This window comes from Chroicocephalus ridibundus, chromosome 1, assembly GCF_963924245.1.
Source record: "Chroicocephalus ridibundus chromosome 1, bChrRid1.1, whole genome shotgun sequence".
NCBI lineage: Eukaryota > Metazoa > Chordata > Aves > Charadriiformes > Laridae > Chroicocephalus > Chroicocephalus ridibundus.
The window spans coordinates 159,176,014-159,302,860 of NC_086284.1; the positions used below are offsets into that span (position 1 = coordinate 159,176,014).

General features: G+C 36.4%; 3 protein-coding genes across 7 annotated transcripts; 1 reads left to right on the plus strand and 2 right to left on the minus strand.

Annotated features, from left to right (window-relative positions):
* Positions 1-6,992: 6,992 nt before the first annotated feature.
* Positions 6,993-33,423, minus strand: NUP37 (nucleoporin 37). 2 transcript variants are annotated; one of them, XM_063320680.1, is made up of 10 exons: positions 33,312-33,423; positions 31,785-32,004; positions 29,458-29,582; positions 28,378-28,450; positions 22,245-22,339; positions 12,507-12,597; positions 9,629-9,810; positions 9,006-9,056; positions 8,538-8,631; positions 6,993-7,705 (listed from the first exon to the last, which is right to left on the minus strand). In XM_063320680.1, the coding sequence occupies exons 2-10, from the start codon at positions 31,938-31,940 to the stop codon at positions 7,592-7,594; spliced, it is 981 nt and encodes a 326-aa protein (XP_063176750.1). In that variant the 5' UTR covers positions 31,941-32,004; positions 33,312-33,423; the 3' UTR covers positions 6,993-7,591. The 2 variants fall into 2 exon arrangements, with proteins under 2 accessions (XP_063176750.1, XP_063176740.1); XM_063320670.1 differs by having other exon boundaries at positions 6,994-7,705; positions 33,335-33,416.
* A 1,507-nt stretch (positions 33,424-34,930) lies between these two features.
* Positions 34,931-84,902, plus strand: PARPBP (PARP1 binding protein). 4 transcript variants are annotated; one of them, XM_063323382.1, is made up of 10 exons: positions 34,931-35,080; positions 39,594-39,824; positions 41,589-41,699; positions 43,234-43,404; positions 45,809-45,963; positions 61,427-61,610; positions 66,932-67,110; positions 71,678-71,759; positions 83,732-83,882; positions 84,550-84,902. In XM_063323382.1, exons 1-10 carry the CDS (start codon positions 34,931-34,933, stop codon positions 84,882-84,884), a joined length of 1,749 nt encoding a protein of 582 aa, XP_063179452.1. In that variant the 3' UTR covers positions 84,885-84,902. The 4 variants fall into 4 exon arrangements, with proteins under 4 accessions (XP_063179452.1, XP_063179461.1, XP_063179469.1 ...); XM_063323391.1 differs by lacking the exons at positions 41,589-41,699; positions 83,732-83,882; positions 84,550-84,902 and having other exon boundaries at positions 71,678-71,768; XM_063323399.1 differs by lacking the exons at positions 39,594-39,824; positions 41,589-41,699; positions 83,732-83,882; positions 84,550-84,902 and having other exon boundaries at positions 71,678-71,768.
* Positions 84,903-85,107: 205 nt separating this feature from the next.
* On the minus strand, positions 85,108-86,476 carry PMCH (pro-melanin concentrating hormone). Its single transcript, XM_063323421.1, has 3 exons — positions 86,228-86,476; positions 85,516-85,717; positions 85,108-85,298 (listed from the first exon to the last, which is right to left on the minus strand). The coding sequence occupies exons 1-3, from the start codon at positions 86,474-86,476 to the stop codon at positions 85,249-85,251; spliced, it is 501 nt and encodes a 166-aa protein (XP_063179491.1). The 3' UTR covers positions 85,108-85,248.
* Between the last annotated feature and the right edge of the window lie 40,371 nt (positions 86,477-126,847).

Here is a 126,847-nt window from a genome sequence, read left to right on the forward strand (position 1 = left end):
AGGAATATTCAATTCAGAAAAGAATCCATCCTTTGGAAATGGGATGCAATGTCACTGTGATCACTGATGTCTGGGCTAAGTTTTGGAGAATCTAGGCAAAGCAACGAAAAATCCTAGAATTATGATGTGTGCTATGTTCATTGTAACATTGGAAAAAAGATTACCAACAGCTCAACCTGTTAAGTAAAACTTTACTTCATTTAAATTCTGAGGTTGTGTACTACTGGAAGGCAAGACAAATCAGGGTGATTTGGGGTCCTTGTTGACAGCAGTGAATCCAAACAGAGTATAGTGGAGGAAATAGTTGGTGAAAATTCTTCATGGCTACATCTAAATACTACTACATTTAATAATAATAAAAAAAAACCTATCAAAATTTACAACAGTTAAGAATCTACCATAGTCAGTAGGAAGCTTCTCATGTGATGAGATCAATAAAAACACACTAATTACTTTAATACCTTGAAGATTAGAACCCGAATGTGCTATGCTAATTTTGGTTTAAAATTTAACAAAATTCTCAGTTTACTTCCAAATTATTTCAGTTTGCTAAGCATTTTACAAACCCATATACAGAATCCTGGTAGCTGTACACAGAGCACTTAGATCTGTTACTCAAGTTTACATAAAATGCTCACTTATGTACTGAAGCTGCTTTTCTTTGATTTTATATTTATTACTTCCATAATATATTTATTACTAACCTGCTGTCATATGCACATCCTTATTGCTCTCACTGAAATCCTATAGCAAAGTCTTTTCGCCCACACTGTTTGGATTATTGAACAACCTGTCTTTCATACTATGTTTTGGAGCACTGACATGCAGTTGGAAATTTCTCACATTTCCCAAAGGAAGGACAGGGGATTAGCCTACAAAATTCAGTAGGTTTAATCTAGTTTATAGGAATTGTGCAAATTTTTGTTGGGCAAAGGAGCCGTTTGTTTAAATTATCTAAGTGAATTATCTTACCACCTTAATTATCTCAAAAAACTCCCTGAATTATATTCAAGAATTAATCTAATTTACCATAAAATGTCCATAATACAAGTTTTTCAGGCAATGCCACAGAAATTTAATAATGTAAATGATTAGTCAAATCTTATCTGAATCTCTTAGTCTGTAAAACTGGACAAGAAATCTCACAAGAATATGCTCTTCTGTGAACTTTCTGGTACTTCCTGCTTTTAATTTGGCCAAAAATACTGCATAAAAAAGTGCAACACAGCACTTTTTCTCCCAGCTGGAATTAGGAAATGCAGGGTATGAAAAGTGAAAAACAGAGAGTAGAGGAAAATGATCCAAATGTTTCCAACACCTCTTAAAAATGTTTTAATTGAAGTGGTTAGTTAAACTGGAACTATTAATGACTGAACCCCCAATGGGAGGATTTATAAAAAATAATAGAGTGATAATATCTAGATTTACAGTGTGTGTGATTTGAGAATGTATTTTGTACCAGCACCCATACTGGATGATAAATGTCAAATTAAGGAATAAATACTGTATGGTACATAACTGCTGGCAGTTTATACCCTGTGTACGTGTCTACATATACATATATTTATCTATCTACAGGCATTTAAAGACACAGTCATGTAGCTCCACCTTTCAGTGAAGGAAAGATCAAAGACTGTTTAACAGTTACTGAAATGCAGTTCAGCTGAACATTAGTATTTTGAAGATGTTAACCTTAGAGATGCTGAGGCTAACTTGGAGGGCAAAAGCTGTGTGTACAGGAAACTGATCAAAGCTTTGTCTTCATCATCAGTAGAAAGTATTTTGTCTTGTGATTAGTGTACACTAAAAAGTAAAGGCAAGAGCATGGGTTTCAAAGCACTGAAACCAATCTGCTACATGTATTTTTATATTGCACAAAATCGGAGCTTCTTGTCAATTGCAAAACAAAACTGCACAAGCTGAAAAAACTGGCAAGTGCTACTGTAACATACAATGTTCCTATGCATTTTGTATGCTTATATACTGTTACAGGTCCTGAGAGACGATATTCTGTTAGACTCAGCAAATAGAACTCAAATAGCTATACAATTGAGAGGCAAGTTAAACAGAAACAAAAAGCTGATCCAAAAAAATTTCCAGACATGCTGTCACCTGATCCTCCATAGGGGCAATAGCTGTTTTTACTAAGGTGGTCCAATGAACAGCTGAAAAGGTCAGAGTGTGGATTAACATTTTTTTGATTTCCCATGGGGTCTTCTAAATCCATGCTTGCAAAGGGTATTCTGGCAAAGTTTTCTATATGAAACTGATATTGCCTCAATGATTTTTCCCTCAACTGAATTAAAAAAAAAAAAGGTCTATCTTAATAACTTAGGTATGTCAGAATACGTACAAACGTAACAAACAGAAGGTTCACAGAATTATCAACCCTTGACAGATAAATAGACTGAGAAATACAAATGTCAGGTGTTATGTAGGTTCATTTAAAAAAAAAAAAGAAGGAAATTAAATGATAAATGGTTTGGAGTTCTCTGAAAACGGCTTGTCGAGTTTCAATTTTCCAAATACTGCGCTAAGGCAACATCAGAGGATTAACTAATTATTTTGTTGTGCATGGAAGAACATGAGGAACATGCTAAAAACATTATCTGCTCATTTTATATTTTTTTCTAAATACCCATTTTATTCTGGAAAGAAGTAACACGAAGAGCCTTGAACTTGGCAAGATCATTCCAATCCTTGGTAAATAGTTTTAAGTAGTCCTTAAAAGCAGAGTATTAAAAACAAGCATCCTGGCTTCTGAATTAACTACAGAACAAAAGAATTTCTGCCGCTTTCTCCCTTGGGTTCTGAGCAATTCTAAATAAACAAAGTCTTAAGTCAAAATGCACCTGCACATACCTAATGCAAATTGCCTTTGCCAATATGGGTACTGAGTATAGTGTGTGATAGACACTAAGACAGGGAACTACTGGAGAGAGTCCAGTGGGGGGCTACGAAGATGATCAGGGGACTGGAGCATCTCTCTGACAGGGAAAGGCTGAGAGACCTGGGTCTGTTCAGCCTGGAGAAGAGAAGACTGAGAGGGGATCTCGCCAATGCTTATAAATATCTCAAGGGCGGGTGTCAATAGGACGGGGCCGGACTCTTTTCAGTGGTGCCTGGCAACAGGACAACGGGCAACGGGCACAAACTGGAACGCAGGAAGTTCTACCTCAACACGAGGAAAAACTTCTGTACTTTGAGGGTGACAGAGCACTGGAACAGGCTTCCCAGAATGGTTTTGGAGTCTCCTTCTCTGGAGATATTCAAAACCCACCTGGACGCATTCCTGTCCAGCCTGCTCTAGGGGAATGTGTTTGGGCAGGGGGTTGGACTAGATGATCTCCAAAGGTCCCTTCCAACCTCTACCATTCTGTGGGATTCTGTGATGTCCTGCATAGCTAGGTGCTATGTAAAGCTTTGCTCTGAGAGTGGACAGAGAAAAAAATAATCTGTTTCAGTTTCATGACACATCCCAAGGGACAGCAGTGCCCCAGTCCAGTCCTTCCTCTCACACCCACAAAGACTTTTAGTTGAGTCTACAAGCCACTTAAACCTCCCATTAAACCTGTACTCCTTGATCAAACTGTGGATACAAGATGAAGAAAGTGCTGTATCTTGAAACATCCTCCAGTCTGCTTATTTTGCAGTTTAAGCACACACCCGTCAAGACTGGAGCATCTTCCAAACTCATCTTAAAGTTAACAAGTTGTATAAGTTCTAGTTTCTAGTTTCCTACGTACTGGGATTTCGTTTTGGTTGCATACATTCAGCCAGTTGCTTTTAACTCTCTGCTGGCCAAGCCAAAAAAGGGGAAAACATATTTTATGTCTCTTAGTCAGCCAAATCCACGTTGCAAACACTTCCTGTGTATCTGGCAGAGAGAACATGTGAGAGTTCTATATTATATGGACTCCAAGGACCTGAGTCTTATAGTAACACCAGTTATTTGCACCTCCCTGGAAAAGGTCTCCTGGGTGGTGCCAGAGAGGGCACAAGTGGGACTGCTGCTCAGCGCAGGAGGCAGGTCCATGTGCTGCATTACAAGGGAGGAGTGATGAAGGTGCCTACACCATGGCTGCTTATCCGCACTGTGAAAGCTTCACCTGTGCGACAGTGCATAATTTGTGTTCTGCATCAAATAGCCTTCTGGAGGGAAATAATAATTTAAAGCACAAATAATACATTTCGTCTAGAAATAATCTGTCACCCATAATGAATATGGATATTTCCAGAGAATGCAGGGCAAGTTCAAGCAGCAATGAGAAGCTGGAGGCCTCCCATGAAAGGAACCTTCTGTCGTACAAGCTACTGCACAGCAGCTAGAGGGAGGTGGGGCCTGGATGTTCGTATCTGTTAAAAACCGAATATAGTGGAAATTCCATCAATATAGGAAGAAGCAGTCTGAAATTTTCAGCAGATATCAGATCAAGGCATCCTGTCTTCAGTTAAAAATATTGAAATAAGAGTTTTACTAGGATTACCACCACTTCCACTTTACAATGTAGCATTTTGTGATGGTTTTAGGATGCAATCTTTGCATCAGTTTTGGCTAAGAAAATGATCAGAAACTTCTGACCTATAAAGATTTAATTAAAACATTTTTAAAGTATTCACATACAGCTCTGTCATGAAAATCAAAGGAGGCCTATTTTTATCTCTCATTCTGTGATCAAAAAAATAACACTTTATTTCTTTTTACTTTGGAATTCCTTCCAGTTCTGAGGGAGGAAGACATCTCCCCAGGAGTCTCAGGGAAAAGACATACACAGGTAAAGGAAAAGCTCAGATGAACTGCAGTGTGGTATTTTGGCTCAAAACTAATGACTAACTGGACACAGATAGAAGGGTATTATTAGAACACGATCAAAGGTGAATCAAGAAGATGACACTAAAGGCACAATGATGCTATTTGGGAAGATGCAGCTCCTAGCTCTTGCTCCAGGACCATTGCTTCTAAGTACTGTCCCCCACAAACTATTACAGGATAAATCCGAGAGGCACTGGACAACTCCAATGTTAAGACAAGCAATGAGATGCTCAATGAAGTGGCACAGTCAAATGCCTGTATGACCAAAGACTGTTCACAGACAACACCACAGCAAAGATATCGAGAAGACTGCTACACGATTCTTGGTTGCATGCTAAATAGTTACTAACTTTTGAGACCCATTTGCACTTTTATCAACTTTTCTGTGCTACTTTGCTTGTTCTGCACTTTTGGTGTTTTCTTATAGCCCGCAGGGATACCCAGAAAGGTTTTATACGTTTTTTTTTATTATTAATTCTGTTTTGCTTGCACTGTATGTGGGTGGGTAAATGATTTGGAAAAAAAGAAGGGGGTGAAAAGGTTGCATGCAATAGATTCCGACTGGACACTACTGTAATACCAAAATACTTATCCTCATTTAAGTCTGTTGGATACCCTTACACCAACATTACTTACCCTGTCTTTGTGGCACCCAGCTATTGGATTTAATAATTTCCTTGCTTTCTGTACAAGGATCTCAAATATCGCTTTAATAATTACCTCTTTCACTGAAAGTCTAGAAAAGTGAGCGGTCTTTCTGATTTCAGTATTTTGGACTCCTCCAATTTCTAACTATATAAATTGTCCTAATTTGGGATTAAATTAGCACAAATAAATTCTGTGATAATTGCAGGGTTTGTTTCTTTAGTAAGGATAACTGGGGATCAAGTTGGAGCAGATGGTAACCCCACTGGAGAAAGTAAGAAAGGTCTTCCAAATAGTTTGCAATTGTTCAATTATATCACAGTTTATGGAGACAGGGATATTATCAGCTACAAAAATGAAAACTCATGATCTATGCTAATATTGTTTTGTTGGTTGGTTGGTTGGTTGGTTGGTGGCAATATTAAAGAATAGTGAGAATGTTAACACAGAAGAAAATGATGATAACACAAAAAAAGTCCTTCTTGTTTAGAAGAGGGCAGACAAATTCAATTTAAAGTACACATGACAATCCTAAGAGTTTTAAAAGACCTTCCAGGGTTATAACAGTATCAATTTAGTTACTATAGAATTTTTCTAAAAGTATCTCACTTTGATAAATACAATTCAAGGATTACAGCATCTTGGAACAGGTGGTAAGCAGTTTGTTGACTACATGTAAATCTAGATGGGATGACTCATGTAAATCTACAAATGCAGACAGTAAAAGTTCATCTTCGTTTGCTTGCCTGCAGGTATTAAATTTTTTTTTTGCATTAGAATGACTTTTTTTTTTTTTTTAAATTAGTCCATAAGCCAGAGTTACTTAAACCCTTAACAGATGTCAGTTAGAGGAACATGCTTTAAAAGTAGAATAGTACTTAACAGAAAAAAGCAATGTAACTTTTCCAGAAAAAGAAGCCTCAGAGGACTGCTTTACACATTTAGCTTTTTAAAGGGGACAGTCAGTAGAACACCTTTCTGAGTAAAATAAACAGAACTTTAAAACCTTTAGGAAATTAAGTCCTTTCCCCTACAAAGGAAGAGATTCAACAGACAATACTGAAAACAGTTTAATCTACAAGGAACTTTATATTCATCTTTTAAGTAAATTTTGGTGGCAGATGGAAAGCAAAATTTCTCAAGAATAAGAAATGAGGTGAAATAAAATATGGTCTTACTTTTAAAAAGTTGACTGTAATCTTACTTTTTGCTGTACTAATTCTGAATTGGTTGTATGTGTCCATCATAAATAGGGACAAACAACGGAATATTTTAAAATCTAACTACTGCTAGTAAGGATGGCTATGATGCTCTAAGGAGCTGTTACACTAGCTGAACATCTTGATATCACTTTACTTGCAAAAGCATGCAAACAGGATACTGAAGACAGGAACTGTCTCCGTCTTTTTCCTCTTTTACTTCATTTCTAGGTCTTGTATGGGAGAGGCAAGAAAACTATGTTTCTAGAAAGCAGAATGTCTTTGATTTTCCTGTAAAAGGCTGGAAGTAAAAGGCTGTAAACAGAAAAAAAAACGCACTCCATTTGGCATACTTGAAGTAAATCCCTCTGTCATCTTAAGAGAAATAATACTTAAAATTATCATCTGATTATACCATTAGCTTCTTCACTGTTAGTGGTAACTAGTTTATTCAGCAAATATATTCGCAGACAACATTTTATGACAGTACATTATTGCGTTTCTTTCAAATAAGATAGTGATGGTCAGGAAAGTTTATACAGAGACAGGTGTTCTATCTGTAGGTACTCTGAACAATTTCAAAGTATTTGCGCTGTGTTAACTGAGCGAGATTGCCAGACGGAGATTGCTGGATACAAAATCTCTTTAAAAAAACCCAAACGCTTTCAAAAATTAATTTCACACCAAATGCCACATTAGAAAAGTGTACATTTTATTTTAAGGGAAGTAACCAAGTATCAGATGTATGATAACCGATTTTACAAAAGCTCTTGTATTTGCAAGCTAAAAATCAAACAAAAATGTTTCATATTTTACTTGTTCCTTTCTTATGTTCTTCAAGTGAATAAATACCAGTAGGAAGAGAAAATTCCTTCGCTTTACTAGAAAAGAGACATTACGCTGTAAAGTTTCATATTGAAGGCAAAGGCTTATTTTACATTTCAGTTACCCAGAAGAAAATTTTATGATCTCCTCCAACTGCACATAATGGAAGAGTTCTATGCCATGTCAAACCAGATCCTACAGCGGCAGTGCCAGTAAGAATGGGCTTAAAAAAAAAAAAAAAAAAAAAAAAAAAAAAAAAAGAGAGAGAGAGAGATATCAATACAGCTTACCACATAAATGATTTCTATACCACACATACCAATTGCACAGATAAAAAAACCACAACAGATTTAGTACTCCTTAACAATTACAGTTAAAATACAACAGAAATCCAACTGAAAAATCTGATTACTTGCTGCTTAGTTCCAGTAGCTACTTCGTACAGTCAAGTACGATACAGCAAAATATTCCATGATAACAAATTGTTTCAACTATTTTCATCATTATTATTATTTTAAAGGCATACTTTCACACTTAAAAATATTTTAAAATGAAATTACTTCCTGTTATTTAAGCGTACTCAAAACTAGTATGTTTGAGGTAGTATTTTTACTGTAAGCATTACAAATGTACACTAACTCCAGCAAAACCAAAATATTTCCTCTGCTTTGCATTCATTGCATCTGAATATAGTTTCGTTAATGATTTCAAATATAATTAGTTCAAACCTGTAATACACAACCAGCTGTTTTTAGCCTCTTTAGAATTAGAAATACTGACAAACGTATTAAATACCAGGTTAAATGTGTTTTTCTCCCCCTTAACACCAATAAGGAAAGCAAAATAAAACATAGATCAAGCAGCTTTTAAAATAGCAGCTTAAGTGTGGTGTGATTTTTTTTTTCGCCTTAGCATGGCTGACACAAACCAAAATAAAATAGGCAGACCAAGCAGATGGTTTGAGCTAGTTTTTAATTGTAGCTTTGAACTAATTATGAGCCTGATTTGAAAAGAAGAGATGCAATTCCAGTCAAAAGCTGAACTCAAAAATTTACCTGTGGATGTCCTAAATGATGAACAAGCAGTTGAGTAGTTGTCTTTCCTGGATATCCAGTGGTTGCAAACAGATTTTCGTTCACTCGGGACCACCTACGAATAAAATGGAAGTCTGATAGGGGTATTTGAAAAGTACAATCAGAAGCGCACACAAAGTGGAGTTCTCTCTTGTGGTTAACTGTGTTAAGCTGTCAGATCCACCAGAGAAATAAGTTCAGAGAAATAGCTTGTAAGTGATTCACCACTCACAGCTCTGTATACATGTCATTGTAAAACAGAAAAAAATCATGGGAATGTTACACATATATTCTAAATGTAGGTCATTCACGAATTTCACAAAGTTTATAGACCAAGTTCCCCTAAAAAGGTATGTAAGTGAGACACAACCAGGTCCCTAAACTCACAGCTGCTTGCATATACATGGATTTATATAGACCAAAACCACAGAATAGAGACAACACTTATACCTGAATAATCTGGCTCGATCAACATGGACGGGCCTCTTATCCTGTGGATAACTAAAACAGACATTCAAGGTAAATAACTGTTCTGCAAACAACCACAGCTCATACAGTAAGTACCAAAAGCATGTATCGTTTAAAGAGTGAAGGGGACACATTGTTTACTCTCTGTGAAGAAATTGAGGGAAAGCCAGAGCTTTCCTGCAGCTTCCATCTCAGTTTGGAGCAAGAAAACTGAGTAGTTATCCAGTTTATTATGATTCAATAATTATGTATTTATGACTTAGAATGAAATTAACAAACACCTAGAACTTACAGTGAGAGGTAAACAGCAGTGAGGTACTGTCTCGGACAAAAAGACAGACAGATATATATAAAAATATATATTAAAACATAACACATATATATAAAAGATATATATATATAAAAGACAGATAGATAAGGATGAAACAAAGAATGCCAGGGAATGATCTGTATTGATTCCATAATTCCTGATGAATGTTCATTTATTTACTGAATAGGTGATATAATACATAGTGCATCTAAGTGCTGTATTAGCAAAGTAGCCACATCTCTTCATATACTGCTTAAGAAGAGAATAAAGAAAGCCATCTTGCGTATAAAAATACCTGGAGCGAGTGATATCCCAGATTAGCCAATCACTTCCAGCAACTGCTCCAATTTTAAGAGTATTTTTTAAACACCAGTCTGCTGACATCAGTGGCGTTTGTTCACACTCTAGGGAGAGAATGGCCTGCTGTGTAATTAGATCATAGAATCGTATTGTTCCATTTTTCTCCGCCACCATCAGCTGTTAAGAGAAATTAATAGAACATTGTAAACTTAGCATGTAATAAATCTTCATATTTTTATCACTACTGTTTTCTATCTTCATCAATGACACAGACAGTGGGATTGAATGCACCCTCAGCAAGTTTGTAGATGACACCAAGCTGAATGGTGCGGTTGACATGCCTGAGGGATGGGATGCCATCCAGAGGGACCCAGACAAGCTCGAGAAGGGAGCCCATGTGAACCTCATGAGGTTTAACAAGGCCAAGTGCAAGGCCCTGCACCAGGGTCATGACAGCCCTGGTATCAATACAGGCTGGGGGATAACGGGATTGAGAGCAGCCCTGAAGGGAAGGACTTGGGGGTACTGGTGGATGAAAAGCTGGACATGAGCTAGCACTGTGCGCTTGCAGCCCAGAAAGCCAACCACATCTGGGCTGCATTGAAAGAAGCATGGCCAGCAAGCTGAGGGAGGGGATTTTGACCCTCTACTCCACTCTGGTGAGACCCCACTTGTGAGTTACTGCATCCAGCTCTGGAGTCCTCAGTACAGGAAAGACATGGATCTGTTGGAGTGAGTCCAATGGAGGGCCACAAAAATGATCAGAGGGCTGGAGCACCTCTCCTTATGAGGACAGGCTGAGAGAGTTGGGATTGTTCAGCCTGGAGAAGAGAAGGCTCCAGGGAGACCTTGCAGCAGCCTTTCAGTACTTAAGGAGGGCTTTTAAGAAAGACGGGGACAAACTTTTTAGCAGGGCCTGCTGCAATAAGACAAGGTTTTAAACTAAAAGAGAGTAGATTTAGACTAGATAAAAGGACAAAATTTTTTACAATGAGGGTGGTGAAACACTGCAACGGGTTGTCCAGAGAGGTGGTAGATGCCCCATCAAGGTCAGGGGAGAAACATTCAAAGTGGGCTTATTGCAGGGAGGTTGGAACTAGATGACCTTTAAGGTCCCTTCCAACCCAAACCATTCTATGATTCTACTGTATAGCAAACATAGCATACTTTCAAGCAAATAATATTAAAATAGGTACAATTTTTCACTTTGCATCAGAAAACATTCTCCTAAACACTCTTCCACCAACAAATAAAAAACACTTTAATCCATATTACTGTCACATTGTTATACATAGTGATTACATGATTTTGGCTATATATATCTTTGGATATCTATGTGTATAATTTTGGCTCTTAGAAGCCCCAGTTCTTAACCACAGATGCACTGCGATTTTAGAATTGTAAAGCAAAAAGTTATTATTTTAAAATTAAAAAGTTCCTGTTCTGACTACAAAGAACTGACTGACAGACATAGTGCTGTACAGGGAAACAACAGTATTGATCACTGTAACTGTAGAATCTGGATTCACACTTACTGAATTTATATACCATCTCTTGCTTCATTCTGTAAGTTTGCAATAGATTTTATCTAAACATTTTCCATTAAAGAAATACATGCAAGTAGTTGTTTATTATTATAGAAAGAGCTTTCTGATTAAATGATGAAAGAGCTTTTTCTCCATGAGGAGACGATGGCTCTCAGATAGTCATGACCAATAATTAAAGCAGGCAAAGAAACATTAAAAACAATACTCCAATAACATCCAAGTTTGTTTGGAAAAAGAGCTGTTACCAAAACATGCTGTTCTGCAAACTAAAGGACATGGTGCAGTAAGCATTTTGAGCCAAAATAAGCTTTTCAGCAACCATCAGTCTGTCAAGTTTTACTAGCTTTTTGAAGGGGTTCTTTAAAAAAAAATAAAAATAATCCTGTGCCTACGTGTTGATAAGGGTCAAATAAAAGACAAGCTAATATGCAAGATCAGTGTAATCTGCAATATTCTTGGGCTAATCTAGTAATTTTGTTGTGCTAGCAAAGTTGCCCAGTAGCGAAAGTAGCAAACACATTCAATTGTGATACCACCTGAATCAACAGTTTTCCTAGTTTTCTTAGTAAGGACTGGATATTGATATTGGTGGAAAGTGTGGTGCAAATAGAGATCCTTCTTCCCTATTGCTATGTAAATATTTTGATATCTTATTTGACTGCTTTTCTCTGTTTTAGTGCGTGTTTTTGTAGCAATCTGAACAACTACTTGTAGCTGCTTAAGGCAGTTACTGATTGGCCCAACAGGAATAATAAATCAAGACTGCAAGGACTAGACCATTAATGAAGCTGAATGTGGTATATATCAGCTGATTAATCCTCCCCAGTACAATAAACAGATAAGTATAAAATCACAGTTTATTGATTTGTTTTGATTTTTCAGCACATTATTTCATATATTCCCAGCAAGAACAACAACAACAAAAAAATCCCTTGCTAACTTCAAAAAGATTCTTTTCAAAACTTGGCATGCTTTATAAGAGTCTATGTTATTCGTGGACTGTGTTACCACAACTGAGAAAAACTTGAATTTTTCTCTGGTAACTGTAAGTTAATATGCAATCAGCAGAACAGTTATTAACAACTGATGTATGTAATCAGGAAGGAATATTTCTGATGGGAGGAGTGAGGGACTGAGTGTAAAATGACAAGAATGAGAATTAATTTACAGTGACTTCCCATTAGCAGATCCAACCGATATCCAGTTACAATGTACACTATCTCCCCAAACCTTAATCTTCCTACAGCATCAAAGATTCACAGTTTAGATAAGTCTACCCTCTTGTTATTTTAAAGGTGGTGAGGGTGAAGAGCTGGAAAACACAACCTTAAAAGCCTCCTCAGGATGCCAGCAAACACTCATTCCAGGAGAACGTAAAACGAAATGGGCCTTCTCATTTCCTTCCAAATCCCAGACCCTGAAGCAAAAAAAAAAAAAAAAAAAAAAAAATTAGTATTAAACTATGTATTGCCATTTGACTGCAAATACATTAACTTTCAGTGCCTCAATACATTCACAAAGGAAGTGACCAAATGAAGCAGCGTTCATGCTTTATCGCTTCAAGAAGTCAGTAAAAGCAGTCAGTGCTGAAGACAACGTATTTTAACACTGACGAACTAGGCAGAGCCTCTGTTTGAAAGGGCAATATCCAAATAATTTTACGAGTTTAGTTGTCTAGACATGAAATCTAGATGATACTTTCCCATTTTATTCATAAGTCAACACTACAGCCTTTGTACTATACCATAAATAACAGTGAAACAACACAAAGCAGGAAGGTCGGTGTTGGTCTAGCTGATACAAGCAACCTAGAGGGAAGTACCAAGCAATTTAAATCATCCACATTACCTTGTAATGGGTAAGACCATGCATTAAAGTATTTTGCTTGACTAATATGTGAATTTCCATTTCTTCCTGGTAAGACAAGATTGAGTAATGGAAATAAAAGAACTAAAAATGAAGCTAAGGCAAACGAGGACCTACGGCAGAAGTAACACTAGCCCACAAAGGGTCTTGGCAAGCTTTCAACAAATAAATCACGTATGCCAGTTTAACCTTCTTCTGGAGAAGCACTTTTTTAAACAATCATGTAAAAAAATTATTTAAAAAATCAACAATATTTGGTCAATATGGATTGACAGGGAAGCATATGCTAAACCACTGAAACTAGGTTAGGTGATGAGTGAGTTTTCTTTGGATGCGTTCGATATGAGTGTTAATGAGCCATGAAGCTATCTCATTTATAAAATGCAACAAAATCAAAACTGAGACTATTTTACCCCACAGCCACTGGTCAACTGCCTCTTTTCCTACAAAATCAGTAGCTCAGTTGTAGGACAAAGACATCACAGGTGTGAATATAAGTCTGGACAACAAGGCTGGATATATTTATATGCATTTTCACACCGAGACATACACATATATCTTTCCCCCCTGACACGCAAAACCTTAGAAACAGCCAATTTTTTAAGCAGTGTTCTGCCCAGTCTTTTGAGTTAGATGAGTGGCTATGTACTATTATTGTTCATTCTAGCGGATTTTTGCTGACTTCCTTCAGACTTTTTCAGTTTATATCTCACCAGGGTGCTTAGAGCCTTATATTTAAGAGATTTCAAAAAACTCTTAAATAATACATCATAAGTCTAGACAAAATATATGGGAATAAAGTAAATATATTTAATGAACAACATTGTTTTCTTATGCCAAACCACAACAGATCAAATATTTGTTTTCCCTGTAGAAAACACAGGGTCTCTAATCTTGAAGGATCAGTGTCCTTATTAAAAAAGTCAAAACAAAAACCTGACAACCATTTAAAAAATGAAATATCTACTTGATTAGGTAATTTAGCAACATACAATACTTTCTTCTACTGCCAAAAATTTTGCCTTGTAGATTTGTCCAAGTCAAATCAACACTCTCTATGTGTATTTACTGTGCAGGAAGAAAATTATGATATAACAGAAGACAGTGAATCATTTTGGCCAAAGGAACATGCCATCGTGTTTCCTTCCCTGAAGTGAGTGAGGTTATTAGGTGTTGAGACAGAAATTTATGCTTTCTACCTCCCTAACTTTTTTATTTATAAAATGCCAAACTTATGTCTCTTGCTTTATAAGAATGGTAAGATTGTTAGTAACAAACAGTGGGGGGGGGGGGGAAGGATAAACGCCCCCCTTATATTTTCTTCTTTCTTTATTGATAACAAAGATGGTATCATTTAGTTTTGGGGAAAAAAAGGGTAAAAAAAAAAACAACAACAACAACAAAAAACCCAACAAAAAACAAACCAGACAATGTCTGAATGCATCATGTCCATGCCGGTATGGAAGTTTACAATTACATATGTGTTCAATTAACTCTTTTCAATATTTCTTTGTGACTAACCCAAGTAAAAAATGTGCAAAGACCAAAAATTTAGGCAAACTGAATTTCAGTTACTCAATTACTCAGTAATCATAACCAAATCAGCTACAGATGCTAAAAAAAAAACCCCTCAAGTTTTGTCCACATTCCTATCATGTAAATCAATCCAAAAAGACCGAGCATTTTGTCTCCCACTCAAAGCCCTTCAAACTTTACTAATATTACCATGATTTTATACCAAAGCAAACTAGTATCTGCTTTTGCCCAAACATCCTTATTTTTTGTAACCATGCAATGTGATACCCCTCTTACTGCTCCTCCTACCCCCATCAGCTATTGTTGTATAGACTTGTTATTGGGCTTGGGGTATTTTTTTTTGATATTTAAAAAGGCTTCCATAATAAATTTAAAGGCAAAAAGTTTGAATAACTACAGTTGAAATAGGGGCCAAAGTTTGAATGGAAAGCCTCAAAACCATATGTAATCTGCTTAGTAAATGCATTGTTTTTTAAGTAACTAAGGACTAAGAAATTATATGCTGCAGTCTCACAACATTTAAACTAACACAAAATACAGAGTTGCAGATACTGTTAAGAAAATTCTTGAGATATTAATACATTTCTTTTGTCACACATATCCTGTGACTAAACAAACAAATGACAATTGCTGTTATCTCAAAGCACAAAGATATTCAAGCTATGTTGGAACAACTCTATTGTATGGCATATGCATAATATGGATAATGACATGCTGCATATGAGCGCTAATTTTATCACACAATGGACTTTTATTAAGGTTAGCAAAGTATTCATTAGAGCATCTGAAAACCTGTCTTGTGGCAATTGAAATGATCCTTATTTTATATTCTAACTTTCTGAATTTTGAATAATTCTAACTAGAGAGCAAAACCAAATCCTAACTGAATAAAACCCATCATTTGAAATAGTAAAAGAACAAAACCATATTGCAACCTTCAGGCATTTCTCAAATACCCAGAAGATGGACATAAAAAAGGGAATTCTTTCAACATAAGATTTCCAACAATTCAGTGGGTGGGGTGGGGGCTAGAACAAACCTGGACATCTGATACCATTCCCAACCACAAAGCATGATCAACTATGCTTGAACCATTACTCATAGATTACTGACTTACTCTTAAAAATGGCCAACATGTTTTGTTGTTTTTTTTTTTAAATAATATCTAACTTAAATACCCCTTGCTGATGTTTCCTTGTATCTCCATCAGACATATTCCACGTGCGAGGAAAACCCTACCACCCCTGAAAAGCCTGGAGGACTATGCAGAAGGGAGAGATTCCTGTTACAGAGATCACACAACAGAGGTAAAGAGTGAAGTTGTTCCTCACTGAGCACAAGGAGTGGGGAGAGGAAGATCTCAGAAAAGGAAAATGGAAATACAGAGGTTAGTTAACACTCTGGAGAATACAACCAACCCTGGCCTTGTCACAGGTCTTCTGCCAACTCCGTATGGAGGTGGTCATCAAAGATCCGAAGAGGATACTAGGTAGGACATGAAAGAACAGAAGGCTGAAGTTGAACTGTAGAAATCCCCGCCAGCTGTTCATAAGAGAAAGGTGTAATATTAAAGATAATTTCTAGTAATTCATTTTATTTTACTGACAAAATGAAGAATTTAAGTTTTTATAAATCAGGTAATGCACTGCCCAACTAACAGTTCACTGCTGCACAATCTGTAGCAGAATTAGACAGCAGAACTCCCTATTCAGCACACCATGCAAAACAAGCCACAAAAAGGGTTGCATGAGGAGAAAGGGTAAATTCACCTGTGCTGCCTAGCACTGGTCCACTTAAACTATCTCCTGACTAAGCATACAGGTTTCTAAATTTGTGACTGGAGAGCATTTTGTTCACTTATTTTTTGATCGATGAAATAAAAGCTTTTTCATAGAGTAAATGCATAAATACTCTTTCAGAAAGTTGACACGTTCCCATTTTGTTTTGGTGGTCAATGTCAATGTCATTAAAGAATCAGCAATTGGAATCTTTTGGATTTTGGCATTAAAATCCATGTTACCTCTAGCTTCTGGTAATATCTACTTGGATATGCCAAGCGTTCATCTATTTTTCACTGGTAACTGTGGAATGTAATTCCGATTATCCTCTTCAATGTTGGTAGAAGTAGAAGAGGCAGGGGAGCTGCACATGTACTATCTCAAGCATCTCAAGCGACTGTTCTTTGCTAACATGCATTTCAGAACACACACACTCAGAAATAAGTCCAAGAAATACAGACTACTACTACTGAAATAGCCTTAAAGTTATCTAAAGCAAAGCCAGAGACTAAGTAGTAGTTTTGCACAAATGTGAAGCTTCAATTTTATCCTTTAAATCAAAGAAAAATTAGCTGGCTGTCAGAGTTATCAGCTTATTGTTTCCAATGCAGACATAAAACTAAATGCTTCTGTGGGATGACTGTTACTGAGAAACTCTATTACAATTCTGCCAACCAGTTTCTAAAATACAAGGTAAGTGCTAAATAAGTCTAATGCAATGATTTCTATTTAGAACAATTTATAGGCTAGACTACATTTTAGGACTGTGTGACCCTTAACATAAATCATAATGCGTCACACAGGAAATAGCTACCATTTCATCTGCGTATTTTGAAGACTTCCTAACTAAAGGCTTATTTATCCACACTGAAGACCAAACTGAAATAACGCTCCAAACATTTGATTCGGAAAGCAATTTATTTATTTATTTATTTTAAGCTAAATTGACACCGTAACAGGAGACTGGTTAATACTCGCATAGTGATTGTGAAGTACAACGAAGTTGTGGTTAATACTTGCATCGTGGCTGTAATGTGTAACAGAAACTGTGTAAGACTACATTTGGTGAGCATATAGGGATGCATACAAAAAGCATGCGAAGTCAAAGACTAGACTCCTAAAAATAATCCCAGACTCTCCTTTATTTTAATCAATTATAACACATAACTACCTTGATAATTGTAATCAGCATACCTCAGAAAGGATAAATATTTTGGTATGGCACTTCTTATATGAAGAGACACATAGGGGAATTCTATCACAACAAACAGATGAAGATAGAAGAGCATGAAATAAGATACCTTTTTTAAAAATTCTGGCAAAACCCTGCAATTGAGTGCACTAGGAATGAGAAGATACAAATAAAATATAATTTTGGAGGCAGGAATAAGCGAGAATGGCAACTTTTCAATATAGCCAAAGACTGAAATATTTATTGAATTAACAAGGTAAGAATCAAGTGCAACAAGTGCTGGCAACGCATTAAAGAAGACAAGACAGAAAAAAACAAGCAAACAGGAGTTACCACTGGCTTTCCTTCATATTGCCTAGAGAAAGACCTATACAAAATAACTAAGACATAAGAGCACCATGTAAACAAACACACTAAAGATTAAAAAACCCTAAAACCAGAAAAAACACTACAATAAGTTTTGAGACTCTAGTTAATTTAGTTTCCAGTTATATCAAACCTTTCCCTCGAATCTCTGTCCAGGGAGCAAAACTAACCTTCTGATGGACGGGCATTTGTTGTATGTACAACAGAGAAGGCTGAACTTGACCATGACTGATAAATAAATTCACAAAGTCCTTCTCTATGAAGGAACGCAAGCCATGGCACAAGTAACTGAACAGAACTCAGAAAGGAATCAAAGGGCAAATACATTGAGAGATAGAGTGGAAGATGACTCAACTGTACATTCTTTTCTATTACACACACAGAAAGAGAGGAAGATGATGTAGTTTAAGGAATCATAAAAAAAAAGAAAAAGAGAGAGGGAGGGAGAGAGGGGAATGGATGACTCCTTTTCAGGTTTTTAAAATAACAAGCCAATCCATCACTTGATGACCATAAGAAATTGCCACACTGGCATTATAAAGGGCCTGACACTGTCAGTAATCTTTCAGTTCAATATGAGGATGAAGCATGAGGTGTTTATCAATCAGAAGAATTAACCTTTTAGCAGTCAGAGGTTAATTTTTAGCATGCATATAAGACTAGTGGCTTTTACCAGGATGGTATTTTGCATGAAATACTTCAAGAAACATGAGATAGTGCCAAAAACTACCAACAGCGGAGGGGTGTCAGTTAAGCTTTTGTTGTTTTCCAAACGTTTCCTGTGTTCTTTTTGTGGGGGCTTCATTAAGTATCAGAGCGATATGATTTGTACATCTGAACCCCTGCAGCCTCCTATGTGTTTCCAAATCGTAACGAAAAAGCCAGCAATATATATTTTTTTCCTTAATAGTGGTGCTCAGGGAGTTGCACACACAGTTCTCATTAGCTAAGCGGGATGCATGTATTCCTACATGGAATGCAAATGTTCAAAGAAGTGTATAATGCTTTATCATTTTAAGGAATTAAATGAAATATTCCTTAAAGCTACCATAAAAGATTTTGTCTTATTCATTAAACATGCTCCTATGATACCAAGAATGGATGAGCAAATTACTTTAATTACACATAAATATTAGATAGAATATTGAAACTGACATAGGAAAGATAGATCATGAAGAAAAACCAACTAGATTTGAAGGAAAACAAGTAGATTAAATCAAAGAGGTGATTTTCTTCTCTGTCATGCACAAGTTTGCCTTTCAGCAGAAATGTATAAACACCCTAAATTTGGAGGTTTTATGTATACACAAGATATTTACTTTTATTTATTTTTACTTCAATTGTAGACAATATGACTTATAAATAAAACTGATTCAAATTTTTGTTTAATATAACAGTCGTTATTTTAGCTATTTCCTCTGCCAGTCTTTTACCATTTCCTTTGAATTTTGCAATCAAATTAAAAAAATAATCTTATTTCTGTTTTTTAAGAGAGTAAAGCAATTACAAAATGGATAAAAAAGTGAAATACAGGAAACTATACTGCAAGTTCCTCAATATTAGTTTACTATGAATTGCAGTATAAAATAAAAAAACCTGAAAATTACAATATCCTGCCAAAGATATAAATTAACTATATGCTTGTGAACAGCTTCACCCATCTTGTAACATAGCGATTCTTGGGATGAAATGAAGGAATAATATAGGATATTGGATTTGAATTTTTCAGTCAACTTTTCAGATGTAATTTTAGCTACAGGAATTTTGATCTTTACTATAAATAGTTTTGAGTAACTGCAACATAGTGGGTTTTAAGAGTCTTCCAAAAGTGTCTTCTTCAGAAAAGTAATTCTTTTTAAGGTTATATTAGTTTTGAGATTCTCAGTGCAGAGAACGCAAGATTACTAAAGCGTACAGCATAATTACATACCAACCCCTCTTCACTTGTCTATGAATGCACACACTACTTTTATTTACAACTACATAATGTAGATGGCTACTGCAATTATTGTTATTCAAGAGTATTTTTAAATCAGTTCTACTTCACAGCTGGGAAAAAGTCTTGTGTTTTGAGACCAACAAGGCAACAAAGACTACATGCAAGAAACGATAAGAATTCCTCAATGACATAACAGCAATTTAAAGGTAAGAACACTGAATATATCACCACAGCCTCTTCAGCCAGTGAATTACACTGTCTTCCAACCAAAATAACTGAACCCAGCTTTGAGATATCACTGTTGCAGCAGCTTGTGTCAAGATTGTTTAGTTCATGAAAACTGAAAATTTGGGTTCCTTAGAGATCTCGGCTAAACTTACTACTGAGTGAAAACCAGGGAAGATCTAAACATGTCCGTATATATTCTGTACGTACTGAGACACTGTATTAAGACATTATTAAGATTTAAAAGTTCTTAACAGAACAATACCCAAATACTCAAAACTTTATGTTGTACTAATTGTTCTAGAACTTTATTCCAAAGGTGTTAACAGATGATGTATCCCAAGAACAATTTCAGGATAGAAACTCAGTACAGACAGAAGAAATATTCCTATTCTTACATTACTGCTGAAGCGAATTACACAGTAAGTAAGGAATGATTTTGGTAAGTCCCAGGGAATGTATTTTCCATTAGTTTTGAAAGTGTAACCTTTAAATTCAATAAAAAAAGTCTTCATGCTCCACATGCATGAATGGAAAAAATAAGAACTCAAGTAGCCAAAAAAAATCCGACTTATTTCCCATGGCTTTTAACCAAAGACTTTATGGTTTACTGCATAAGATGTCTTTCAGAGTTACTAAGTTGAAATCTTGATAGCATACATTAATTACATCATTTTTATTTCCTTTTAATTTAGTATCAATTAGACTACTGTTTTTAAAATAGTTCTCTCATCCCAGGAACACTGAGCATTTCATAAAATAAACAAAAAAAGGCCACATATTCAAACAGCTCTTTGCTGAATAAGCCCAATATTAGTTTAGATTTAATGAAGAAATCAAGGATAGGAAATAAATCAGAACAAGCTACGAATAAGTCATACATTTCTACTATTCATTCCTAATGATTTTGTTGGGAATATGGACAGGGTGTCTATGGAAAAACTGCCGACTGGTCAAAGTAGTATTTCTGAGTTCCCTAGGGGTGTTAAAATCACAGGCCTTTTAGATTTTCTATTTATGTAGGACAGAGTAGCTCAACTAAAGCTAATAAACTGTGATTTATACCAGTTGATGATCTACCCTTTACAAAATCTCATACACAGAGTAATCATTCTAAGATCTAGTACCTTCTCTCTTAGCAGGCAGAAGATGGCTTAAGTGAAAAAAATGACAAAATGACTTTTTTCCCCCTTAAGTACTAGCTGGTTATTTATGTAGGAATTGGTATGGTTTTTTGATATGGAATTGATTTGGTCAGAGACCAAATATATAATTCCTAGTCAGAGCAAAAACTAAACCAGCTCCTTAACTGAGACAAGTTTTGAATTATCACAACTATTACAAAGTCAAAGATGATGGTTTCTCAAGTCTCTTGCTGCTACTCCAATAACTTGCAAAGCCTGCATAACTGCCCTCCTGATCTCTCCAACTGTGACATGCATTGGAGAATAGAATAGAATAGCAGCTTTATAGATTCATGTGCACTACTAGAAGATGGGGATAGGGCACCTTTTGACAAGGAAAAATTCCTGTACTACAAAACCTTAACCAGCGTTTTTCAAAGTATTTAACCATGTTTCCCTTTTACTTCTGGTTACAAATAACTAAATACATGGGTTTGAAGCAGCTATAATCATGGTATTATGAGCTGCCAGTACCACTGTATTAGTATGGTACTGCCTTTAGGCTATGTAATCCCACCTCCTAGTAAGGCTAACAAATTCGAGTAAGCGGACAAGTTCATATACATATACTGGTTTTAAACTTGACTCATCTGATGACAGAATGGAAAGAGAGGGTCTGTACAGTTCAGCGCTGGGCTATGCACGTCTTCTCTCTCCTTTTCTCATGCCTTTTTTTCCTGTATCAGCAGGGGAAATTCTAGCGTGTGTAATCCCAAAACAGAACAGTTTTCTTCCTGTTGTATCTAGTTAGTTCAAAATGTTGCTTTGGAAAAAAAACCAAACAAAACAACCCACAAGTCACGACAAAAAGCCAGTACCCAACGTAGTTAACAAGACCAGTCCACTTGTCTTGTTAGTGGGCTATGAAGGTCCACTAAAAATAAATGCTTATTTATTTAAGCAAGCATAGAAAGCATACACACACAGAAAAAGCCAAACACTACTTAATTTCAATAATGTTTTGAACAAAATGCATACCTGCAGGTGTGATCATCACTTACACTTGCAACTTCTTGACCTTCATTGGGAGCAAACACCAGATCATTAATGTAATCTGAGTGGCCATCAAATGTCTGTCAACCAGAAAAAAAGAAATACTTTTACCTTTGAGCTGACTGTTCCATCAGTCCACAATGTATTTAATAGACCCACTAAAGAAAAAAAACTGTTAAAATAAAGCTATCATGGAAGGTAAAAAATGTATTTATCAGTAAATGGAGATCTTTAAAATATTGAGTTCATGTGTAGATTCATATTGTAGGTGAAAAGACCCCCTGCTATTCCTTCTAGTTACCACAGAGGTCAGCTTGATGCTCCTGCTTGACAGACATTAGTGAATCGCACCAGAAATTTTTATCCTCCTTTCAACCACTGAATTTTGAAGGTAGAAGATAATAAATCTCAGAAAGAACGAGGAGAATGATCAGGAAGTGAATGTATGCATGATCTACATATCTTAAAAAACTCTGATTACTAGTAAGTAACTCTTATCTCTGCATAGTAGTTTTTACTAGGGGCTCCTGCAAGCAGCAAGAGAGTTTTTTGCTGAAGGAGCAATAAACCAGCCACTTGTCCAGTAAATGCCCTTTTGCAAGCAGTCAGGACACAAATTGCTTAAGAGGATATGTCCACTAAAGATGGCAGACCAAAAGTCTACCTTTAGAAAAAAGAGTGGAAAAAACTCTCTGTGAAAGAAGACGAAACAGAAGACAATGCACACTTAAGACTTAAGAAAACCAAAAATGAGCAACAACAGCATAAGCAAAACCAAGTAAGCCATATGACACCATAGGAATTCAGCACAATTTGTATTAAGCATTTGAGAAGAACAGACACAGTGCTTTGTGCTCTCTACTTTATATACTGCTGTGCTGAAGAGGAAAGAAAATGGGGTAGAGTGCACACTCTTCTTTTACTGTGCTATAATATATTATCCATTCTCAAATAATAGGATATGAACACTCGTGGTGTGAATGTACATGTGAACTGTCACTCAAAAGCAAACATTTATAGTTGTATCAGAAAGCATGAAGTCATTTCAAAGGGAACCTTGTTACTGTGTAATTGTTCTCGTCTGAAGCTTCTTAATCATGACATTTTTATTTCAAAGTACTGAGAGTAATTTGTATATAACAAAATCCAACTTAGCAGCATAGCTTTTCTGAATAAGAGCAAAATCCCAGTTTTAGTAAAAATTAAAAGTTATATAATTCATATATTTCAAAGGTTTTTCAGCTATCTTGCCAGAATATCAAGACCCCTTTTTTTTTTTCTCAATTCTATTAAGTGTTTTGTACTTATCTGCAAACATCAGTCATCTTTTAAGGTTTATAGTATCCTCAAAAACCTAAGTGAAAGAACTTACACACACTCAGCATTAAGCAAGCAAAACTCATCTCATTTAGGGTCCAGTCGAAGTTTAAAGTACATTCAAATACATTTACATGGGGGCTTCATATGGATAAATCATCTCTGATCTCATTAGAAAATCAGTAGCTAGTTAAGATATCAATTTGCTCCCTCTGAGGATTTACCCATATTTTCTCTCATTAATTATATCTATGGTCCTCTTGACAGAAATCTCACTTAAAATTTTAAGTCAGGCAAATGTCCATGTGTAGACGTTGTATCTGTTACTGTTCTATCCCCTTCGGTCCCACTGCTTACGTCTCAAGGCGTAACTGCTCTTGTTTTGCCACCAAGGTATCATAAAAGGAGATAAAAATATCCTCTGTATAATAACATGACATGGAGCGATTGCAGAGAAAACCAAAGTCGAATGAAAACAACCAGTTCCACGGTTTTCTGAAAGGAAAACACACTATCTGTTCCCTAAGTGCAGCTATTCTGAGGAACAAACGCAGAACTGATAAAAATAATAAATCTCTCAAGCATGCACAATAACTAAATCCCCCTCTAAAAATTTTATGAATGCCTTCAATACAGAAACGTTTTCAGCAGCCAACTTAATTTTTTCCAATAGCTCATAATTTTATTAAAACCTTGTGGATTATACTAGAACTAATACATCCTAAGATGATGCTAAACTATTTAGACAGAAATGCCAAGTCTTTTGAAAATTTTCAGCATCCTGAATTCAAATATCCTGTCTTATTTTACTTTCACAGTTCTGATGAAATATGCTTTTTATTAAACAAAATTTGAAGCAGGAGAAGGAAGCCACAATTCATTTCCAAATGAAAACCTCAAAAGAAGAAAAAGATTTCACGACAATCCATCAGTCATATTTTACCTTTTGTTTGTTGTTCTGGGCTTGATCCAACCCATAAATTTTGGATTACTTGTGTTGACAAAGTAATGGAAAACTCACTATGCTTCAAGTTCCTTGTTGATAATTACATCAAGACAGTTTTTCCACTGGGAAAACAGAGTGAGATTTCTCTGTGTATCCCTCCAGAAGCAACACATACTAATTGTTTACTATAAAAGACAAAATGTTCAGAGATTACATTTTGACTGTAATCACATAATTCCTTCAGCTTTGTTTGCACATTTTGTACCTCTTCTGAAAATTCCACGTGTCTTTACACATGTGCACCGTACAAGGGATCAGAGTCTTCCATGTGTTCTTCATGAGTTCAACCTCAGGTTTATGAAATAGCTTTTCTGAGGTATCAATTGACTGTTACTAAAAAAACACTGTATCAAACTTTATTGCAAGCCAGCTCAGCATAGGTCATTGAGTATTTGTGAACATCTGAGATTTTGCAAATACTTTAAATCAGAGTTAGGTGTTACTTTTTTCGTGACAAGAAGTATATAGTACAATGATCATCCAGGTATTTTTCACGCTTCTTGTCAAAAAAACCCAGAAGACAGTCTAAGACAACTTTTTTACCAATATAAACACACTAGTCCACCTACTTCCTTTTCACTAATGACTTCCTCAGTATTAGGTAAAAATATGTATTTTTAGCTGTTTTCCAATTATTTTTAACATTAGACCAAGCCTGACTCAGTAACAATATGGATTTTTACTTTTTTCTCAGTACATCCTTAATGAAGTTCTTAGACTGTTGATTCCAGTGATGGAGCTGGCAAAATCAAAGCTAACAGTTTTCTGTTAAATTCAAGCCAACGCTTCTCATTTGTATTGCGTAAGCACCAAACGATCTTTAGTCTTCTGTAGCGTCAAAAGTGAAGCAGCATCCATGACATCTTCATCTGACAAAAATAAAATTCTGTGATCCTTCTGTCTACATTAGACACTGGAGGAGCTTATTCGTATCAACTGGAGTTGAATAATTAAGATATTGTAATTGCTTGTTTCCTTATGGGGCAAAACAACATCTGTACCTCTAGTACTTACAGCTGTGGCTGTTCAGCCTAAATACCACATTCTAATGTCCAGCACCTGTTGTTTTAATGCTCTGTGGTCTCGAGACTCGCTACCTATCCTAAAAAATTATTTTGATGTGTTATGCAATGAACATACTTTTGCAGTAAAGTTTATAACTGCAACTCAGAGCATTTTGTGTAGAAAGAAGTCCTAAGGGTAGATGAATCAGTTCTCCAACGAACCTTTTTCTATGAAAAATAATTGCTATCTTAATGGAAATGTAAATGTGGCATTTCAGATTTATTTCTAGGCATCCAGTCAAAGCTACTGTGTAATAAATTCCCCTAAATTAGAAGTGCATGTTTTAAAGTGTCATTTGTGTTGGTCAGATACCGGAAAAAAATCTTGTCAGAACTCGGAAAACAATAACCCATCACAGAAATTCTATTCTGAAAAAACAGCACTCAGCAGACTGTGCTACTGAGTTGCCGCCTTTCCTTCTCTGGTTTTATTACAGATCATGTGTTGAGCTAAAAAATAATTACCTCATTGGTATATTCAAAATTATTGCTATTTTGAAAATGTGTTGTTTGTAATCTCATTCTAATTCAGTAATGAACAGCTTACTAGAATTCTTCATTAGAATAAAATTGCTTATTTGAACTTGTATGTTAAAAGTTTAAGCTCATAAATTATCAAAGGTGTGTTTGTGTCAAGTTATAATACTGATTATTTCTCTGAAAGCAATTAGTTCCTAATGAGCAAAATGGCAGATCCCATTGAGAATTCCTAGCGTTAAGTCTGGGCTGTATCCCACATCAATGTGGAGAGTCTGAAAGCTGGCATAGACATGAAGTCTACTCTGTAAGGTATAGTAGACATGAAGTCTACTCTGTAAGGTATAGAAGAGGGCCTTTTGCTATGGACCAGATGATGCAGGGACAGGAAGAGGTATGAAAATTATGAATTAACACAGCTGTCACGTTCAGTTTTTTTACAAAATCCCATAAAATTCTTGATCATTAATTAAACCCCAATAAAAATAACTAACAGCTTTAATATTTATTAAACATGTAGAAAAAACCCACTCATCCATGCCTTGAACTAGTGTCCACTGACTGAAATCAAAATATATTAAAAAATTTAGAATTTAGATGCTGAATTTAGCTGAATAGAGCCTCTAGTGCTAGGTTCATCCATAACCGTCCATCATTTACACTGTTATTAATGATTTCATCCATTCTCTTTCTTCTGCATGCTGACAAACAGTTCTATAAATTTCCTAAATTGCAACAGACATACATAATTAATAAGTAACTTTACATTCTACTAAAATGTTAAAAGATTTAATTCACAACATTAAAGCCTGTTGTCTGAAGTATCATAAAACTGGCACATGTTATACAAATTGGTAACTTTAATAAGGAATGGCAGATATCAACTCACAAGCAAACAGATTTAAGAACTTTTTCTAAAATACTTCTGACAAAGTATCTTTCTAAGTCAGAAGTGTCACTCAAGTTGATTGTAATTATGTCAGTTATCTCACTGCCTGGGTGACAAAGCCATATAATATGATCAAACATGAAAAAAGGAAATTAAGGGTGTGTGCATATATGAAGTAAAATAAAATGCATTTTACGTAAAGAAAAGACATTCTGTCTTTTAGTAACATCAATCTTTATTTCTTATGCCATGCTTTTATTCATTGCATTATCAGTATGGCCACATAAGTGACATCCGCAATTCACTTAGTTTCTGTATGACAAATATCATTGTTTTACTAATACAAATTACCAAACCACAAATGAAGGTCTATTTTCTCCTTTATGCTCAATACAGCACTGTCACCAAAAGAGGCATTATCATATTCCAAAGCACTAAAAAAAGGAGGAACGGTCTCCCCCTGATTTTTTAGCACTAATTAGCCTTGTTCATTCATTGGCTGAGACTTCAACAAACAAATTCAAACTGGTTAGCACAAACATCTAATTAATATTAGTACTTGGCCTGGGACATTGTTTCAAAGGCAGAATTTTGAAGAATATGTACACATCCAAGTGACATAGCAGTTGACATGTCTTGCAAACAAATCTCCAGAAAACTAATCTTCGCTATAAAGTGAAGACAGTATTTTAGACCTGGCTTCTTTTATATCACTGGTTTAAGAACACTACCATCTATGCTGAGAAGGAGAAGTGAAATTGTACTTGAAGACAACATTCCCTTTGTTTCTATCTTAGAAATAAACAAGTGACAGCCTATGGACATGTTTAGTGCACCTCTCTGCAGCTATGTACTAAATTCAGTATTCTTCCTTTAAATTTTCGACTATTTGAAATAGTTGAATTACAACTTCCAGGTCCCCATGGAAGAGAAATTACTAAATCTGCTTGTCTTAGAGAGGAGTACAATAACCAATACCACATAAAATTTTACAGGTCTTCATATAAAGGAACCTTATCCAACTTGGTACTTGAAATTCACCCATAGAACATTCTGTTTCTGAGTGTATTTTAAATAATCCATAAACCTCTACCTGTTTTTCTTCAATTTGATTAAACTGTTTCATAAATACTTTAAAATCAAAAGATGATGTAGTTGATAATTACAGTTATTCCCACTTGAAAGACAGAAAGGTATATACAATGCAATGATTTTCCCTAGAGATGATTGATATAGGATCTGTCACCGTCCAGTGAATTCTATCTCATACAGTACATTAAGCAAAATGGGGCAGAACGGCAGTTAAAGATTAGACTTCACTAAAGACTAAATATATTTTTAAAAAATCAGTTTATCTGCCCTTACCTTAAACTCATTCTTGTCCTTCAGGTCTGAAGTAAATAGCCTTAACTTCCTATCAGAAGCCGCAGTACAAAACCTACACTCAACAGACAAAGAAAAGCCCTTCAGTCAATTAACACTGCAGTAGTTGACTTTTTATCAGTTTCCCTTCAGCTTAAACCTGCAAAGTGACATGCAAAGCAAAATTCAAATTCTGAAAAAAACCAAAAGCTTCTATCTTAACTTTTCTGCTTTGGCAACAAGCAGTTATAATCGGAACTTATCTATAAAATAGCATGTATCAAGTGCCAAGAATGGCATGGTTTCTTTCATGGAAAGAAATGGAAAACATTTTACAAAGATAAATCTGAATCGACTATCAATTACCTAAAATATCTCTCATAACTGCCATTGAAACTTCCCTTGGAAGAAGTTAAGCAGCAGAGCACAAAAAAGAACCCTCATTATCAGCGTTTTAAAATACCAAAACATAAATTCATAAACCAATTTCTAATGTATTTTAAACAGAAGACTGTACAAAAATGCAGCAGTAAGCAAGCATCATAATTTCGAACAGGCTTACAAGCTATTGAGAACATTTTAAGTGCATATTTAATAGTTAACTATCTTTAGATTTACACCTCATTGGGTCTCACAAATAGCATCTGCGAGATGCTCCTAAACACAGCCCAGATTACGTAGACCATTACAAATAGCTTTATAAAGCAGGCCATTACAATAGTCTCATCCTTAGTAAAGTTCTTAAAAGAATTCCTTCTTCACAGATGTACAAAGAAAGAACTAACTACATTTTACGTCCACTAAAATAATGAATAAGGAAAAAAGAATTATTTACTGCTAGTTCACTGGGGGTAGGGGCAAGGGGAACAAGAAGTAGAACCAAAAAAAACCCCAAAAAGCCCCAAACCAAAAAAAGAATGACTCTAAGAACAAAAATGTAGTTCTACTGAAGTGTTCAGAGACTTCACCAGTGATTCTAAAGAGTTAGATTTCACCCATAAGCTTTAAACTTAGTCCAATATTAAGGAATTAGGGAAAACAGGTAAGAGATGAGGATTCATTGTACTCATTTGTTATAAATACCTTATCTGGGGAGGTAAAGCATCAAGTCTAGTTTCTGGACTCCATGCTATGGCATCAACTCGGATTCCATGATGAAATGTTTTTAGTGTCTTATATTGCATGCCTTCCACTTCCGCATCCTCCTCCTATAGAAATATTGTAGTTAGCTAATCCAGAACATCATGTTGATGACTTCTAACAATTAAAATTGATACGAAATTGAAAGGCTTTCAAAATTACATGTATCTGGGATCTTTTTGGATTGTAACACCCTCAAAGTGAAAACCTGGAACATACAGAAAGTATTAACTTGAAATATGGAAGTACTTAAAAATACATGAAATGATTGCAGTCTCAAGCCAGAGGCCAATAGATGCTGAGCCCATTCTTTGTACAAGTAGTATCTTCACAGATACAACGAAAGCCACTTATAACAGTAAGCAAGCACAGACTGCAATGAGAAGAAACACTGGAAACAAAGGCAAGCATGTCATTTAAGCTATCTTCTCTCCAAGTTGTTTCTACAGTGTAGAAAAACGCTAGCACTTTTTGAATGAACAACATTCTTCAAACAGCAGGAGCTAGAAAGGTACCCTCTGTCATCTAACATGACCAAAGTTACTAACTTGTCTATTCTTCCCACTGCTGAGCACACTAGATGGTGGGAAAGGTGAAACAAGAGGTGGGGTTGTGGACTCAGTCAGCTGACCTCTAAAAAATTTTAAAAGTTTTCAAAACATCTAATCGAGCACCTCAAAGGATATTTCTACAAAATTTTCTCTGTATCATAATTCTGCTTTAAGGCAAAGAGCCCCCCTTATCCCCTCTGCCTAACGTAGAGGCTAGGAAGAACCTAGCTGAGGAAGCGTGAAATTATCCAGAGTTTTTCAATGGTTCTTGAAGCAAGGAACAAGAATAGCATTTTCTTCCCCTACTTTGAAATACTCAATGACTCCACATGTGGAAGGGAAGGAAGGGTGCAAAAGTTACAGAAAACCTTCCTTGTATCAGTTGTCAAAATTTTAGTTAGTTTCTTTTCAAGGCCTACACCAGAAACAAGATAGAGGGCAATGCAGATGACAGTGGGTTTTTGTGGTTAGTATTAGGTGCTTTTCAGAAAACTTCCAGCAATAAGACTTTGGGGAGTAATGATAATAATAATAATAACAACAGTTATGCTGTTATTCATATTAGATTAAGTACAAGAATAATACTGTTTAATAGAGAAGTGAGTTGAACAAAAAAGCTTAAAAATAGATTCCAAACATAACAGTTGTCTCCTATTGATTTTCTAGCATCTGGGGGAAAAAACCCAACAAACTAATTAAAAAAATAATCTTATACAGCATAAAAATATACAGTACAAAGTATTTTACATTTTTAAAACTTTCCTAATATGATGACTCTAAATAATTTCAAGTTAAGAAAACATACTTTACTGTTTCTAACAGTCTGTGAGAAAGATCCAATAAAAACAATTGGGAAAGCAAAAAAAAATAAATTAGGTAATTATTTCTACAGTCACTTTAGTTGTAAAATTGAAAGCAGTTTAATCTTTGCTGTTTCACAGGTTAGCTGAAAGCTTTAGAAGATAATTTAATCTAAACGGCAAATGTACATAGAACAAAATATAGCTGTGCAAAAAAGGAGCCAATTACCCTGTGATGATAAAGAATGTGCAGCCAATATGAAGTCACATATTTCCAAAGTTGCATGCTTAAGTTCTCAAATAGCAGTCATCAACATTAGCAAGAGATACTAAAATGGGATTACTCTCCCAGTAGTGCACTCCCGTTTTGTTTGCAGTCTGTTTGGGGAGTGCAGTGATGCCACAAGGGGTAACGGTTTTAAACTGAAAGAGGGTAGGTTTAGATTAGATATTAGGAAGAAAATCTTTACTCTGAGGGTGGTGAGGCACTGGAACAGGTTTCCCAGAGAAGTTGTGGATTCCCTGCCCCTGGAAGTGTTCAAGACCAGGCTGGATGGGGCTTTCAGCAGCCCAGTCCAATCAAAGGTGTCCCTGCCCATAGCAAGGGGGTTGGAACTAGATGATCTTTAAGATCCCTTCCAACCCAAACTATTCTATGATTCCATTCAAAAGAAACATGACACCAGCTGGATGGTAATTTATACCAAAGTGTATTTTATATATATACTTATATTTTATATATTTATGTATTTTCTTGAAGAACAAATATCCCAAACTTGTTAATGTAATGAACAAGTAAAACCTTCTCCTGATTACATGGGGAGGGGAGGAAACAGGACCATGGTCTTTGTGCAGTAGAGGCACTGGCAAAGTAAGTTTCAGGAAGTAACTAATAAAATCAACAATAACACAAACTAACCTGAAATCTGCACGACCCAACAACTACGTAATTATTGCCGCCATATGCAATGAGGGAACATGCATCTCCACTCTCAAACGGATTGAATTTTACCACATGCACATAATCTTCACAATCCACAGTGTAAGCAATGTTTCTAGTAGAATCTTGCTTCATTTTCAGTGGACTAAGTCAAGTTATCATGGAAGTGATGTCTTCTCCGGGATGAAAATCTGCATTCCTACATAGAAATTTTTAAAAAGCATGCATTACTCATTTGCATGAAGAAAAAATGTAAAAGGCATTTGGCACAACAAATCAAGATTTCCTGTAACATCATATTTAAGAACACAAAAGCTGCTCTTAATCTCATTATTTTTAGATGTAGCATGTAGTTTCAGCAATCAAAAGATCAACTAACCTAACTAAAGTACATTCAAAACTGTCTCTACAGACTTCAGCAATAACTGCAGATTTTGTGCTACTGTTAACAACCCAATGCCAAGACAAGAAATTAGGTAACTGTATGCACCAGAAAAGTCACATACAGAATTTTTAAATTTTCATCCAAATCACACGAAATGATACATTTCTACCTTCAAATTCTCTTTACTTGTGTACCTCTTTAAAGACTATACTAACTAAAAGCAGAGTTAATCAAGGCTACAAAACTGTAAAGAATACTATCACGCATAATATTTAAACATGGTTTCATGACTTAAGCCACCCCAACTGCAGACACGGCACCTATACCTCTGTGTACCAAAGAACCTGTACTTTACTGTATTCAACCAATTTTCAAGCAAATCAGGTCCCTCTGCTAGAACACAAAAGGCTGAGATACACAACTGATTTCAGAATCACTCCTTTTAGTCCCAGTACAGACTTGACACTAGTTTAAGCCTTTTTGGGAAATCAGGCCTTTAATTACACACCACGTGGAAAAACAGCTTCGAATCTCAGACCTTTGACAGATTTTGCTGCGTTAATGATCTGAAGGTCTTAGCATCTAAGCCTGAATTTTGCTTGGGAGCCACCCAGGTTTGACATGGGCATCACTGAGATGCAAAGATGCTCTCCATAGTTGCAATGTTTATTTATTAATTAACAGGACGAACCACCACATTAACATAAATACCGTAGCCATATAACTTGTATGGCTACACTCCTAAGGCCAAATACAAATTTTAACCCCATCCGTAGTTTTCTTCCTATCAGACTTCCCACAAACACAGGCCCCCGACCAGCTTTAGGTGAAAATAGCAAGAATTCCATTAGCTTAATTTATTTAGGAAACACAATTCGGGCAAGTCAGCCGTGTGGGTACCCATTACCTTCCCCCCCACCTCCTCCTTCACCCTCCTGCTCCCTCCTTCTCCCTTCAGGGCCCAGCTGCCGGGGACTGGGCCACCCCCACAGCACCGGTCCTCAGGCAAAGGCGAGGGCCCGGCTAGGCGAGGCCGGCTCGTGGGTCTGACCGGGCGAAGCTCTAAGTTCGCCCTCACGACCCCGGAAGGGGACAACCCCCCACACCCGCCTCACACCCACCTCCGCGACCCCGAGTCACCCACCGGCACCGCCACAGCCACCGCCTCTCCCGCCAACGGCGCTTCCCACCCCGGGAGCGGCACCCCATGTGCTTCCGGGTCAGCGGCTCCCGCTCTCTAATTGGGCAGCTGCGGAGGATTTAAATTTAAACCGCCGGTAAGGGTAGTTAGGAGCGCTAACTGTTTCTGTGCGCGAGCGGCTCTAGTCTCCCTGTCAAGCAGGTAGCGCCCCTTGGAGAAGCGGGAGCTCTTCAGTCGGCTGGGGGGGGGAGCGGGCTGGCTGGCTGGCTGTGGTTCTCCTCTCCCCTTCATCCTTCTCCGGGAGAGGAGGGGGCTGCGGCGGCGTCGCGTGGTACCTGAGGCTGGGGGAGCTGCATAAGGCTGAGGCGGCCACAGCCGGGGGGGGGGGGGGGGGCTTCAGCTGGGGGAGCGGGACGGGGACGGTGGTGGCGGTAATGGCTCTCGATTTGGGGGTCTGTTTGGCCGCTCTGAGCGGCAGGTCTTGTCCCTTGGAAACCTCTCAGGGTGGGGGGGAGAGGCAGAAGCTTCTCTCGAGAGAATTTTGTCTGTCCCATACGGACTTGCACCTCCTACCTGTTTCATTCTCTGTGGCCTGTATGTTTTACTCGTGTCATAGAATCAAAGAATGTGTTGGGTTGGAAGGGACCTTTAAAGGTCACCTAGTCCAACCCCCCTGCAGTAAGCAGGGACGTCTTTAACTAGATCAGGTTGCTCAAAGCCTCATCCAGCCTGGCCTTGAATGTCTCCAGGGATGGGGCCTCCACCACCTCTCCGGGCAACCTGTTCCGGTGTCTCACCACCCTCATTGTAAAGAACTTCTTCCTAATGTCTAAGGTCCTAGCGTCAAGGTAAAATAAAGTAGGTTGTACTGTGCAAACGTCTTGGAGAGTAAGTAATTGTTTGAACTAAGGGGAAAGGTTGATTTTATGTTCTGAAAGTAAATGGTATGAGTGTTACTTCAGTACAGATGCAGTGTTTGGGAACTGCGTTTCAGGAAAGAGCAGGCTTAAAGAATGCAATTTTTCTTAGAGAGTCTTGGGTACCTATGTCTTGACAAACGCAAGAAAGTGAAAAAGAACAAAGTCAAATTAAAAACTGATACTGAAACTCATTGTCAAAGGAAATGGGGGAGATAATGACTTATGGAATGAAAATAAAGAAAAAAGGCAACAACAGAGAAATAGGCATTTAAAGATGTCTTTGTTAGTAAGTCTTAGGAATATTAAAACTCTTGTTTCCAGGTTTAAAACATTCTGATAGACGCTGCTCCGCATGTGTAGTGAATGTGGATAGCGTAGAAGACACTCTCTGGGCCATTTAGACTGTCTGCTTTCAGAGACAAAAGACTCATATTTGTGACAGCGTGAAGACATGTCATACATAAGCACTCCTAACCCCTCTGCGTTGTTGCTCTGTCATAGTGAGGCAAGTTGCACTAGACTATTGATTTAGGGGGAAGAGTTTATTCTAGGAACTTGATCTGCAAGAAGACAGAATGGGATTTGCACGGGATTTGGAAGGTGAAGATACACATAGGTCTCTTGCATAGCTACATTCATTTTTATTTCTCTTAATTATTTCTATCTTCTACTCTAGACAATGATTGCTTTCCAGCAACAAATTTTAAACTTGATCAAGTGTTTCAGAAGACAATGGCCTTTATTTTCAAACTCTGAAAGAACTACTGTCTGTGGAGCAGACTGCATGCTGATGGCGTTACAACTGTCAATGGCAGAAGTCAATAAACAGGTTAGCATTCTTTCAGTTTGTTCTTGGTACTTAGTGGTACTAACCAAGGGTCAGATGCAACAAGACACTAAAATTAATATGATTAAGCACACTGTTGAATCAGGGCTTGGAAATAAAACCACAAGACAGATGGGAGGATGGAAGTGTTTGAAGTGTATATCTGAGTTCTGAACTTCAATATTAAATACTAATGTATTTTTCCTGATCATGTAACTTGTGTTTATTTCCATTAAATGTTTCTTCTGTGCTGTAGATCAGGGTGTGAGAACAATCGCATTTGGGATGCATCTTTGTGAGTGTTCTGAGCATGCTTGGGGATGACACGAGAAGAATATGAGTATAAAACTGATTTGATATAGGCTGCATGAGTTGTGCTTGCAGCAGTCTGTTCTTGGGTGCTGTTTTTCCTGAAGTTCCTTAGACGAAGACCTATACATACAAGTTGTGAGTGTGCACCCAGTACCAGTAGGAAATATATGACCTTCTTTGCACATGTACCAGATGTCAAATGATGAACAGGAAATGTAAGCCTTGAATGTCTCCGTGAGAAGCACTGGGGCTTGTCACAGCTGTAAGATTGGGCATTATCAATCATCTGAAACATACCTAAAACTGTTGCAACATACAGTCAGGCCTTTGTATGCATCTCATCAAATGAGAACGATAATCACTTTGATAGTCTAAAGATACCTTTTTAGGTCAATAAGCTCAATTACTGATGAAAACAAATTACCGTTGTTGGAAGACTTACCCAGATGTTGCATAGTAAATTGAACATGTAGTATAAATCTTAGTTTGAGAAAAAAAAAAAACCAAAACAAACACACCACAAACAACAAAACCACACCAAAACCAAATCCCCAAACCAACAAAAAAAACTCCAAACAGAAAACCTGCTTCAGTTTGTGCACTCCTAGTTGCAACATATTATTTAAAAAAATTATCAGTTGTACTAGAGGAAGCTTGTATTTTGGAAGAAATATTTCCAGAACCACTCTTTAACCTAACTGAATTCATCGCCAGAAAAAGCTTTGTAGTCTAAAGTGTCCAGAATGGGAGTATCTTTTGTCTAAATATGAAATATAGAACTGGTGAATTCATCCCTTCTGTAATAAACATTACAGCAGAAGTATCAGAATCCCGAGAGTCTACATTTGTACTTCATAGAATGTAATATATTCTAGCCAAGATCCCAATGTCCTCAACAATACCCATGGAGGTAAAACTAGAAAATGCTTGTGCATCAAAATGAACTCTCAGAGAACCAATTAAGGACAATAATGCAAAACTACCTGCAGAGGCAATCACTGTTTGTCATGTTTGTAGTGATTCTCAAGGGAGAACTGCAAACATTTTTCCAAATTCAACTCTGGGAACTCAAATGTATTATTCTGTTGGATGACAAAATTTACAGACATGATAAAGATGATATTTTTATGCTTCATTACTTCTGCTTTCCTAATAGCTTACAATAAGCTCTTTCCTTTCTCTAGAGGTAACTAGTTTATTCCACTTTCTCCTTTTTTTTTTTTTTCTCCTCCAGGAAAAATTCTTCCCCTCTACAAATATCTTCTCTTTCAGAGATGATCTAACAAAAATTAAAGCAGTTATTTTCAACTAATTTTATCTTGAAATATACTGCTTTTACTTCAAATCTGAAGAAAGTCCAAGGGCTCAAAACTTAATTATTTTTTTTCTGATTATACTAGTTGGTCTAATAAGACAATTTACCAGTATATATAAAACTTGTCTTGCATATGTGGGTTAAAACTGTTCTAGCATTTGCACGTGCTGCCTCTGAATTTCAATTTCTTCAGTTGGATGTCCATTTTGATGTTTATTGTGTTAGAGTAAAATATCACTGTTTTGTTTTGTTCTGCACCGAAACTTCAAATTAAGATGCGGACTATTACAGTTTTAGGCAAGTCCCTTGTTAAATCTCTGATTTAAGTACAATAATCTTGCATTGTTAAGGCGACACCAGTAGAATAGACGTCTACGGCGGTAAAGTCAATTACTACAAGAAATATAACTGTATTAAAAGTCTATTCACTGGCTAGATTGAAAAAAAACAAACCACCAAAAAACAACAAACCACCTACCACAAACAACAAAACCCTATTCTCTTTCTTTAGGAGGCTGGACAATTTTAATGGATTAGGTGTTTTAACTGTTATCTATATCTGTGGTAGAAATGAAAAATAACAAGGCTTTTCAGAGGACTCCAGGAAAGTTTAAAAGTCTTGTAACTTATTAGTCTTAAATTTCACCAAGAATTAGGGTAGCAAACAGTGTGGTAATCATTGATCAAATAGCAGGGGTGAAAGGGGGGGAAAAAAATCTATGCTTTGAATTCCTCTGAAAATACTTTGTGTTGTAGCACACTTGTAGCCATATGGTATAAAGACAAGTGGCATATGGTCTGTTGTGAAAGTTAATACCTTTTACCTAGACTGATTAGTATAGATCTAAAATCTAGGAAAACTTTCAAGAAGAACCTTTCTTAAGGTTTGAAATGGAAATAACAATTTTCAAGCTGAAGTTCAGTTGAAAGTAATTGCTTTAAATTGACTATGTCTGCACCTGTGGATAAGGAGGGGTAGGAGATAGTTATTAGGGCAAATACTCACTTGTCATTTTCAGATCATGACTGTTTTAGCTCATAGTGGGTGAAACTGAGATGTCATATAAAACAATTGTTTTTCCTGAGACTGTGAATTTAAATTCACAGACTTCCCTTAAATATTTTCTAAATCTCTCTTCTAGCACTATGGCTTTAAGACTGGAGGAAAATGTGCTTCATTGTTAATTTTGTGTTTGTCTCTGATTCTGGATGAAATCACTTTTGGTGTGTGGTTTAGTTCTACCCTGTGCTTCCATGGGTTTTGTACACTGTCTGAAGAATGTTATGTTCTGTTCAGCATCCTGTAATTCTTGAAATGTTTTCCCAAATCATCTTGTTTCCATGTTGCCAAATAAAGAAAAATGCAACGTGGTTTTACAGTGTTACTTCCTTAAACTCTTGTATCTGTTTCCCTTTTGGTAATCCTACCAACTTTGCAGCAATTTTATATGATATCTGGCATGTAACGTATTGTAATGATGCTACCAAGAGACTTTGTCTGGGCTGTTCTTCAGTATGATTAATTTATCACAGAATTGCAGATCGGTTCAGGTTGTGAGGGACCTCTGGAGGTCATCTTGCCCAACCCTCCTCCTCAAGCAAGGCCACCTAGTGACAGTTGCCCAGGACCATGTCCAGATGACTTTCAGATGTCTCCAAGGATGAAGGCTTCATAACCTCCCTGAGCAATCTGTGCTGGTGCTTAGTCACCTGCACAGTAAAAAAGTGTTCCCTGATACTCAGAGGGAACCTTGTGTGTTTCTTTCAGTTTGTCCCCATTGCCTCTGGTCCTGCCAATGAGCACCTTAAAAAACCACCCGGCTCCATCCTCTTTGCACCCTGCCTTCAGATATTTGCTTTACACTTTGATGTAAATCCTTTGAAAAAAATTATGATAAACTAGTATGTAAATTAAACAGGATTTTAGTCATTGCTGTTTATACATTTTCTGCTTGTGTCCACCAAAGGTCAACAGAGCACTCCCCTCAAGAGCTGGAAAGAAGTAAGGGACTGATAACTGTGATACAAGTCTCTCAAGTTACTTCGTGATAAATTTGAAGGGTTTTTTTTTTTTTGCCTAGAATAGGAAAAGGTTCTTCAATTGCTAATAAAGTGCTGTTGGTTATTTTGCTACCCATGTATTTGTTGTCGTTTACCCACTTTATCTGCTCTTTTAAATTAACTCTCCGTTAATCTCTAATTCTGCTAATTTCCTGATAAACTGTAATTCTTTTTTTCCCTTTTTGGAGGGTGGGGAGAAGGCAGAGGGGCACACGGAATGTAATTTAATAGTTTTGACAGGGAGAGTGGGCCAGAAGCTGGGTATAAGATTGTAGCCTGTACTATATAGTTCATGTTAGTTATGGTACTAGTAAGAGACAAGGGCATTGCTTTAATGTATTTGTTAGATCCATGTAGCAGCACTGTCAATGTTGTGCTAAAGTATAATTGTACTGACAAAGCAAAAAAGGCTCATATTTTTTTGGACGTGGCATATGTTTATTCAGATTGCTGCTTGAAGCAAGGTAATGGAGCTGTATTTACTGCATTTGGCATGTAAATGCCTGGCATGCTGAAAACTATTTCTGCAAATAAAAAACTTTATGTAAGCAGTAGTCCTGTGCAAGTCAATATGTCTTTTCTTAAGAGTAAAGTTCGATATACATACCTGGAATTTTAAAGATCAGGAATAACTAGTGCATATAACAAAGCTCACCTGTAAAGGCAAAGCACTGGAAGAAATTCAACTATATGTAAAACTTTTTTTATTATAAACTTAACTATTTAGACTATAATAGTTTTATATATATACGTAGCTTGTTTCAAAGTTACTTTTAAAGTTACACTTAATACGAAACATAATATTTTTGCTTTTTTCTGTTCTCTTAGCAACATGGAGATTTCACAGTATCACTTAGTGATGTGTTGGAAACTTGGAAATATTTGTTACATGACAAACTGGGATTATCATATGAAAACATGAAAGAACCTGAAAATTATGCTGACCTAAAAAAAGCCTATCATGCCTTCTTATCAAGAAGCAATATGTTAGATCTAATAGACATATGTCAGAAGTGCTATGGTCTTGGACTTGTATCTGAAGATGAGAGCATAACCCCTGTAAGTATTTTGTTTGTTTGTTCTCTGATATTGTTTTGACATATTTTTGATTCCAGTTATAGATTTACGACACTTCTAAATATACACAGGAGCTCTGAATTATTCACTAATTACTTTGCTTTTCTATTGGGGAAGCAGATGAGTTTAAATTACTAAATCTTTTAAAGATGTTTTAAATTCACTCAAATTATTTCTTTTTGTTGTCCTGCTGGATCCCACAGCTCTTCTATGAGTATATCATTCTTTGCTAGAAATGGAACTGAAAAATGCACTGTTGAGATTTGATAAGACTGGAACAAAGCTTAGTGATTAACTGTGCCATGCAGTTTTGGTTTTATTTTTATATACGGTCAAAATATTTTTAATGGTTATCATTTTAAAAATACGACACTTAAGAGCAAAAACTTTCCTATACTACATGTAGTTCCTTGTTAGATTTTTCCAGAAACCATAAAAGGTTCCACTTCAGCCACTCAGTCAGCAGCTCTGTTGCAGTTTATTGCAGCTCAGATGTTCTTATGACACTGCATGTGGGGCATGCTCTAGGCTAGAGAATTTCCAGTGTGTATTCCACTCTTAGACTATAAAAGTCTATGAAAAATGAATTTTATTAATGTTACTGGATAAAAATATATGTAAGCTGCAATTAAGATAGGTGTGAAACACAAGCATTCCACATGATTTTATTTGATTCTGTGCTCTCTAGACCATGGAAAGGTCAAAAGACAAAGGGTACGGATACTGAAAAAATTAAAGAATGTTGAAATTAGATGCACATACTTCTAGCTTGTAACAAGAACTAGAGAGGAGTTAATTGTCTGCTTTTACTGCCTGTTCTCAGCATTGCAGACTTAAACAAATTACTGTTTGTTTATTTAATCTTTTGTGTTTGATCTATGATTAATTAGATGGTCATTTTAATATGAGAGAAGCTATGTCAGTAACAGAACGTTAACTGAACTGAGGTATGTTATGAACATACCATTAATAACTAGTTACAGCATGATTAAAACTGTTTACCTCCCAGCCCTTGTAAGAATGAAAAGCTGCTTCTCCATTAAAAAGTGCTCAAATATTGGAACAGGTTGCCCAGAGACGGTGTGGAATCTCATCTTTGGAGATATTAAAAATGTGGCTCAGCATGTCACTGAGCAATCTGGTCAGACTGGTCCTGCTTCAAGCATGAGTTTGTACTAGATGATCTCTGTAGGTCCTTTTAACCTAAATTAGTGTATGATTCTATCACAAGTATGCTGGTAGCCAGCTTGCCTACTTCCTTAAAGGTTCAGAGAACCTACACTGAAATGCTCATGTGATTATCAGTCACAAAAGAGATTAGAAGGAGAAACGAAGTTCAGGATGGGCATGGAAACTACGATTTTTTTTATTATTATTTTTTTAATTAATTTTTTTTTCCTTCCTGTTTTCATGGGGAAGATAGAGAACTTGGGTGGGTTAATGAGCTCTTCCTAAACAAGGTGTAATGTATTAAATATTCTCTAAAACATAAGCAGCTGCTTTTAGTGCAAGTGTATTACATAACTGTTTGAGATATCTTTTCTAAGTTAATTTAAATGTTATACCTCATTTCTCTACTAAAACAGTTGTACTTTTAAAAACTATACCCAAAAGTACATTGTAAGGGCTGCATTAACCTCAAAACACTAGCAAACTGGTGGAGACGTAGTTTCACCAGGTTTTAATACTTCTTTTGCTTTCTAGTCAACTTCATATTTAAGTTTATTCTATTTTTCTTTTTTAAAGGTCCGACTGTTGGAATTTATTTCTGGCATAATGAATGTACAAGAAAATAATGGTTCTGTTCTTTCTACTCCATCTACACCAGTCAACAGACTGGGCCAGGAGAATGTGAAGGTAAAAATTCTTTCTGTCTCTTTTGTAATGTTCTGTATATTTTGAAAAGATGAAATATGACAGTTTCTTTTTCCAATTATTGGTATTAATGTGTTGCTGGTTTAAAAAACTAGAACATGTGTATTCAAACTCTGTATCACTTGAGTATATTGTAGGTGTGTTTATGGGGCTAACTGCAGAGATTTGTATTCTGGAAGACAGTCCTTTTATGGCAGGCACTTGATGTAAATTTAATCTGCCTTGAATTGACAGGGAATAAATTTTTCTACAAGTATACCATCACTCAAACATTGATTAAGAGTTAAATGATTTTCACAATGCTGCAAAATGAAGTGATAGGTGAAGTAAACGTCTTTGATTTCATTTTATTAGCTCATACTCCCTTATATACGGAGGAAATCTGAATAGCCACTGTAGCAGTAGCTGTAGCAAAGCAAACAAAGTTTGTCTGTCCCAGTGGAGGACTCGAGGACTTTCTGGGAATACTGGATTCTTTCCTTGTAGCCTTTCAACCCCCAAAACAAGAATCTCAGAATACTGTATAACAATGCTTGAAATGCTGGAGCTTTAGTAATTTTCAAACTTGGTTTTCTCATGATAATTGGCAATTTCAATTCAGTATTTGGGTACAACTCAAAATATTTCTGAACAAGAAAATATTTTCTGAACTAAAGTTCTCCCCTAGATAGCACTTCTATCACTAACATAATAGCTTTCTTGCTGCTCTGACTTGTGTAGTGAAAATATTACTTGCTCTTTTTTCCTTCTCTTAAATCTGTCTTTTCAGACTGTCACACGTACATGCTTTGTTTTTTTAATGCCTATAATTTTGTTGTATACATCCCATTGAGGAAGAAGAAATTCCATAGCAAATATAGGTTTTCTCGTTATCTTTCCTCTTGTTAATGGCCTTTTTTTGGTCTTTGTTTTCTTTGCTTGTGACAAAACTGTAAATTCTTCAGTTCTGGGACCGTTGTTCTTACAGGGTCCAGAACAGTGCTGCAATATTAGCAATTACAATGTTAGGCTTTGGTTATGTGGGTGGAGCTGTGTCACAATTTGTGTTCAAGCTCACTCAGTGGAGTATCTGTGATTGAAATTCCCTGGGACCCAAGGGAAAAATTACTAAATCTGGTGCAGAGCTGGCGAGTTGTTTAAAATCAGCCTATTTGAAGTAAATGACAAATCCTTAGGTGGTTTAATAGTGCTAGTATATTTACTTGGGATAGAAAAAGAAGTATCTGTGAAGAGGTTTCTAAGTAGAAATTGATAGCCAATTTTAATAACTAGAAATCCGACCCTCAAATATTTTGTGAATATTCAAGTACAGTATACATAATTTTAACATATGAATCATGCTTGTTTTTGTCAATACTTCCAGAATCCCTGTACCTAATGTAGCATTTTGAAATTATGCAAGGTGAAATTCTTACTCTTCCAAAAATCATATCAGTACATATCTAATTAGCTTTAAAAAAAGTGGAACATAATTTAGCAGCAGGATGACCAATATGTGTGGTGGATTCTTATACAGGTGACAATCCTGGCAAAGAAGTGTGTTTGTTCGTATTTAAGCCTGTTGGTGAATTCTAAGGATGATCTAGCGTTGGCTCACATTCTAAACGTTCCTGACAGAGGACTTGGTAGAGAAGCCTTCACTAATCTAAAACATGCCTCACAGGAGAGAAAAATGTCCATTTTCCTGGTATGTATGTCAAATGAAACTTGCCATAGATCTAAGGCAATGAAATAGATCTATAAACACAAAATGTTACTTTAATCTCATGTGCAAGACTGACATTTGCAAGCCAAGTCAAATACCACCATAAACATGGTTTCTAGGTGAAAAAGACACAATAGAGATTCTGTGTGAAGAAATAGATGCTTGCTTGGTCATGAGATCTAAAGTTGCACAGAAAAATAATTGTGTGTGTGTTTACCTCTAGAGCTCTAAAATATGATATCATAAAAACAGGCATCAAGACTGTTCATCCCAAACAGTGACTAAAATCCTGAAAAAGTTTACGATCTTAAACATGAATATAAGTTATGCTTTTTATTATTGCTTTTAAAATTTTGAAATCTTGGTAAATAGTGTGAAGTGAGGTTATGAGTATGCATATCAAAGAAAAAAGACAAAGGAAGAAAATATGGCACTAGACTAGATGTTGCTGCTTACCAAATACCTCTAAAAGCAATGAGGTTGGGTTAAATGAACATCGCAAAGCAGTATTAACAAAACCAAGACAGTAACAGTGCATTACAGTTTTAAAGTGCTGTAAGTATGTATTTTGGTTAAACAGTAAAACAGCATTTTTCTGTGCATTTGTTAAACTTGAAACATCTGGAGCCTGAAGTATTCCTGTGTAGAAATTGTTTTTCTTAGAACAACCTGGTGACAATCCCCTGCCTTTCACATGTACACTGAAACAGAGCCCAAAATTTGAAAGGGCAGTATTACAGTTTTTTCAGTTTTGACTCAGAATTTGGGGGAGAGTAATGCTTTCCAGTCATTTGCAGCTTGATCAGTCTTGAAATACTTTTCAAGATGTGATTGATATGGGACATTCCTGCTCATTTTATTCTCAAAGGCACAGATCTGGAGGAAAAAACCTCATGGCAGTGGTATACTCTTCCCTCAGTGCCCTTGTATGGGAATATAAAAAGCTACAGCATCAACCTGTAGTGCTCACAGAGGCTTGTTGCTAAAGAATCTAGTTCGGTATATGAGGTGCATTTATACTTACAGTATAAATAGTCAGCACAGAGGAATCTCAAAAATAGTTGGAATAAGATGAGTAAGAATTCTTTCTCCAAAGAACCACTGTAGTCCCTCATATTCAAAATAATCAAATTTTGCATGCATAGTGGCCTCAGTGCAGACAACAGCAGACCAAGGAAAAACAGTATGGGTATGTAACAGTCACTGAAGCAGCTGCATTCTCAGATTTTTATGGTTGAATAAATATGGAAAATTTGTGAAATCTCAGTTCCAGGATTAATTATTTTAGCTCCTAATGCTCTGTTAACGTTGTTTAAAAAAAAGTATGTGTTTGGACTGGATTTATTACCTCTTCCTCACAGTTGCCAGAAGGGAAACTTCTCTACTGTGTAAAGAAGTCATCTATTCTGGCATCTGTGTCTTGTAGAAATCTTGCAAAGCCAGAATATTTTCCATTGGGAAGGCAAGGTCCTATGAACTGTACTTGATCCACAGGAAATCTTTAGCACAAAGGCAGGAATACTGGCAGGTTTACTTTCTTTGCTAGAGTAATTCCAGTTGTAACCTTTCCATTCCTAAGAGCTTTATGATTTAGCTGTATAGTCTGAAATTAAAACGTATATGTAGAATTAATATTACTGCATCTGTGTCAAGCGTATTGGATTATTGTCTTTACGTTCACCTTTCTGGAGAACTACTAAGCTTTTTATTCTGACTGTTGCCTTAAAATTTGAGGGGTTGTCCTCTAAGGCACAGTGCTTTTGGGATATCTCTTATTTTCAGTGTCTTTGTAGCATATAAAAATATATGGAAACTTTCAGAACTGAGTACCTATGATGATAGAAGCCTTAGCTGTGATAATTTTTCAGAAGCTTTGGGTATACGGTTGTTTGGGGTTTTTTTCACCTCTGAAAATAAATACACTACTGAAGTCAACTTTTACATGCTTATGTTAAAGTTGTTCTTATTTCACAGACAGCCCTCTGAATATGAGTAGTTTTTGTGAGTTCAGTATAAGCATTTAAACAGCAGCAACAACAAAAAACATCTATACCCTGCGTTAATAAAGTTTTTTCTAAGCTATCAGAAGGCCAATGTAAATATCAAATTAGCTGGATCATTTTTGCTTTGGCTTATGTTTTTTTTTGTTTAATTCTGCTGCAATATTTAAGTATTGATCTTGCACATGTTTCTGGTGAGATGTACAATGCTTGCCATTAAAGAAGTATTCTATTGACTTCAGTTAAATTATTTCTGCTATCAACCAGCTGTTACTATCAACCAGCTGTTATACACTATTTGCAAATCTGTAGGAGAGGCTCACTTCCACATGTGTACATCTTACGTATGTCTACAGTTTCACATTTCTGAATATTTCTCCTAATAGATGGCAACATCTTTTATCCGAACCGTAGAACTTGGAGGAAGAGGCTGTGCATCTTCATTGTTTGATCCTTTAAAAGCCCACGTAAAGGGTCTTTCAAACTTTGTTAATTTTATTGACAAGCTGCAAGAAATTGTTGGTGAAATCTTAGATCCAAGGTAATAGAATTTCTGTTATATTTTTGCCTTGTGGAGCACTGTTGTGGTTTTTTCTTGTTCATGTGTCTTGGAGGGGGTATGAAAGAAAATCTAATCATTTACTTATTTAATAATTCAGGAGTAAATGTTTACAACTTAAACCTTATTGGAAAATATAAATATTCAAAAAACAATTGGAGTAAGCTTATAGATTTTTGAGGTTATTTTTTGTATTAAATGTTTATCACATCAGTGTATGGATGGCTATTTGATTAGTTCCCTAGTTGTAAATGAACTTCCAAAGATTTCAAACTTGTGGGTCTGGTAAGTACATAAACTGATATGTTCTTTACTACTTCTTCAATTACTTCCTTTTTGTCATTTCATTGTATATATCCTTATATAAAGGAGTCTTTATTGCTGCTGACAAATAATGGCATTGGTTATTTAGCCTTTGAATTCTTTTACTTTTAGCTACATAAGCAAAGCATAAGAATTATTTCTTAGGAAGGCTCTGGTGAAGTCACTGATTTTGAGTGGTTTTGAAGACCTAAGTTAGTGTTTTGGCAGGCTTACAAATGTGAGATTAATTAGAGATATATTTAAGTGTAACACAGGAATTTGAATTGGTAAGTACTGTATTAGCAACAGAGAGAAGAGTGATTTTCTTAAGCAGTATATAAGTTGGTAACTTTTTTCATATATAATCAGAAAGTTTTCTATACAAAACTTCAACAAATCAGCTGTGATAGTTCTGTCCTTGATACTAAACAATCTTTTTTTAGTTCTAATTGAGTCTAATCCACACACTTGAAAACAAAATGTTTTAAGCAAATCGTAAGCATTATTTAAATTACTGTTCAGATTGCATTGAAGCTGGAAGTGGGAAGTATTTCTGAAGTTGTTTTGCAGTTTTGGTTTTACTTTTCAATTCTGCTTCTTTGTTTTTTCATTTAAATATCGTGGATGCCAGAGGCATGCTGTCTGTGCTGTGATTACAGAAAACTTTCGACTCAACATCTAATGTATGCTTTTTCTTTATTTAAATCATATCTGTCTCTCTACATTGATAAAAATGAGAAATGGAAAAACATTTATGTGCATGAACTTTTTAGGGAGGAAAGACCACTTTTTCAGATATATACAGTTCAGCAAAAGGTACATAAAATGCTATATCTTGTTAATTACCCTTCTGTTTAAGGCATGTTTAAGAGAAGAATCAGAGTGGGGATAGTTGCTGGGAATTATCAGTTTCTAATTGGGAGAATTCTCTAGAGCTTGGAAATTCTTTTTAGCATTCAGCTATTTATTCTGTTTCTTTCTCTGCTGTACCTGCTGTCACATTTATTCTGGGATATAAATCTTGTTATTGTCAGATTCTAGCATGTTCATTATTTTGCATGTATGCATGTAAGTGTTGCTGGTTGTATCAATGACCAAGAATGGAAGCTAGCTGTACCGTGGTGTTTCTGGTATCTATTGTACTTTATATGGGCTTTATAACCTTCATGATGTAAAGTACAATTATTGTTTTCATATATGTATCTATATAGTAGCTCAGTTTATAGAAATATACCAATTAGTTGGCTGCCTTTGAAAGAATCTTCATTAGTATGCTGAAGTTATCAAATATTATATGATTAGTATACAGTTTAGAAACTGTAAGTGTCACAACATTGGTGAACAAAAAGATATTTTTCGTAAGTGTTTGGCAGCCATATGAGTGAGGACTGTCTGTATGCCCTGCCCGTGATGTGACAGTTCTGAATTCCAGAAGATGTAGTTTTACACAAGAAACTTCTAAAGAGCGGGGGCGGGGGGGAGTGGGGGGAGCAACAATGCAGCAGGAGTTTGAGTTGCTTATTCTTTAGAAGCCTGCTGAGAAATCTAAGATGAAACTGGACAACCTATCTGTGGTGTTAATGATTAGAAGTCTGTTATTTCGCTCTTCATCTTGTTACAGTGGAGATCTTATGAAACTTGAACTTGCATAAACTACAAAGTAGCCAAATAAATGCCAGGTCATTGTGGAACATATATTGAAAAGAGGCTTTATTCAACCCCCTGAGTCAAGTTCCTTTGCTCTGGAAACCTAGAAACCAAATTGAAGGTGTTGGACAGTGGTGGGATATGCTTAAGAATATTTTGAATATAGTAGGAGATATGGTGCAACCAAGTATATGCTAACATACGGAGAATAACAAAAATGCGTTTCTCATTCCCAAATAATTCAGCTAAGAAAGTGAATAGTCGATGAGGTGAGGGAAGGGAAAGCTGTTGAACAGAGTAGAAATTTAAGGAAACTATGATGATTTGATTCAAACACGGCACAAAGAGTACGCAGACCTGATAGCGGGAGAAATGGAAAGATATAATGACCTTTGGTAGTTTCAAGGTATATTCGCTGAGCAGAATGAACATTTTCACAAATCTCTGGAATTTTGAAATAGTTCCAGTTTGCCTTTCCTCATTTTCCAAATGTCTAAGATTAGAAGTCCCTAATCTTTCAAGAATCAGTAGCATGAACATTCCTTAAAGTTTGGGGTTGCTGTAAAACTTGTAACCCTAAAATTATTTACAGATTCTCTACATATAAGACTTAGATAATGTTTATGCAGTAAATGAGAGCTTGGATGTTGTACTTTTTGTGCCCGTTTCTTGACAAGAAACACATCAATGTTGTATTTGTCAGTGAAGTGGATGATTATTATACACCTGAGGATCTGGAATCTCTTTTCTGTTGGTATAAATGAAAAAGTGTGGTACTAATCCATCATTCTGGAAGTCCTTCTCTTTTAGGCCAGACAATAATGCTTCTTGCATCTGGAAAGGACTTATTCTATCTCGGGAAGGACTTTTTCTCAAGTTTGTAAAAGATGTGCGCGACTTAAAACTGAATGATGGAAAGGCATTTGTCGTATTGGTTACTGTACTTGTTGGTTACTATAGATATGTGTGTGTATATATATACACATATATACTTTAAAACTCCCCACTGATTTTGTAGAGTAGCAAAGTTGATAGATGGGCAGTAAATTTTCTTCTTGAATTGGGCCCTGACTTCGCTGTAAGCACTGACCACTAGGTGACACTCTTGCACAGCTCACATTAGTAGTTGTTTAAATGTAAATTTAGCTGTATTGTTTCATTCAACACACTTCTGCAAATGTAATGTTTTGGGTTGGGTCTTCATTTCAGGTCCGTGAGCAGTCTTCCACAGTCAGTTGTGGAAGTTATACAGCTTGAATTGATCATGCACGTGGATTAGTGCATTGAGTTTTCCCTTGACAGGGAAAATGCTATTTCTTATGTGTTGCCTTTGTGAAGCTGTGATTGCATCTGGAGATGCAGTAGTATTTTGTGAGAGAAAGCATATGAGACTTTATCTGGTCTTGTGCTGAATGTTTGAGTTAATTTGATAGCGTTCACACAGCCCTAGAGTTTTGTGTTATAAAGTTGCTTGGAAAGTTGTGCAAGTTGTGCAAAACATTGTAGGACTCCTTAAACATATGATAGTAGAATAATTCAGGTTGGAATGATCACCAGGAAGTTTCTGATCCAACATCCTGCCCAAAGCAGGGTCAATTATGGGGTCAGCCTAGAGGTTAATCAGGGCTTTATCCAGTGAAGATTTGTGCAGTCTTCATCCTTGGAGGTTTTCAATCTCCCTCTTGGCAACTTGTTCCACTGCTTGAGTGTCCTCATGGAGAATTTTTTTTTTTTTTTCCTTGTATCAAGTTGGGACCTCTCTTGTTTCCATTTATGCTTGTTGTCTCTTTTCCTTGCACTAACTGCCAACATGAGGACCTGGCTCCATCTTCTTGGTTGCCTTCTTGAAGGTACTAGAAAGCTGTTAGTAGATCCCCCTGAAACCTTCTCTTCTCCAGACTGAACTAGTTGTTCCTTTAGCTGCTTCTCACAGAGCATGTCTCCCTGACCATCTTGGCAGCCTTCTGCTGAACTTGCTCCAGTTTATCAGTGTCTATCCTGGACTGGGGGGCCCCAAACTGAACACAGTATTCTAAATTTCGTCCAACGAGCGCTGATTAGAAAGGGATAATCTCATTCCTCAGACTGCTGGCTATGCTACTGTTGATGCAGCCAAGGATACTGTTGGCCTTTGCTGCCAAGGCACACTCCTGGCTCACAGTTAGCTTGCCGAACGTACACTAAGACTCCCAGGTTCTTTTACATAGAGCTACTCCCGAGGCTGTATCATTGCGAGGTGTTACCCCTTTCCAAAACTTTGCATGTCCTGTTGAATTTCATATGGTTCCTGTCAGCCTGTTTCTCCTGTCTGTTTAGGTATCTCTGCATGGCAGCTCTGCCCTCAAGCACAATGACTGTTCCATCCAATTTGGTGTCACCTGCAAACTTGATGAGCATGTATTTTTATCGCCAAGTCTCTGCCAAAGATATTTAAAGGAAAAGTAGGTTACAGGATAGGCCCTTATGGTATCTTATTTGTTACTGGCCTCCAGATAAAGTACAACATGTTTACTACCTTCTGAGGTGGATCATCCAACCAGTTTTTAACTCATCTGGTTGTCGTCCATCCAGACTGTAACATCCAAACTTGTATGTTGAGAGTATTTTCTGACAGTGTTGAAACCCTGGCTACAATCAAGGTAAATGACGTCCACCATTCTCCACAGTCTGCAAAGCCACTCATTTTATTATAGGAGGCAAACAGATTGGTCAGGCATAATTTGCACTTGATAAATCCATGCTTGCTGTTGCCAGCCACCACCTAAGCCTTCACATGCCTAAAAATGTTTTCTCAGAGGGCTTTTTACACTATTTTCCCAGGGAACAAAGTGAGGCTGATGCACCTTTGATGATGACTAGTTGAAGAAGTCCCTGCTTACTGCAGGGGTGTTGGACTAGATGACCTTTAAAGGTCCCTTCCAACCCAACACATTCTATGACCTGTGGTTCCCCAAACTGTCCCTTTGGTCTTTTTTGCAAAAAAACCATTTGCTTTACTGCTTTACATGCTTTACCATTTCTCAGGGACCTCCCCTGATCAGCATGACTTGTCAAAGATGGTATAGAGTGGCCTTACAAGGACATCAGCGGGTTCTGTTAGTGGTCTTGGATGCAGCCCATTTGGTTCTATGGACTTATATGGCCTCAGTTCTGTCAAGTAAACCTTGACTTGATCCTTACCGATTGCTTGCAGTTCCCCTCTAAAAACTTTCTCTAATCAGAGGCCTGGGAGACCATGTTGGTGAAGGCTGAGGAAAAGGTGGCATTGGGTACCTCAGTTTTACCTGTGTCCACTGTTGCAAAATCTCCTGCCTTTCAGCAAAGGTTCATTTTCGTTTGTTCAGCCTTTTAATACAAAAGCACGTGAAGCTGAGCTTTGGCTTTCCTGACAACATCCCTAGATGTCAGGCAATGTTTCTAGATTAGTTCTTTGTAACCTGTCCCTTCTTCACCATCCTGTGTAAAGCCTTTTTGCGTTGAAGCTCTGTCATCAGTTCACTGTTTAGCCAAGCTGGTCTACTGATATTTCTACACATTTTCCTGAGTATTGTGATGGACTGTTCTTGTGCTTGTAATATGCTGTCACTAATAACGTCAGCTTTCCTGAGCTCTTTTGCCTTTTAGAACTTTGTCACATGGAGTTCCATGTACCAGTTCACTGAATAAGGTGAAATCTGCTCTCCTAAATTCAGTCTGTACTCTGCTACTTGCTTTCTTTTCTCCCCTAGGATCTTGAACTCCACTATTTCATGATTGCTACAGCCAAGGCTGCCATTGATTTTAATTTTTATTTTTTTTCCCCTCCACATCCCTGACCAATTCTTCCTTGTTAGTGAATAGCAGACCCAGCCATGTGTAACCCTGTGTGTTGCCCATCCAGTATCCATGACACTCTTTAGAAATCTTGACTACTTCCATCCCATTGTGATGCTCTTCCAGCAGATTTTGAGGTGGTGATTGTAAAGTGCCCTGTAGGAACCAAGGTCTGTGATACAAAGCATGCTGAGAGTTGCTTTAAGAATACCTGTTTGCCTGTTTCCTCACATGTTGGATTCTCTATTGCAAGTGGATTCACAAGCTCTCAACGAGCCTCTTGTCTGGCCAATAGAAGAGCTCCTCCAGACCTCTGAGTGGCTCCTGCATATTGAGGGCATTCCCCCACCTTGTCTTTCCTGAAGAGGTTGTTGTATTCATCCTTTGCAGCACTCCAGCTGTCAGGCTGTCCTGCTGTATCTTGGTTATTCCAATGAAGTTGTATTTTTGTAACCACGAGGGGCTTAAAAAATTTTCACTGAAAATGCTTGCCATTTCTGAAAATGTGTTGCACTTCAAATACTAAAGCACTATAATATAATTTTGAAGTGAATTACCTGCTTTACCCACACTTTTAACTTTCTAATGGAAATACTGATATACTTTAATCTGATTGTCTTAATTTAAACCTAATGATGAGAATGTTGTAAAACATATTTAGGAGTAAATAATTTTTAAAATAAAGTTAATTGCGGTTTAAATTGGATTTACAAGAAAATAGAAAACTTTGCTTGAAAAAGCTGCTCTTTTGAGGGTAATTCTGACTTAAGATACCACACTTCAACTGTGATGTCTTAAGTGCTCCAATTGTGCAATACTGCATTTAATTAAATTGTGATTTTATTTTTTTTTTGTAACTTGTTGTCCCTTTCCTTAACTTCCTAATTTAGGCTGGTGCTGGGGAATACACTGACTGTTATGTCCTAGATATTGAAATTCAAGTATAGTTCCACAATTAAAAAAAAGGCATGGAGGCTGTGGTTCTATAGGACTTTTATATCGGTGCTGGACTGAAAAAAATCTTACCCTTATGCCATCATTCTGATATCAAACTACTAGTTCATCTATTTCCATGGCCTCCCTTTAATCCAGATTTGAGAAGCAGCCTGGCAGCTCCCTGCCCATAATTCCAATCCTGATAACTTTCTGTAAATTGCAGGAAAGTGATTATGTCTGGAGGGAACTATTAGGTTGGATATGTTATGGTGGAACAGTGGAATTGTATCATGGAGTCCTTCTGGTTTCTTCCACCAAGCTAAAAGATAGAAATTTTTGGCAATACAGCAAAAGCGGCAGCAGCCACATGGAAAAATACTTAGCAACAAGATTCTTTTTTGCTGTACTTTTATTGTGGATCTAATAAACTGCAAAACTCTGAAGAGCCTAAGATTGGGTCTTCACCTGATATTTAGCTCTGTATGGTTTAAAAAATTAGAATAATAATGCATGTGCTCATTGTTCGAGGTTGAATTATGGAGTACTATGAGTGTTTTGATATAGTTACTTTTTTTCTTTTACAGATATATTTAAAATCTATATAAGCTCACTAATACAATTTGATTGTTGAAATTTTGAAATCTGAGTTAACATGAACTACTAATTTTTTTTAAATTTATGCATGTAACGTAATTAGAAAAAACATTGGGTTTGCTTTAAAGGCACAGTTAATGCTCTGTTAAGAGCATTTGTATTTTGTATTGTTTTGTGAATTTTGTCCTGTTCTTCTACCCAGGTAGATGAAGCTCTAGTTGACATCCTGCTTCTTTGCATTAGAGAATAGAATTAGATTGCTACTCTCTTCATATAGTTCTAAATTCAAAAATTGGATAACTGCTCGGTTCTTGTCAAGTTTTAAAACAGCTTCCTAAATCCATAATAAAGTAAAAGGCTGCGATCCCCTCCCGCCCCATGATCACTAGGTGTTTGTAATCTGTTTTTAAGACATTTGTTCCCACTATGTAAGTTAGCTACATATTTGTCATCTGTTTTTTACCTCTGTTGGAGAAGTTGAAATGAATGAATAAAAATGTTGACCTTAGTATAATAGAATTTTGATATATTCCTTTCTGTTCTTGGAATAGGCTTCAGGAGTCTGTTCTGGTTTTTATCAGGTTTTGAACGTCGTCCATATCCTCAACCCTTCCCCCCCCCACTTTTGGATGCTACTTAAGTCTTTTCCACAAAAGATATGTATCCAGAAAATAAATAAAAGTGCTTCTGCATCATATTAACTTTGCACACTAAGGCCCCAGTTCTATAAGAAGAGCTCTTGCCAGTGTCATTTAGATTTTAGGTAATCAGAGGAGCTTGTTTATGTGATACTCTCAGTAAGAACAAAATAGATAAGGCATGCGGTTAGTTTCTTGTAAATTAGTTACCTCAACGTAAGAAAAGACAGTTTGATAAGGAAAATGAGATGGAAATAGATAGGACAGGGACACAGATGATGTAAGGCAAACGGGTTCAAGCTGGCAGAAGATCTGAAAATATTTTTAGTAGAAGCAATCAGTGACAGAAGATGTGATTTATACAGTGCCAAGTAAACAGGTAGTTTTACATTGTACTTTTTTTTTTTTCAACTCCCTTCAGAATCACTGATGCAAATAAGGCATTTTTAGCATGTGATTCGTTTTATCTTCATGTAGACATCTGTTTTTCTCTAGGTGCAAGACAGGTGAGATGAATGCCACCTGAACTGTCATCTACTCTTTTAGTGCTGGTTCATGCTAAAGATAAGCCATTCCTTCCATCAGTTGATCTAAAATGTTTGGGAATTTGTTAATTAAGAAAAAAAAGTTAACTGAACATTGTCTGTAAAACTGAACACTTAGAGGCTGGTAGCGGAGCCTCAGTTTAGTTGCCTGAGATGCATGCATTAATGTAGTCTTTGTATGATAACATGCTTTCCCCTCACTCACCCACCCCACAGTCCTGGGGTTTGTGGATAGGAAATAAGAGTGTAAATTAAGACTGCGTAATGGAAAATAGTAATGTTTGGACCCTTTCCGTCTGCTGAAGCAAATGAAGAATAGTGCAGGCCATCAAAGAAGGGAAAGTGTGCTTGGTTCGAGGTCTTTTCTGCTATGGACTTACTGTGGAATACTGGTCAGACATGCTGATGGTCACATTTGGACTTTGCTGAGTCCACTCAGTGGAAGATCACCACTGTACTGTTGGATCCAGGCTTTTGTGTCTGAATGTTTCCTGAACAACCACAGTGGAAAGTGGTTCTTTCTAAAGGGCTGGGTTCTTTAGCATTTATAATTACTCTGGTGGATTTTCTTTAGGTATTTCCATCATAGATAAAGATAGCAGTGGGTTTTCTAGTTGAGGTTTCTCTCAGTTCATAACTTTTGAACAAAGAAATATTGTTGCCTGTGACTCTGAACAGAAGATCATGTTATTAGTGTTTTTAAAAAAATTGCTATTTTACAACATCTGTCATAGTGGTAACTAAGAAATGTTTACTGCTTAACTGGATTTGATAAGAGTCTTCCTTCAATATGATTTAAGACCATGGATGTGAGACTGAAGCACTTTATCCTAGAATATTTCATGTCAGCAGCCTATGATCTGAATGAAACATCAGAGAAAACTTGTTAGCAGGCACCCTGACTGGAAAGGGACAAGGTCTCTCCAATTCTCTGTTGCCTCAGACAAATGGCATTGCTTTGTTTAATGTATCAAAGTTCATTCTTGAATTCAGTTAGAATTCTTTCTCCTCTTTCAGAATTTAGAAGAACTAAAATTCTTAATTCTTGCTCCTATAAAAATTATCTGAAGACAGATAAAAAGTTATCTGTCCATGTAATTCCATATTCAAAGCAGACCTTTGCTGCCCTTCTAGGTGTTAGGAACTGCAAAGTGGATAACAGTTTTCAACCTTATTCTGTTCGTGTAAACATGTTTGTTTTTTTTTTCCTAGTACAATGCCAGATATTTTAAAGTTCATTTAAGTTCTACTGATTTTCTATATAATATAATCCTATAAAAGAGTAATTAATATCAGAGCAATCTGGCATAGGGTCTCCTATCAGTTAGGGCTTTCTGTAGTAAGCTTTGAAATGTTCATGAAATAGCACAAATGAGATGGATTGAACCTTTTATAAATATATTCAAGGCTAATAAAACAAACCTTACAACATAACTTATTGTTATATCATATCCTGGTGTAAAATGACATAAGCTATGCCACAGTCTTTCAGTGCTAATCCACGCACATTAGATCAGCATATTGTCTTGGCCTGTTTATACAAATTCTAGTTGAAGTATGAATAAACTTTTCCTTTTCATTGCTCCAGTTAGTACTGTGTATATCTGATGGGGAACTGGAACTCTTTCCTGGAAAAGAAGGAATACAGGGAGAAAAAGAGATTAAATGAACTTTACTTCTAATAGCAAATATCCTTAGTTGACATTGGGTAGTAGAGGCAAAAAAATAAACACAGAAAATGTCTTTATCGCAGTTTTTTTTTTTTTTTTTCTCAGTGAAAAGCTACAAGATAATCAAGTCACATACAGACTGTAGCATTTAAATTAAGGGCATGGTTATCTTAATTGACTCATGCCCAGTGCTATATGTATAATAACACTTTTTGCTCCAGCATACTTGCATGTATGTGTATGTAAAATATGTGGAACTTATAACGATGTAGGTAAGCTCAAGATACCTGTAGACAAAAAAGACTGAACCTGCCTTTCAAAGATGACTTCAGTCAATCCCTTCACCTGCTTGCTTGTTTTGGAGTTCAGTGCAGTATTTATGGAACAGATACTACTCATATAGTACAATGCTTTTCTCATTTGAGGGTATTACTTTGGAAAGTGTCAGTTTAGGGCTGAGGGAAATAAAGCAAGTCGTCAAGAAGCATCAGGAGACTTGGCAACAGTTCCTATATGCATCTCCGAGACAGAACTTTTCTGTGGCAATGATCTCTGCTTACCTCTTGACAGCTTGCACTGGACAATTTTTATTTTTTTTCTCCTTGAAATTTTCATCCTCTTGTGGCTAGACTGAATTGTGGGGTTTGGAGCAGAGGTAAAAGGGTTTTTTCCCCCCTTTTTTTTAAAAAAAAAACAAAAACTACTATCCTTTCTAAGATCTGAATGGTTCTTTACCTGTGTGCAGAGAGACTTCACATGGTGACTGTTCTTTCAGCTAGGTGCATACATTGTGCTTAAATTTCTGCTAAGCACAAGTTTTTCCTCTTTAACCAAGACTGCAAATTTAATGTGAACTGAATAATCTTTAATCTGTAAAAGTTAAAGATGAGAATTGTGTGGAAATGTTTGTGTTTGACCTGGAAAAAAGCCCTCCTCTCCCCAAAAAGTTTCAAGTTAACTTCAGATTTTCTAAGTTATTTATGGGAGTCTTGTTCAGCCAGAATAAGCCGAAACAGCAAGGTCTCTGGCCCAGTTCCCTCCATGTATTTTGACAGGAAACAATATAAACAAACTAGTTTTCCTCTGACTCAATTCCTATTCTTACCTAGCTCTGCCCACTTACTTTGTATTTTATATTAATGTAGACATGCAGAGTTTCATTTGCTGGAGGCTCTCCGAACTAGAATTCTAAAATTCATCTTCAGAATTTAATGTGTACAAAATATACCTTTCTTTCATTTTGCAAATTATCATTTTAGGGTAAGTAGGCAGGAATATGGAAGAAGCAGTAAGCACGGAGGAAGTTGAAAAATTAGTCATCATCTCATTCTTGGCTATGTCACCTGGAGTAATAAAGCCATTGCCATTGCTTTGGGGTATGGTTTTGTGGTGTTTTGGGTGGTTTTTTTTTTTTTTTTTTCTTCAGACCTGTGATTTAGAATCATAGAATCATTTAGGTTGGAAAATGTTGGAGGATTTTTAGTACAAAGGGGTCATCCTGTGAACACTCCAAGCACCGAAGAATTGCTAAAAACTATGTAGGCTTTGTTAGTTTGAAGGTTATGTGAAAACATTGTAGCAATGTTAGAAATGCTGAGACAAATAAGATATGAGAAAGTGTGCTGAACTCAGCGTGCGAAATGCAGAACTTCACCCAGGATATAGGAGGGGTGATTGTCCGCGTGAGCAGATGCTTTAAGCCAATTATAATATGTTGCTTACCGCATGCACAGCTCATGCAACCAATCAGCAAATTGTCGGTGCGTGATGCGAATCAGAACGTCTATAATAACTGAACTATCTGTGCAATAAACTGGCATTAACCTGATCATATTGGTCGTTGTGTTATTGTCCGAGCCTTCCGCGTTGACAGGAAAAGACCCTTGGGATCATCGAGCCCAACCATCATCTCCACTCTACAAAGTTTTCCCTTACACCGTATCCCTTAACACCGCATCTAAACGAGTCTTAAACACATTCAGGGATGGTGACTCCACCACCTCCCTGGGCAGCCTATTCCAGTGTCTAACCACTCTTTCTGTGAAGAATTTTTTCCTAATGTCCAGCATAAACCTGCCCTGCTGCAGCTTGAACCCATTCCCTCTTGTTCTATCGTTAATTACCTGTGAGAAGAGACCAGCACCAGCCTCTCTACAATGTCCTTTGAAGTAGTTGTAGAGAGTGATGAGGTCTCCCCTCAGCCTCCTCTTCCTCAAACTAAACAGTGCCAGCTCCTTCAATCGCTCCTCATAAGATTTATTCTCCAGGCCCTTCACCAGCTTCACAACATCATAGGTGTATCTGAAAATTCTACCGTAGGTGTCAATAGCAGCTCAAGAGTTCAGGGTGTGTGAATAAAAAGGGAGTCATTTTATACAGTCCATGGTATAGTTAAATCAAAACTATTGGTGTTTCAGCTAGATGACTGATAGTAGGTTACACTCAACATGCTGCATTTCTGCTTTGATTTGAACTCTAAAACTAACACTTAAAAAAAAAAAAAAGGAAAAAAACAAAGACAGAAATTCTGCTGTTAAAGGCAAGATTTAACAGGCTACCCTTTTTTGGGTTGGCCATCCTACCCAGTTATTAGATGTTGCAGGAAAGTGGCTAGTGTTTCTTAAAGTCTGGAAAAGGAAACTGTCGGTTAGTTGGAAAGAGAAGATGGATTATTGTAATAGAACATGAAACATATTGACTGAAAAAGAAAAATTCTTAGAGTGAGAGTTCAGAATGAACAGAATTGCTTTTGTTGCTTTTACTGCTTTTGCCTGCCACTATACTTAGGCTTTATAAGACTTTAAAAAAAACCCCAAAACAAACAGCAAACCTGACAGGAAATCAATATCATATCTGAGCTTAGTGTTATAAGCATAACTAGCTTCACTGGAAATTTTTCATCAAAAACATGGTGACTGGAAGGCTGGGGTGTTTTTTGCTTGTTTTCCTTTATTTTTTTGAGTCACTACTGTCACTGCAGAGAATCTATGCTACTTTAAAGATCCGAAATGTGGTTGTACAACTTCAAAAGAAGGGTCCACAGGCACAGGATCTTGTCTTCAACGCTGGCAATAATTATGTGCCTTGTAAGAACAGAGGAAATGTTTATGATGCTTGTCCTGAGTGCTGTCTCAATCTCTAATTTCAGTTCAGGGTATTTTCTGAACGCAGAGGTGTACCTATTTTTCCTGGGAATTAGTTTTGGGATTTTTAAGGAATGGGTTCTTTATGCCTCTTGTTAAGATCCTGTTTCTTCCTTTATTCTTATATGTGTTATCAGCTGGTATTCAAAGGAAAAAGTAACCCTGTACATGAAAAAGTAAAAGGAGAGGGGATCAATTAAAAAAACCCCTACAAATTAGAGCTAAAACTAAAATATAGACTACCACATTCTGAACAGTTTGAGGAAAATAAGCAGAAAGAGAATGAAATTGAGGACCAAATGTCACAGGGAAATAATGAAGTCCTTATATATGCGCAATGTTAAATACAAGATAAAAGATTGCTTGGTGAGGTGAGGGGAATCTTGCTCATAATCGACTTTGTTGGTCTGGATGATGGGTTCATGTTCTGAGAAGAGCGGAGAATTGATGATAAAATTTCCAAACAGCATGCAACTTCAAAAAGCTTTTGTGAAGAGTTGCATTATATGTAGGAGAGCTGGGTTGTTCTTGTAATACTCTTTTTTTTATTTGGCCAAACTCTAGCAATGTTAAAACATACAGTATTTCACTTAATGTTTTATGTGGGTACTAGACAAAATTATTGAGCTTTTAACTCAAGGGATTTATTCTGTCTTTTACTAAATCTTTACTAAAGTAGTCAAGACAGTTGCTGTCTCTGTATAGTTTTTGATGATCTGTGAGATAAGATATGTGATCCCCTAGCTAATTTACTTAACGTGGTTCGTAGTCATAGTTCATAGTAGTGCCTCATGACAAGCGATTCCTACCTTTGTACCTCCATATGGCTTTTGCACCTATTCACTACACATTACACTTGTGAAATGAGCAATTCACTCCTAATGCTTGGATTTTCCATTCTTGTGATGAGACTATGCTCACTCTCATTATAAGCTTTAAGTTATTTTATTTTATTTTATTTCATTAATTTTGAACAGCTTTGTTCAGGTAAGCACTTTTGACCTTTGAGTGGAAAGATGCACTTGTAAATGGCCAGTGGAATACTTGAAACTCTAACTGCTTCTTCTCATTCATCAGGTCTGGGTAAATCAAGGTGCACTGTCACAGGAGCCTCAGTCCCCGTAGCCAGTTTTTTGGACATAAGATCTTTGGGTTTTCTTGTCATTTAACAAGAATTTAATTTTTAATTTTTATTTTTTTTTTACATACTCAGGATAATGCACTCTACCTGGCAGCCTGTCGTATGTCCATTTTTATTGAATATGCGGATCTTGCAAGTCTGAGGGAGCAAGACATGGTGTAACTTTCTCAGTACTGCCTATTGGAGCATTGTATATACAACTGTAACAGCTGATCCACTCAAGTATCACTGGGGAGAGACTTGGTAGTTCTAATCCAAAGGTGATCCCAAAAGTAGTCTTATCATACATGCAATGTGGATGGCTCAAGGCAGAGGATGACAAAATGGAATTGAAGTCTAAACATAGTTTAGGTGCACTCACAAATGCCTTCTCATCCTTCGATAAGAAGGGTTGAAATAAAGCCCCTATATCAATGAGATTCAATTATTTATATTTTTGATGTCGAATGGCATGGACATTTCATAATTAAACTACTAAGTTCTTTTCTGTAGGTATTTTTTCTCATTAATGCAAAAGAGATTAATAGTGTGTGCCTGTATGCCAAACGGTGATGTTCATTTGGTCTAATTACTATCTATTTCAATAAAATTGAAAGCAAATTGCTATTTTGAATCACTTTCATGAAGCACAAAAGACTCAAAAATCTAATAGTCTGTTAAATTGGAAAGCGTGTTCCAGTGAAGTGTTTTGTTTACACTTAACAGCTTATGAGCAAAAACGTAACTGCAGGTTTAAAGAAAGTACTTTTCTTTGGGCTTTTATGGAGAAGTTAGTTTTGTGTTGCAGCTCAGAGTATTACTAAATGCTGAATTCATTACCTTTCCTTATAATTTTTTTCTTTTTCAGCACACTATTAAGTTGGACAATACTTCTACACCGCTGTTTGATTTAAAAGATCAAAGCTGTACTCTGAAGAGTTTTGATTAACTGTGAGGACTGGCTATGTTCAACACTAATAGGTATACTAAAGTGCTGCCAAGATTAATGTGGAGATGACCCTGTGCCTATTTTCAGAGTCGCAGGGGGGCGAATTCTGTCAACAATGAAGATGCATTTGATAAAAGGCCGAAGCAATGGGGATCCTTTCTGTCAGGCAGTAGAGGAAGTTGTACAAGATTTGGATTTGAAGATTAAAAATATTATCGATTCACAACATGAAGTCTCGACTGCCAGCACTACTGGAGTCAGTCCAGCACGGGTAATGGGACTTCTTTTGTTCTTTTTACTATTTAGCTTTGCAAGAAAGCAAATGTCTTTCACCTGTTCTGTTTCTTTTTTTATTTTTTAAGAGTCTTTATGCAGAGTATTATCTTTTCCTAACAGTACAGAGAGCAGTGTCATTTCCTCTACACTGTGGTTTTAACCTTATTGAAAGACTTGAGCATTACAGTGTAGATTTCAAAAAGCGGATTTACTTAAACTAAACTTCTTACCTCAAAATTGTAAATAAAGTACTCTTTAAAACTTAATTTGTTTGTACAGTTATAGATGTAGATACTCACAACTATCAGGTTTACCACTGATTTCAAGTCAGTAGAGCTATAACAAATTTCCAAAAAAAAAGCCTCATGAAAGTGGAATTAAGATTTAAGATCATGTATCAGTAATTTTGATTAAAATACACAGGTTTTAATTATCTCAGCATCAAGTATTTCTAAGGGTAAGGCATTCAAAATAAGGTTATATATGAAAGAAATCCAAAATAAGGTGAAATTTGGAGTGGGAAGGGAATAAAAATAACACCCCAAACAATCAACGTGTAAGTTTTTCTTTCAGTGTTTCAAGATGCAAATGAAACTATTACTGATTTCAGTTTAGTGGAAGAAATCAGGATGCTTAAAGTTCTTAAGTCAGGTGTGGAGAGCAGAATATAGGCTTTCTATTTGTGGTTTTTGTACTTTGAATCTACTCAGGTTTATATTATGATCTTTTTTGTGATAAAAACATCAACCAGCTTTAATTATTTTATTTTACGTTATTGATATATAAAATGTGTAATGTCATGTATTTTTGTCTGATAAATTTTTGAAAACTTATAGATACCTTGTATGTATGTACATTGTTAGAATGCTGTGTTTTGTGAAATCACTGGAGTTACTCCATGGTAACAAGATTTTAAACAACTTTTAATCAGATTTCCAATATGTTTTTTTCTTTAAAACCAGACAGACTCTAGTGGCTAGTTAAACTGGTTTAAATGTGTGTTTCCACTGAGCAGTTGGAGTATGTATTTTATCCTCATTTTCCTATTTCCCGTGAATCTTTCATCACTATATTTCTCTGTTTGCCTTTCATATCCTATTTCTCTTTCTTTCCCATCTGATTGATCACTGTTATCAGTTCTGTCTTTATTTAGCTACTTGTATTATTGATAAAATTCTAAAAAGTTATTTAAATCATTATAAGCCAGGTAAAACTATTTTAATAAAACTTCATTCTTCAGAGAAATTCACAAAAATTTGCTTTTCCAAAATGGTTTGTGCTGCTTATTGTTCTCCATAGGTCAAGTTCATAGTCTAATGACCTGGAGAAATGTTTACCAGTATCCTTACTGAGGTGTAAGATAGCAAAGATGATTGTATCCTGATGTTGTTAGGAAATGTGCTTTTAACAGGATTAAGTATTTAACCAGTATGAAGTTAACGTTTTTTTCTCAAAATGGGCACTTTAGGGCAGCTTATGAAATGAATTATATTATATTTGAGTCTGTGGTTCTGTGTTTAAGTTTTTGCCAGTTTTTGAGTTTAAGTTAATCGATTGCTGGAACATCCCACCTACTCGTGGATGGGCACATTCTACTATAGTCCTTCTCAGTAAGGAAACTTGAGTACATAGCAGAGGATGATGGGCTTTAAACTAATCCTTTTCATCATACTCACTACAGTACATCCACGCTCACCACAGTATGGATGTAACTGAGAGCCATCAGAGATGACTGTGGTCTGGATGTGACTGATGTGCTGCTTGGCTTGACAAATCTAGTGCTGTTATTGGGTTTATGTGGCAAGGTTTTGGTAGCGGGGAGGATTGCAAGGGTGGCTTCTGTGAAAAGGCACCAGAAGGTGCCCCCATGTCGGACAGAGCTGGTTCCAGCTGGCTGCAAGACGGACCTGCTGCTGGCCAAAAGCTGAGCCAATCAGTGACAATGATAGCACCTCTGTGATAACATTTAAGAAAGGGTAAAAAATGCCGTGCAACAGCAGTTGGGAGGGAGAAGTGAGAATACATGAGAGAAACAACTATGCAGACACCAAGCACAGTGAAGAAGGAAGGGGAGGAGATGCTCCAGGCAGTGGCACAGAGATTCCCATGAAGACCATGGTGATGCAGGTTGTCCCTCTGCAGCCCATGGAGATCCGCAGTGGACCAGATATCTGCCCTGCAGCCTGTGGAGAACCCCATGCTGGAGAAGATGGACGTGCCCTTAAGGAAGCTATGACCCTGTGGAGATTCCACACTTGAACAGGTTCCTGGCAGGACCTGTGGAGGGAGGAGCCCACGCTGGAGCAGGTTTGCTGGCAGGACTTTGGACCTCATGGGGGAGCATGCTGGAGCAGTCTGTTCCTGAAGGACTGTACCCTGTGGAAAGGACCCATGCTGGAAAAATTCCTGAAGAACTACAGTGTATGGGAAGGACCCACACTGGAGAAGTTCATGAAGGATTGTATCCCATGGGAGGCACCCCACACAGGAGCAGACAAAGAGCATAAGGAAGAAGGAGCAGCAGAGATGAACCATTAGGAACTGACCGCAACCCTCATTCCCCATCCTCCTGTGCCACCTGGTTGAAGGAAGTAGAAGAGTTGGGAGTGAAGTTGAGTCTGGGAAGAAGGGAGGGGCCCTATTCTGATTGATGATGAATTCTGATGAATTACATTAATTTCCCAAAGTCAAGTTGGTTTTGCCCATGATGGTAATTGGTAAGTGAACTCCCTGTCCTCATCTTGACCCCATGAGCTTTTTATCATATTTCCTTTCCCTGTCCTGTTGAGGAGGGGGAGTGATAGGGGAGCTTTAGTGGGCACCTGATGGCTAGCCAAGGTCAACCCACCACAGTTCTTTGTGGTGCCCAATCTGGGGCATGAGGAATTAGAGATAAGGACAGTAATTGGAAGACGTAATGGGCAAAATGTGGTCTGAACGTTGCAAAAGAGTGGAATAAGTATAGCGAATTTTTATTTTAGTAATTGTGGTGAAGAGATGAGGGGTAGAGTTTGTGTAAATTGTCTGCCTTTGTTGGTGTTGTGATGATACTATTTTGATTTTGGTGTGAGGAATTCTTTTTGTTGATGTAAATGAAGTTTGTAAACATTGTATGATGAATGTATATGTTAAATGATAATTCTTAAATATTTGATTCACAGAGTCGAGGGGTGGAAAAGGGAGCTTAGACAAATATTAAGAGATGGATATTTTAGTGGAGCTTGGTGTGGTAGAACATTTTACTAAGCATAGAGAGGGGTAGGTCACCATTGCTAATTGAAAAACAAAACAAAAAAAACCTCATAAGTTTTCCAAATGAATTTGAGCTGTATAAAAAATATTAAAATATTGGAGCATCTCTATTGTTCCATTGAGATCTCAGGACAGCAAAGATTAGTGCTCTGTGCTGAGTTTCACATATAGCTTGGGTTTTTTTATTGTGTGTTGTTTTTTAGTTTTTAAAGAAACCCCCAAATCCTGATGCTATACTTTTTCATTTAAAATGTTCTATATCCGGAATAAGTTCTGGCTTTGATAGGATGTTACATTTTTTCATGCATAAGAGATTGAATAATTTATTTGAGTGCGAATTTAAAATACGTTCTTAAATACAGAGCTGAAAATGATGCCTCCACTAGTTCCTGGGAAGGCTGCTTCCTCGTAAAGTGTACCTGAGAAGAGTTTATTAGAAAAATATTTGCTTTTCTCCTTGCAGTGACGGTTTTCTTCCATCATTGCTTGGTTTTCCTGCAAATACCTGTTCTATAAGAATCTAGAGCTCCAGGAAGATTTATTAATTTATGCAGCAGGAAGCACTACTTTGTGTTGAAACCTGCACGGGTGACTAATAGGAATTATGATTAATTTCTTCCTGAGAAAATTACTACTGTAAATGGAATCTGGCTTCTGTTTCTGGAACTAACCAGAATAGTCTGGAGTAGCTAACGGTCACTACCCTTGAAAGACCTGTCAACTATTTTCTTGAAAAAATAATTTGAATAATGATTTCCAGCTTACTAATAAACAAGATATTTTGTGGCAGGGATTGTTGTTTTGCCTAAAGTTCTTATTGTGCCTTGGACAATAGGATTTTAGTTCATGTTTAGTGCATCAAGTCACTGTTGTTGTAGTACATGAGATTTCTGAAGGTCATCTTTTGGCAGTTAGAAGGTTATGTTATAGTGTAAAGATTATTATTTTTTCCTTTGTGTATAATCAGTCAAGATGATGCCAAATTTGTACTTTTCTCATTTAGACAAATTTACCATGACACACATGACATTTTATAAAAATCTATGATGTGGTGATGTAATGACGGAAGAGGTTCAGAATAAATTTTGAGGAAATTAAATGGTACTGAAATAGGCCAATTCTGTAAAGCCAAGTAACAACCATTTCTGTAATTGCTATTTCTAGCTATTGATTATAACTTATAGTAACTGACTGACATGTGTTGCTATGGTTTCTTGAAAGCTACATACACTAATTGATATAATCAAATAGAGAGAGAAAGAGAATTTGATCTTTTCAAGACTGTGTTTAAAAGCAGTTAACTGATTAGATAAATGCAGTTCATTGCTTGCCCTGTCCTTCTGAACAAAGTTAGGCTATTCAGTGTTTCTGTGTATTGGCCTATAGTTTTAAAAATCTACTACTGTGTATTATGCACTAAATTTCTCTGTGGAACTCCTAGTACTTTTAAAGAAAACTGTAGCACACTTGTAATTCTTGCAGTCCTGTAGTGGCTATGGAGTTCCACATCTGTACTGCTGACTGTGGCATTGAGCACTTCCAGATGTGGATTATTATTTTCTTTAAGGAACTCTTCATTCTTGTGGAAAATCGTAAGGAATTCATCCTGTTCCAAACCACAGGAGATGGTGCCAAGTACCCCTCTTGTCAAATCTTGATGGAAATCTCACTTTTAACCGACTGCTTTAGCAGATTCAGTTAGTCAGAGGAGTTGACTTCTCCAGAATGCATTTGTATACCCCATAGCACTAAAATTGGTTGTGAGAAAATAATACGTTAATTTCTGCTGCATGGTTTCATCAGATTTGTATATTTATCTGCAACTTGCTCATCGGTGTAAACCTCCAGCTGGCAGTGATCTAAACTACTAATTGCTTGGGATGAGGAAGAAACTTTCCCATGGGCAAGTTCCCCATAAATGCTTTCTGCGAAAATGAAGGAGGGGATTCTCACAAGGTGTGAGAATCACCTTGTGCTGATAGGGGTTGCTTTTGGAGGTGAGCTAGTGGTCTGGCTTGCTGACCTTTCCTGTTGTATGTTCCTTTTACTTTTATTTACTTTCAGCCAAAATTACATTCCATAAATCATGGCACTGTCTATTGTGGCAGAGATACTGTAAAGGTCTTACTAGCTCTTCTGGATGAAGATGCTGTCAGTCCTCCTACCCAGAACAAAGCAGAGCTATTATACGATGATGAAAGCTTAAATCTGTTTGGAATCACCTCTGTTTTGACGCTCTTCAGGTGAGTACTAGCAGGTTTTTCGTGTTTGTTTTGGATTTGATTGTTGGTGTGTTTGTTGTTTGTTTGTTTTGGTTTATTTTTAATAAAGATCTTATACTGAGTGGCTAACAAAGCATTGATATTACTTACACAAAGCAAATGACAAAAATGTGGTCTGTTGCAAGATTAGGTGTAAAGGGAAAGCCATCTTAGAACAGTCTCAAGTTCTCAAGAGTATTATACCTCCTCATTCATATTTTATGTATCTTCAAGATACTTCAGTAATATGGGCTTTTTGAGCTAGTACATTTCTGGGCTGCACGAAACCCATGAAGGAATATCCTTTGCAACAAACCTTCCAAATACCTTTTAAGTTGAGTTCGAACTCCTAACTTCAAATACTGTCTGTTCAGTAGCTAATTAGATTACTGTTCAATTTGAGGATGCCTCCTTTGTCTAGCTATGACACAAGAGATTTTTGGATTATATCCTGTTTTCTTCCTACATAGTAATTATTTTGTGGAGACAGTTTTAAATAGTTAAACAGTTTTTCCGATCATGATCCACCAATCAGAATAGTATTGCACAAAGGATGTTGAAACAAATTCACATGCATGATGACTTATTAGTGGTGTCTGTAGTTGATGGCATAAGTTGACTCTAATGGTGAAAGCTGCTTTTTGGGAGGAATAAAATCAAAATAGGAGAGGGAGAGGAGAGAAGTGGATAGATAAAACTCTTTAGTGGCCAGCTAGGATGTAAAGCAGCCAGGGTTCCCAGACAAACATCCTCTGTAGTACAGTCGTTGGTTCCCCAATAGTGCTTTTCCCAGAGTAACTATATTGTCTTTGTAAGGACCTGCTCGCCCCCCTTATTGGTTGTTCCTGCTTTTGATGCCTTCAGTGGTGATTGGAGCATCTGTTCATCAGGGCAGGGGCTGCATGGCCATTTGCTTATTATTGCTCTGGGCATGCACTTTTTTGGGTTCCCTAACATAAAATAAGAGCTACAATGAAAAGGGTAGGAAAAGTGGGGAAGAAGGGGGTGTTTCTTATGCTGGTGGCAGTCGTTTCCCATGAGAGCCCACCGTAACAACACTATCGGAGTGTGCAGGAGCAAGGCTGTGAGGACAACAGCAAGGAAAGAGGGAAGAAAGAAAAGGGAATGATAGGCCCTACGTTGGAAGATGGAGGATCCTAAAAGTCAAAGAATTTAAGGGTTCCATTAGATCTATCATTTGATCTCTTTTATGAAACCAAAGGAATAAACACATTCTAATTAAACTTTAAAAAAAATAATTGGTTTCACTAATAAGAATTCTTAATAAACCTGTAATAATTTTTAATATAAAAGGCAGCTTGTAACAACATATTGTGGAATATTCTTTCACATCTCAAATATCTGTGGATAGCAGTAGCTATACATTTCTATTTCATTATGTAACAAGCTTAAAATAACCCTGATTTCAGTCGCTTGTTTTTCCATTACTTCAGATTAAGGAAAATTGATCCATATTATTTTTTAAACTGTTTCATTAATTTAATAAACCTCACTGTGGTTGTATTTTTATCAGAATGAAAAGGAGCTTAATCAGGTTCAGGTTAATGCTCTATGTGAATGGAATCAAGGCCCACCTGAATTTCTTCACTGAAAAGGTTGTCAGGCATTGTAACAGGCTGTCCAGGGAAGTGGTTGAGTCACCGTCTCTGGAGGCGTTTAAAAGATATATAGATGTAATGCTGAGGGACATGGTTTAGTGGTAACTTGTCAGTGCTAGGTTAATGGTTGGACTTGATGATATTAAAGGTCTCTTCCAACCAAAACAATTCTGTGATTCTATGGGTTCTCTTTCTGAATTAAACATTGCTATTATTCAGAACTAGAGATCTAGATTGGTTTTTGTTTGTTTTTTATTTGTTTTGTTTGGTTTTTTTTGTTTTTTAAAGTAACTCTTCATTTTAAAATCGGTTTTAAGCCACTTATTTCTGAATAAGAGTGTTTGTTTTACTTAAAATCATCTTGGTGTAGGTGTAAGCAGGTACTGCTATCTGGGAATTTATATTGTAATCTAGGTAATTCTTGTGTTTACCTTAGTAGTCAATTTGTTTTATTTTCCAGTATATAATTTTTTTAATATTATCTGTATGTTTTCATTTAAAAAATTGATTTAGAAGTAATTTATTCAAAGTATTGAATTTATGACCCTAAATTATTGTTTTAGGGAATACTTTGTAAAAACGGAAATGAAACTTGCAAACAATACCTGTTCTCCTCAAGTTTTATCAAATATTTGTGTCCTGCATTTCTCTAGCAGCTTTCCTGTAAGGCTCCATTTGCTTTATGAATGCTGAACACCTTAATACTACACAGGATGGTAGCTAAGGTGTCACTCTGATTTGCATCAATGTACAGGCATCTCTACAATACAGCACTTTTTTGTTAATGCTTGTGTCTCAAATTTTTGATCTAGAGTGCTTGCAGTCTTTTTGCCAATTGATTGTTAATAGTATATCTGGAACAGTTTACAGCATAAATGAAAGTACCTCTGGCAATAAACGTCACTGCGATTTTCAGATTCTTTTTGCTAATCTGATTCTGTGTATCAGATTGGTCACCTCATATGGTAATTATTTTTCTATGGCTTTTGATCACATGGTAGTTATTGTTTTGAGGTTTTTCACAATGCTTTTGTTATTTCTAAAGATTTCTTTATCCCAAAATATGTTTAAAGTTTGTGAATAGTTTTGTCTGGATTCTGGTCAGTTAGAGAGCACGCTGTTAGTTTTCAGGTGAAGACTGAGGTTAAATGAGAACACCTCTTTTTCAAAACTTCAGCATTTCAGGAATTTTTCTTGCTTTGTTTTACTCTTCTTTTAATAAACTTCTAGATCAGTTGGGTAGATTTATCTCTCTGCACTGAAATCCTGCAAAAAGCTACTGCTGAGAAGCAGCTATTGTGTTGTTTAACTTTTTGTTGGCTTTCTTTAATTAAAACTATTTTCATTGTAATTTTTGAAATGCATGCATATTTGGGAACTGAAGATGTAAGCACTGACAATACATCCTCAGTGTTTTAGAACCTCCTAACCAAGCTGAAGTTTTTCTTACCTAATCTGTTTTTAGTATATCATTCAAATGTTTTCCTTCTCTAAGCACCTTATTTCAATCTTCTAGAAAATATTCTTTTTAGATTTGCATTATAGAAGTTCAAATAAAGTACTCTTGCTATTTTTGTTTTGTATCTTGAAGCTGCATGCAAGGCAGAAGTGCTGTTTTCCCATAGTATTTTTAAATTTTTTAAGCAAACATAAAAATATAGTGATGATGTTAAAATCAAAGAAAGGTGATTTTGATAAAATTAATGCTATTATTATGTTTTAGAATTAGATTTTGCCTGACCATGGATTAAGTATTTTCATAACTTTTTGCAGTCAGGGTTCTCTTTTTCTGGTTTTGCAGGTTCAACAGATATTCCGGGCTTGGGGCAACTTTTTGTTTGCTGCTGTTTTTTGTATTGTTCCCATCATCTTTCCATCCTATTAATGTTAAAGTCAGTCATATCTTCTTGCTCAGTTCTTTTCTTACCTTTTAAAAAGGTAAGATCTGGTGTGTAAAACAAAGACTCTCTTGAAAACCCGTTTCTGTGGGCACTGAAAAGGAAACTAATCTATCCATGCACTGGAGAAGCAGTGATGATTTAGTCAGTTGCTTATACTGAGGAATCATCAGCTGTTGGAAAGTGAGATGCTGAGAATTTTGTCATTCATTTTAAGTTATAAAGAGGACTCAAGAACCGGAACAACAGTGTAGATGGGAGCATGCAGAAGCTCCATATTTTGGCAAATTAAAACAGGAAAAACTTCACAAGGTCCTGCAGATATTTTTCACCACAGTCAAGTAGAAATAAATAAAGTAAAGAATGAGCTAAATAAATTTTATTTATGGAATAACTGAATAGAATGAGCTAAATAAATAAAATAAATAATGAGTTATTTTTGAAACAACTGTCCTCATATGCACATTGGCCTGCCATGAGCATAAACAGAGAAGTAATTATTGACAGATGCACAGATTAGTTCTTTCTATTTCAAGACCAAAACATCCCCTCTTATATGCATCAATAATTTTTTGCAGTATATGGATCCAAATTTTTCATTAATGTATGTAACTATTCACATACTGAAATATAGGATGGTGGAAGCATTTTGTTTGTGTTAGTACTTATATTAAAACGTCGGTAAATACAAGGAAAATTATTCTGGATGTCAACCAGATGCTATTCAAGGCAGTGTGAGTAGAATGGTGACTTGGTAACTGCTGAGCAGCATTACAAATAATAATACTGTGGCTGCAGAACTACAATATTGTAAACATACTGCAAAATGATACCAGAAATTGGAACTGTAGGATTGGTTTCATTGTGCTGTCTTCAGTTGTCACAGTACATGTGGTTACTTAGGGAGAAAATAAAGTAAGGCTCAGATAGTGAAGATACTTGCCTTCCTATTTCTGAGGAACTTGGTATGGTAACTGTTTTTCTTAACTAATTGCTTTTACATGTTCTAAGTACTTGTCTCTTTTAATATAGATCTCCAGCACAATCCAATGGATCTTCTCCAAAACCTCTTAGACAACGTATTCAGAAATCCATGGATGAAAAAAAAATGAAGGTACTATGAATGAATTGCTATGCGATTATAGATGCACTGAAATAATAATGCTAAAATGAAAAATAACAGTTAAAATTCTCAAATACTTGGTTGAAATGTATCCCTAGTCATGTATGATAGCTAAAGAAATGTAATTGTGATTAACTTGTGGTAATCGTTTCAACTCAAATAGTGTTGTAATATTGGAAATGAAAACATCTAAAACTCCAGAACAGAAAGGCTTTAAACTTAAAAGTATTTCCTAATGAAGATCTCTTTATGGAAATATAGTGAGCTAATCTATATCTCTTCATTTAAACATGTGTGTATTTCAGGACTTTCAGGAAGGCAAAAGCCCAGCTGGAACTCAACCTGGCAATTAATATAAGGGACAACAAAAAAAGTTTGTGTAAATACATCAACAGAGTGACAGAGAATATCCATCCCTTACTGGATGCGGGGGGAAACCTTGCAACCAAGGACGAGGAGAAGGCTGAGATACTTAATGCCTTCTTTGCCTCTGTCTTTAATAGTCAGACCAGCCACCCCCAGGGTGTTCAGCTTCTTGGGCTGGAAGATAAGAATGGAGAACAGAACAACTCCCCTGTAATCCAGGAGGAAATAGTTAATGATTTACTTATGCACCTGGATACGCATAAGTCTATGGGGCCGGATGGGATTCACCCAAAGGTTCTCAGGGAGCTGGTGGGAGAGCTCACCAAGCCTCTCTCCATTATCTATCAACAATCCTGGTCAACAGGAGAGGTGCCGGATGACTGGAGGGTGGCCAATGTGACGCCCATCTACAAGAAGGGCCGGAAGGAGGATCCCGGAAACTACAGGCCTGTCAGCCTGACCTCGGTACCGGGAAAGATCATGGAGAGGATCATCCTGAGTGAGCTCTCAAGGCAAGGGAAGGGCAGCCAAGGGATCAGGGCCAGCCAGCATGGGTTTATGAAAGGGAGGTCCTGCCTGACCAACTTGATCTCTTTCTATGACCATGTGACCCGCTTTCTCGATGAGGGGAAGGCTGTGGATGTTGTCTACCTGGACTTTGGTAAGGCCTTCGACACCGTCCCCCATGGCATTCTCCTGGAGAAACTGGAGAATCATGGCATAGACAAGTGTACCCTCCGCTGGATAAAAAACTGGCTGGATGACCGTGCCCAGTGAGTTGTGATTAATGGAGCAAAAATCTGGTTGGTGGCCGGTCATCAGTGGTGTCCCTCAGGGCTCAGTTTTGGGGCCAGTCTTGTTCAATATCTTTATTGATGATCTAGACAAGCGGATTGAGTGCACCCTCAGTAAGTTTGTGGATGACACCAAACTAGGTGGGAGTGTTGATCTGCTTGAGGGTTGGAAGGCTTTACAGAGGGATCTAGACAGGTTGGATCAATGGGCCAAGGCCAATGGGATGAGGTTTAATAAGGCCAAGTGCCGCGTCCTGCATTTTGGTCACAACAACCCCGGGCAACGCTACAGGCTTGGGGCTGAGTGGCTGGAAAGCTGCCCGGCAGAAAAGGACCTGGGAGTGTTAGTAGACAGCCGGCTTAACATGAGCCAGCAGTGTGCCCAGGTGGCCAAGAAGGCCAATAGCATCCTGGCTTGTATCAGGAACAGCGTGGCCAGCAGGAGTAGGGAAGTCATCGTGCCTCTGTACTCGGCACTGGTGAGGCCTCACCTTGAGTACTGTGTTCAGTTTTGGGCCCCTCACTACAGGAAAGACACTGAAGTACTGGAGCACATCCAGAGGAGAGCCACCAAGCTGGTGAGGGGTCTGGAGAACAAGTCCTATGAGGAGAGGCTGAGGGAACTGGGCATGTTTAGTTTGGAGAAGAGGAGGCTGAGGGGAGACCTCATTGCCCTCTACAACTACCTGAAAGGAAACTGTAGAGAGGCAGGGGTTGGCCTCTTCTCCCAAGGGAATAACGACAGGACCAGAGGAAATGGTATGAAGCTGCGGCAAGGGAGATTTAGATTAGATATTAGGAAGAATTACTTTACTGAAAGAGTGGTCAGGCACTGGAACAGCCTGCCCAGGGAGGTGGTGGAGTCACCATCCCTGGAGGTATTTAAGAAACGTGTAGACATGGCTCTTCAGGGCATGCTCTAGTGCCCAAGATTATTGGTTTGTGGTGGGGTGTTGTGTGTGGAGTTGTGGGTGTGGAGTTTAGTTGGTGGGTGCTTTTTTTTTGTGTGTGTTGTTTGTTTTTTTTTTTAATGTTGTTGGACTCGATGATCTCAAAGGTCCCTTCCAACCACTAAGATTCTGTGATTCTGTGAAATAAAAGTGAAGCTATGTGAAAACAGAGATAAAACTGAACACAGACACCTGATTTCAGTTCTGATAATACAGGCATTCCAAAAGTGTAATAATGACTTTTTCGTTGCATTTTTGGGGGATGCTTTTTATTTGTAACATTCTGAGGACATTTCCATAACATTGCTTTGTAAACAATAAAAATGCTGATGTTTCCTATTTTGTAGATGAAATGGAACATTACAAGGGTATGTTGGTATTGGGACTAGCACTATTCAAAAGAACAACTTCAATGTTTCTGAAAATTACAGTCTTTCAGTGTACTGCATTTTATATAGTCTTTTTTTCCTCAAAATTGTCAAACTTGAACGTTGGTACTATGGAATGAGGCAGAGCTTGTATCTTCCACAGCATTTCAGCAAAGAGCTAAATTTTGACTTAATTTTTTTTTTTTTACTTAATATTGTTTTATAAATTTAGTCCTGACACCAGGTAAAAACACAAATGTAATTAGTATATAGGGAAGATAACAGGTATTTTACGCCATCAGAATTAGTTCTGGAATAGCACAATGGAAAATATCTTTCTGCCATTGGGCATGAGGGGAATTTTAACATATTACATGTTTGAGAAGTAGAAAGTCATTAAAAGGAAGTAAAATTAAAAGCACCGTCAGTATTTCTAGCATGTGTATGAAATATACTTGAGCTTCATTCTGAGTGCTTTTTTGGAACGGGGGTTGGGTGGATGATGGGTGTTTTGGATACACTCACTAATTATGGTGAAATTTAGCTTAAAACTCATAGGCAAATTATGAAGTCTTAAAGCTGATAAAGGAACTTCACTACATTAATTTTACAATTAACAGCATATTTAAATTGCAGCTTTACTCATCAGATAGTAAAAACGCGATATACTGTTTGCATAATACATTGAATTAGTTTTCTTATCTAAATGAAGATTTTATAATTGGATTCATGAACAGACGTTTTCAGTATTGAAGTACAAAAATTAGTATCTAAAAGTAACCACCTGTTATGTTTGAGAGCTTTACTGGAAACTTACAAGGTTTTTGACAGAAACTATAAATAAATATGAGTGTTGAGACTGATTCATGTTTTGAAACTATTGTAGCTAGTTTTGGAAATACTTTTTTGCTAATCAAAAATACCAGATTAGCTACCATAATTTCTGTGCAAATAGTAGTTCTATCAGAGGTCTTTGGATAATTGAATGAGTTCTACTTCAGGAGCGAGCACTGCGTGCAAAGGTTCATCATGACACTCTCCTGTGCTGCTTTTGTAATGCCTGACTCTAATAAGGGCTCTGTGACTCCTATGATCCTTGTTAATACAGTACAAGAATCTGACATTTTCTGTAGGACTCCTGTCCTAGTCTTGCTTCACCATGATTGACAAAATAGAATGTACCTGTAGCAAAATAGAATGAAAAAAATAGAATGTTTTTAGCCAATAATTTTTGAGATCTTTCAGTCAACTTCTAGAACTGATTTTTATGCTCACCAGGTGCCTAATATAATTTAGGATGACTATATTGAAACATAGATAACCTTTTGTCTTATGAAAGCCAATATTCAAAGAGAACAAGCAATAGGTCTAAAGACTGTGGTTAACACTTCCAAACTTTCTTTGGCATCTTAGAAGACTGTAAGACTTAGTGTTATCTTTTGTAGATTACATCTGTGATGGTGGACTCTCTTCCCCTACTTTAGCGTTGTGAATGGTAACGTGATTAAGATGGTAAACTGAATGGCTGTTTGGGGCTATACAACTCATATCTTAGAGCAACTTTGAGGTTGCTGAACTGCTTCTAATAATCACAATCAGTCTTCTTTATGGCTTTCTTCCAGTGTATCCTGTTGTACCAGAGAGACAAAGTACAGCATGGAACTGAGGCCAAATACCTCAAGATGTTTTTCCATTTAAAAAAGGGAAAATAAAAATCATGCAGTTCAGAGTATAAATGTTCCTCGATTGTGTATCAGCACAGAGTCTTCTTACTCAAGATGGGACATCTGAGTGTTTCACGTTATGTTTGCAATTCTCTTTTCTGTGTATCAACCAAACATTGCCATCTAAACTACACTACGTTTCTGTGAAGTCTGGAATTATTCTTCTGATATTGCTATGTTCGCTTTAGTCTTGCTTGTCCTTCTAGTCAACTAAAATTGCTGTTGCCAAACAACTAATGACTTTTCTAACTACAATTCATATAGTTGCCTGCCATTCATCTTTGATCTCTGTCCTCTCACGTAAAATCCTGCTCTTTCTTGAAACATTCATCTTTCATTTTGTCGTCTTCTGGTTTTCTTTCTACCTTTCTAACAATTTCTACAGCATTTCTTTTCCGTGTTTTTACTCCTTGCTTTTCTTACTTTCTCTATGAAGACTTTATAGGGCTCTGTCTTTCTTTTCTCTTTCTGTACCTTCTTTGTGGATGAAGACATCTACAAACAGAAGTTCAGCTATCATCTTTATACAAAGAATTCACAGATCTAGATCTGACCTAAGTGTCCCTTCTGTCAAAACTGACATCTTTTGTTACTTCTATACCATCCTGTGAATACCCAGCTGTTGATCTTGAGGTGGTATCTTTCCTGGTATATTTAACACTGAGGATGGTATCCTACCTGTTACTTTTTTCACTCCATGACACTTCTGGAACATATTCTTCTCTATCCATATCTACACTCAACTATAACTTATTAAATTATCATTTTGCTTTTTGATGTGCTGATGTGTATTTTTTTTTGGACTTGGTAGTTGCAGCTTTGACCTGTCTTTCTTCACTGAGATTGCTGTACAAAAAGTTGTTATCAAAGTGAATAGATGCTAGATGCCATTCTTCTTTTTGCATCTCAATCTATTCCTTTAAGTTGTAGTACATATAAGCTACTTGTTTTAACATATCCCAACCCATTTAATATTTTTGATTTGCTACTTTGTGATATCTGTCGTTGCTTACATTCAGCCTGCAATACCAGTCTTCATTGTTTGTTTGTTAATTTTCAGACTAGCTCTTTCAGCTGTCTGTTTTATACTGTTTCTTATGGCTGAAGAGATTTCCTATATTATCCTCCTTTAAAACCTTTTTCAATACCTTTAAATCAACCTCTCCCCAAAACTTAGTAGTGCTTTTTGTTGAGATGGATGCCCATTACAATGACTAATTTCAGTTCCTTTCTCTGTGAATCCATATGTTTCTTGGATTGTAATGTCTCTTTGTAGAAATAAATTTTGTTCTGTCTTTACTGTGCAGCACATAGCACAATGAATTCCTTGTCCATGACCATAGATCTCAAGTGCTGCTGTAGTACTTATCACCTTCTTACACTGAATATCAGTCTTCGTTATTATTTCATACAGCCATCTTGAATTGTGTACAGGTTGCTTGTAAAATTAACAGTTGTAAATTTTGTTATGCCCAATGCACTCATTTAAACAATTGACTCAGAACATTTTTTTTTTGAATCAGACAATAGCATCATGATGCTTCTTCTCAATGTCAGTGATTCATCTGAGAAGTTCCTTATGCAGTATGTAAGATGCTAGCAATAGTTCCATAAAATCGTCCTAAAGACCTTTTTACCATGCTGCCTCTGATATGTGCTGAGATAGTTAGTCTATAGTTCAAATTCATGATCTCTCATTAGAACTTGTCCCATGAAATCTCCTTTTCCATGATGTTTCAGTAGTCATGATTAGTTTGGTTGTATGCTGGGTCCTCTCAAGATGTATGTGTTGAATAAAGAAATGTAGTAAAATCTAGAAAGTGAAAGGAGAAGGAGTTATCTAAATTAAAAAAAAAAAAAAAAAAAGAGGAAAAAAACCCCCATTATGCCCTCTCCTTCCTTGAGAGGAACTGATCTCTCAACTTCTGCAGAGTTATGTGGATAAGTGCAGATTGATAATATTTAGATGTAGGGCACAACATCATGGATATGTGTTTAGTATCTAAAAATATGGGGAGTGGATAAAGTAAGTGGGTAGCTATGAACTGGAATTGGTGTTTAAAAATAAAATAAACCTGTGGGCACTTCCATTGTGCCAAAACAAATTCCTGGCAACAGTGAAACACAAAGAAATATTTTTGTCTTTCAATCCTCATTGAATACTGGAAGAGATGCAGAAAGATCACCTAACTAGCAGCATTTGTTAGGAGGCAAAGCTGTCGCTCTTATCCCTTGGGGAGAAAGAAGGCTGGGGAAGTGTGTTTTTTCATTCCCTCCAGCAGAAGCAGGTAAGAGTAATAAGAAGAAACTCAATCTTCCCTTGAGAGACAATTTAGAGTTTCAAGTTTGCTATCTATTGTTTAAGTGAAGTGTCTTTTGGTGAATCGTGTTTTCTGGCAGGAGTTTTTAATTCATAAAGATCTATAGAACATCTGTTGAGTTATGTGTCTTGTTGTCAGTTGTCCTTACCACTCCTTTCTGTGTTACAAAAATATGTAGAAAGTTTAATGGGACAGGAGAGAGGTATTTTTATGTAAAAATGGTTCATCCAGCCTTATGTCTCCTTCTTTGAATCATACTTCCATTTTTCTGAAATGGGTAGATAGCCTATTGTTTGACTGCTTTTTTTACTGATTTCAATGGGGTCAAGCAAGCCCCGCTTATTGGTGAGAGAGAAGAATGGAAGTACTGTTACTATTACCTGCTTGTTTAGGTTAACGAGCAACTTAAGACAACAAAAATGTTGCACAATAAGATTTTAATCTTTCTTGTGCACCAGTAAAGATTAATTAGACTTTCAAGTTGTAGGTAAAATACTGTTCCTGAACTAATGGGATTGGGTGAAACTGCGAACTTTAGGCATTAAGAAGGAAGGAATAAAAGCTTTTAGGCTGTGAGCATGCAACATATGAGAGGGCAACATATCTTTTTTTTGTAAACTTAGGATTGTTTTGGCCTTTTGATACATTGTTTTAGAAATCCTGCTGCATTGTTAACACATTTACCCCAAAACAGCTGCAAGGACTTTCAGTAGTTTGGCATGTTTTTCTTCTTAATGTAACTGGAGACAACCTTTCCTATATGAGGCACTATTTCCCTCCAATTGGGAACATAACTGTAGTTTTAGTTTTAAGAAGAATTTGTGGCTTAACAGCTCTAACAAATCTTGGCATGCTTTAAGTTCATTGTAATTTTACTGTGTATAGAAAACCTTCCAAGGAAAAAGCTCCACAAAGCAAAAAATCCCAGTCTGCCTTTCTCATGTGACTTGTTCATGCCTGTACAAAATGACTTAATATCTAGCTTCATGCACTGCTGTTATTTTTCATTGCTTAGTTCCCTAAATGCTGTTATTTGAGAGAATTGTTTTGCCTATTTGTGATTCCAGTACAAATAAACTGTGACTTGGAAAACTATCAACAGGAAGGTATCAAGTGTTTTCTGTATGCCCACTATAATTGTGAGCAGAAAAGTTGTAGTAATAGAGAAAAAAATCTTCCTCAGGTAGTAGTCTTATGTACTGTAGCAAGAAATATTTGTTTCAAAGTGGAATATAATTATGGAGGATGCTAAGCTGACTAGTGGTTTCAATGTATATGGAGTATGCTAAAAATTAGTATTGGGAGGAGAGGGAGAGGAAAAAAAGGTTACGTTCAGCACAAAATCTGAAGAAAGACTTTATTATTAGTGTCAGTCGATAAATCACACCTATGTAGAAAATACCATTTTTCTACAAGACCCCTAAACTTCTTTCCTAGGATCCATAGCTGTGAGTTTTGAGTACTTTCAAAACTTAGTATTGAGGTGATTTGAGGCTAAAAGTCTCAAAAGAGTAGTAGGTTAATTTCGCATAGCAAGAGACTGGTACAATGTCATGCTAAAAAAATTTTATAGTTTCAGTACAGTAAAAGCTTGGTATTACCTGAGCTATTCAGGATATTTTTCATGTTCGAATAACATGATGCCTTGGTTTGGCAACGATACTTACCATTTATTGTTTGTTACTCTTCGCTTTGCACTCCCTTCCATTTTTCAACTTTCTCTTTCAACTTACCTTTAATATTTTTTTTTTCTAAAAGGGGAAGGGTAAGGGTGGAGAAAAGACATTTTCTCTTTTTCTCTCTTTTCGTCTTCCAAACAGTACTCTAATCGTTTGGCTAGAAAATAAAAACATGTGTTTGTTGTTACTGATGTAGGTTTTCAAATTCTATCATTTCATTCCAGTGTATAAAAACCAAATCTCAGCATTCTTAGTGACTAAATATTGGCAGTACTGTCTGCATGCAGATGCTGGAAGGAGATCTGGAATAGATTATCAACTAACTTTTAGAAATAAATAGAGCATGCACCATTAATATTTCATATAAAAGTGAATGTTTTATATTGGCATCTTGAACAACTGAAAATCTTCTCTAAATAGAGAAGTCAAGGTGGGAAAATGTCCAGCTTTATCTACTCGTTAGGACTACTAATTAACCTACATGTGCTGAAACACTGTCTTAAATTCTATCATACCTCCTTCCAGCTGAACAGCAATAACAGCAAACCCCTTTTCCTGAAATGCAGCAGAATTTTTTTGTTGAGGGATACAGCAATATTCCACTTGCTTGTGAAGAGGAGAGTGGATAGTAAGTCTGAGTAATTGCATGGCCATTTGAGTTCCACTACTAGATCAGCAAATTGAGCTCCCAACATTTTTGCTCTTCCAGAGCTGTGGGTCATTGGGATGGTGCCCTCAAAGCAGTGGATTTCAGGCAATTTAATGTAAAAGAACTCTAACTTAGAGCTATTTCAAGCTGTTGACAGGCTTCATTATGTGTGCTTCAATCAAGTTAAGTTGCTCTTTTTTCTTTAAAAACATTCCAGTGAAGCTCTACTTTTTAATTCAGCACTAGACTTGTGCTCTTTTGTTCTGCCTTCAGGCTACTAAAATTTACTTATTGCTACCTCACTCTGTGTAATACAGTTGTTTTTTAGTGAATATACATTCCTAGAGTAATTGGGAATTTTGACTGTTTCAACAAATTCAGTCTTGCACTCTTAATTTGTATATGCCCTCTAGATTAGTACTAGCATCAGCTGAAACAGTTGTATTTAGTAGAGCTTTGTATACTCTTTGCAAATGACTAAATGGCATGTGATGCAATACACTGTGAAGTTTTGAGGCATATTTCAAGCTTCAGTGAAGCCGAAACAGACAGATGGGTTTGTGCTGCAAGTTTTTTTCGGTATTAGAGCTTGACTTCTGTCCTTTGACTTCGCATATTTTAATACCTGCAAACTGAATTAGTGAAGTGTCAGATGGAGGTGGTAAAAAGAAACCCCAATGTCCCAAAAAATGACTGGATTTATTGTTGGTTATAGAATGGTAACTGTCAGGCTTTCTTGCTCAAGTTTGATGTTCTTTGTGCTGTATTTATGATAGCTTCATCAACTCTGTGCAAATTGTAGCTTATTTGCCTCTTGCAATATGAATATATGATAGAACTCTGTGCAAGTTATTGTTGTGTAATTTTTGATGTGTGTCACTTGCTGAAAAAGAATTAAGAATTGAGGGGATTTTAAAGGATTAAGCTGTAGTGTTTAAGAAACAGCAAATACAGGAAAATATTTTTCATTAATATTACAGTGACCTTAAGCTTAAAGAAAATGTAAGCCCCTTATATTCTGAATATTGTAATTGTACAATAGGATGTTGATTAAGTTTAAACTAAATTAGAGCTGCATTTTTAATTTTTTCAAATTCTTAAGCTTATTCTGGGTGTAGGTTCTCTTATCCTTCAAAACGCTTTCTGGAAAGAGTATGGGTAATAACACATACTTAATGACTCGGTGACATAAGACGTAAACTTAAGCACACAAAGCCTTGTAAATGTCTATGTATATGGTTTTACCTTATGGTAAAAAATGTTTTAAGTACAGACTAGGTTAATACTTAAAAAAGATTAGAACTGTTGAGAGTCAGGCTGGCTAGTTATTCGTGGTAAATCTGCCTTTCTTTTTCAGGCTGTTGATGGACAACTGGGAATATTGGGCCTTTTTAACTCTTGAAGGGAATATTAAGTTTAAAATAAAACTGTATATATGTACAGACATATTAAGTAAGAAAGAACTAAGTTTCTGTAAATAAATGGGATATTTTTTTCCAAAAAGACTGGTTGTGTTCACTTGGCCAACTGCAGTATCATGAAGAGATACTGTTGAGGGATATTAGTTGTTGCATCTCAGTGATAAAAAGCTAGAATCTGTTAGTTTATATGCATGAAAACAGTATCTGATGAAAGTGGCATAAATTGTGACTAAATTTCTTAGATAAAGGCCCCTGTGAAAGGAGGGTTTGGGGAACGCATTCTTTTCTTTCTTTCTGTATAAGTCTGAGATTTTTGATTTGGAAGAAGAATGTATCTGTAAGGGTCAAACCTAAACATGCTTGGATTAAGAAGAAAAGTAGACTTGCATAATGCAAACTTAGTCAGAAAAGTGTCTGTAAACCTCTTATTTGACAAATCATTCCTGTTATATATCTATATCTCTCTCTGTATATATATCTATCTCAACATTTCTTTTGTGACAGTGTTTCTTGATTTTTTTCTTTTTCCTGATATTTGTACTGTAGCACCTGTTCAGCTCAAACTTATTTGAATTCACCTGTGCTGTTGTAATAGTATTATTAGCTAAAAATCCTAATATATTGCAATTATCTGCTCTGTGCTATACCTTTCAACATATTTTCTATAATCCAATAGACTTTCAAATGGAAGCAAGGGCAGAATTTGTCTTGCAGAGTCTATAGCATTTGTGATAAATTGTTCAGAAAGTACAAAGCTTGACCCTGAAAATCCTAATCTGATGTGAAGCTGTAAATTAGAGTGTAAACTGAAGTTTGACCTGTAACCATTGATTCCATTAAATATGGATATATTGAATAGATTGAAAAATTGTATTTAATTTTTTGTAGTTGAGCCAAATATTTTTATTTACCTGTGCTATGACACTAGGTTCCGTCTTCCAAGATTAGGAGGTGGAGATGGGCATGTAGAACCAGATACAATAGTGCTCTTCAGTACTGTAGATTTCTGGCAACTTACGCCATATGGGTATGCTTTCACAAATGTGGAGTAGGACATTGGCATTCAAGAAGAAAATGGCTTTATTTTGTGACTAAATGGGAAATCTGACATTTGCCAAAGAAAAATCTGAAATAATACTTTATATTTCATTTTTAGGTATAAGTATATCAAAGCTTAATTTATTTATCATTCCTTTTCAGTGTTGCTATTATGCTTTGCTCTGTATATAAATTGGTTAAGTGGTGAGACTCATCCTGTACTTGGCACTTATGAACTGACATATCAAAGATTACCTGTATAGTATAGAGGTATAGAAGAAGTATAATAATTGACTGAAGCAGCTATGATCAATTTTGTAGAGTCTGCAGTCTATCAAAAGAGGGGAATAACTTTAACAGAAAATCTTTGGTTGAAGCTTTAAAAGTTGATGTGTTACTTTCTGAAAGGGATGAAAAAGTACTTTAAAATTACTGTATGAGAATAATTTGTTAGTATTCTTGAAAGCCTTTACACTTTATAAAGGAATACTTAATTAATATCTTTTACGTGAGCATACTCATTTTTCTGGTGTTTTATGTGATCTAAAAGCTTTCAAGACAGAAGAATGGGGGAAACATTATCTTACTATCTTGCAGGAGTTGTCTTTTACTTTTGTAAATAATTTGAGCTAATACCAGATTGTCACTTACAGATGAGGCAATCTTCAATCAAATCTCAGTTTGCATGTACATATAAAAATGAGCTGAGTGAAATTAAGGGTCAGCATTTCCTCAGCAGTAACCAAATCACAACCTGCATACATCCTGCACCAAAGCAACATTTAAAAGCTGGATATCTCACAGGTAAGCTGTAATAGGATTGAATAAGTAAATATGTCTAATATTTCAAATGTTATAAAACAATGCCTTACTAAAACTCAAGTATAAATATGTTTTCAAGGAAAAAATAGACATGTCTAATTTTTTTGTGTATGCTATGATCAGTTAAATGTCTTTGCGTTAAAAGTGTAATGCTAATACTTTGAAAATATAAATCTGTTTGAAAAATATGTATTGATGCTATCTTGAGGTAAAAAAAATGATACATTTTACATACATTACATAATGTTTTTTCTTATTTTACAAAAGTAAGCTAAGTGAAATTTGCATTTTTGCCATTAAAAAAGGGAAAAATTGGTTTTACTCCACTATAAACTGTATCATATATATAATTTCTAGGCCCGTTAAGCATCTTTTCCAATATCTTAAAGTTATAAATCCACTTCCTGAAGTTAGTTGCTACTAAATGTTTTCGAGCAATGTAATTTTAAATTGCCAGCACACTTATGAACACATCGCAAAAGTTACTGCAATGACCAGCATAGTTGTTTGGGTTTTTTTTTTTTACTGGTAAAGCATTAGTTTTGATTAAAAAAAAAATCACGTGACAGTCTTCTGATAGGAAAAGGATGAATAATCCCAGGTAACTTTTTATTTCTTCACATATGTTTTTGATATTCTTACATGACAGAAGGTATGAATTCATGTCTTGATGTACCAGTGCTTGGAACTATTTCTGAAAATGTTCACCAGACTAGAAGTTATACAGAAATGGGAAAGCTGAGTTGTCAGCCAAGAAACAAGGACTCCAAGAATGAACAGATGGATTTGAATAATGACAAAGTAATCTGTGATAAGGAAAGTGAACCATCTTTGCAAAAAATCGCTAAAAGACCTAAGACTTCAAACAACCCTCAGGAGGAACTGGACAGCAAAATCAGTGGAAAAAGACAACACAGCAAAACTGCAAGCAAGAATAAGTTGATTGCTGGCCAGGCAAAATTAACTGACTTTTTTCGACTATAAGTTTTTGTTTTGACATACATGGTATATTGACTGGTTCAGAAGCTGTAAAATTTTGCGAGAAAAGGGTGAAATTCGTTAATTTCTTCCTTTCATGCTCAAATAAGTGGAAGTAGCTTGTATGTAATACTAGACAAATACAAGTCTGGATTATGCAGCAGTCTTTTATTTTTTTAATAACAATACATTGTTAGTAATTACAGCGATGTTCTTTATTGATAGTGAATTATGTTTTCCTCTACAATGCGGTAGGAAAGTATTTTTGGATGTGTATGTACAGCTACACTAAAACACAATAACTTCAGATTACATTAAATTCATAACAAAATGTTTAATGTTCAAAGAAGGTGGTGTAGATCAGTAGTTTTCAGACTTGCCAACAAGGTCGATAGACTCTTCCCAGCATACATCTGAGCACTACAGGAAAAAAAAATCTGAAAGTTTAAATCATCAAAGAACTAGAATTCTTTATAGCCTCTGGAAATATTAATTTTAAAAATGCTTCCTCCCCTGTGCACCAAATCACAATAGACATGGAGTTTCTAAATGAACCTTCATCAAATTGCAATGTAGACATTGCATTATACTTTACTAGAATGAAATAATTTTTGTGTAAAAATGAAAATATACTTACTGTCAAAATCTCTTCTTCCTATAGGGAATTTAGCTGAATTTTCTTCATCCGCAGTCTCTCTTTCCTGTATTGATTCAATATTTTGAATTTCAGTGTCAGCTGGAAAAGCCATGGGTCCCTTCAGTGCAAGATAAGGTAGTTGCTTTCTACCTAAGTTGATTGGCATAACACGATTTAAGAAATCCTGTCTGGAGCCTGTGCCCTGTTTTAAGGGAAAACAAGACTAGCAGTTTATCTTTATTTAAAGTCAATGATGTTCACTTTTTATACTTCATACGTAGCAGTGCGAGTATTTTATCTTTCAAGATGGTATTTTGAAAGTAATGACCTGCATTCCGTCTTTGGCTGAAATGGTTTTATGGTAAAGAATATGGTAAAATAACGTGTCTTATATTTGGTGAAGGTAAAAACGTGTGGCTGCACATAAGGACATGCTGTATCAAACATAAATATAGGTGCTTTTCCCTACAAGTTTTGGCTACGTATAGTTCTCTAAAAATCAGATTTCTTTTATTCAACTCTCCAAGTTACAAATTTAAAATCTTGGATAGATATTTACAGTTGAAAATTTATTCTTGACTATAGTATGCTAAACTGATATTTTTGTATATTCACCAGGTTATTGCTTTAAATTATTGTACTTGTTTTCTAAAGGGCTATGAAGAGGATTTCCATTTTACAATTAAGCCAAAACATAAAACTGAAAACTCACCAAAAACATCCTGTTTCTGTCATCATCTTCATCCAAAACACTGCTGTCTTCAGTCTTATAACGCTTCAGGAAAGGTATAGCTCCTCTGTTCAAAGTTCTGTCTCCATTTCGAGGAGTTTTTCCTAGATTTAGTGTGGTTAGCAGCATATCTTTATCTTCTACCTTTTGCAGAGATTTTGAAACTGAGAGTAGAAAACCTTGAGAAAAAAGAGAGAGAGAGAGTATTAACATGTATGATGAGATACACATTCTTAGTTACTTAATGCTTGCATAGAAGTTAAGCAGTTTTCAAATTTTAAGAAAGCTTTTCCGGTTGTAAATTAATATGTTCTCCATCTGTGCCTACTTTATATATTTCACAGATTGAATGGAAGCTACTTCAATGGCTGATGAGTTCACTCTTTTATAATGACTCATCCTAAGGAGTAACCTTTTCTATAATCCTTCTAATCCCATCTGTTGTTTAGAACTACTTAAACATTTCTTTAGCATGGATAATTTGTTCTTTGTATGTTTTTAGAAAGGCACAGATTAGTTCCTTCTGATGGATCAGTGTAACAAAGACCACAGAAAAAGTGATGTCCATTTGTGTTGTTTATAAAGCTTTACTTCCAGTTTAGGCAATTTAAGAAAAGGAACTAATCTACGTGAGTAAGCAGGACTCTTGTAAAGGTGTGATCTATCACAGTTCTTCATCAAAACTGATTCACTAAAGAGTTGAAAAGCTTGAAATTTAACAATATCTTAGACTGCTAAGGTGTTAGAGCTGAAATTTTTAATTTGTATTTTGATATCCATTAAGTCATGTTATATTATTTAGCATTTATGTCTAGAAATCTTTATTAGTACCTAAGTAATTAATATTTGTCTGCATTTTTTTTTCTGAAAGTGGACCTTTCCCAGCTACAAATATAAATCAGATATGCTTGCTATGTAGAAATAAGTAAACTTCAGTTTTTCGTTTAAAAGGTCTTTGAAGTCTACCTGTTACCCTGTGGAAGGAAATGTAGGAGTTTCTGCATAACATATTTTCTTTTTACCTTATCAGGAAAGCAAATGAGGCCAGTTCAAATTTAGCTAATCTCTTTAATGTTGGCGATACAAACCATGTATTCAGTGGCTATGTGCCTTTCAGCCGGTACCCATCTCTTAAATTCAGGTATGTTTTAACCTTTAGGTTAGTTCAGGGAACCAAACATCCCGCTAGTGGAAGCAACCCACTAGGAAATTGATCAAGAAACTGACTAAGCAGAAAGAATACCGACTCCCCCTTGTTTTCCTCTGTCACTCTTCATTTTGCTTTTCCTACTCTTTGTACTGTCATACACTAGGAACAAAATGTAAATTTTTATTTACCAAAGTGATTTCTTTCAGTGGTTCTCTTTTTTTTTTTTTTTTTTTTTTTTTGTACTGATTTTCTGATGACCTTCACTAGTACCCACCACTGATGTGGTGTGAAAGAGAAAGTAACATTGATATTTAATAGTCTAGACACAACACATCAATGGTAGTCACAGATAGCAAGTATAAATTTTGTCTTTATAGCTGTTACAAGAATTCCAAGGAGGAAATATGAATGTTGCTGAGAGGTGTTGCATAGTCTTAGGGAAGTACAGAAAGAGTAACAGCGATTCCTGCTAAAAACAGGCAATGATGCAACACTAATCCACAGACTGAGGAAGTTATGTAGAAGAATGGACCAGCATTGTTGGAACTGAGGTATTTTTAATCACTATTCACTGCTAAACTTCCTGGAAAAGCAGACTGCCTTGCCAAAGTAACTTCTTGGTAACAAGTTTCATGGGAAAATATGTCCTGCTGGGCTAAGCAGATTTTGACCAAGAGACATTTTGGGTATACCCAGTTCTTCCCAAATGAGAAAAGTGCATTTAATCCTTTCTGGGCAGAGCATTTCTGACAAATAGAATTATTTCTTCTTATTCTTTTAATTTCCTTGATGTAGAGCCTGTACTTGCCTCTGGGCGATTGAAGTGCTTTCTTTCCTTTGACTTTAATTGCCTGGCTATAGAGGAGACAAATTTGAAAGTGAATTGTATATGGCTTTATACTTCCATCCAACCTCCCTTTGCTAATTCGTATTCTTCCCTCACATTCAGTATTTGTACAGTTTTGTTCAATTAATAAAGCAAAAGCCATGTATGCTCTGTAATGGTACTTTTCTTTTAGCTCAGCCTAGGCGGAACAAGAGGAGTGCTTTGGAGCTGCCATTGGCAGCAAAACTTTCTCTTTGTATGTTGGTATATGAATTAAGAGTTGGGGAACAAGCTATCCACCCAGTAATTGAGCACATGGCAAGATCTTCTGGTTATCTGAAGCTATAGTACCCACAGGTATGCAGCATATACCACACATGGCTTGCTTTCAAATATTCCTCTTTCATTTAATACAAAGCAGTTATAAAAAGAACTGACCTGGATCAATTGGAAAGTCCATCTACAGTGTCTATAAGCTGATGTCTGTGGAAGAATATAAGATAAGGGGAAACTTATGGTACTCCCCCCAGTATCCTCTAGTGCTTCTTGAACTGGCTGTTCATTTTTAAGATTGTTCAACATCTGAGGTGATTCTTGTGATAATTAGTAGAACCTCATAATTAGCCTAAGAAATCAATAGCATTTATCTATAAATTCAGTGACTTTTCTGCCTGTTCAGAGCAGTAGATAACATTTGTACACCTGCAGATTTGCAGTGCACTGTGCGCATCTCTTCATAATGCTTTTGTGAATCCTAACACTCTGATGTCCGCATTTTTTCCTTTTCATCTTGAAACTTTCAATTTTAGTAAAAATGTAAAATTTTTAATATACCAGCTTCTGTGTTTTATCATTGTTTATCAATTTAGCTTTTTATTTTTATAGTAAATAATAGACTGGTGCTGCTTACAGAGCAATAACAATTATTTTGAGGAACTCTTCTTGCTTCTACATTGCGTCTTGTTACAATGCAATAAGAACTCTTAACAACTGAAATCTGATGTGGTATATGTGAGTAAATAAAATCTAGGTAATAATGTGCCTGGAATTTGTCTCATACTTATTTTAAATTCTTCTAGGAATGGGTTATGAAACAATTGTAATGGCTTTATTTGGTCTTGTAACAACTGTAATTGCCATGTACAAGTGTTTGAGCCTAATGCTTAGTATTGACTGAACAATAAATCAGGCAGGTGTATCTTATATAAAGCCAAATATATATATATATATTTATTTTTTTTTTACTATTCTCAGAATTGAAAAACTTTGCAATGCAAGAGAGGGTATTCAAACAACCTTAACCAAATCAGTTTACTGACTCTTAAAATAGCAGAAAAATACCTGGTCAATGTTAATTTCTCCAGTAGCATACTACTTATGATTTTAAAAAGGTAGTGGAGTTAGTCATGGTTTCTTGGTTGTTTTGTTTTGTTTTGTTTTTTAGTTTGGCTCTTGTAAATTTTCTACAAAAAACTGTATTTCGGTCTTATTTGAGTGCAGTTAGAAGATACTTGTCATTTGAACCAAGAGCCACACGTACTGAGACCAAACTCAAACTCTTCATAATGTGCTTGTTCATTTGTGTGATCCTCTAGTAGCACAGGAGGAAATGCAGACTGTCTTTCTTATCCCTACAGAATGTAAGAGCATGGAGTTATAGAATTATAGAATGTGTTGGGTTGGAAGGGACCTTTAAAGGTCATCTAGTCCAATCCCCCTGCAGTAAGCAGGGACATCTTTAACTAGATCAGGTTGCTCAGAGCCTCATCAAGCCTGGCCTTGAATGTCTCCAGGGATGGGGCCTCCACCACTTCTCTTGGCAACCTGTTCCAGTGTCTCACCACCCTCACAGTAAAGAATTTCTTCCTAATATCTAATTTAAATCTACCCTCTTTCAGTTTAAAATGATTACTTATCCTGTGTCCTATCATTACACTCCCTGATAAAGAGTCCCTCCCCATCTTTCCTGTAGACCCCCTTCAGGTACCGGAAGGCCACTATAAGGCCTCCCTGGAGCCTTCTCTTCTCTAGGCTGAACAACCCCAGCTATCTCAACCTGTCTTCATAGGAGAGGTGCTCCAGCCCTTTGATCATCTTTGTGGCCCTTGGATGCGCTCCAACAGGTCCATGTCTTTCCTGTGCTGAGGGCTCCAGAGCTGGACACAGTACTCCAGGTGGGATCTCATGAGAGCAGAGTAGAGGGGGAGAATCACCTCTCTCGATCTGCTGGCCACAGTTCTTTTGATGCAGCCCAGGATGCAATTAGCCTTCCGGGCTGCAAGCACACATTGTTGGCTTATGTGCCTGAGACATGTATTTCTAGGGCACTTAAAACATTTGGGTAGTTTTGAGTAACGACATAACATTATCTTACCTTGATAAATAACTGAATATATTAGAATCTACTATACTATAGATAGTATTAGAAAATAGAAAATTGTGGCATTTATTTTATTAAGAGATCCATTGTGTCAGTAGAGTTAACAGTATACATTGTGCATTGCATCAGAGATTTAGGTGAATCTGTTTTAATTTCTCAGGCATAGGTATTTTTTTTCCTGATTCTTTTTCTTGTGATCTTGGACAGAGTAAAAAGAATAGACTCTGGTAGTGTTAATTGGCTTGTGCATTTTTTTTAGCACTGATATAAATGGAGGTCAATAAAGTCCAGAAACGATTTATTTACTTAAGATCTGCAGTTCCTTCTTAAATATTGAAGAGGAATTTTAGGTTTTCTATACTGGTTTTGGGCTAGCCAGTTGTTTTTCTTCAAACTAGACTATAAATGGAATCTAGCAAGTACCTTTCACAAGCAGCTGGCTACAGCTAGTCAATAGGAAATAATGAAGTAATGAGGTTGTATCTGAAATCCCAACCTCTTCTTGGGTTTTAGCTGTATCACTTATGTTTACCCATACATTTGGTCATTTTGGACCCAGAGCCTTGAACTTTCTCTTGAAGGTGGACATTCTTTCTTTCAGTGACCTTAACACCTCATTATATAGACCGTCTACCTTAAATACCTAACATAAGTGTTTTAGTTCCAAACCTCTCCCACTCCTAATCCAACAAGCAGGTGTTAAAGTGGAGATTCCCTGTGCTGTTAATTAATCAGTAAAGTGGAAAGAGGAAGGAAGGAAGATTCCTCAAGCAATATTAGATTCTTAATGAAGAAAAAAGCAGTGGAGATGGTGAATGTGCTGTTTAAAAGTTAGACTACTAGGCAAAAATTGAATAGCAGAATTATAAATATTGACCTATTGATTACAGCAGATTAAAATAATTTTTTATATGCTGTTAGATTTGAGATAAATCTGTAAGCAGAGGAGCTTATTAGTCTCATAACCCAAGGAATAACTTGGGACTTCAGAGTATAGATTGAATACTTATGTCATTTTTTAAGCTTTATTAACCTCAGTCTGCCTTCAGAAGGCCTTGCTACGTCTGCCAGAATGCCCAGACTTTGTCTTTTTAGACTATTTGGTTTCTCTTCAGTCAACTGTACCTCATCAAACAACCCAGGTGCCCACCAAAGCCACTCTATCACTCCCCTCCTCAGCTGGACAGGGGAGAGAAAATATAACAAAAGGCTGGTGGGTCAAGATAAGGACAGGGAGCTATCATTCACCAATTACTGTCACAGGCAAAACAGACTCTACTTGGGGAAAATTAATTTAATTTATTGCCAATAAAATCAGAGTAGGGTAATGAGAAAACAAAAAACAATCTCAAAACACCTTCACCCCGACCTCTTCCTTCTTCCTGGGCTTAACTTTACTCCCTCTACATCTCTACCCCCATCCAGGATGGGGAATGGGGGTTGTGGTCAGTTCATCACACATTATTTCTGCTGCTCCTTCCTCCTCAGGGGGAGGACTCCTCACACTCTTCCCTTGCTCCAGCATGGGGTTCCTCCCATAGGAGACAGTCCTCCATGAACTTCTTCAAAGTGAGTCCTTCCCAAGCGCTGCAGTTCTTTACGAACTGCTCTAGCATGGGTCCCTTCCACAGGGTGCAGTCCTTCAGGAACAGACTGCTCCAGCATGAGGTTAAAAGTCCTGCCAGCAAAGCTGCCTCCTGCATGGGCTTCTCTTCACAGCTTCTGCCAGGAGCCTGCTCCAGTGTGGGCTTCCCACAGGGTCACAGCCTCTTGTGGACACATCCACCTGCTCTGGCCTGGGGTCCTCCACAGGCTGCAGGAGGATATCTGCTCCACCATGGACCTCCATGGGCTGCAGGGGGGACAGCCTGCCTCACCATGCCCTTCACCGTGGGCTGCAGGGGAATCTGTGCTCCTGTGCCTAGAGCAACTCCTCCCCCTCCTCTTCACTATGCTTGGTGCCTGCAGAGTTGTTCCTCACATATTCTCACTCTTCTGGTAGCAGTTGCTGTTGTGCAGGTTTTTTTCCCCTTCTTAAATATGTTATCACAGAGGCGCTACCACCATCACTGATTGTCTCAGCTTTGGCCAGTGGCGGGTCCAACTTGGAGCTGGTTGGCATTGACTCTATTGGACATGGGGGAAGCTTCAAGCAGCTTCTCACAGAAGCCACCCCTGTAAGCCCTCCATGCTACCAAAACCTTGCCACGCAAACGCAATACAATTTTACATGTCTATTCTCGCAATGATATTTGTATTCTGTAAAAAGATTTTGCATTAGTCTGTTTTGACGTAAGAAGATGCGTTTCTGAGAGAAAGCCCTAAGCGCACAAAATTATTGTGGATAAGCCACAGTGAATTATTCTGAAATGAACCAACTGCAGGACCTTCTTTATAAGAATAATAAAGAGTCTAAGAAAGAGCAGGCCCCTTTTCTTTGCAGGCAGATGAGAGGATTTTAGCCAGGAAAAAAAACTTGAAAAAGCAGGAGGTCTAACTGCAATTTTGAACTTCATTTGAGTACATGATATTTGGGAGAGGCCATGAACCTGGCTATCCCCTGCAAGTCTGCTGTAATTCCTGTGATTTCTACTCTTCACCATTGCTGCTCATATAGTTTTGATAGTGCTGAGGTGAGACATTTGTTTTGCATAACTAACACTGATGCAGGAGAATTTCTTTAAAAGAATTGCCTCTTGAAAGTGCTGGGCCAATGCTACTGGAACCATTAATGAATCAAGTCCTCTGAAGGGCAGTGAATACTGCTGATACACAATGATTGTAAGACTGACTATGGTTTGCATTTGAGAGTTTTGCCTTCTTGTATTTGCAACTATATGAAAGAAGTCTGGGTAAGGTAAAGGAATGTTATTACCAATACTGTCACAGGCCTTATCCATCAATTCTACTGAAGGTGTATTTGTATTCCACGCATGTCAGTAGAGGTTCTTTTAGTGAGTTGAATCCTCAGAGTCTGTCTGTATAATGAGAGTTGACATACTGCTCACATGGGGATATAAGATGAATGAATCTAACTCTACCATGATTTCTTTTCGTAGACATACAGTAAATCAACACTTCGTAAAAATCCAGGCAGTTGGTTGTTACCTGATTTTTTTCATCAATAATGTTAATTTTTATTTAGTTCTTTTGTACATTTCATTCCCTTTTTAAAAATTTGCGTTTTCATCTGAGTTGTTTCTACTAATGTTTTGTTCTTATGACAGAGTATAAGCCTCAGGCTTTAAGAATCTTGTTTCTTGTGAAGCAATAACATTGCATTATGAGTCCACAAAGTATTTTTATACTGCTTTGGATGTGAGGTACATTCTTAAGAGATGCTATTTTGCAAGTAATTCTTGAAATGAAAGGCCAGAGGTGTTTACAAGAAGCTGTGATGCCTAAAGAGAAGAGAGAAATGCTCTAGTATACTGTTAATGTCGTAAGTTAAGTCACATACCCAAGACGTGGGTCTGGGTTTCTCCTCCTAGGTCCTACCATGAGGAATTGGATATATTTTTATTCTGTTATTGTGAAGTGAAATTCAAAATCTACAAAGAACTCACCTGGTATTCATTCTTTTATTTGTCATACCAGCTGTTGATACTGACTATTCTACTGTTTACTCCTACCATTCATATGGTATTAGCACTGTGTTGTACAGAACCTTAGAATATTTGTGATCTCTTAGTTACAGCAGTAGGTCATTAGTGCAATGCTCGTGATTGTTATCCAAGGTCTACGAGTGACATCATGATTTAGTGACTATTGTACCCTTGCAACACTTTTTCTTGACTATTATATATGCCAGCAATCTAGCCAAATTGTATCTGCTTCTGTTACAACAATTACAGTCAGGTTTTCTTCATCCAAAGCATGTGAACTTTGGATATGATTGAAACATCTGTCTCTCAGACTCTGTGGAAGAGGAGTTGCAGGCTGATAATCATACCGTTTCTACACTGTATTACCTTTGTCTGCAGATGAGACTGTGCTACCATTGATACTCAAAAGTACAGCCAGTTACTTAAAAGAGTTTTCAAGAGTTACCGCACAGAATGGCAGTCACAGTGGAGATTCCAATGGAAGATGTCCAGGAGAAATCACATAAATTTCTGGACATACCATGTACCTCTATGCCAGCATGCCTTGTACTTCCCATAAATGAGGGCCTGTTGGAGTCAGCCAAATTGCTCTGGCAGATGTCTGCTTTTTTAGTCTTGTCTCTCCAGACGAGTGGATTGTTGTTATCCAGTGCTTTCAGCAAGCTTTGAGAAAGTCTATAAACACTGGCGCCGGGGTTGTTAACTGTGGCAGCAGTCCACTGGACAGATGAACATCAAGGTCTACAAAAATTAATGCCACAAGGTAATGAATTAAACAAAACTTTAGTTAATTAGAAGCAAAATCAACCTGTTTTTAAATTATCTCATTCTAATTATGAACAAATGCTGTTCTAATCAGGGATGTCTTTCATAGAAGATTGCGTTGTTGTCAGTGAAATATCAATAATTATTTGCATTGATATAGAATTGTGAAAGGTTTGCCTTAGCCATAATTACATTTTGTAAGACTCAGTTAATTTCCTAGCAAAAAATTAAAATGGTTAGTCTAGTATATCCCTGTGCTTATCACTTGTTTGGCATACCTCGTGTTTTGAATATTAAGGGTCATTTTTCCTAAAGGCAAGCAACATCAACTATCTTCTTTGGGAAATGTACTGCTGCAATGACTTTTGCCAAACATTATGACTTCAACTTGGTCATTCATTTAGATGCCAAGTTTTAGATAAAAGTACTGTTTGCAGCTGATATTATTCTGTCTCACCATTTTGGGGGATGCTGTCTGCCATTCACAGTTGTATCCACATTGATTCACATTCAAAGAATAATCACTTGCTGACAATATGTCTGATTCTCTGAGATGTTATCAGCATGCATCCCATAACATACTCTGTTTTTGTTTTTGCTGGCCCTGCCTGCTATGGGCATTGAGCCGTAAGTGATTTTTAAGGAACCAAAGATTCCCTGGCCTTTATGCTATTCATGGGGGTATGAGGCAGCTGAGTATACATGATATTTATGTACAAGATCTTAATTTTTTTAAATGAAAGTGGTACACATACACAAAGAGTAAAACCAGTATAAATTACAGCTTCAGCTGGATGACTTACTGCTTCTCTGCATGGATAGTGATTCTTTTTGGATATATAGTGATTTGCCAGTGTTGTTTGACTTAGGATCTGAACCCAGCGATAGGTTTTGTTCCTCAACATCTACGGAACCCTTATTTACTGTATCACATTTCAGACCAGCTTGCCCTTCAAAATAACGGGCCTATTGGAAAAAAAATAATCCCCAGCACTGTTTAAATTAGTATTATGTAGAGATAGTACAATCTTGAAATCTCTAGTTTTTGCAAATGTTTTTCTGGACCAAAATGGAAGACAGAGATTGCATTTACCCATGCTTACCCAAGCCTAATTCAGAATTTTTGGAAGCTTGAGCTACTAATCATTTCACAGATTTCATGCTTAAGAATTGCTTTTTAATGAAATTTTAGCCATTACCTATTTTTCTGAACTGCTAAGACTGGATTCAGTTGAACTAACTTACAGCTTCTAAGATATTACTAATATGCAGTTATGATCAAGAATTGGTTGCCACTACCTGTTGATTCAGAGATGTCATCTATAATTACTATCATTAATTTTATATAAATGTACTAAGCAATTCCCGGCAAGGAACAATCAGGTTTTAAGATGGGATTTTATTGTAAAATCTATAAATCCCTGCCTGCTGGAAGGGCAACACAGCAGGTCACAAGCAGTCCAGGAGACATCTGGAGCGTACTGATGATGACTTCTTGACATAGGTTGACTGAAGAGCTGATGAGGAGAAGCACTCTGATGGATCTAGCAACAACAATTAGGAACTGGATGTGAAGATTGGTGTGGACTTGGCTGCAGTGACCATGAAATGGTGGAGTTCGGGAACCTAAGAGAACAGAACAGGGCAAAGATCACAACTTTGAATTTCAGAAGAACAAACTTTGCTCTGCTCAAGGTTCTGCTTGGGAAAAACCCATGGGATGAAGTCCTGGAGAAAAGAGGGAACCAGGATTGCTGAGACACCTCCTCTAAACTCAAGATTTGTTCATCTGAAAGTCAAGGGAAGGTGGCAAGAGGCCTGCGTTGATCAACAAGAAGTTTCTGACAAAACTCAAATGTAATCATAAAGGATGTGGGAGTAGGGACCTAGGAAACTAGAGAGAGAAACTGTCTGAGTGTGTGGGGACAGGCTTAGAAAAACCAAAGACTGGATGGAGTTGAATGTGGTAAGGGATGCAAAGTGCAGAAATGAGTTCTACAGCTTTATCAGCAGAAAAAAGAAGAATTTGGAAAATGTGAGTCTGCTGCTGAATGGGGCAGGGGACTGGGCACCAAAGGATATAAAAAGGCTAGGGTACTCAATGCTAGTTTTGCCTTGGTCTTTACTGATAGGATTTGCCTTCAGGAATCCCACACCCTTGAGTCCAGAGAGAGCATCTCCAGAGGGACTTTCCTTCGGTGGAGGAGGATCAGGTTAGGGGGCGTTAAAACAAACTGGACGTAGGTAAGGGAGGTGTCCCTGCTTTGAGCAGTGGGTTGGACTGGAAGAATCACGAGGTCCAATCCAACCTCAACTATTCTGCGATTTATAATTCTGAATTCACTTTCACATCTCAGTGGAATCTCATGTTTGCTGAACATAAATTTTCCTAAACATTAGTGTACCATTAGCTTAATTTTTTAAAAAAATGTATATCTCCTGCTTCAGCAGATGAATATTTAACCTACATTGTCTACCTAATTTATTAGTTCATCTACCAAAGAATCTGGAATATTCAACAAAAATTATTCCTTCAGGATGCAAAAGTGACGGGAAACAAGTTTAATAACAACACCATCCATAAGTGATCAGAGTGAACTGGTTTTCTTTCTGATCTTTTGTAATGAAAGTTATTCTTGTTCATTTACTTCATGAATAAGTGTCTGAGTTTAACATTTAGCATAAGTATTTTTAACCTGAAGTGATGATCTTGTTCTTTCTGTCTTGCAAGTCAAAAATATCTGTCTTGCAATATCACTGCTTTTTTCAAGAACTGTTTTAATCATTAACAGCTTTTCTCAGCATTTGTATTTGTGACTTCTACTTCATACACATTTATCGTGACTTTCAATTTTAAGATGTGATTGCATTAGCGTAGTTTATGTTATTATGGTTAATAAATTAATAGAACATTCCAGAAAATGTAATAAAAGACTTTTGAATATGGAAGTGTTATGTTTATTGGTGGCAAATGATGGAAGCTATACAGCTATTTATTAACTGGTGGAAAGTGGTGGAGAGCCATTTTTTTCTTCACATGTAATGAATGGGCAACAAGTGCATATTTATTACATTCCATAGGGCTGTTGAGCATGAGTAGAAACTGAAGTCAGAGAAAATACAGAGAAGTCAACTCATGTGGTATATTTCCACCCTTCTTGACAGTTTTGTACAAAGATTATGACCTACTTGACTTCTGAATCTGACTTAATTTCTGATTTATCGATAATATGAAATGTTTGCTGTAAACTGAGTATATATGTTATCAAAATCATGGAGTAATATGTGAAGAACTGTGTGGTAAGATATGAAGATGTAGGGTAGATGCCAAGCTGGTTCATTTGCCTGCTCCTGACGTATGTAAGTTGAAAGAGAAAAAAAATAATATGTTTTGTACTGTTATTATTATGTTTTTATAGTAAACTGGTGCTTAAGGGTGCTTACATGTTTTTCCTTATTTGGCACTCTCCTTGCACCATCATTTCTGATTACATAATCTCTTGAATATTTTTGTAGATGAAATCATAGATAATCTTAAAAACCAACAGTGTTTGATGTTAGAAAAATGTATCATTTGCAATCATCTGGATTTTTTCCTGTTGAATTTTCTTTCATAAACAGGCAAACATTTCTAGAATGGTAAGGAAATTGTTTATCGTCAGCGTACTAAAATGGGTGCAAAAGCTAAACAGTTACATGTAACATTGATTATATTGAATAAGATCTTCCCTGCAGTATTTGCCACATGATGATTGTGCAAAATCATGCTTCCGATGACGTACTTAATTGCAGTCCTTTAAATATTTTTTCATTAGAAATAGGCAAGCTCTACATTTTGCTAGGTATTGTCATTAACTTTACAGATTTTTGAGAGCTGTAGTGCTTAATGAAAAATTGATTTTAATTATCAAGAGAAGCTTGTATAACACTTCTTTCCCATTTTAAACACTAACTCGTTGCTGCTTGTAATCATCTAGAGATGAAGCTTGTCAAATGACTAATCATTTTATCACCAAAGAGATCACTGAAATCAAACTTATAATTATACTTTGACATATACCTGTTTTAGGAAACAGCAGAATTTGGCCATCAGATAATGACTTAGAATAGTGAAAATGTGGTGAAATAGAAAGCGGGTTGTTTTTGTATCAAAAGTAATTGTTAATTATAGTTTTAAATATAAAGATAAGAAATTTGTGTTGATGATGTATTCCATTGTTTATTTTGAAAAGTATGATAAATGTTGAACTAAGCCTGCAAATGAAAATGCAGTGTTTTGTTACCTGTGTGTATGTGCCTAGATTTACAATAGTTTGAAAACAGTGTGTCTGTCACACAGAGATTTCCTGTGTGCGAGGTTGAGGTCTTATGCTTTTACAAATGTCAAATGCATGAGATATATAAGTAGTGTCATTGAATACATTCTGTATATACCATCTGTATATACCATCCCTGCATTCCTTGGTCAAAACCAATGAGAATATTTAGTTACTATTAGTCCAAAAGAGCTCACAGGTAGATCAGAATGAATATAAATGTAAAATACTTTTGATATTTACCAGCAATAGCTTTTCATTACAGTGAAACTATCCGTGTAAATGTATACATAGACAAAAACATAGCCACATTAGTTACATTTGAGCGTTCTGGGACTGGCAAATGGGTCTCATTGAGATCTTTGCATTGACTCAACATTGCTAGCTTAGTCAGACAATTAAATATCTGATCTTACATGTGAAAATGTCACAAGCTTAAAAAAAAAATTGGCATATGACTGAATAGAACTCAGCCTAGGGTTGGGGTATTTGGGTGGAAAATTGACATGGAGAAGTGTAAATGTTTCTCTGTGAAGTTATTTATAATACCAATAACAGCAGTTACTAGCATTAGTTATTAGCTTATTGGAATCCCCAAATGCTAATCATGTTAGTCTTGGTAAAGTGTGACAAAAGGCAGGTAATGCAGTCAAAGTTCAGTAATAAATTTTGTAATATTACATCACCTTTAAGTGTCTAGCAATAATGGATCTTGGAGACAGCTGGCTACTTCATAGTAGAAGACTAAGAGATTAGATTGTGTTCTAGCTGTGAGCACTCTAGTTTGCAGGAGAGAAAAGGGATATGTTCATTACTCTGGTCAGAAGAACATATGTCCTTGGAAGCTTCCAAAGAGAAAGCCTAGAAAATTACTACTGCCAGCTGGTGAAGATGGAAAGCATCAAGTCAGTACACTGTAAGACTAGTTTGTGATTTAGAGATGTTTGTAGGTCTTGCTGATGATGAGGAAGGGTTATGCTGTGAACTAAATGTAGCTTTTTACCTTTCCAGCTGATCGTGTACTATGTCCTAAAATTTGTGGAAAAGTGCTTATATGTTTTGCTTGTGTAAGAGTGGTTCCTCTCATTACAGCAAAATTTTAATGTTCATTTGTGGCTAAAAGTCCTTTCTTGAAGTGACCCTTGCAGGCTGAACAAACAGAAGCTCTCTCTACTTACTGATAATACCTTTTACCTGCATCTAACATAATTTTTGCAGCTGAAAAGAGGACCATTTTTCCACTTTTCTTCACCTTCAGAAAAATTATCATCCTCTGTCATTTTCCTGTAATCTTTTCTTATAAACATAGCTTGTTTTTAAACTGTGTGTTCTTCTTTCCAAAGATGCATGGTTAGTCTGTAAATTAAAATCAAGCTTATTTATTAGCTCCAGTGTCGATGGAACTGTATATTGTTTAATGATATTCTGTTTGCAGAACCTATGAAAGGAATACACTTTTTCAATTGACATTGAGTTGAAAATGCAGGATAACTCTGGAAGTTCATGGAAGATGGCTCTGTGCTTTTTTGGGAATAGGTGAGGTATCAGTTCTCTCTTTGATAGATAAGTCTCAGTTTAATCAGAGGTTCATCTAAACACCTATGATAAATTATGAAATTTCCATTCCTTTAAGTTTTCAAATTAGGACAAAATTTAATCGGTAAAAAATGAAGCAACTGTAATGTCTAAAAGAAAAAAACAATACATGCAGAAATATTTTTTTTCTCTGTTTTGCTATATAAAACTTAGGTCAGCATGAAATATGCTATGTACAGTTTTTGTATATGGTGTTTGATAGTCACAAATCTAATGAGAGATCATCCCTCTTCAGTCTTTGCAGTCCCATGTGAACTATCAAAAGGCATACTAAGACTGAGAAACTGCAACTGCAACTGCACAGCAGTTGCCTAACAATCATGTTTAAGCATGACTGACTATATATTCAGCCATTGAAAAATGTATCCTGTTAACAAGATATAAAAAGAAATACCTGCATAGGTGATTAGGTTCGCACGTATCCAAGTGCGTGACTGGACCCCAATATTTCTTCTTTTATATAAGCAAAAATCTTTGGAATGAAGAGAATAGAAGCTATGTTTTTAAATTGTAACAGTAACAACCAGAACTCTACTTTTAATGTTGTCCCTCTGCCATAGGTAGGTATGCAAGAGGTATTATATTTGATATTGCATATATTTTTTCTGGCATGCAACATGCAAAAGTATGCTTTCAAATATTATGAACCATTCATTATCTTCTACAGCTTAATTTTTCTTTATATGTATTATCATTCCTCTGTTAGTGTAACATTCTCCGCTGTTTCTGTATAATTTCTACTAAGAACTGGAGTGCTCTCTCCAATACAACATCCTTGCATTTTTCACATGAAGCACTGATTGTAGTTTTAAGGTTTCCTGATCATTTCTGGGCGGGGTTTTGTGTGTAATAAAGCTTATAGAATTCTCTAAATGATTTCTGTATCTGCTCTAGTAAGTTGCCACTTAGCTGGCGTATTTCAAATTAACTTTCAAAAATCTCAAAATATGGGTTAGAGTGTTTTAGCTATAGGCTAGTGAAGAAACACATTTTTTTTTTTTTTATAGTTGCCTGTGTACACTGTATCTAAACTATAAGGAACAGAGGTTACAACCTTTAAGATAATTTTAAAGGGATAAATTAAAAGAAGATAAAAAGGGATTTGGAAGGATAATGTTGACAAAAAATGTTAGGAAATTATAGAACACCTGTTACTCTTTGTTAATTCATTTGCTTACCACATAATGTATTTGCAGTCCTTGAAAATATTCTGAGTTTGCAACACTGGAGAATTTGGCCATGTAATATAATAGGTAGTAATCAAGCTGTAGGAGTTTAACCTATAAACGGAGATGTTTAAAAGAGGAGCTGGAGCTGTAGTTAGCTAATAAGAGGTAAATAACATAACTAGATTTTGCGTAATTTATTCATGAGGTACATTTGTCACTTCTAGAAGTGAAATGTGTTAGTTAAGCACTTAATAAGAGAGTCAAAATAAGGCCTGTCTGAAGAATTCATAGATATACAATTATTACGTTTTAACTAGAACACTTGTTATAGTGTGACCTTTCATGTAAAATACATAAATATACAGCCATAAAATACTTTTCATTAAGAATGTATTCTGTGGAAGTACATTTGTGCTAAGTGCTTCTGAAAGTGAGAGACTATTGGTAGCAGGAATACTATTCATGGAAGGGGTGACAAAGAAGAACTGCAAATAAGGCGGTAAATAATCACATTTGCTTTATCCTGTTTAGTGAATAAAAAAAAGTGGATTAATGTCAACAAAAGATGTAACCCCATTTCTAACTTACGCATCTCAACAGTATAGCCAGTGATTAACTCGGGCAACTCTTGCATTTTGCAGCACTGGTCCTGTCTTACAATGATTATACTGTTCTATTGCCATCAAAGTTTCTGAAATGGTTTTTAGTGTTGTTATATAGCTGTTCATCAATTGCCGTTGCATAACTGGGGCCGGTAGCATGCTACAATAGGATTGCCAGTAACATTATAACTGCTCTTTCCCAGTTCCAGATTGGTGATTTCATGTGTAATCAGGGAAATTTAGTACAATGATGGTGAATATTAGTTCTTGTCACTGGCATTTAATTTTACCCTCAAATGAAAAAACTACATTAGTGTAATTCAACTGTAATACAACCCTACACTGATTTGGAAAAAAACCTATTCTTTAGCAGAATGCTGGGGGACAAGTACTTCTCTCTGACATACACCATCTCATTCAGTTCTTAGTTTTATATCTGGCTGGCTCCAGAAATTAAAGGGAAGTAAGAACACTTGCACTGCATATTTTACATGTGCCTTGCTAGACCTAGGTATTTATTCACCTGTAGATTATTCACTGAGAAATGTACTTGTGGATTAAAATTGTACCTGAATAGAAGCTGAATTTATTACCTAATCTTGTCTGATCTGCAAATAGGGGACAAAATTCACAAAATTATCATGATGCTATTATCCTTCTACCTGTGGCCCGATGGTCAGGCAATTTGTATACTATTTGTTTTTGATGGAATATCTTTTCACTGAGTGAAAATAGTACAGCTGATCATGGCTCCTGTGAATATCCTTTCCTATTGCCCTCTTAAGATCATTGTATATAATAGTGAAGTGAAGTGAACAAAGAAACGCCAACAAACTTGGCATTGATTAAGCACAAGAAGGATGTTCCACAAGAAATTTAATATTCTCTAACCCAAAAAGGAATTTTAAAATTTCTGGCATATACCTGATGATTTTTAGCCTGACTCCATAAGGAAATGAGACTTAGGCGGTTATACTGAATGTGTTGTTAGCTTCCACCTCTCTGCCAATTTCAACCAAATTTGTTTCGAGGGTGTAGGAGAAGTTATGAACTTGCAGATAAAAAGCTTCCTACCAGTTTCATTAAAGTAGGTGGCTAGAAGAAGAGAGACCCCATTAAGTTTTCCAACTGAAAGACAAGCTTCTGTCTGAGTTCATGCTTTCTTATGCTCCAGGGAATGGCTATGGTTGAGAGTTCCAACTACGGGAAAAGCTTCAACTGGAACTCATAATAATGACATAAGTTTGAAGCAAACTAAGCTTTATTAGTTCCAATGCTCACGGAAGTGTTTGTTTAGATTGAAACTGAGTACTTGTTGATGCAGCACCATTTACAGAAATGATCATGAGGTGGAAATTTAATCCCAGCTGTCCCAGTGATTTATTCTATGACACTGGACAGTTACTTTTCCTGACTTTCCTCACCCCCCATTTTATTAAAGTGTCTTGCAGCCCATGAGACTGTTAGCCTTCTTTTGCAGCAAGGGCACACTGCTGGCTCATGTTCAACTTGGTGTCCACCAGGACCCCTAGGTGTTTTGCTGCCAGGCTGCTTTCCAGACAGTTGACCCCCAGCGTGGGATGTATTCCTCCCGAGGTGCAGGACTTTGCACTTTACTTGTTGAACTCCATTATGTTCTGGTCAGCCCATCTCTCCAGCCTATCAAGGTCCCTTTGAATGGCAGCCCAACCCTCTGGTATATCAGTCACCCTCCCAGTTTTATATCATGAGCAAACTTCGGAGGATATACTCTGCCTCATCATCTAGATTATTAATGAAGACGAACAGGATTTCACCTAGTACTGAACCTGGCTTACACCCTGGGGTGCATAGCTAGTTACTAGCCTTTAACTGGACTTTGTACCACTGATCATTACACTCTGGGCCCAGCCATTCATCCAGTTTTCAATCCACCTTACTGTCTGCTCATCCAACCCATATTTCCTGAGCTTCTCTATGAGGATCTTACGGGAGACAGTGATGAAAGCCTTACTGAAGTCTAGGTAGACAACATCCACTGCTTTCCTCTCATCTACCAAGCCAATCGTTTCATCATAGAATGCTATCAGGTTATTCCTGATGACTTATTCATGTGCCTGCAAATAGTTTCCAGGATTAGTTGTTCCATCACCTTCCCAGGGACAGAGGTAAGGTTGACCAGCCCGTAGCTCCCTGGGTCCTACTTTCTGCCCTTTTTGAAGACAAGAATGACATTTGATTTCCTACAGTCCTCAGCCACTTCTCCCAATTGCCATCATAATTCAAAAATTACTGAGTGTCGTCAGCCAGCTCCCTCAACACTAGGGTACATTCCATGAGGGCCCTTGGACTTATATATGTGCTGCTTGCATATGTGTTTCCTAACCTGATCCTCTTCCACTGAGGATAAATTTTCCTTGCTTCGGGCTTTGTCCCTGGTCTCCAGGGCCCGGGATTCTGGAAGGCTAATATTACTAGTAAAGACTTTGGGGAAAGAAGGCATTCAGTATATCTGCCTTTTCCATGTCCTGGGGCACCAGGGTCCCTGCCCCACTCAGCAGCAGGCCCATGTTTTCCCAAGTCTTTCTTTTAACACTTCTGTACTTACAGAAGCCCTTCTTGTTGTCTTTGGCAACCCTTGCCAAATTCAGTTCCACGTGGGCTTTGGCTTTCTTAAATTCATCTCTGAATGCTCAGATGGTATCTCTATTCCTTCCAGATTTCCTGTCCCTGCCTCTACTTTCTGTATTATTTCCTTTTTATGTTTGAGTTTTGCCAGGAGCTCCTTGTTCATCCATTCAAGCATGCTGGTATTTTTGCCTGACTTCCTGCTCATTGGGATGGACTGCTCCTGAGCTTGGAGAAGGTGATGCTTGAAAATTAACCAGCTTTCTTGGGACCCCTCTTCTCTCAATGGCCTTATCCCATGGAACTCTTCCAAACAAATCCCTGAAGAGGACAAAGTCTGCTTTCCTGAAGTCTAGGGTTGTGATCTTTTTTCCCTCATCACAGGATCCTGAACACCACCATCCCCCAGTCACTGAAGCCAAGGTCGCTTTTGACCTTCACATCCCCAACAAGCCTTTCCATGTTTGTGAGTATGAGGTCTAGCAGAGCACCTCTTCTCTTTGGCTTCTCTGTCACTTGGGTCAGGAGGTTATCATCTGTGCTCTTCAGGAAACACCTGGATTACATATGTCCTGTGGTGTTGTTTTTCCAGCGGATATTGGGGTGATTCAAGTTCCTCATAAGAACCAGGGCCTGTGAGCATGAGGTTACATATACCTGTCTGCAGAAGGCCTCATCCACTTGTTCTTCCTCATCAGGTAGCTTGTTGCTACACCCAGTATCATGTACTCGTACTAGTCTGCTCTTTAATGCTTATTCATAAACTCTCAGTTGGCTCCATGCATTCCAGCTGTTCTGTCACATAAAGGGCAACTCCAGTGCCCATCTTCCTGGCTAGTCTTTCCTAAAGAGCCTGTTTCCCTCCATTGCAGCACTCCAGATGTATGATCCATTGTACCATGTCTCCATGATCATGACAATATCACAGCCTTGCAATTCCTCTGCTCTGCCCTAGTGAGACCCCACCTGGAATACTGTGTCCAGCTTTGGGGCCCCAACATAAGAAGGACATGGATCTGTTGGAGTGAGTCCAGAGGAGGGCCACAAAGACGATCAAAGGGCTGGAGCACCTATGCTATGAGGACAGGCTGAGAGAGTTGGGGTGGTTCAGCCTGGAGAAGGGAAGGCTCCAGGGAGACCTTATACTAGCCTTCCAGTCCTTAAAGGGGGCCTACAGGAAAGATGGGGAGGGACTTTTTATCAGGGAGTGTGGTGAGGGTAATGTGTGTAGATGAGGGGTAACAGTTTTAAACTGAAAGGGGGGAGATTTAGATTGGATATCAGGCAGAAATTCTTTACTGTGAGGGTGGTGAGACACTGGAGCAGGTTGCCCAGGGAAGTTGTGGATGCCCCATCCCTGGAAGTGTTCAAAGCCAGGCTGGATGGGGCTTTGAGCAACCTGGTCTAGTGGGAGGTGTCCCTGCCCATGGCAGGGGGGTTGGAATTAGATGATCTTTAAGGTCCCTTCCAATGCGAACCATTCTATGTTATGATATGATATGATATGATATAACAGCATCCAGATCTCTTAATTCCTCATGTTTATTCCCCTTTCAGCGGGCATTAGCATACAGGCTGATTTCCCAGAAAGGGTTTGAAGGTTTTTTCCATAGTGTTGCCTTGTAGGCACTTCCATGCTTCCATACAAATACTCAAGGTGATACTGCTTAAGGTATTTTGTGTTCACTTTCATTCGTACCACTCCAGGCCCTTTGTTTGTCAGCTGGGTCCATCAGTCCCTCACATGGCCGGTGGTTACTCTCTTTCTCCCCTGTGAAGATCTAAGAGCCTGAATCTCTTCTGAAAATGGGTCTTAATTTTCTGTATTGCTGAGGCGCTTTTGAAAGTTTTACTGAAGGAAAGTTATAAGCTCACTTTAAGCTCACTTATTTAAAAGAAAAATCTTAATTTCACTTTGTCATTTAATGATATAAACTGACAGATAGCTAGTCATTGATTGGCATTCAGGAATCATTAGTGTCATATGTATTGAATTCATATGTCTGTATCTGGAAGACAGGAGAGAGCAAAGTTTAGCAGATAAAATGATTACGCTTTCAGTTACAATTTCTAAATTGTTTGTAAACATTTAAAGCCACAGTAGTTAATACATATCCTAGGTGATAGAACTTCACTTACTGATTTATATGCCGGACACATCTTTAAATAACTTTGAGTAAGGATCTTAAGTATCACGTGTGTTTTTGTTTGCAGATTTAAAGGAGAAGCCCCACTCTGACATTGTGCTCCTTACTTCTCATAAGAATTTATTAAGTTTCTGATCGTTAATTTCAATCTCTTTGTTGGATAGCTAGTCAGGAAACCCCCCCTACTTTATCTTTAAAATCTTTATCTAATCGTTATCTTTATCTAAAGGTTTAAAAAACCTTTATCTTCCTACTGGAAAAAATTAAGTCCCTATTAACCTTCGTTAGACTATATGGAAAAGATTTCCATAGTTCAGTGTCTAATGTAAAATCTTGATTTAACTGCATAAATTACATAGTTTATTGTCATAATATAGCCTGAAAAAGAGCAATTGAACTTCCTTTGCTCTAAGCAGAGAAGTTTAAACTTCAAAATCTTGCACTGAAATATACAATGAGATTATGAATTCCAAGAATTCTTACACATTGTATAATTCATTGTTATCCTCTTATTTTGATTTAATAGCATATGTAGGCTTAATATACCTGAAAGTTTGAACTTGAAAGTTAAAATGTTGTTTTGCTGTTGCTTACAATAAGGCAAATATTATAAAACAGTAGAGTCATAAAAATAATAGAAAATGTATTAAAAAAGGGGAAAGCATTTTTTGTGTGTTCTGTTGATACCCATTCAAATACGTAAAAGGTATGTTAAGTCTGTGAAATCGTGTACCATATGCAAGAATGACACTGTTTTCCAAATATTACATCATATCTATTCAGTATGACAATAGCTTTAGGCATGAAATAAAACTTTGATTGCTATTATTTTAAACTTGTATAGAAAGATGTTTATGGTACTCCTGGAAATACTGCATCAAATTGCACTTATTTCTTAGATTTGTATTGGGCTAAAAGGAGTCATTAACAATTTGCATTTTGAGAGCATCGTTGGTACAATATGGTGGTGTGAGTCACCAAAAGCTTAGTGACATAAAGAATTACAGCCTGAAGGAAAAAAAATATAGTTTGCCCAGAGTACTGCATGTGATTTAGTATTTTATGATCAGAGATTTGAATTGCCTTTTTATATCTTGTTTTTCAAAATATGAATTTAGTGCTGGTAAAAGGCACTGACTCAGAGTTTTGAAACAATTCCTCTGGGTCCTTGAACAGACACAGCACAGGCAGCAGCAATTTCTGTCTGTGAACATATGTAGCACAGGCAGCAGAATTGTGATCTTCCCCACACAATTCAACTGTATGCCTTGAATATGACTTTAGAGCAGTGATGGCAAGCTTCTGGGTTGCATGTCAAAGTTGTCATGTGTTCCCATTGTCAGTAGAACACAGAAAATCAGTGTTTGGTGCCTTCACAGCTGTTGTGCCAGACTTCACTTTTCCCTTGTCTATTGGTCTAATGGGCTACTAACTATGTGAAATGGACTGGTACCATGATGCTGGCAATAGTAGCAGATGATCAAATTAACCCTTAGTTCCTTTAAGAGACAAGATAACACTTTAAGGACACTGGGCATATCTGCATTTCTGATTTACTCTTTGTTTCTTCGGCAGCCTTAACTGGGAATGCAAGAAATGTAACCTCCAGTGCTTTCTGATATGCACAGATCTTTCTTCAGAATTCACTATGTATTGAAGTGTATATAAATATTCTTTTCCATGGAAGAATATTTGAAAGGAAGAAAGTAAGCACTAATTTGAAACTGAAGAAGTGACTGTGATTTCATTTATGGGGAGCAAATCATTAATTTAGGGTCTATCCCATGGAAATACAGTTTCTGTTAACTGACTACATTACATTTTGGCCAAATATGGATAAAACAAATTCTCTTGGTAGAGTAATAGGCTTTGATTATCCTACACTAGAACTGGCACAACAGTTCCAAGCAGTAGAAGTTTTTAGATGGGGAATTTTCAGTATAAATAGGTGTGAACCTGTTTTAGCAGCAGATAGTTTGGGATCTTTAATCTAGATAAAATTATATCTAGAGTTTTGTTTACTGATAGCTATTATATACAAATATATTTCGTATTCATTTCTTGTGGAAGACTGAGAGGAAATGCCCCACACCAATTTTAACCTTTCAGTTGTTTCTGCTCCAGACTTCATGAACTCTTATTCTAGCCAGTGTTCACAACACCATCCTGGTTAGTTCTTTTTTCCTGTAGACTTCTTGTGTTTGCAGCTGTAAACCTCTGCTGCTGGGAAGCCTCAACTACTAAAACTAGCACTATTAAAATCCAACATTGACTTTGTAGATTCAGTGGTGGTAGATTCATTGAATCTACATATTTTTTGATGCTTTTGTATTCTATAATTATGATATACAGTGATACTGCTTATAATGATGTTACTTCATATTTTACAACAATTCTTGACTAATGTTTCATGGCTAATTTTTCATAAGCATAGGCACTTTCATAAGCATTTAATGGAAGGACAATGCTCATTGGATAGCTTTATTTCTTTATTTTTTTCCATAAAATGCACATGGCTGGAGGACACATAGAAACTCCTAACATTCAGATACAGCATAGTAGCAGTACCTCTAGTATAAAACCTGATCTCAAATTCTTTTGAAGAAAAATGCTGCAATGCTGGGAAAGCATGTAAACTTGAAAAGATAAAACCTGCAAAATTTAAACTGAACAGTTTGAAACAGAATAAAATACTGGTTACTACTTTGTATTTTAACAATAGTATCATGATGACTCATCAATACTGTGGACTGCACAGGAGAAAAAGAAAACTAAATTACTCTATGAAGACTTTCACATTTATGTTTATAGTTCAGACTATAACCCTTCTTTGTGTGGGAACATTAAAAGGATCTTATTCTTCTACTCATTATTATTATATAAAACTTGTAGAAACTTATTGTCTATGACATCTCTACACCTTACCAAATTTCTTGAAACATGCAGACGGTTCAAAGTTGTTAGAAAAAGATAGAGGCACTGCTACAAGTATCATGATCTCACAAGATTTATTTCTCTATGAAACCAGTATAAAAATATTTTAATGAGGAAAACTTAGTCTTTTATAGGCTTTGTTTCATTGTGTTTTATAAAATTTATCACAAACTAAATTTCATGCTTATTATGTTATTGATTCTTTTGTGTATTTTTCTACCAAACAATGTTAGAAGGGTTCTTAATTAGATTCTATTAAAGATTTTTTTTAATGCAATTCAAGATGTTAAGATGCTTTTTGCAAAGTGGGCTTTTTCTTATCTGTAAGTAACACACCAGAGAGCAACTTCTTTTTCTGTCAAAGCAAATTGTAGTAGAGCATAAAGCTTGTCACAAGCTTGTTCCTCACCATAGGTATTTCCACAGTTTTTCTTGCAGGATTCTTCAGTCAGAGAGAGTACTCATAGGACTAGCTTGATCTAGCTGCCTAAAGGAGAAAGGAGATAGCTTTGTATACTTGTGCAAGGTCCTAACACCTGGCAAAACTATTATTAGCATAACCACTTAAAACATGTAAAAGAATTTATACTGTCCTAACATCTCTTACAACATGTTCATGTGCTGGTCTATGTTCACATTCAAGAATTAGTACTATTCTAACATCTCTTACAACATACTTGCTCCTTCTGAAGTTACTGTGATTTTTAAATATATTGCTTTTATAGGAAAGGATATTAACCTCTCTGTAGCTGCTTGCTCCTATTTACTGATGAATCTGGATGACTGTCAGAAATGTAGAAAGCTATGAGAAGTCTAAGCAGGAAAAAAAGAGTGCTTACACTACAGCTGAGTTTTTCTGAGTAATATCAGCTGCTTAAACAGAAAATCCCCACCAGCTCTTTTTTGGAAGTTCTGTGTCAGACTTATGACTGAGAGTCTACTTGATCTAGGTGATGAAACTCTCTGTCTTCATGGAATGTTGGGGTTGTTTTGCTTCTTATCATTTAAATTTCCTTTTTATGATGGTAGCATTTTGATAGCAACAAAAGTGAGCATTTTATTTTTTTATTTGGTAATTAAGAGAGCTTTCTTCCCACCCCCCAGCCCTCCCCCCCACGCCATGCCCCAAGTTTTTTGTGAAATCTGAATTTGTTTCCATTTAACACCAAAGAGCTGGTCAGAGGAGCATTTGCAATGTATCTGGCTATTTTGTAATTAGTAGAATAGCCTATTTGTTTTCTTGGAATATTGTAGATTACAGTGTAATGCAAAAACACTGAAAAAGATTGTAGGGGAAGGTCACAGAATCACCATCACTACCAATCTCTAAGTCAGTCATGGCTATACCCATCAGTGCCTTTTATTTTTGCTTGTCTTTTCGTTAATGAAATCAATGTCTAATACCAGGATTGTCTTAGACTTTGAATTGTTTCATGCCAAAGACATTGCTGTCTCTTGTCTGGATGAATGCATAGTTATGACAATTCATTAATAAATAATATATGTAGTCATATTTTGTGCCAAAAATAATTAAAATAACTCTTGTTAGAATGTGGATCCAACTACTAGATTTAGTTTCTTGCATTATTTCATCCTTATGACTCATTATGTCCTTCTTTCTTTAATCTTAGAATACAAATTAGGGATCTGTCTCTCTTGTCTGCCCATAATAACCTTTACTAAGCAACTTTCCTAATAGCTAGAAGTGAAAGAATCAACTAAAGCTGTAAACAACTCCAGATACGGTAAGAATGAGTTATATGTATATATAAAAAGAGGAAACATTATTTGATTGAAATCTTGACTTTTATGAAAATGTAGTAAGAAACTTGTGATTGGAGGAAATATTTTAAAGCATTTTAAAATTGACCATCATAAGGGAAAAGCTGTCTTTGTCAGTTTTTATTCTAGAGTTCCTGTGTAGATCTTTGTCAGGATCCTAGGTGATTCTTTATTGCTGCTGAGAGTCACCTAGCTTCTGCTGCATGACCTGGTTTTGGCTGGCAGCATGGGGACTTGGGTCCCCAGGCAGAGGGCAGGCTCTGCGCTCATACTATATTTGAGAAAGAATCACATGGAAAAGCTAATTATATAACAGAGAGCAGGTAAAGAGTTTAAAAATCAGGATTCATTTTTTAATCAGCTATTTTACTTTTAGAATTTAGGAAGTAGCCCACCTATGAAGAGGGAAGTCAGCAATCATATTCCATGATTCTATTCTACGATTCTGTGATTCTAAGGTGGAGCTTGTGCTTTGAAAACTTTCAGCTGGTGGAGATACCAAGATGGAATTTTCCTGAGTAAAGCAAAATTACTTAAGGTCACTGAAGTTTTATTGCACCTCTTATACCATCAGCAGATGGAAAAAAGATTGTCAGGAAAAGAGGAACATAAGGTCGAGTGAGGCCTATCAAAGAATATCTAATGCAATATGGTGGCCAAGTACAGTCCTTACAACTAAGAGGTGGAAAGAAGTTGCAAGACCTTAAATCAAAGTTCAGCTTCTGCTTGCATCTGTTAAGATTAGTATAAAGTCTGGCAAAAGTCAGCCCAAAGGATCTCTGACATCTTTACCTGTTGTCAGAGTCAGTGAATTAAGTGTTAAGTGATTTAAACTGTGCTAACAGTGAGATAGTTCAGTGAGAACAAAGTTGAATGCTTCTTTTCTTGATTTAGTACTCAACTGCTAACAAGAATTGCATCTTGGACTTTAATAAGCTTTAAAGACTATCTGTTTTCAGATTTGTCAGTAATCTCAAAACTGCTTTTGTTGACAGAAATTGTTGCTTTTCCCTTTTTATCTGCTTGATTCTCCTTAAAAAGGCTAGACTCAGTGGTGATAGTGCTCGGTCACGCAGCTCATCCCATCAATTTTGAGTAATATCAACTGGGTTAAACATATGATCAGAAATGAAGTATTCTAATTGTAGTTTATATCAGATTTCTAAGAGCCTGGGTGATAGGCAGATAAATTCTTTACATGCCTTTTGGTGACATGATTTTGTTCTTGGTGATTCGAGTTTGTCTTAAATAAGTGTTCATTTATTTCTACTTTTTACCCTGCCTTTTTGTTATTAAATGTGTTCCTGTCTACTTTAGCCAATAGTCCTTGACTATTCAGAGGTGATCAAAACTATGTAATGCTCTCTTACCAAGGAATGTGAACTAATTTTCTATAAAACTATTTACCTAACCAGTGATTCACTTCTGAAACTTTGTTTTTCTTTGTAGAGAATATAAGATCTATGTATGAGAACAATTCATCATTCCCAGTTCATAAGTTAAAGATTTCTTCAGAGAAATGTGACATAAAGCAGCAGGAGTAATAACTGTCTGTACTTCATTGTACGAATATCGCTGTATGAATATGATAAATTTTGAGAGACTCCACAAGGGAGTTTAGTTCAGTATAACTAATTTTTTTTCTAAAAAAAATTTAAAGTGTTACTATCAATGTCAGTATTTCCATATGCATAAAATTTGGCAATAAGATTCAATTACTTTATTTTCCTAGGATGGCTCAACATCCTATATTTCCTCCAAGATTAGTATGAGTTCATTTTGCAACATGTCAAATTAGGTTTCTAATCTAGGCCAACACACACTGTGTAAAAATACTTTTTTCTCCAGTGGAAAAATAAAATCTTGACTAATTCTTGACTGGTATTTATTTTGCTTTTACCTGGCTTTTTTTTTGGTTTGTTGTTGTGGTTTTTTGTTTTGTTTGGTTTTTTGTTTGTTTTTGGTTTTGGTGTTGACATTTTCTGTGCAGCTGGAAATCTCCAGTTTTCAATCAAATATACTTGCATATTAAAAAAAAAAAAGATAGCTCTTTTAGAACAGAGGAAGTTAGCTTTATTTAAAAGTAAGATTTGTAGCTGTCAGTGGAAGTTAGTCTCAAGCAGCAGAAGTTAAGGAAAATAAAATAACTTTAGTAAATTAACTTAAATTTAAGAAATCTGTACTTGGATGTTATCTGATTGCAATTCCTATTTCCTACTAGCTAACTGAAAGCTTTATATAATTTCCACTAACACAGGAGTCTCAGCTCATATTGTTTGGCCCTTAGCTGGATTTCTTCTCATTTCTTTTCAATTTTAGTCAGAAACCCTGTTGGCATTTTAAGAGATTTGCAATCTGTAGCAGTCATATTATACAGAACAAGAGGAAGAGTCTGTGCTTGGTCTTCTGTTTAACAGGAAGGCTGTCTTCAACAGAAGTGCTCCACTCCTATTGCTTTTGCAACATATCATTACAATCAGTATCATTTGTTCCATGCTTTTTCAGCATCTGTGAAGCAGCAGCTGGTTACTGCTTTCTTCATCATCAAAGTGCTTTCAAGGACATTGGACTAGAAACTTCTAGGAGAATTTTATTAATTTGCAAACACAGGAATATGAGTATTTCAATGTTGGTTTCAAATGTAGGTCAAGTAAGATGTTAAATATTATTGGGGAAATCTCCTCCACTGTGGGAATGTGTGTGTTGATCAAATATGAAAAATCTTCTTGGAAGCAATGGAATTTTCTTATAATTTTAATGATTCTCCATTATTTTGATAATTCTAATTTTCTTCTTTATAATTTCTTTTTATTTTGCTAGGGATACTAGAAATAAAATTGGTCTCTTTAAATCTTTGTGTCGACATAAAATATCTGCATGTAATACACTTTACTCCTGGGATTTCAACAGCTCTAACACAATCAAATCTTCTTCAACAGAAATCTGGGCACATTTTAACCTCCTCTAATCCTTCTGCAACAATTAAACATCTACAAATTGCACTTAATTGATAGCCACTAGCCTGCATTTTACTTATATGAAGATTAGCAATAAACCAAAAAGATTTGGACATTTCAATTTAGAAGGCATCATGCTATTGCCATGTCCTTTGCTTATTTGTTCTTACATGTAAGTGGGATTCTTTTTTATGGTAAATCTATCAAGAAATGTATCATGAAGGGCAGTTGCTATCTTAGTTAATCAGCAACTTCTTTTCAATAATAATTCAACACAAACTTGGGGAAGAGAAGATCCAAAATGATCAACAGTTAAATGTTTTAAATAGGTAAGAAATGGTGGTAGAGGCAGTATGGAACACAAGAATATTAGATCATCTCAGTGCTCTGTCATATTATTCTTCATTTACTTATTGCCAAGTCATTGCAGATGTTGTTAGCAATAGCTAAAGTCTGATGCAATCAAATATACAGCTAAATTGCTTTGATGATACTTTAGGACGACATCTGTATGCTATTTGTTACACCTAGAAATGCAAATTAATTCTTGGTTTCAAACTTCTTTTAGAATGGGTGAGACTGGTGATTTTTGAAAGAGACATAGCAAAATTTGCTGTTCGGATATCTCCACCTGTCAACATACTGTTAAAGTATTTGTAATTCCATTGCGCTTCCTTTGGTAAGTATAAATTCAAGGAATTACTTCAATGAGTTACTCTAATTTTCTCCAGAGAACCTAATTTATTTTATTCTGTTATTGTGAAATCATAGAATCATTTAGGTGGGAAGGGACCAACCTCCCTGCTCGAAGCAGGGTCAACTACAGCACGTTGTTCAGGACCGTGTCTAGTTGGGTTTGAATATCTTCAAGGGTGGAAACTTCACAGCCTCTCTGGGCAACTTGTTCTGGTGTTTGAGTGCCCTTACAGTAAAAAAACAATTTTTGTTATGTTTGAGTGCAATTTCTGTTATTTTACATGCCATTGCCTCTTTTCCTTTCACTGGTTACTACTGAAAATAGTCTGGCTCTGTCTTCTCTACTGCCTTGCATCTGATATTTATACACATTCATAGGATCTCCCCTGAACCCTTCTTCTCACAGGTAAACAGTCCCAGCTCTCTCACCCTCTCCTCCTGTTTCAGAAATTGGAAATTATTTTGGATGGGTGAGGAAACCATCTTTAATATCTTTGTAATACAATACTAAAGTTTGTTCCAACTCCCTTATTAATGTTTCTTTTTTATGCCTAATAATTTTATTATTGTTATGCCACTGCTGATCCTAACATAACATTCTTCCCCCCTCCCCACCCATTAAAATATCTCCCATGTCCTCTCCATGTCCTTTTAGTGTAAAGTAAAAGGATATATCTAATCATCAAATATTTCTCATTGTAGTTTGAAAAATTAAAAAAATACAGTAAGTGTCTGCAGTTGTACTACATTTAAGGTGTAGTGATTAGAGCTAATATTGTGGAATACTAAAGTACATTTATTTAAAAGGTCTACTCTGCTTTTGATTTCTGCCACTCGGAGGTGAAAGGTTCTTTCAGATAATCAGCACTAGGAAAATCTTGTCTTGCTCAATGCCTTTTCTATCCCTCTACCATATGTATTTTTATTTTTTTTTGTAGAATAGTAATGTATTGTGTTTGGTTTTTCTTTCATAATGCTTCCTTAGTGTTTGTGGCTCGCCCTGTTCACACAATCATTTCCTCTTGGTTTATAATCTGTTCTTCCCCCCCTCAAAATGACCTAAAAGCATTTCCTCCCTTTGCCTTTTCCAGCATTTCTGCCTGACTTTAAAAAAAAAAAAAAAAAAAAAAAAAAAAGTCGCCAAGCTAGCCTTTCCAAACTGGCAGCCTGGTCGCTTTAGCCCTAAATCCTCTTAAAGCCAAATGCTTTAAGGCCACTTGAATTCAGGGAACTGAAATTGCCCAGTAAATGCCAAAAGTTAGGGTTATTCAAATGGCCCTAGGGAATTAGGCTCTCATTTCTTGCCAAAAGACTTTGCGAGGACATCACCTCGTCTTCTTGTCCCTTTAAATTTGTCACTGTTGGTTAATATTTGTGAAATTGCTCTTTTATTTAAGTGCTTTAAAATTCCAGCAAAACCACCAACAGAAGCTATCAATGTTTTTCCCTAATTTCTTTTTTTGGTAATACTATCATATTTCTAACTAGCTTTCCTTCTTCAAAATTTCTGTCCCATAAATTATTTGTAACTTCTCAGGATAAATATTCCCCAATTGTATTAAATGCTGCAAGTCCATGAGGGACAAGAAATGTGTCCTCAAATGAAAAAGACCAGGCAAAAGGCATTTTATGGGGCTTGCACACAGTAGCAAGTGCTAAATGTTAAGATTTTTACTCTAATTCAGGTGTTGGAGATGTCTCATTCTGGTCAAGCATGTTAGAATCTCATTCTGCAGAAAAGTGTAAGAAGTTTTCACTCTCTTTCTTGCTAATTTTTACATCCACGAATGAAAATATTTTTTCATTGGAGTATGCCTTTAAAGAATCATTATTTTATGCAAATTGCAGTATATAAAATAGGTATTAAAACACATGATTATGAAATAAATCAAGGAACTGTGGTTTCCTAAGTGCTCAGGATTAGGGATACTGCATCCTCACTTTTTTTTTTCTCATTGTTTTGGAAATTAAGATATATGACTCTTTCTTCTTAATGTTCGTATGTTCCTGCACATTCTGATAGTAATAGTAAACAATTCTTTTCTTGAAAGGTCTTTTTAAGTCCATAGTGTCTCTCCATGCACGTGGTAGACTTCTCTATCCTTACTTTTTTAATTCAGAGTTTTATAAGAAGGATGAACAGTTTTTTAATTAAGCAAATTTAGTTATGGAAATAGAGGCTTTTTTTTCTAACTTACTGGTTCCTGCCATGTGCTGTTCTTCTTCATATTAGCTTTTAGGTAGCATTTTCATTTATCAAATATAGCTTTATTTGGAAACCCACTTAAGTTAATGGTTAAATTCCTCCCTTTTTCTTTGGTTTTTTTTTTCCTTTCCCTTCTTCCCTTTGCCTATGTGTTTATGAGCTTTGTTATTGTGGGGAATGTTATGATAATATTATCCATATCAAATTTTTCAGTAATTGCACAATACTTCAGGTCTGTCTTCCATCAATCACTTTGAGCCAAAATACATGATTTCTAATCAGTAAAGTTCTTGACTATAGTGTGATTTTTGCTCAATTTAAGACCCGCACCATTTGGCCTATATTTTTTCCTGTACTAAAAGAACTTGATCATGTTTTCATGAAATAAACATAGTATTCTTTTCTATTGGTTTTTCTTTCCAGGATCTCATTTCCTCTAAGACATCTGGCATGTAAAATTGGCTGACAGGAATGTTGCCTGGTGCATGAGCCTTGGAATGTTAGCACTCTTAAGATCAGTGCCATATCATGGATGTGTTTTTCATAATGTTGGGAAGGGTGAGTTTCCAGTTTATTCTTGTGCACAGACTTAGGATTTTTCTTTTTACAGTGCTGACCAGTTGTTATTGTAGGATCTGAACCTCTAGCTAATAACATACAGAGAGCAATAAACCTGTTCAAGTAACAAGTCTCAAAACAAGACACCAAAACTTCAAGGCTTGGTTTCCTTCTGAATTGAATGACATGAATACATTCAGAATGATTATAGATGATTTTTCCCCCACTTGTGTTTTCACTTGTCTGTTGCAAGGCTGATGGACTGTAAAAATATTTGCTTTGCAGAACAGTCATGCTTTATGTCTTTCTCGTAAAACAAATGAGACCAAACTCCACTCAACTTAAATTCATCCTTTAGTTCCATTAATATGAAAGGAGAAGTTTCCATTGATGATACTAGATTTTGGATAGGGCTCTTAGGCAGGCTTATAGCAGAACAATTTTTAGTTTTCTAATGTGAGGACTGTATAACTTAAATATTCAGAGCTGCTGTCACCTGCTGCGCATAGCATGTATGAGTGGTATTTTCTGTTAGTCAGACTTGTGTCACATTTGAGCTGTCATGCATTCAGCTATATTGAAGTCAGGGAGCTGTTCTCCTCTCAAAACCCTCTAAAAGTTCTGTGTCTGTCATATTAAACAGTCAGGTGAGTGCCAAATTCACTGAAGCTCATTGAACGGAATATATTGAGGCTACAATTGCTGCAACAAGTTAGAGAAGTAAAGCTACAGAGCAAATGGGGATGGGGTGGAGGAGAAGGTGCAAAATGACAAGGCAGGGCTGAAAGCAAGCAAGCAAGCAAACCCACATTTGTTAAAATCAATGAGGAAAGGAACCAAATGTGCACTGATTAAGCTTCCTCAGAGATACTCTGGTCAGTCATCCCTGGCCTACTTTCCCTATGCATCAGTTTCTCAGGCTGTTTTCTCCTTGATATCACTGCTCATCTTTCTTGCTCATAGCAGCCTGATACTTTCTAATATCTAGGTTCCCACTCCACTGGCATATTTGACTTTCCTTTCCTGTCTGGTTGTCCTTAGTTCTGCATTATGCAAAAATTTTGGCTTTTGGCTGCTTCACATCTGTGGGATACCAAAGGCAGAAATCAGATTATTTCTTTCTAATCAACAACAAATATAACAGCGGAGTGCCCTACTAGCTGTTAATATCTTCACACTGACACTGTAATAAGCGTGTTTAAACTTTTAGGATTTCCATTGCTATGACGGTAGAGAGCTTGCTTTGATTTCTGTGTTATTGAAAGATAGCAAGTCATTAAAATTATGCATTTTAAAAAAAAGTCTTATTTTAGAGAGCAGAACATTTTGCGTGCCGAGCATAGCCTTGAGTGTCTGCTGAGAATTTGCGCCAGAGACAGAACCTAAAATAATATAGCCATAGAAAGGCTACTGAGTGAATCTAAAATCTGTGTCTGTTTCAAATTTCAGCTACAGCTTTTGCACAAAAGAAATAGTTTCATGTTTGTCAGATGTAAAATAAAGCTTACTATGCTACATATATGTCCGGTTTAGAGGAACATTTTTTGAAGCTGTGAAGATAGGTTATTTATAATTTTCAGCAAATTAGGTAGCTTTGTCAGAATGCTGTGTGCATAGTGAACTTCAAAATTTACAGTGAAAACAGATTTCAACATCTTCTATGCACCAAAGGGTACTTTCCATTCAACACCACCTATGGAATTTGATGCAAAAACTGAGTACAGTATGCCAGTGGAAGCCTTAACACTTCTGAAATTGCTGTGTTTTCTTTCTGTCTTCCACTCCTCCTCCCCTAGCTTGGAAGATGCATTTTACCATGAATTAATTCCTTTAGAAACGACATGAATAGTTAAGTAAATTTGGTTTGTTGGAGACGAGCATTTCTTCTTGTGTCATTAAATTTATGTGTAAAGTATTAGCAGAGCCTCTTAAGAGCCTCTTTTTTTTTTTTCCTCATCTTTTTCTATTAGGATGTGAGAAATTCCTCAGCACAGGAGTTGTAATTTTGAATCCATAACATCATGTTACATGAGTGATAAGGCATTCTCAGTTGCTATATGAAAAGGTTTGTCACAATTTCTCAGTCATAGATTTTGTGGTAATAGAAAGGTGAAGCATTAATATTTAAAACATTAAGTATCTACTAAGTTTATCCTATGTATGGTAAGGCAAAATTATGACACTTTCAGAGGACATTTTTCTCCACTGCTTAAAGGGAAAGCCTGGAAACTAAAATTTTCAATGGCTACATGTAGGTGTGAGGAATGAGTGCAAATCCACAATGGAGAAAGACGGAAACTTCTTGGAAATTCCTCTGTTTTCTCTCTAGTGACTCAAGCAGATGCTAAGGTAAATTAGAAGTTAAAGTTAGCCGAAAGCAGTTGTAATGTAGAAATCAGAAATTACTTGTTCAGTGTCTCATGATGTCTAAAATTCTACAGTGAGGTAGGTGTGCATTTGTTAATATGGATGACCAAAATTAGTACTTGAATCCCAAAGCTCTAACATGACATTTAGAGGTGTCCCTAGGTCAGATGGCATTCCTCTTCAAGTTTCTACTGTCGATTAGCTCTTCTGCATGCCACAGAACATAAAAATGAGAATTTTGAAACAAATGTTTTCACCTGAAAATGCTGCTGCTTGGTCAATACATAAACTATACACACAATCTTCTATATCCAAATGTTTTTTCAATTAGATGTTTAAATTCTTGGAAAGTTCCATAGTATATTTTCCAAATACGTTTGAGGCAGTCATCTGACGTTTTTAAAAGTAGGAAAACATGCACTATAATTTCTTATTTATGAACCTGATCTTCTTCAGATCTTGAATTTAAGGAGAGATGAATGGTTTTTTTCAATCAATAATGAGATGCTTACATGCTTTTACTGCCTTCTTCTTGACGTAATGTGTAAACAGATAAGTCATTATCAAACCTTTAAACGAAGCAAAATCTTAGACCTCTTCTGAGCAAAGGGCATGACAAATAACTGGCATGTGAATTTAGTGTAGTATTGTCCTTTCCATATTCAAAAACTGTCCACGTGTCACTTGATTAAGCATAAAAAACCTCTGTGAATGCCGTTAGGAGTATTGATGAATATTCAATTTTTCATTGTCTCCTTTTGCTTTTGATAAGATGTTGTTAAATCACATGTTTGCCTTTCCTCTTATATGAATACAGTTTTGTTCTCCAGAGACTGAAGGAATTGTTTTCACACTGAGATTTTTTTTTAAGCATTTCCTTATTCAATTAAAGTTGGAACTTTAATCATCTGATAAAATAGTGTGTACTTGTTATAGCTTCTTTGTCTGATGCTCTTGTTTCCCTCATAAATATATTACAAGGCTCTTAAATCTTACTAGCCACATGGTGGTTAGAAAAGTAGTCTCAGTTACTAGTGATTCAAAAAGTATTGCTTTGTTATCATCTTGAATTAGCTCATTTTTCTTTTTAGTCTGTTTTGAAACTTTTGCCCTGTAATGACTGTTGTGCAGCCCTACTGACAGAGCAAATGTTGAGAAATATGTAGCAGTTGCTGATTTCTCCTAATTAAATATCACTTGACTGCTTACACGATGTAAATTCTGTTTTGGTCCCATGTAGGCATTGATTTCTCAAGAGATTATTGGAGAGAGATACAAAAACCCTTTACCATTCCTTTTGGTAGCTGAATTTCTGGGTATGTTTTTCCAAGAGACTGATGAGACTATCTTTTGGCAGAAGAATAATAAAAAGAAACCTGTTAGGAGTGTATATATATGTAGTTTAGATTGCAATTGAAACTGCTGTGTGTAAGTTTTTACAATGTTTGTAGAAACCTATATCTGTTTTTGTTTGGAGGACTTTTTAGAAGTCTGTGCTATCTGAGGATGGTACTATATGGTGTTTTCAGTAAGACTTCTAGCTTGATGTCAGGATACCAGCTTACTGTCTTTCACCTTCTGAATTTGCAGTCTGGTAGATTCTGATGGCTGAGACTTCTATACTTAACTTTTAGGATGATATGGTAAAAGCGGGATAAATATATTCCCTGTATATATACCTGATATGTTTCTCTAACGCTATGTTCAAATCAATGCAATAGCTTTATTTTTCTTTGAAGTTACTCTGAAAGGTCTGAGGTGACTTTATGTATGCATTTTAGTACACAGGTTAAATTCTTTATCAACAAAGACAGAATTTGAAACAGTGACTAGGAACAATTAAAGGGCAAACTTAAAGAAAGAAGCAACAAACATAAATGTATAAAGTAGCATTTTCCCATGACATATGAAGATAGATAATCTCTTTGTAACTGGAAAAGGATGTCATAAACATTTCAAAGCCTCACAAGTACCTCCCGTTGATTTCAGTAGCTTTCTCATCTGATCTCTCCTACACTTGATGCTTTATTTCCCCAATCTAGAATAGTAGAATGTCTGTAGCAAGATATTTTTTTTAACAGCAGATATAAAAACAGAGTTGGAATTCTCAAGTGCTGCTCTTAGTTCTGTTACGGACTAGCTGTATATTTTTCAGCAAGTTAGCTAGGATTTGGTCTTTCACTTTCATCTGATGCAAAATGAAGATAATTCTGCTTCATTTTCTTCTGAAAAACACCATGAGATGTTCCATAAGTAGAAAGAATTATTCATTCATGATCTCATAACATAATTATCTGTACTAGTTACTGTCAGTTTTTTATGTTATGTTCAAATTATATGGCATACCACCTTGATAATGTGTTCAGGCTTCAGTAATTTGAGGCACCACATGACACATTTCTAAACTGAGAGTTTTAGAGGGGCCTTCATCATAGAGTATTATATAATTACTGTTATGTTTCACCTTTTACATTTTTGCACTTGGCCTTTCAGATTCCTGAAACTTTTGAGGTTAAAATTTTGCAGATTTACTCTCTTGCTGAGTAGTATCTGTAATTGCAGTACACTCTGAAATTGGGCAAGTAATAAATATTTCTGTGTAAGGGGGCAAGCTGGATAGGAAAGAATCCAGTGTATTATTATAAATTATTGAGTATCATTTTTAGCCAAATATTGAACAGAATTTTTTAGAGTAGGAGAGTCATTTCAAATAAAAGCTGCCTTTGATTGTTACGTTGTTTGCCTTGATAGATTTATGAACATTTCAAATTTTTGTACTGTACATCAAGTCAGCTTTTTGCGCAGCTGGAAAATCCCTCATCTACAAAAGCTTGTGCTGCATACATCCATGTACTTCTAATCATTCTCATCCTTTCTGGTGCTTGAGAGAATTTAAGAAAATAATGTAAAAGGTCAAGAAGAAATCACAAGATGCTGGAGAAGCACTGTGGTGTCATTGGATAACTCTATTTTTTTTTAATCAATGTGCCAGGGACAATTTACCTGTATCTGACTCTGGTGTGCTGAGTGACATTGGGGAAGTTATTCTGTCCAAACCATAACAAAGTAAAACCATAGCCATTAATTTCCCACACTTGAGGATGCGAGAGCCATCTTGAGGGAGGTTTTGTAATATTCTTTGGAAATTTTCAGCTTTAAGCAAATAAATTGCTGTGTTTATCTGCTGCTGGGAAGCTTGAACTAATAGTGAGTACTGCAAAGGGAAGGACAAAGTTTCTTTCTCGTGGCATAGACTTACTCTCACACAGAAACCAGACAGCATAGAAAACGCTTCCTGAAAGATTCTCAGGATGGTGTAAGTACTAGAACATAAGGGATGGGGGAAAAATGTTTAGCACTGAAATCTTTTCTCCAAAGAAACTTGTGCACACACAAAACAGCAGTTGAAAAAGAGAGAGAAAGCACTTACAGTACTGTTGAATGCTCAAGAGATGCCAAAAAGGATTGTTTTAGATCAAGATATGTAATAAATGACATTTTCTGAGGCAATAATTTGTCAATACGTTGTAAAAGTACTTTCAGATAAAAATTTAAACACACATTAACAGAGCATTCTTAACTTGGTTCTAATGTGTTAGCTAAATGTGATTATATGGATACTTTCTAGGAAGCTAACTTTAACAAATGGTGGTGGCAGTTCCTTAATTAACAGTGTTACCTGAAAAGCAAAGATCCAGCTGCATAAAGAAAAACAGAGAGTGCAAGCAAATTAAGAGTCTGTCTGTTGTTAGGAGACAGTGAAAAACCTTACTCTATGAGAATCCTCTTTCAAAAATCAGGGAAAGAATATGTGGATTTGGTAGTTTTTGCATTGGATAAGGGAATAGAAAGAAATAAAAAGTAAAGGAACAGAGAAAAGAAAGACAGCACATATGAAAAAAGGTAATTAGCAGAACAAAACCAAATGAAAGGATTTGTACTCTCACAGGGGAAAGAATCAGAGCTATATGAAATATAGGAAGCCTGAAGTTTATACTTTGTTATTTATTTGAAAGGCATATAGTAATTTTAAATCCTTAAATAAAATAAGCTTTAAATGTACTTCTTATTAAATATTGTTGAAAAATGTCAGTGAAGTATGTAAAAAGAGTATCAAAGAGAGAAATTAAAAAAGAATAAAACTCATTGCATAGCTTTCTGTTGAAGTAGCAAAAGGTATATCATGAGTTAATAAAGAAAAAATATAATAGTATATCTATATTAATAGACTTACATGAAAAAATGCTTATGGACATGGAATTATAACGATTTTAATAATATCACTTTCATTACTGAGAAACATTTTAAATGGGCCTACTTATAGTACATATTTATGTACTGATTCAAGTACCTTACAGAATCTTTGCCAAAGGCTCAGATGGCATTTCTGTACTGGTAATTCTTTTACTGCACTGGCACTTAGAGCAAATAAGTTTGAAGAACCAGTCCATTTCCTTGTGAAAAGGAAACAGAAATGCAAAAAGACTGAAAGACAAATCATGCCAACTAGAGATTTTCTTTATTTAGTGCCCAGGAAAGTTTCAGTCCATCTCAGAATAGAACGGTTAGAAAGCAGGTTGACTTTATCCTCAAGATTTCAGCAGTATTTCAGAGCCAGACTTGCTGGCCCCTGGCGTTCTACAGGGCACAGAAATACGAGCTTCAAACTGGTATAAAGGAAAACCCTAGATGTCAGTGGTTACCCAGAAAGGCAAGGGAAATGTCCCCATTTGAATATGAGATCTAAGTTTGTGAGATGCTGATGAAATTCCTTGACTCACTGTCCTTGGGTAGTGGTAGGGTTAGCATGCTGCATGTTCAGCTATTAAGTTATCTTGATTTTGTGACTACAGACAGTGTGGACACTGAAATAGAAAGAGCAAAAAGTGAAAATAAGGATCAGAGAAAATGTTTTCATATTAACTGACACTGTTCTGGCTGGCATAGCAGGGAACATGCATTATTTGAGCTAAGTTTAAAAGCTGGGTAAAAAAGAAATGCTGTTTAGACAGAACAAGAACAGCAGGAAATGTGTTTGCTAGTAAGTTATATTTGCAGAAAGGGCTCATTCATGTCTTTTGTCTGAAGTCAATCGCTTATCTATTGACTACTAAAACAACAATGGGATGTGCTTAAAGCAGTACAGAATTGTGATCAGCATGTTAAATTACAAAGAAATTTACCGACTGCTTTGGCTCTAAGAACTAGGAATCAGTTATGTGTACGAAAAAGTATTTGAAGCTGGGAAGTACCAACAATGATAACAATATACAGGTGAAGATCTGTAAGAAAGGCAATGATATAAAATATTTTCAGAAAAACAAGGATTTGGAGAATGTGAAATGAAGAAAACTGTCTCCCTTGCACAGTATGAATACAGATTTTGGTAGGTATTCTGCAGTCAAGTAGTTTCAATAAAATCCATATGAATACAAACACAGCTAACAGACTGATACTTCTGTAATGTGAACTAGAATACAAATCATGGATGCAATAGAAACATAAACAATTTGAAAGAATTAAAGAAAATATGTGTCTGAAATACCAATGCCTAGACCAAAACTCAACAAATGTCAGTAGCTTCTCTGCGGCCTCGTAATGGTGGAGATAACTGATTTTCCCTGCTCTATCTGCTTTTAAACCTAAAACATCTTTAAGTGATTAGAGTTCTGTAGCATGCTGTGTGCCCAGAGCTGTTCCACCTCGAGAATTAAAATACGACCCTCTTCTTTAAGTGACACTGGGATCTGGCATCTATCCTGTATAGCATTTAAGTCTTCAAAGGTCTTGATCTTATCAGAAGGCGGAGGGCATGCTTAATAGTGCAGTACCAGGCACCCAAAAAATGCTGGCATTGTTGCTTTTTTTTTCAAATTGCAGGCTAATTGCAGTATGCGTAGAATCAATGGGAGATCTCATTTGATTCCATTTTCAGCCTG

Coding starts and splice junctions, on each gene's coding strand:
- NUP37 (XM_063320680.1), bottom strand. CDS start 31,940: ATGAAGCAAGATTCTACTAGAAACATTGCTTACACTGTGGATTGTGAA. Junction 9,057..9,628: donor TGGGATATCACTCGCTCCAG/GTATTTTTATAC, acceptor TGTCTGTTTTAG/TTATCCACAGGATAAGAGGC. Junction 8,632..9,005: donor GATCGAGCCAGATTATTCAG/GTATAAGTGTTG, acceptor TTTTATTCGTAG/GTGGTCCCGAGTGAACGAAA.
- PARPBP (XM_063323382.1), top strand. CDS start 34,931: ATGATTGCTTTCCAGCAACAAATTTTAAACTTGATCAAGTGTTTCAGA. Junction 41,700..43,233: donor TGGGCCAGGAGAATGTGAAG/GTAAAAATTCTT, acceptor ATTCTTATACAG/GTGACAATCCTGGCAAAGAA. Junction 61,611..66,931: donor CTGGAGTCAGTCCAGCACGG/GTAATGGGACTT, acceptor ATTTACTTTCAG/CCAAAATTACATTCCATAAA.
- PMCH (XM_063323421.1), bottom strand. CDS start 86,476: ATGTGTATCTCATCATACATGTTAATACTCTCTCTCTCTCTTTTTTCT. Junction 85,718..86,227: donor ACAGAAACAGGATGTTTTTG/GTGAGTTTTCAG, acceptor CCCTTAAAACAG/GGCACAGGCTCCAGACAGGA. Junction 85,299..85,515: donor AGGAAGAAGAGATTTTGACA/GTAAGTATATTT, acceptor TTTTTCCTGTAG/TGCTCAGATGTATGCTGGGA.